This window comes from Heterodontus francisci, chromosome 18, assembly GCF_036365525.1.
Source record: "Heterodontus francisci isolate sHetFra1 chromosome 18, sHetFra1.hap1, whole genome shotgun sequence".
In the NCBI taxonomy this organism is placed as follows: Eukaryota; Metazoa; Chordata; class Chondrichthyes; order Heterodontiformes; family Heterodontidae; genus Heterodontus; species Heterodontus francisci.
The window spans coordinates 20,140,106-20,284,284 of record NC_090388.1 but is presented as its reverse complement, the minus strand read 5'-3'; the positions used below and the strand labels follow the sequence as shown (position 1 = coordinate 20,284,284).

Genomic DNA, 144,179 nt, shown 5'->3' with positions numbered 1-144,179 from the left:
TACAGTGCATTTTCAAGGCCAATAGTTGATGGTGAAATACAGCACTGCATTGTTTAATAGTACATTTTGAAGTGACACAATAATAGTACTGAAGCAGCTGTTAACGTCCATGAATTGGCCATTCATTGTAGTACCCATCCCCCAATCACCTGAATTGATGGAGAGCAAATTGCAGGGATATGGGGAAAGAGAGGATAGGACTAACTGGATTTCTGTTTGAAAGAGCCAGCACAGATTCGATGGGTCAAATGCCTCCTTCTGTGCTGTATTATGATTCAATGAGCTACAAACTGTATGTTTGGAAACTGTAAGGAAGCTGTTCTTCAAAACCCAGGATTTTTATATGTTAAATCATATGTTAAAAGTGATATAAAGCATCAAGCTTATGATACACATTAATTGATAAATATTAATAATTGTTATCTTTGAGACTATTTCAACTATTACTTCCCAAAACCTTGCTATCGTTAGGCAGTTTGAAAAAAAAATGCAATATTGCCACTTGTTTCCTTTCATTTCTGTTGTTAATCAGTTGGCATTCTGAACATTATTCTATGTGTATAATCACATTCTGTCCACAACCGTAATCCCATTCTAATGTTGGCAGTGGTCAGTATATGGTCCTTCATATCAAATCCTCAGGATATTCCAGTACTGATCTGATTTGTATTTGTATTTTTAGATCAGATTACACAATGGGCACTGTTATCTTGCGAGAAAACATAACATTAGAGTATAAAGAAAACGTAGCTGCTTATTTTACCATATAGATATTTTCTAGGTATTTAACTAGCTGTTGGAAATCAAATCCCAATGATATTTATTATGTATTTAATATAAAACTATGAGGCTGAAATTCTGTCCCAATATTTATTAAAATATGTACAACTTCCCATTTGAAATTTACGATTCCCAACAACTGCACAATTGAAATATGCTCAAAGACAAAATTTGCTGGAAATGAGTCACAAACCAACAAAATAACATTATGACAACGTTTTGAAGTAGAGATGTGAAAAAATTATAAGAAGTTTGAATTTGACTTCCCTTACAAAAAGTTGACCATGTTTATTTACCAAAAGGAATCTGTGTCCTTGCAGTACTTCTGCTTGCCAGCAGATGGTAGTGCTGCACTGTTTACTGACTGTGCTTTAGCCATCGTCCCAAAGGTCGGTAGGCATCTCTCCCCATTCGAGAGAGTTGGTGATGTATAGCTTGAGGGTTACCACTCCTCAAGTGTGGGGCAAGGTGAGGAGGCAGGCCTCCATAAACTACCAAAGCCAGTATGGGGATTGAACCTGCACTGTAGACATATTTCTGTATCATATACTAGCCAACTGAGCTAACCAACCCCCCTGCCTTATTGATTGACGAACCCACAGAATCACTCACTCTTGGCTTGGAGACACCAGGAGCAAGTTTTATTGGTGTGTGTGCAAAATTATGCCCCAGTGCAAGTGTTTCGTTTGTTTTCCCTGTTCTGCAGTTATATATAATTTGAAAAAAAAATTCAATTTGGTAGTTACTTTTGGAAAAATAATTAATCATCTGGAATATTACCACTGGATGATCAGGAATGCCACAGTTGATCATGCTGACCTTTGTGCCCAGTTTTTTCAGGTGCACTCCCAATGTTCTGCACTAGGAATGGACCTTTGCAAAATATCTCTTTATTGGGGTATTTGCAAGAGGCTCAGTTCTCGGGGATGAACTTCATTTCACCAGTGGAGTTTGTGACTGGGAAAACTGGGGCTAAGGTAATTTGCACTCATTGGCACAGATTTTGCAGTCATCACCAAAGTAAATACGCTCACTGCTGAACTCGAGGGAAGCCTCGCTGAGAGATCTAGCGATCTCTGTGGCAAGAACTTTAACTCTCACGATGTGCAATTGATTGCAGCGCAGTTTAATCAGAATTCTCAGCATGGCGCTGCAATGATGTCATCAAGCTGCCCAAACTGCTAATTGGAGTAAAGAATGCTCGCAGACAGCAAATCAGGAAGTGAAAAACAGTGATAATCAAATCACTTAAAAAAAAATTTATAGACAGCAAAATAAAAATTGGGACATATACATGCGCTAAAGGTAGAAGGTGAAGAATCATAAACAATCTTTTAAAAAAATTAAAATCCAGTAATTAATTATTATGGAGACATTACACAACATTCCAGGGCCAGATCGGTTGTTCAGCTGTATTTATTACTCAGGTCGCTGTTAAAAAGTCCAACTACACCTTGTTGAACAAGGCTTAAATTTTTGTGGGGTTTCTATCAGCGATGTGAGAGTGGAAAAGCGAAAGTTCTCACCAGATCAATTGATTTCACTGATTACTGGCTCGGGCTGGGGGTGTACACAGCACAGCTGTGGCACAGCAGTGAATGACAGATGCAACTTCAGGATTTCTGTGCTAGTCTGCGGTTATGTTAAATGCTGAAGTTGTGGTCAGATTCAGAGGCGGAATGACAGCAAACGCTCATAGTTTGACTTCGAAAAACCCTGCAAATTCTGAGCTAATGTGAGTGAGGTTTCTGTGTTCAGGAGAGGAGTCCTGGAAAATTAATATGTCCAATTTGAGTGATGTCTTGTCTTAAATCTAGTTTTCAGCATTTCCATCTCCATAGAAATCTCACGATCCTCTATATGAATAAATGAATCATTTACTCCACTCTTTTATTCTGCTGTAGCCATTCACACTTCTTCTGGACTCATCTTTTGTTTCTTTATTTCTCCCATTATCACCTTTTTCTTCTACCAGCAGACAATTTGTCAGTTAATCTCCTCTGTCCTTTACCCTATCTATCATGGGCGGTCCCCTTTGTTCTTTATTGCTGTTCAATATTCAGTGTATTTACACCTAATCTGTACTAATGTTTTGTCTTTCAACACACCATTAACATATTGTTTGCCTTTGCTCCGTGACCTTTTGGTCAGCTATGTGGCCTGGTCCAATCTGCACCTTCTCCTTTGTTATCTCTTGCCCCACCCCCACCTCACCTGCTTATAATCTGTGACTTTTCTAATATTTGTCAGTTCCGAAGAAGGGTCACTGACCCGAAACGTTAACTCTGCTTCTCTTTCCACAGATGCTGCCAGACCTGCTGAGTGATTCCAGCATTTCTTGTTTTTGTTCCCCTTTCTTTCCCTGCTCACTCTTTCTCCTGCCTCTGCACGTTCTTAAAATCTTTTAATCTTTAACATCTTCCAGTCCCGATGAAGGGTCATCGATCTTAAACATTAGCTCTTCTTTCTCTCTCCACAGATGCAGCCAGACCCACTGAGTTAACGTTTCAGCTTCGTGACCTTTCAGCAGAACTGGCAAAATTTAGAAATGTAATCGGTTTTGAACAAGTGAAAGAGAGGAGGGTGGAAAAGGAACAAAAGAAAATGTCTGTGGTTCAGCATTTTCTGTTTTTATTTCAAATTATGTTTCTTGTGCTGTAAAATTCAAATTAAAGCCATGGATTGTTCATTATTTTACTAGTTATATGTTGTTTTTTGAAACTTCCCATTGTCCTTATTCCACAGATGTACCTGTAACCTTCGAAAGGTCATACAGCTGCTCGATCTTGCACTGCCATTTAATTAGATATGGGCTGATCTGTAGATTCAGTTCCATTCACCTGCCTTTCCTCCATATCCCTTGATACCTTTGCCTAACAAAAAGATATTTATTTCAGTCTTGAAAGTTCCAATTATCCTTGCAGCCACAACCTTTCGGGAGAAAGAATTGCAGATTTCTACAACATTTTGTGTGATGAAGGGTTTCCAGACATCACTGCTGAACGACCTTATTGTGTTTGATTGTTCAGTGACTGATTGCTCTTTGCTGTGTTTGTAAGACTGCTCACTATGCTGTCAGTCAACCCTGAGGGGGCGCGGTTCCAAAAGTGAAACTAAGACAGATCCAGGCAGCCATCTGAATAAAAGCCTACACACATAGAAATCGTTGCTGGAATTTTTACAGCTTCAAAAGCGGTGGGGGCGCACACGCAGGATTTGCCTCACTGAGCCGCCGCAATATTTAGTGTGGTGGCTCATTTACATAGAATCACAGAATCACATAATCATAGAAAGTTTAAGGCACAGAAAGAGGCCACTTGGCCCATCATGTCTGTGCCGGCTGATCCCACCTTCCAGCATTTGGTCCATAGCCCTGCAGATTACGCCACTTGAGGTGCATATCCAGACTCCTTTTGAATGAGTTGAGGGTCTCTGCCTCAACTACCCTTTCAGGCAGTGAGTTCCAGACCATCACCATCCTCTGGGTGAAAAAGTTTTTCCTCATCTCCCCTCTAACCTTTCTACCAATCACTTTAAATCTATGCCCCCTCGTCACTGATCTCTCTGCTAAGGTGAATAGACCCTTCACCTCCACTCTATCCAGGCCCCTTCAATCAGATCTCCCCTCAGCCTTCTCTGTTACAAGGAGAACAACCCCAGCCTATCCAATCTTTCTTCATAGCTGCAATTTTCCAGTCCTGGCAACGTCCTCGTAAATCTCCTCTGTACCCTCTCTAGTGCAATTACATCCTTTCTATAATGAGGTGACCAGAACCGCACACAGTATTCAAGTTGTGGCCCAACCAATGAGTTCCAGCATAATCCGGTGATGTAGAGGGGGCAGGCGGTCTGTCCTCGGCAATGGTGTCCGGCACTACTATGCAGGCACCGGCGCGATTTTTAAAGGGCATCAGGACCTTCCACATCATTTCAATATTTAAAGTGAAAGGGGAGAGAAAATTAAACATGAACATTTAGTCACAGTTTCAATCCCCTCTCCCAAGCCCCCAGTGACTAATCACTTTATTAATTGCCCTCTCCCCCGCAAAGAAAACTTTTTCCCATCCCGAACTACAGCCGACCTTTATTAACTTTTACCTTCAACCCCTTTCCACCATCCCCTCAACCAATAGCAAGAGTTTTCCCCGCTCCCTGTCTCCCCCAACTGAAAACTTCACTTCTCACCCCTCCCCACCTGTGTTCCACCTCGGATCTCCAAACGGAGACCCGAAGGCGCAGGAATACCGGAGCAGGATGGCCATTGTGACAAGGTAAGTACTTAAACATTAATTAACATTTATTTAAATATTTAAGTTACGTTTCCATCACTGAGCGGCAGGGGGGCCGCCACGAGGCCTTGCCGCTGCCGGTAGTATGGGGCGGGGGCTTCCCGGCGTCGAGGACCGTGGTGAGCTTCTCCGAGAGGTATTTTCCGGGGCCCCTGCCACGACCCCCAGCATTAGGGGGCTGGTAAAATCCAGCACCGTGAGTCTAGTTTCCTCATGCTTGGGGTACGTAACAGATCTAGCTTTAATTTTAAGATTATGTCCCTTTATTTTTGAATTCCCCACCAGAGGAAATAGTTTCTCTGTATCACCTCTAATGAATCATTTTAACATTTTAAACGCCACAACCAGCCCTCAATCTTCGACACTCACAGAAATATAAGCTAGGTATATGTAACTTTCCTCATAATTTAATCCTCTAAACCCCAGTGCCTGGCGAATCTGCATGCACCCCCTCCCGGGTCAATAAAACCTTCCTGAGATGTGACATCCAAACTTGAATGAAGTACTCCAGGTGGGTCTGATGGAGTCTAACCAAGAATCTGGACATTTGCAGCATAACTTCCAACCCTTTGTATTCCAGCCATCTTGAAATGAAGACCAACATTCCATTAACCTTTTTGACTGCTATTTGCACCTATCTGTCAGCTTGGACTCCAACATCTCCTTGCTCCTCTAGTCCCTAGTTCCTAGTTTTTCACCACTTAGAAAATAATCTGATTTATCTTTCTTTGTTCCCGGAAATTTAATGTACATCCTGTGGCCATGATGCCCATTCAGTATTAAGCTGGATCATTCCCAAGGCAATATATAGTATATCCTATCATAGATTTCACCCGACTGATTTAACTGCAATCCCCGAAACTAATGTTCTGTAAATCTTTCACCTCACCCCAAACGAAATGAAAGAAAACTCCAGAATATTGATCTGACTTCGAAATCTACAATGTTTAATCATCTGCATCATTTGGGATAAAAATCCACAGGGCAGCAATCCTGGTAGGAATACCAGGAAGCTGCACTGCTGAACCCAGCTGAATTTTCCGGAGCCACAGAGAAATTCTTTAATTGGTCTGCAAATAGCCCATGCTGCTATGGACGCATCTAGGGAATCCAGCATCTTTCAGGCCTCGCGCAATCCTGTGGAGGAGTGCTGAACCAGCGAAAGGCATGGTAAAAGAAACCCCGTTAAAACTGTCCATTAAACATTTTTTGCCTCAGATCTGCAGCACCCAGGCCTCAATTCTGGCCTATTTGGAGAGAGGGAGGGGTGAGTGGGTAGATGGAGGCTCTGCTCCCAACAGGCCCTCATGGAATCCCCTATGTTGGGCCAGAACTCGGTGCATCTGGGCTCTGGACTAACTTTAGGCTTTTCGTGTGGTTTCCCACCAAAGATACAATGGAAATCCTGTGGAATGACTGACGAGTTACAGAGTCCTTATGATTAGATATCTACACTGGTTGCATTTAAAAGTAACTGGTCGATTGTGAAGCATTTTGAAATTCCGTATGGATATGGCAAATGCAAATAAATGCACGTTCTTTTCTCAGTCCAAATTTACCTTGCAGGTGTTGATTGATACAATGTTAGTTGATACAGCAATTTTTTTTTTGCTGGGTGCGTGTTCCATATATCTATACTTAGAATCATAGAATCATACAGCACTGAAGCAAACCATTCGGCCCATCATCTCAGTGCCGGTTCTTTGAAAGCTCTATAGAATTTCTTCAAAATTGCATATAGGAAGAGCAGGCTGCCAACTACATTCAGTGATTAAACAACTTAAGAATTAAAAACTTATGACTAAAAATACTTGAAATAAATAAAAATCATTATCAGTGTTGTATCACACCTTTATAAGTTGGGCTAAAACTGTTAAATCACGCTTTTTACTTTGCTGCATTCTCATTTAAAATATTTCAATGTTAAAGTGGATTGGCAACGAAAGTGGATATGTATGGTTCTGTTTGAAAGATTATCGGTAGTAAATCGGAATTTGCATTTTAGTTATCACAATAAAATTTCATAGATCAATAGCCCTTTTTGAAGAAGGCCATTGATACTTCATTGTATATTGTCACGGACCTGTAATTATTTTTCTCCTCAGATGAAAATCAGTGTGTGTGCCTTTAAGTCTCTGTTAAAAACAGTGCACCTTTAAGGGAGAGAAGGTTCTGGAATTCCTGAGACAGTGTGCAGCAGTTGCATTACTTTTACCATGGGCAAGAGCAGGAAAAAGAGGTCACATGGTGCAATGTGTTCACTTGACTGTGTGGGGAACTGGCAGAAATCGGCTGAGTCAGTTAGTTCTGAGAGACTTTCCAGCATGGCATACTGAAGAAAAAAGGAGCTGTTTTATTCTCTCTCAGCAAAAATTCTACGAGAAGCTACAAGCCAAATTAATTCCCCAAGTAAAGAAGAAAGGTCTTTTTTTTTCAAGACACCGGCCGGAATTTTACCCTTGGTGGACAGGAGCCATCCACCGACTGAAAAGTTAGTGGCAAACCCCCCTCCGCTAGGCTGGGAATCCGATCCGCATTTTGCGGTCCCCAAGCCTTTAATTGGTTTGAGGCGGGACTTCCACCTCATTGAGGCAAGAAGTCCCGCCTAATGTAGCTGCCAACCAATCAGAAGATCGGCAGCTCTCTGTCCCAGCAGCGCCACTGGGAGCAGTGGCCACTGCTGGGATTGCAATCCAGCCATCGCAAAGAAGATGTTGGGGAGCCCCAGAACCAAGGTAAGTTTTTGGTGCCTCACTGGAGGTGATCGGTCAGGCACCGGCGAGGCAAGTGTGGTTGATTTTGGGGGAACGGGGGGGCATGTTGGATGTTGGGGGTGGTTGGGGCAGCGGGGGTGGCCCTCAGTTGGGCACAGGGTGCCTGATCATGAGGCCCCCACTCCCAGGCCGTCAGAAAGTTGTGGCGGCGGGTGGAGGCCCTTAAGTGGCTGTTAAGTAGTCATGTAAGGGCCTTGATTGGCCTGGGGTGGGCAGGCCATTTTTCGCCACTGCCACCCTGCATAAAGTGGCGGCAGAGGCAGGAGCGGATCTGGAAGGGCCTCTTGAGCCTCCCGCTCCATTTTATGAGCCCCCCCCCCCACCTTCCCGCTCTTTGCGGGGCATAACATTCCAGCCACCGTTTCTATTGCTATGCTCATTGTTCTAAGAACTTTTTAATGCTTACTGCAGCTGAAGAGTTGAATGCCTAATACCGAAGGACTATTTTCATCAAATCCGAATGAAGACTTCTAGTGACCTTTGACCATTTCCACATTGGAAGACCTCATCCATCGGGAACGTAACCTACAAAGACTTTTTTATTTTTATTTATTCTTAAGAGACTGCTATTTTTTTTAAACTTCACTTTTAAAATCTGTTAACTGTTAGTTTTTGAGTGTATGTGTGTGAATTCGGGAGTAAGATTAAATTAAGAAATTATAAGGTCTTTAGACATAAATTTATCTTAATAGTGTTTAAGATTTAGTTTTTAAAAAAATAATAGTTAATTTTGTTGTTGTCTAAAGATACCTGGTTTGGTCTCTTTGTTCCGAGGGTTACTAGAATGTTTAATTTGGCTGTTTTCCGATTGGATGTGAAAGCTTAATAATTTGCTGCGACCTGTGGAGTAACGGGACTAAGTTGACAGTGCATTGCTCCCGCTGCGATTGTAACAATATAAAGGTCTTGAAATTTAATGGTGCTCGAAAATGTGCGTACAGGGGTGGGATTGGTGTGCGTACTGCACACAGCAGCTCTTGTAGTCGCTGGGACCATGTGAAATTAGTGATGCAAACTGATTATAAGATGTAACCAGCTCTACCCTATTTATTCCTTACTACTCCACAGAGGGGCCGGAAATCGGGTTGCACTGACACCACTCAAAGGCAGCCAGCACCTTCTGAGAGTACAACAGTGACAACACTTCAAAGTGCTTCATTGGTTGTAAAGCACTTTGGATGTCCTGAGATCATGAAAGGCACTATGTAAATGAAAGTTCTTCCTTTAAATGCAACCCTCAAAGCATCAGTCATGTATTCAGCTGTGGGGCCAGTATTTATGGGATTGTTGATATTGATTTGCTTGCGCCTTATTTACCCTCTCTCTCCCTTCCCCAACCCCATCCATTACTAGGCTAGTTCTGGTAATGCTTAGTTAAGTTAAGCGAACATTTGGAAATGTTTGTATAATGTTAACCTTGGGCTATGCAGTCATGAAAATTAATAGCTGAAAAAATTGTCTGAATTCTACACATCTTAAGTTAAAGTTTGTTTTAAAGATGACTTTACTGACAAAATTATAGTAAAAATAGTCAGAAAACGTGATAATTCAGAGTTAGGTCTATTTTAATTTCATTTTTCCCATCGATACATGAATACATGTATTTTATTTATTTAAGATGCAGATGATGCTGTCTTGTCAATTTGGTTTAGAAATGTGGAATTTCCGTCTTGTGATTCCCAATAGTTTTTATATATATATATATTTTTTAAAAGGCTCATTAAGTAAAAAAGGTTGCCGACCCCTGCACAAGAATATTTGTTTTCAAAGCCTTACCAATTGTTCACCATTTTTTGCTTCAGTCACACAACCCGCAGTTATTTTTTCTAAAATAACTGTTTAATCATTAAAGCAAATGTGGTCACCTGATAGGGCACCAGACTCTGGCCCTGTGATCATACCACAGAGTGGAATTACGAAGATTTCTTTCCTGTGGTGGCATGTGTTTACCTAGGTAATGACAAGGAATAGAGATTACAGCAGAAAACCAGAGGGACGACAGCCTCCGCCGCTGGCCAGCATTACAGCAGAATCGGAAGAGGCTTTAGAGAGAATCAACCACTTTTTGGCTTGGCCAAGAAATTAAGAACCGTCAGTATCAGGGAAAAATTAGACTTGTGACTAAAGAGAATGAAACCTGCCAAAAATTATTTAGACACACATACTTGTTTTTAGCAACAAGATTCATGAAAATACAAGTGAGGCTTGACGGGTCTCTGTATGATTTAGAAATGTGTAAAAGTTACAACATGGAAACAGATCATTCGGCCCAGCCAACCTGCACTGTCATTTACCTTCCACATTAGCAAATATTTCTAATCACATTTACCCACCTCATTCCCATATCCATTCAACCCCTTTTCCTCCCTCTGCCTATCCATTCTAATCTTGAATGATGTAGTTTCTGCCTCAATCATGAATCCTGGAAGTGAATTTGAAAGCCTCACAACTCTGAGTGATGAGGTTTCTCCTGCTCTCTGATCTAAATCTCTTACATTTAATCTTTTATCTATAGATCTCATTCTTGATTCATGTGCAGATACGAGATCACACAGGCCCCCCCCCTTTTGACCATCATTCTAAGTCAAAAGGAAAATAAAGGACATTGGTTCATTGTATTTATGATGCATGGTGATTTCTTTTTAAATAATCTAAAATATGTTTGTAAACATTTGTGATTTTATTTTTAAAGAAGGGTTTTTCAAGAACACTATGTCATGAAGAAATTGTTTCCTTTTTCAGCTCTCTTTCCTCGGTGTCACTTAGTTCCCTCTTAGTGGGTACACACAATCATAATTGTGCTGGTATGCAATACAATTTCTGACTAAGTTTGCCATTGTGGCATTGATTATGTTACTGTTGTGCCAGATTTTCCATGTAATAATTGTATAATGTTATTTTGCAAATATTGAGCCTTTGAACCATGCAACTACTCGTACCAGACTTGCTGCAATTTCTCATCTTTCAGTGAAAGCCAAATGTAATCTGGGTGTGATTTCAGCAAGTATTTATTCGTTGACCTGTATGCTGATTCTGGAAGAAAATTAGGATCTCTGCCCAGTGTTCCCTTCCTGATAGTCCTCAACTTCTATAGGGAATTTTCTGGGTCGCTCCTTCAGGATCATATTGCATAGGAAACCACTGAATTCAAAGTTGTTGGCATATTGCAGCTAACTGAATCACCAGTTTTGTCATTTTCTGATGTCTTTTTCTCATCCTACACAATCTGCTATTAGGGGCTGAATTTTATAAGCCCCCTGACATCGGGGGACGTCGCTGGGGGTGCCTGGAAAATTCTTCCGGGAGAGGGCCGCCACGGGCCTGGACGTCGGGAAGGCCCCGCTGCATTTTACCGGCAGCGGCGAGGCCTCGTGGTGGCCTCCCTGCCGCACGGCGATGGCGACTTTATTTAAATATGTTAACAACTGAAAAAGTAATAAATAATGACTTAACTTGTAGCGACGGCCATCCCACGCCGATATTCCGGCCAGCTGCCGGAAGTCCCGCGCCTTCGGATCGCTGAGGCATAACACTGGTAGGGAGGGGGCGAGGAGTGAAATTTTCAGGTCAGGAGCGGGGTAACTGTTCCGATTGGTTGTGGAGATGATGGTAAGGGGTTGAGGGTTAAAGTTAATAAAGCTCGGTGGGGGGGCGGGGGGGGGAAGGTCGGAATCGGAAAAGAAGATTTTTTGGGGGGAAAGGGCAATTAATGAATTGATTAGACATTGGGGGTATGGGAGAGGGAATTGAAAATGTTGATAAATGTGTAACTTTATTTTTTTTAAATTCTATGACTTTAAAAATTTAAATGCTACTGATGGGCTTGAAACCCTTTAAAAATGGTGCCAGCGCCTGCGTGGTGGTGCCAGATGTCGTTGGTAGGAATGGTGTGCCCGCTCCCTCCATGATAATGATCCACCGTGCGAAATATCTCGCACGTGTGTCGTGCCTTTTTTGATGCAAGATCGGCGGCGAGCTTTCAAAATCTAGCCCTACGCGTCAGCTGTGGCTCAGTGCTAAAATGCTTGTCTGAGTCAGAAGGTTGTGAGTTCAAGCCCCACTCCAGCACATAATCATATCTGATACTTCAATGGAGTGCTGCTCTGCTGGTGGTGTTGACTTTTGGATGAGAGGTCTGTCCTTGAGGAAGAGCAACAATGTTTTCCCCAGTGCGTTGGCCAACCAATATCACTTAGAAAAACAGAATCTGATCATTAGCTCATTACTGTGGGGGGATTTTGCTGTGCATAAATTGGTTGCTATGTTCCCTACATTACAATAGTGACTACACTTCAAAGTGTTTTAGGATGTCCTGAGGTCATGAAATCTTTCTTTCATTCTATTGCATGATTTATTTTTCTTTAATCTCTTTACCCTCTTCTACTTCTTCAAGTAGCAAGTTGATCTCAAATGCAAATAAAATACACACAATATTCAGAGCAGATTAATTTTTCTTCCACTTAAATTGGGATCAGTAGATTGAATAATAGATCTGACTTTTAAAATGTATGCTCTGCTGATATGCTTCTAAAAAGAAAAGGTCCTGTTATTTTGTACCTCAGTAATTATTGACATCGCTGTGATATTGGTTCTTCTGAATTTCCGTATGGATAGTTCCAGCAACAGGCAATCTAACATGTATTGTTGTTGTAATGCTGCTTATCAAGGGGTTGATTAGTAGAGGAAGCACAAGACTTTTCCTTATGAGTTATGTAATGTCACAGGTACCTTCTAATAATTAAATAGTTTTTGCTCATGCTACGCTCATGTGCTTTGTTGAATGATAATTTTTTTTCAATCCACTGACTGGAGATCTGAATTTTTATTTTTTAAAAGACCAGCAAAAAGAATGACTTTGCTGGCAGCTTAAGATAGCTACCTAATTTGCCAAACTGTATCCTACACTGCAATGCTTGTGAAGAGGGATACAAAATGTCTGCTCATGCCTCAGCAAGAACGAAGACCCAGAAATTTTAAGTGAACTACCTGTTCTTTTTAGCAAGAGAGAAATACTGCTAACTGCTATGTTTGAATAACTGAATGACTACCATGTGACAAGTCCCTCCCCATCTGTGGTTTTAAGCTTGTGTTTTCTGTAGCACAGAAAGGGGAAGCAACTGGACTCTGACACGTGCAGACCCAAGTTGGGGGGGGGGGGGGTCTTTCTATCTCTCTCTCCATCCCAGCTTAAAAGCTTTCAAATCCTGCCTGTTGACTGATCACCTTTGCATACTGCAGCTACAATCAGAAACCCCGTTGGAGGAAATCATCCGCATCGCTGTCTCCAAGAGACAGACCGAGCCAGTCATCTATCTCTTCAAACTAAAGGTCTCAGAGCCACCGATGTCAGCTAGAAGCCAGCTGAACCACCAAATTCCACAGACTATATACATTTTTTATGGGCTCTAACTCAACCAATCTATCTTTCCCCACTCTGTAACCTATTTCTGTATGTGGACACCTCTAGTATGTGTGTGTGTGTGTGTGTGTGTGAGTGAAAGTTGGCAGATTGTTTGTTATTTTTATCAGTTCGGTTTAGGTACAATAAAGTTAACCTCTTTCTTTGTTAACTCAAGAAAACCTGTCCGATTAGTTCTTGTTATGATCATAGCAAGTAAGTAATTAAACACCGACTGAATTGGCCAGTACATACACTTTAAGAAAGAATTAAACCTGTTGTGGTCAAGCAAGGAGAGGGAAAAGAGGGAAGCCCTTTGACTCTTCCTCACTTATTAGAAAGGATTTTGTTCCACAGTAAGACATGGGGCTGAATTTTATTTCCCCCTGTTCTGTTGTTGTGTGCCCATTACTGTCATATCAAAGACCTCAGCATGTTTCACCTGCACCATTCCATATGCATTAAGCATGGATAATAATTTACGATAACCAACTGCATAGTGCAAAGCATTGCAAATCAAATAACATTAAAACAATGCTAATAAGATCACAGCTCCTTTTGATGGGATATGTTGGTTCGCTGAGCGATGATATACTTCTGAACTATGTCCTGTGTACCTCTGATATGGAAATTGTTCACAGGATTGTGTGAGAAAATGTTTTAAAAATGGATTGGGATGCTGGCAATGTGAGATGGGTTTGTTAGCATTTTAGAGAGAGATGGGTTAACGTTTGGTGTGGGAATCCTCTGTAGGAACACCATGGTTGTGGGGCTGTCTGCATCAAAAAAAGTACACTGAGGGGGGTAAGCGAAAGACGCCATTAAACCCTGCCAGCGATGTGGCGCTAAAAGTACCCACAGGCACGAGCAGTGTCCTGCAAACAGAGAATGCTTCCACTGTAAGAAAATAAGGCATTTTTGCAAAATGTGCCAAAGTAAAATGTCTACTCCCACAAGTTCAAAAGAAAGAGTATTCAAGAATAGTTAATAAAGTTAAAAAACCTCTTTCAGGAGAGCAATCAAAATACTTTCTTGGTGAGATCAATGATCCAAATCAGGCATTTTGGTTGGCAGACATATATGTCAAGGGAAATATCACAAACTTTAAACTCGACACTGGAATAGGTGCAATGGTCTTATCAGACAAAGAACTGTGGTTATCAATACACTTTCTGCAACAACAGAAACTCAGTTACATGGCCCAGGAGGGGTTGAACTTGAAGTAAAGGGCAAGCTACAGGCAACACTCCAGTACAAGGGAAAGCAGATATTAGAAACACTGTATGTTGTAAGGAATCAGGATATCTCTCTTAAGTAGAAGAGCTTGTATTGACCTTCATCTATAAAGAAAGTAAATGAGGTTAAGCAACAAGAATCTGGGAGTCACTTCCAAGAGGAATTCCTGAGATTGTTTACTAGTCTAGGGAGACTGAATACTGAATATAGTATTACTTTGCGGAAAGATGCCAAACCAGTATGTCTTTTCATGCCTAGGAAGATTCCACACCCACTAATGAAGCAAGTCCAACATTAACTAGAAGACATGGTCAGGATGGGAGTCATTTCTCCTATTACTAAACCTACAGAGTGGTGTTCGAGAATGGTTCCATTCCTAAACCTAACAGTGATCTTTACATTTGTGTAGACTTAATTTAATAAGGCTGTAGCACGAGAAGTCCAACCGATGTCCTCAGTGAACAAACGTTTGGCAAAATTATCCAAAAGTACCATCTTCACGAAGCTTGCCACGAATAGTGTCTGTTGGCAAGTTCCATTGGATAAGACATCAAGGTTATTGACAACCTTCATTACTGCATTTGGAAGATTTTGTTTTAAACGTCTATTGTTCGGTATCACATCAGCACTGAAAATATTCCAGAGAACTATGTCAAATATTCTACAGGGCCTTGAAGGTGTAATATGCCATATGGACGACATCTTAGTTCAGGTTGAGTCCATTGAAGAATAATGCATAAGGGTTAGAGCAGTTTTGAATCGCCTGCAGCATGAAGGCCTAACACTTAATGAGAAGTGTGAGTTTTCAAAAATGTCCATTCGTTTTTAGGACACATTGTCAGCAATATCGGCATAATGGCAGACCAGCAAAAGACGAGAGCCATTGGCGAATTCCCACTTCCTACTTCTGTCCACGATCTTTAAAGGTTTCTTGGCATGGTCAATCAGTTGGGAAAATTCCTACCTAATTTATCCCAAGTTACTGAGCCTTTGCGACAGCTGTTGAGGAAAACTCAAGCATGGTGCTGGGATGCACATCAGAAACAAAGATCAAGGAGATGCTAAGTTCGTCGGATGTTTTAGCCCATTATAACACTTCACTTCCAACTACAATCGCAGCTGATGCCTCGTTCACAAGAATAGGGGCAGTGCTTTCCAAGAACAGCCAGATGGAAGTCCAAGGACCTGTTTATTATGTGTCACGAGATAAGATACGCCGTGATACAGAAGGAAGCTCTCACAGTCACTTCGGCTTGTGAGAAGTTTTCAAACTATATTATCGACTTAAAGTTTATCATAGAGCCAACCACAAACCCTTGGTTTCCTTACTTGATGAAAGGAACTCGCAAGGATGCCACCGCGGATCCAGAGATTTCAGTTGAGGCTAATGAGGTTCAACATATGAAATGGTATATGTACAGGGCAAGGAAAAAACGACAGCAGATGCATTGTCCAGAGTGACGGTCGACCATCCTACTTTTATTAACAAAATTGAGTCATCCTCGCAGATCACTGCATCACAATAGTCGGCAAGTTCAAATATACTCCAACAAATTCATCAGGCGCAGTTGCGAGATGAAGAATGCATCTACGTCTGACAATATTGTGAGCAAGGTTGTCCACAAGAGTCCCAAGGGTAAGAGGATGAAAATCTTCTTCCAACACGGCGGCACAGTGGCGCAGTGGTTAGCACCGCAGCCTCACAGCTCCAGGGACCAGAGTTAAATTCTGGGTACTGCCTGTGCGGAGTTTGCAAGTTCTCCCTGTGTCTGCGTGGGTTTTCGCTGGGTGCTCCGGTTTCCTCCCACATCCAAAGACTTGCAGGTGATAAGTAAATTGGCCGTTGTAAATTGCCTCTAGTGTAGGGAGGTGATAGGGAATATGGGATTACTGTAGGGTTAGTATAAATGGATGGTTGTTGGTCGGCACAGACTCGGTGGGCCGAAGGGTCTGTTTCAGTGCTGTATCTCTAAATAAATAAAATAAAACACAGAAGACACTTTACCATAGTGGATGATTTGTTGGTATATGATGAGAGACTGGTGATTCCAGAGTCACACCAGGTAGAGATCTCAGAGAAAATACACCAGGGTCAGATGGCCATAACTGAATGTAGAGCATGGGCTCAGGCATCTGTGTGATGGCCAAGAATATTGAAAGATTTAGAAGAAATTATTTCAAATTGCCACATATGTGCAGTTCACAGACAGGATCAGATAGAACTTCTTATCTCGACCCAGTTCCCAACCGGACTGTGGGAACGGTTGGCGATGGATCTATTCATTTTTGATGGAAAATCCTATATAATTGTCGTCAATTACTTTTCAAGATGGATTGAGGCTAAACAGATGTACACAACAACTGAAGCAGTCATTAGAGTGTTTCAAGAAATCTTTGCAACACATGGTATATCTGATCAGATAGCATCCGATAATGGATCACAATTTGCAATCACCAGGCACTTTGTGGAAAACTGTGGATTTGTACATCTAACAAGCTCCCCTCAGTAACCACAACCTAACAGAGAAGCTGAGCAAGGAGTCAGAACTATTAAAGCACTGTTAAAGAAAAACCAAGAATTTCAAACAGCATTCTGAACTACAGAAATGCTCTATTGTTATCTGGATTAGCATCATCCGAACTGTTAATGGGAAGAAAACTTCGAATGCAACTTCCAATCCTACCCAAAAAATTATTTCCAGGGCTACAAATCCAGGATTATCAGAGAGTTCAAGACAAAGAAAAGTCTTATGAAAGAAACAAGACCCTAATTATAACAGGAAATACTGTACCAGGAACTTCCGAAGTTGTCAGAAGGGCAAAAGGTATGGGTATGAGACCAAAACAGAGAAGCAGTAATGTTTTATTCTGTCATGGGATGTGGGCATCACAGGCAAGACCAGCATTTGTTGCCCATCCCTAATTGCCCCTGACCCCTGAGTGGCTTGCTCGACCATTTCAATGCTCCAGAGAGAGGAGAATCAACAGCGATCTTATTTAATAAGAACTTCAGAAGGTACTATAAGAAACAAAAGGAATTTTATTCCTATTCATCAGAGACACCAATCGGGCAGACATTTGGATGAAACAGATGTTGAACCCGAAATTCAGAAAATCCAGGATACTACAAAACTTAATGAAGGCTGTCCTAGTCAAGAAACAAAAGTTCAGAGAAAGACTACCAACCTTCCGCATCTGATGACAAGAAGATCAGGGAGAGTTGTGAAATCTCCTGACAGATTGAATCTGTGAAGGCAGAGACTTGGGGGGGGGGGGGGGGGGGGGGCTGGAGATGGGGTAGTACGTAAATAAAAAAAGTGAATTCATGTAAATATATATATTTTGGTAAAGACTTCACATGTGAGCGACTCTTGAAGATAGATGCAGTATGCTTTCGAGGAGTCACACAGGCTGGTGTGAAGCGTACGTAGTTATAATGTAATAAAGGTGAATGTTCTAATTATTCCAGACTAAAGAATCTCTCTAAGGAAGATTAACTAAGGTGCCAACACAGTGGTGCAGTGGTTAGCACCACAGACTCATAGCTCCAGTGACCTGGGTTCAGTTCTGGGTACTGCCTGTGCAGAGTTTGCAAGTTCTCCCTGTAACCATGTGGGTTTCTGCCGGGTGCGCTGGTTTCCTCCCACGGCCAAAGACTTGCAGGTTGATAGGTAAATTGGCCATTGTAAATTGCCCCTAGTATAGGTAGATGGTAGGGAATATGGGATTAATGTATGATTAGTATAAGTGGGTGGTTGTTGGTCAGCACAGACTCAGTGAGCTGATTGGCCTGTTTCAGTGCTGTATCTCTCTCTATGACAACACCTCCAACAGTTCAGCACCGCACTGAAATATCAGCCTAGATTGTATGCTTAAGTACTTGGAGTGGGGTTATGAATCCACAACCTTCTAGCTCAGCAAAGCAAGAGCATTATTACTGAGCGAAAGCTGCCACCAATAGAAAAGCAAGGCTAGTTTTGCATCTATAATGCATAGGAAAAGAAATGAACCACTCAATATGAAAAGAAAATTTATCCCTAAGTACACCTAAAAAGTTGCTTTCTTTTTTTTCTTTCAATGCAGTAAAGCAACAAAGGTCAGTGTTAGCACTTCTATGTACTTTTATCAGTAATGTGAAGGCTCCAGTAAGTTATTTAATATGAATTAACATTGTGGTTTTGGACATAGAGAACCTAGAGAAACTTCAGATTATTTTATATCAATCAGACAATGGGCAGAATTTTGTTCTGCCCTTGGAGGTGGGCACGGAGGCAGAGGGGACAAACAAAATGACAAGGGCCGCCATTCCCAACATTGCCTGCACCCCCTGCCATTTTGTCCAGGTCGGGCAAGGCCGAGGATAGTCTTCCTGCCCCAGGCCAATTAAGGCCCTTAAGTGTCCAATTAATGGCTGCTTAAAAGCCTTTTCCCACCTCCACCTCAATTTTATTGAAGGCGGGGGGGCCCTCTGCCGCCAGGTAAAGACTGGTGGCCTCCTAGCATGGTCAGGGAGACCCTCCTTTGGGGGCAATTCAGGGCCTCTGGAGGGTCAACCGGCGGTGATGGCCACCTGCCACCCCACCCCCGGGGAGACACGCCCACACCCTTACCAACCACGCCCTCCACCATATCGCTGGGGCCTGCTTGACTGGCCTTGGCAACCCCAACCCCACTCACCTTTCCCAGGGTCTCCGGACATCTTCGTACAGTACTGGCAGTCACCACTGCTCCCAGTGGCACTGCCAGTACTGAAGAGCTGACGTCAATTGGCTGCTCACCGTTAAATGGCTTCAAGGGTCTGACGGAGGGTCAAGGCGTGGTCTCCAGAATAAAATGCAGCCGAACTTTTTCTTTTCTTTCTGTTGTGCAGATCATGTTGCTTCTGTGAACATTCCCCACATTGCTTTAGATTGGCAAACTTAGCCCCTTCATAATCAAAAGATGTATCTTTTTCCTTATGTGGTCTCTATAATGTGTAGCCATATTGCAAGGTTTGAACATTGACTCAATCCAACAGGAAATTTGACCTTTTGAATATCCTGTCATTGGCTCCACCTAAGTGGTTGGTTTTGAGTTACTCTTCAGCTGCGACTTTGCAGCTTAAGTGTTGAAATGCACTGCAGACGTCATCACTAGCTTGAAAAGGGTACATTGAGTACTGAGTCTGCACTCTGTGCAGCAGAAACAAAAATAGACCCATTGCTTCAAGTCACTGGCTGTTGAAGAGGCTGTTCTGTCTTATCAAAACCAGACTACACTGCAAATATGATTGATTCTGTCAGGTGAATTCAGTGGGAACTGTCACTTCACTATAAAAACAGACTGGAACATAAGAAGGAAACTTTATTTGCTCCCCTAACAATTGTTATCAGAAATCAATGTCATTGACTAATAACTCATTTAGTTACTTCTTGCAACATTTTCACTAATCATTGACTATGTTAAATTTTACTCAGTCAAGGTCCAGATTGCAATTGAATCTTGACTGGACTAGGTTTGGTTGTTTGAAAAATAATTTCAATACAGTATTAAAAAATACCCAAAGAGCTAGCTCCTTTTAATAGAAAGTAAGACCTTCCTAATATGCAAGGAAAGGCTTTTTACATACTCTCACCAGGAATTCTTAAATCTGTTGCTGATTTGTCTTTTGAAGGTAGCGTATAATTGAGGGTGGTAAGCTTTACTACCTCTGGTAATTCATGCCAGGTGGCGTGCCATCCCCTCAGGTCTTTGTGAAGCAGCTGGCATACCTTAGTGTCAGCCATGGCTCAGTGGGTTGCACTCTCACCTCTTAACTGGTTCAAGACCCACTCCAGAGACTCACCTCCTATTTCTCATCTACGTGCTTTTCCTTGGTGACAGGTCCACATCATCTCTACTTCTCTTGACCCCTCCACTGCATCTCAATTGTTAGACTTCTTGTCTGGCTACCAGTAATGGATGAGTAGTAATTTCCTCCAACTTAATATGGGGAAGACAGAAGCCATTGTCTTTGGTCCTCATCATAATGTCTGATCCCTAGCCACCAACTCCATCTCTCTCCCTGGCAACTGAGATGAGCTTCTGACTACATATCCGCGCCATCACCAAAACTGCCTATATCCAACTCCATAACTCCATTCTTGCCTCAGCTCATCTGCTGCTGAAACCCTAATCCGTGCCTTTATTACTTCTAGACTTGAGTAGTCTAATGACTGGCATCCCACATTTACCCTTCATAAACTTGAGGTCATCCAAACAACCACTAAGTCATGTTCACCCATCACCCCTGTGCTCGCTGACCTACATTGGCTCCCAGTTAAGCAAAGCCTTGATTTTAAAATTCTCATCCATGTTTTCAAATCCCTCCATGGCCACCCCTCCTTATCTCTGTAATGTCCTCCAGATGCACAATCCTCAGATATCTGTAAAATTCACTTATGTGGCAGCACTTCAAAGAATCTTCCTCTTTGCTAAGCTACACCAGGTGTGATATTCTATTCCAGAAAGCCATTTGGTGAAGGAGAGAACTGGAGCCAATCTTTACACGCCTTTATATTTATTTCTAGTGTTATACGTTATAAGCATACACCTCCTAACATAACAACCACAGTTTTAGTCTGTACCTATTTTTGGGGGGCTCAAGTGAATCCCCAAATAATTCCCACCACCTTCATACAATAAAACACAATTAATATACAATTAACATGTGAGACTTCTCAATGTGGATGTTTGGCTGTGTGGATTGGGGAGTGTCTATGGTTGTTCTCTATATATACTTCCAGAAGGCATTTGATAAGGTTCCACACAAAAACTTATAAACAAGGATGAAATTGGCAAAATGAACCAAAGACACAAGGCAATTTTTTTAATGAACTGAGTTATGATGATCTGAAATACATTGCCGACGGGTGGTGGAAGCAGATTCAGTAGTAACTTTCAAAAGGGAATTGGCTATATATACCCAAATAGGAAAAGTTTGCAGGGCTATGGAGAAAGAGCAGGGGAGTGGGACTAATTGAATAGCTGAAAGAACTGACATTGGCACAATAGGCCAAAAATGCCTCCTGTAATAGAAGACTCTATGATCCTTAGGCTTATTTCAATTCAATTTGTTTTTTGCACTGGAGTGCTGACTTGGGTTGCATTAGAGTGCTACAGTGGAAGTTTGGTAACTGAGGATAATTAAGGGTTAATTTTATCTTAAATCTAATCTGTCTTTTATTTAGCAGATCAACTGAACAGTTGCTGTTAGGGTTGGAGAAGGTGAGTTTTAGACCAGCTTTAAACAGTGTTCACTCAGGCTGTGCTTGCAGCTGCGCCTTGTTAATTAGAGAACTGGCTTAAACCAGTTTTCAGGGGGCTAGAGTCGGTCAGTATAAAAGTGAGCCATCTTCCAATGCTGACTTTGTTTGCATTCAAGTGCTGACTTGGGTTGCATTAGAGTGCTACAGTGGAAGTTTGGTAACTGAGGAAGTTCGGTAAGGAGGGAGTGAGGAGCTCCTTTCATTTCCTACCTGTTCTCAGAGTGAGGGGAGCCGAGAGCTTCCAAAGAGCACAGCTGACTGGGAGAAGACTTGGAGGGCGGAGTTCTGGACCGGTAAGTATAAAAAACTTACATCTGGGAAAATAACTGAAAGTGACATCACAGGAAAGCTGTGACCTGATTGGCTGGTAGGGAATTTTTTTTGCTGAATTTGAAAATAAAACATTGATAAAAATTGATTGAAACCCTAATTAACTAATTAATAAGTAGAGTAACTAAATCAGAGGGAGGAGATTACTGTATTTAGTTAGCATTTAATATTTATAGTAGGAATCTAGCACTAGGGACCATATAGTTATTATAACAATTTAGTAAGGATTTAATAAGTATTTATTTATCTTAAATTAATTTATTAATTAGTGGTAGAAATGTCAGTCAAAGGGGTGAAGTGCTTCACCTGTGAGATGTGGGAGGTCCATTACGCTTCCAGCGTTCCGGATGACTACATCTGCAGGTAGTGTACCCAGTTGCAGCTCCTCACAGACCGCATGGATCGGTTGGAATGGCAACTGGATGCACTTAGGAGCATGCAGGTGGCAGAAAGCGTCATAGACAGGAGTTTTAGAGAAGTGGTTACACCCAAGGTGCAGACAGATAGATGGGTGACCCCCTCTCTAACAAGTATACCGTTTTGGATACTGTTGCGGGGGATGGCCTATCAGGGGAAAACAGCAGCAGCCAGAGCAGTGGCACCACGGCTGGCACTGTTATTCAGCAGGGAGGGACAAAGCGCAGAAGAGCAATAGTTATAGGGGACTCTATAGTCAGGAGCACAGATAGGCGCTTCTGTGGACGTGAAAGAGACTCCAGGATGGTATGTTGCCTTCCTGGTGCCAGGGTCAAGGATGTCTCTGAACGGACAGGGGCCATTCTGAAGGGGGAGGGTGAACAGCCAGAGGTTGTGGTACACATTGGTACCAATGACATAGGCAGGAAGAGTGACGAGGTCCTGCAGGGGGAGTTTAGGGAGTTAGGTAGAAAGTTAAAAGACAGGACCTCGAGGGTTGTAATTTCGGGATTACTCCCTGTGCTACATGCCAGTGAGGCTAGAAATAGGAAAATAGTGCAGCTAAACACGTGGCTGAACAGCTGGTGTAGAAGGGAGGGTTTCAGATATCTGGACCATTGGGATCTCTTCAGGGACAGATGGGACCTGTACAAGAAGGACGGGTTGCATCTAAACTGGAGGGGCACAAATATCCTGGCTGCGAGGTTTGCTAGCGTCACTCGGGAGGGTTTAAACTAGTGTGGCAGGGAGGTGGGAACCAGAGCAGTAGGGCAGCAAGTGAAATAAATGAGGGGGAACTAGTAAATAAGGCCAGTAAGACTAAGGAAGAGCAGGCAGGGAGATGTTGCGGAGCATAGCGGGACTGGTGGTCTGAAGTGCATTTGTTTCAATGCGAGAAGTATAACAGGTAAGGCAGATGAACTTAGAGCCAGTGGGAGGTAGAGGAGCAGATATGTAGACAGATTTTGGAAAGATGTAAAGGTAACAGGGTTGTAGTGGTGGGTGATTTTAACTTCCCCTATATTGACTGGGACTCACATAGTGCTAGGGGCTTGGATGGGGCAGAATTTGTAAGGAGCATGCAGGAGGTCTTCTTGAAACAATATGTAGATAGTCCAACTAGGGAAGGGGCCGTACTGGACCTGGTATTGGGGAATGAGCCCAGCCAGGTGGTCAAAGTTTCAGTAGGGGAGCATTTCGGGAACAGTGACCATAATTCCATAAGTTTTAAGGTACTTGTGGATAAGGATAAGAGTAGTCCTCGGGTGAAGGTGCTAAATTGGGGGAAGGCCAATTATAACAATATTAGGCAGGAACTGAAGAATTTAGATTGGGGGTGGCTGTTTGAGGGTAAATCAACATCTGACATGTGGGAGTCTTTCAAATGTCAGTTGATTAGAATCCAGGACCAGCATGTTCCTGTGAGGAAGAAGGATAAGTTTGGCAAGGTTCGGGAACCTTGGATAACGCGGGATATTGTGAGCCTCGTCAAAAAGGAAAAGGAAGCATTCATAAGGGCTGGAAGGCTAGGAACAAACGAATCCCTTGAGGAATATAAAGACAGTAGGAAGGAACTTAAGCAAGGAGTCAGGAGGGCTAAAAGGGGTCATGAAAAATCATTGGCAAACAGGATTAAGGAAAATCCCAAGGCTTTTTATACGTATATAAAGAGCAAGAGGGTAACTAGGGAAAGGGTTGGCCCACTCAAGGACAGAGAAGGGATTCTAAGTGTGGAGCCAGAGGAAATGAGCAAGATACTAAATGAGTACTTCTCATCAGTATTCACCAAAGAGAAGGACTTGGTGGATGATGAGCCTAGGGAAGGGAGTGTAGATAGTCTCAGTCATCTCATTATTGAAAAGGAGGAGGTGTTGGGTGTCTTGCAAAGCATTAAGGTAGATAAGTCCCTAGGGCCTGATGGGATCTACCCCAAAATACTAAGGGAGACAAGGGAAGAAATTGCTGGGGCCTTGACAGATATCTTTGCATCCTCATTGGCTACAGGTGAGGTCCCAGAGGACTGGAGAATAGCCAATGTTGTTCCTTTGTTTAAGAAGGGTAGCAAGGATATTCCAGGAAATTATAGGCCGGTGAGCCTTACGTCAGTGGTAGGGAAATTATTAGAGAGGATTCTTCGTGACAGGATTTACTCCCATTTGGAAACAAACGAACTTATTAGCGAGAGGCAGCATGGTTTTGTGAAGGGGAGGTTGTGTCTCACTAATTTGATTGAGTTTTTTGAGGAAGTGACAAAGATGATTGATGAAGGAAGGGCAGTGGATGTTCTCTATATGGACTTCAGTAAAGCCTTTGACAAGGTCCCTCATGGCAGACTGGTACAAAAGGTAAAGTCACACGGGATCAGAGGTGAGCTGGCAAGATGGATACAGAACTGGCTCGGTCATAGAAGACAGAGGGTAGCAGTGGAAGGGTGCTTTTCTGAATGGAGGGATGTGACTAGTGATGTTCCGCAGGGATCAGTGCTGGGACCTTTGCTGTTTGTAGTATATATAAATGATTTGGAGGAAAATGTAGCTGGTCTGATTAGTACGTTTGCGAACGACACAAAGGTTGGTGGAGTTGCGGATAGTGATGAGGATTGTCAGGATACAGCAGGATATAGATCGGTTGGAGACTTGGGCGGAGAAATGGCAGATGGAGTTTAATCCGGACAAATGTGAGGTAATGCATTTTGGAAGGTCTAATGCAGGTGGGAAGTATACAGTAAATGGCAGAACCCTTAGGAGTATTGACAGGCAGAGATATCTGGGCGTACAGGTCCACAGGTTACTGAAAGTGGCAACGCAGGTGGATAAGGTAGTCAAGAAGGCATACGGCATGCTTGCCTTCATCGGTCAGGGCATAGAGTATAAAAATTGGCAAGTCATGCTGCAGTTGTACAGAACTTTAGTTCAGCCACACTTAGAATATTGCGTGCAATTCTGGTTGCCACACTACCAGAAGGACGTGGAGGCTTTGGAGAGGGTACAGAAGAGGTTTACCAGGATGTTGCCCTGGTCTGGAGGGCATTAGCTATGAGGAGAGGTTGGATAAACTCGGATTGTTTTCAATAGAACGACGGAGGTGGAGGGGCGACATGATAGAGGTTTACAAAGTTATGAGCGGCATGGACAGAGTGGATAGTCAGAAGCTTTTTCCCAGGGTGGAAGAGTCAGTTACTACGGGACATAGGTTTAAGGTGAGAGGTGCAAAGTTCAGAGGGGATGTGCGAGGCAAGTTCTTTACACAGATGGTGGTGAGTGCCTGGAACTTGCTGCCGGGGGAGGTGGTGGAAGCAGGTTCGATACTGACGTTTAAGAGGCATCTTGACAAATACATGAATCGGATGGGAATAGAGGGATAAAGTCCCCGGAAGTGCAGAAGGTTTTAGTTGAGGCAGGCATCAAGATCGGCGCAGGCTTGGAGGGCCGAATGGCCTGTTCCTGTACTGTTCTTTGTTCTTATCTGTGTGACATTGCCAATTAGAGCAAGTTTTGTTCTGTAGCCCTATACTGACTCGGAACTGGATTGAGACTGTCAAAACTCATTACATATAGGGCGGTTACAGCCAACAGACTGAGGGGACTTTCAATCCATCAGATTGGGCTGCATTTGTAACCAGGTCCTAGAATGAAATGCCCAAATCTATCCTTGGGTCGCCAACTCTCCAGTGTGGCCCTGGAGTCTCTAGGAATGAAAGATTAACCTCCTGCATACTGCTGCATGCAATCTGGGAAAAAAATTACACATGCTTTAAAAAAAGGGTGCATTTTTTTCATTGAACACATTTGTTTATTAGTTATAAAAATATTGGAGATGGGAAGAAATGCTGTTAGACCTGGGTCAGGTGGTTGGAGGCAGGAGAACATTTGATGAAACTCCAGTAATATGTCCACCTGGATTTGGCAACACTATTCTAACGCACTGATCCATCCATTTCCGACCCACAAGTTTTGTCAGGATTTCTTATTAAATGACCCAGCGTTGTCAAACTAGGCTGAGATATTGCATTTGTTTCACCTCATGCAAGTCAAACAACATTTTGCCAAGTTGCATTTTAATTCATTTACAGTTTGTTATCCACGGTTCAGAAAGACGACTTGCACAAATTCAACGTTAACAAAATGGGGAAAAAATAGGCTTATGCGGCTTTATTGAGCATTATACGTTTATTCACAATATTTTCTGATACAAAAACGTTTGTCTTTCCAGTAATGTTGAGTCAGAAAGGTTATACCAACTTTAAGTAAACGGGAACACAATTTGTATCTTGCCACAGCAGCTTCATCTGCCTGTACAAAAACATGACACTTCATGAATACTGTGCATAATTTATATCACAAAACAAAACGAAACAGAACTGATCACTGCTCTGAAAGAACCCTGGTAAGGCATTGGAGAGGTCATGAACATTCGAGTTTAGCTTTATTGAAAAGGGTAGGTGCTAAATTCTTCTTTTTTAAAAAGCACTCGAGACAAGCATTACAAACAAAAAACATTAGTTGTCACTTTGTGACTAATTTATTGATACTGAACTGAAGAATATCCTTAAAAGATCTTCACAGTATATTGTTCATCAGGATTTTAAATGCCATGCCACTACTTCAAATGCTTATTGTCCTTGAATCATATGGCATGTTGTGCGATTTCCCTACAACTTCCCAGAAGGATCCACCAAAAACAAATCCAAATGGTGGGAGGCCATCCTACAAGGACAGGATTCATCATAGGAGTGAGCCTTCGTGTCAGGTGACTCAGTGCCACTGAGACCAAACATTGGCACCCAGGAGGTCCAATCTCACCGACAGGGCAAGCACCATTTGAGCTAAAAGCCTGTCTATGCTGGTGGAGTGAAGCACTTTGTCTGAGGTGACACAATCCCAAAGACCATCTGTATATCTGGCCCCAGACCTTCAGTGCCCATGCGGACCCCTTCATCTTAATAGGGACGTATTGACCTCTCCCCTTTACAACTCCTTCTACCTGTGGAATTTTCTCCCTTGGCACTAGCCAAGGCAACACTGAAGCGATCAGAAACCAACTGACTAAAAGTTTGTGCAAAAAATCTCTCAATGCAGAGATTAACTGTCATGTTTAACCAGACAACAAACCTTACACAAGTTTACCACGGGGATCCCTATTTACAATACATAAAATACTCAAGTGAAGACACCATTTGAGTAATCAAAAACACCCAAACAAGAATAAATCACATCATTGGAAATATTCACTTGTCACTCATATTTAGATCCGCAAAAGATCTATAAATAAAGTTCCACTTTGGCTAGTTAAATAAAAATACCTCTGCTGGGCATTTCTTGTTGATCATAATGGCCACAGATGTTTATCATGATACAAACCTGCTCGTAAAGTATTGCAGGAAAATGATTCATACATAAAATAGAAACAAACTAGTTTTGAAGTTCCAGGGTATCAAAAATCCCCCAAAATTTGTTGGGACATCGAAACTTCAGAACATTATCATCAAACTAAGGAAGTATGAGTTTGCTTCGTGTTACATTTAAAAAAAAAATTTCAAAGCATGTTGCTGATTGCTAAATGTTAAATCATGGTAAGTCAGAGAAACTTCTGAGCAGCTAATTCAGATGTCAAAGCATATTGTGCAACCGCATAAAGGTTCATATTGAAATGCAGCTCATGGTTAAGCTGTGTTACAACCCAACAATTAAAGTAACAAATGTTCGAGGACTGAGCAAAGACAAGTTTAAAAATAAATCTGAACTATTGATCTTTCTAGAGATTTAAAAAAAACTAACTGAACAGAAAAAAGTACCATACATTTTAATTCTAAAAATATCAACTCATTAAAAAAAATGTGATTTATATACATTGATGAAATCATAGTTGCCTGCAGCATAACATTCTTGACAGCTAGCACTAGTTTAACTAAACAAATTAGTTTGTTATGTTACGACCAGGTGAGAAAGGAGTCTAGGGGTCCCTCTCAGCCTTCATCTGGTTTTACTGTAACAGGGTTTAATTTTAAATACACTGTGTTTTTTGCTCCCCCTTGGTGAATCCTTGTTCACTGCTTTCCAATTATAAGGCAAAGAAACCAGCACAAACAGGCTTTCTTAGTTTTAAGGAAGAAAAGTTGAAATTTATTAAACTTAAACTCTAATTTGGTTGACGCCTACGGATACACAATGTGCCCACGCTAGCATACATACGTGATACACACATGCAAATAGAGACAGAAAAAAGCAGGAGAAAAATAAAGTGGAAAAGTTTGAGGCAATATCTGAAGAGTTTTTGTTACGGTTCTTTGAGCTCATTGTAGAGTCCTTGATTGTAGGTAGATCTTGCTTTTCGTTGGGGCCCAGTATTCTTCTTAAACCGTGTTCACTGTAGGAGACTTTTCTCTCTTGAGGTTCATGTGTCTTCAGTGGATTCAGAGGCTTGTGAGAAAGAGATGGGAGCAGACAGGAGAGAGATCTTCTCAGTCCAGGAGCAAACAGACACTCTGAGTTCAAACTCTCTGGCCAGTTCAAAAGAAAACCCTGGAACAGCCAGTTAGTCATGTGACCAGCTGGTCTAACTAGTCCCAGCCCTTGTGAATTGCATACTCCTTAGAAGGCCCTGGAATGCGCTTCCTCACCTTCGATGTCTGTTAGTATGTAAATGTTTTTTTCCAGCACGGCTGATCTGTTTAACAAATCATTTCCTCGCTCCAACAACAATTAAAAATCAATGTTCATGACAAAATTGGTGTGCCTCATTCTTGGCAGGTGGGGGCCTAGCATGACAGTTACTAGAATATTTTGCCCTTTAACATCTTTCTGTTTATGTACAGAAGTCAACGCTATTAATTAAACCCACACTTCTTCTGTGACTTTTGTAATTAAAAGTATTTGCAAAGCACCAAGGGTGATTTCCTCTAGCTGTAAAACAGTAATATATACAGATGAACTATTGCTAGAGAAGGTGGCTATAGCTTATCTACTTGAATGAATCTTGTGAAATGGATAATAGGTTTCAGATTGAAATGAGCTTTCTACCTTTCTAAGAAAGGTAATAAATAGTGCAGACATTATACTAATATTCTCGTGATGTTAACGATACAATTCCTGACACATTGCATATCTAAGCAGATTAAAGGTTAGAATGAAATAAGTTTACTTTTCAAATTAGGTACATAAGGGGCATATTTTTGTACCTAATATTATGATCCTTTCATTTGTAATAAGTGAAGCTGATCACCACCCGAGACTACTAGTTCCAGGCTCCGGAATTGGTAGGAACCAGTGGCATAGAATGGAGGAGGAAGGGAGGGCTGTCAAGATACAGGATCTGTACCTTAACTACAGTCATGGAACAGTACATTGTATTCAATTATAATCTTTAACTGAAAAACAAAGAAGCTCTAACAGGAGAGGCATTCTCTCTTTACAGGCCCAATGGACTGCACCAGCTAAATGCACTTTCTATACTTTAAAAGTCAAGAGGCTAAATTGAACAGACACCCAACGTGTCTTGGAAGTTACAAAATGCATGCTTGATTTAATATTTGACAACTATGTACACACTGTCTCAACCTCAGATAAAAGGTGTTCAGCATTTGAGCAACAGGCACACATTTCCTAAATTAACTACAGCCAGCAGTTAAGTTGCACTACATTTGTAGTATTGTTCTATCATGTATTTGCTCACAGCACATCCTACCTATCCTGAATCTGGATTTTTTTGAAGTCCAAAGACATTTTAAGCATAGCTAAAGCAATTCCTTGTAAGAGTCGATCTGCAGTTATCTACAGGCAACATCTAGTCTGAACACTAGGTATGCTCAAGTCTCTGGAATCTTGCTGTTAAAAAGAAATGAGGAATGACATCTGACTCCCACTGTCACTGTTTGCCAGGGCTGTTTGGAGGATGCAAAAACCGATGTTTCCGTTGAGTAACACTGATTATCAGGTTAATGGCCACCTGAACCTGGAGGGTTGTGAATCCAGTCGAAAACAATAAGAGTCATGCTTCCAATCATAAAAACAATTCCAATGACAAGGAAAATCGTTGCCTAAAAAACAAGAGGTACAAAAAGATTAACATATCATAATGTTTTACTGTTTTGATCTAAAAAGAGCTATTCATCCCTAAAGGTAGCTGTAGTAATTGTACATTTCAATACAGAACTAGAATCTATTACGGAATTCTGAACGAATTAAAAGTTTCAGCTATTGGCGCAAGACTTGGACCAATGCAATGGATCTGAAACCTCCATGATAATAATGGCTTCCTTACTTAGCAGTTCACTATCTGATGAACAGCAGGAACAAAATGGAGGTGCTGCTTTCAGATCATTCCAGATTTAGGGAGTTAGATGTTTTTGCATTCTGTGTATGTGAAGTCACTGCTATCTCGGTGAACAGGGGAGGAATTTGGGACAGGACCAGGTTACATCAGGTCTTTTCCCCTTTTTTAACCTCTCGCCAACTTCTGATGTGAGCAGGCAGCCTCTCCTACACCAGCAACTCCCGCCACCCCCAAGCCTGCGTTATCTAAGTCATGTCAGAACAGGAGGTGAGGGTGGTGGTATTATGTCACCACCAGAAATCCTGATAGTTTCGTCCCTTCGCCCCCACAGAAAGTACCTCTGGATAATACAGGCATATTTTCCTTGCTAGCATTACATATGGATGGAGATGGTTAACATTGTTGCTTTATGAAAGGCAGAGCAATTGACTGGAATTACAATTGCCAGTTTCTGAATGGCAATTACAGTTACCAAACAAAATCCAGATCTTTACCTGGAACAGACTGCCCTCTCATGGAACACCAAGATGCTATTGTAAATGTAAACAAGCAAAGAACATAAAAATGGACTGTAAAAACATCTTTTGGTACGTAAAAAGGAAACGTTTGGCTAAGACAAATGTGGGTCCTTTACAACCAGAGTCAGGGGAATTTATAATGGAGAATAAAGAAATGGCAGAGAAGCTAAATGACTACTTTGTGTCTGTCTTCACTGAGGAAGATACATGAAATCTACCAGAATTAGAGATCCAAGGGACTAGGGAGAATGAGGAATTGAAGGAAATTAGTGTTGGTAAGAAGGTTATATTGGAGAAATTAATGGGGCATGAAGGTTGCTAATTCCCCAGGACCTGATATTCTACATCCCAGAGTGTTGAAAGAGGTAGCTATGGAGATAGTGGATGCATTGGTGATTATCTTCCAAAATTCTATAGATTCTGGACTGGTTCATGCAGATCGGAAGATAGCAAGTTGGGAAAATGCTAGAATTTATTCGAAAGTATGCGATAAATGGATTCTTAAATAATAATGATCTGATTGGGCATAGTCAACGTGGATTTATGAATGGGAAATCATGTTTGATGAACCTGTTGGAGTTTTTTGAGGATGTTACTAACAGAATTGATAAAGGGGAGTTGGTGGACGTAGTATACTTGGATTTTCAGAAGGCTTTTGATAAAGTCCCCCACAGGAAGTTGGTTAGCAAAACTAAAGCATATGGGATAGGAGGTAATATACTGGCATGGATTAAGGATTGGTTAACAGGCAGAAAGCTGAGAGTAGGAATAAACGGGTCATTCTCACATTGGCAGGTTGTGACTAGTGGGGTACCGCAGGGATCAGTGCTTGGGCCCCAGCTGTTCACAATATATTTCAATGATTTGGATGTGGGGATCAAATGTAATATTTCAAAGTTCACGGATGACACAAAACTAAGTGGGAATGTGTGTTGTGAGGAAGATACAAAGCGGCTTCATGGGGATTTGGACAGACTTAGTGAGTGGGCAAGAATATGGCAGATGGAATAGAATGTGGAAAAATGTGAGGTTATCCACTTTGGTAGGAGGAATAGATGTGCAGAGTATTTCTTAAATGGTAACAGATTAGAAAGTGCAGATGCACAAAGGGATCTGGGTGTCCTTATCAATAAGTCACTGAAAGCTAGCATTCAGGTGCAGCAAGCAATTAGGAAGGCTCATGGTATGTTAGCCTTTATCGCAAGAGGATTTGAGTACAGGAGTAGTGAAGTCTTGCTTCAATTGTATAGAACTTGGTTGGACCGCAGCTGGAGCTATGTGCAGTTTTGGTCTCCTTACCTTAGGAAGGGTATTATTGTCAAAGAGGGAGTGAAACAAACATTCGACGTTCCTGGGATGGTGGGACTGTCCTAGGATGAGAAATTGGGGAAACTGGGCCTGTATTGTTTACAGTTTTGAAGAATGAGAGGCGATCTCATTGAAACCTACAAAATACTTCAAGGGATAGACAGGGTAGATGCAGCTAAGAAGTTTCCCCTGGTTGAGGGTCTAGAAACAGGGAACACAATTTCAAAATAAGGGGGAAGCCACTTAGGACAGATATGAGGAGAAATTTCTTTACTCAGAGGGTTGTGAATCTTTGGAATTCTCTACCTCAGAGGGCTGTGGAAGCTCAGTCACTGAGTATGTTTAAAGCAGAGATTGACAGATTTCTAATTACCGATGACATGATATGGGGATAGTGTGGAAAAAAGGCATTGAAGTGGATGAACAGCCTTGATCGTATTGAATGGCAGAGCAGGCTCGATGGGCTGAATGGCTTACTCCCGTTCCTATGTTCTTATTTCCAAATTCCTCACATCCCTGTTACGTGAATGCCCATAAAAAGGCATTGTGAATAGCATAGGTGCCTGTCTCCTTTATTGTTCCCAGACTTTGGGACGGGGTCAGCACTAGGGTAGACAGAAGTCCCATCCTGCCAAATTCTTGTGGTGCAACAGCCCACTGGGAATTCTGAGGCTAGGATTTAGTTTTTAGGTTAAAACTAGGTGGATAAAGGGAAAGCATAGAATTGGAAAAAAATGCTACTGTTAATGATTTATTAGAAAACAGAGGCCGAAGAATGGACAGCAAGTGAAAAAAAGATAAATTGTGTTGCAGTGTCGCTAAACAAACAATGTAAAGTCAATTAATATTTTTTCATGTTCATTTACATTTACAGCAGTAAAGTTTTCAGATTATAGGAACAAAAACTGCCAATTTTTGGGCTTACTGGCCAGTTTTGTTTTTGATTCTCACTCTCTTCGACGGAGTCAGTGGGCAAAACGATGGCAGATAGTGTTCAATGTAGGGAAGTGCATCTGAGAAAGACATATCAGGGTATTTTCTTAATGGTGAGAGACTAGGAGCTGTGAAAGGGCAAATGGATTTAAGTGTCCATGTACACAAATCACTAAAAGTTAAGGCACAGGTACAAATAGTAATCAAAAAGGTTAGGGGAATGTTAGACTTTATCTCAAGGGGATTGGATTTCAAAAGTGAGAAAGTAATGCTTCAGTTATACAGAGCCATGATCAGACCTCATCTAGATACTACATTCAGATTTGGGCATTGAATCTCAGGAAGGATAGATAGGCACTGGAAGGGGTAAAGTGCAAATTCACCAGAATTACATCAGGGCTTAAAGGGTTACATTATGAGGTCAGGTTGCATAAACTTGACTTGTATTCCCTAGTGTTAGCGATCTGATTGAGGTATTTGATATGCTAGATACAGAAGAACAATTTACTCTGGTGGGGAATCCAGAACAAAAGAGCACTTGTTCACACAAAGCTTAGTGGAAATTTAGAACTCTCTCTATCACAAAGGCTGGTGATCAATTAAAACCTTCAAAACTGGGATTGATAGAATTTTGTTAGGTATCAAGGGATAGGAAACAAAGATGGAGAAATGAATCTGAAGTATAGATCAGCCATGATCTAACTGAATGGTGGAACAGGTTTGAGGGGCCGAAAGGCCTCCTCCTGTTGTTATGGTTCTAAGACAGTGACGAAGTAATATGTTAAATGATATTGATAAGTTTGTAAAATTATGCTCCTAAGCACAGATCCTTTGAAATTCTGGTGCGTGCAACCACGATTTTCTGTTCAGAGTGTGAGTGCAGCTTCACAAAGTTACCCTAACAAAATTGGCATGAACTACTTTGGTGCATTATGCTATATCATTTACTGACCCCGATCTTTTGCATGGATTTCATTGATTCTTTCTTCACAAGTCTGATGTAACACGCTGAGGGGAGTATGAAGATAAGCATTGTAGCAGCAGATGCACCTGCAACACAGAAAAAAAGCACAAAACAAAATGGTATTAATGCTTCACATCTGACGAATAACAATATACATAGTGTCGGTCACACAGCAGTACCTATGAGCTTACCTATAAAGCCGAAAATATCTCGAATGTTTGGAACAAATATCACAAGAAGGTTGTCTAAAATCAGCAGGATCGCTCCAATTCCAATATGTCGTATCCAGTTGAAAGACCTTCTTGGAAATACCATTTCCTGAATTGATGCTCTGATCTGTAGAGATGCAAAATATTTCAAAAATTTTGCCATGTTATATTTTGGCTCCCACATCTAAAAGTAAAATTGCATAACAAATAATTCCATAGACCAACCCTGTTAAACAGAAAATTAGAAATGCTATAGTATCCATTGTCTGACCTACACAGGCTCAGTTTCCGTGTCAGAACCACATGATGCAAAATTTCCTGATCTTAATATTTCAAACTGCTCAAAAGGGAAGGTTCAGATCTGTTGGAATGAATGGAAATTTGATCTTATGCTTACAGCTGATGTGAGCCATTAGAAAGGATACTACAGCAGCAACTGCAATCAGCAAGCAACAGTCATTTCAACTTATAAAAAGATTATATTGGGAAAATGGTTAACTATATTTGTGCTGCAGACACAGACCACAACAAAAGTGAATACGTAGGTACATAGGAACAGGAGTAGACCATTGAGCCCCTCGAGCCTGTTCTGCTATTCAATAAGGTCACAGCTGATCTGCGACCTAGATCTATTTACCTGCTTTTGCCCCATGTCTCTTAAACCCTATGGTTAACAAAAATCTATCAATCTCAGTTTTAAAATTAACAACTGATCTAGCATCTGTCATTTGCGGAAGAGAGTTCCAAACTTCTATCATGCTTTGCTTGTAGAAATGTTTCTTAATTTTACTCCTGAAAGGTCTGGCTCTAATCTTTATTCTATGCCCCCTAGACCTAGAATACCCACCAGTGGAATATCTGTGTAATAAGTTTCCTCCCATAGTTTATTCAAGAGCTATTTAAAATTAATTCTTGATTATAAACTTTTATTTCTAATCAGTATTTGAATGTGTTAACTGTTGTGCAGTATTATGACCCTTGAAATTCTTTGAGAGCTCTCCTGGTCTCTCCCTGGAGTTATGCCAGGAGAATGGGAGAATGCCTGTAAAATTTCAGAGCCTACGTTTGAGGGTAATGGGAAATGAAGATGTCAAAACCCTTTCAGTGTTCAATGGTTTCATAGCTCAATAATACTAGAATAGGATACTGAGAGATTTGACAGAATACATGGCTTTAAGTTTGTAATAAGTGAATTAAAATTGTGTGTGACACACTTCCTCATTTATGTAGCTAAAAGGCTAAAGCCACTCATTGGGTGCAGTTGATAAATCACACTGCACTTTATTTGAACTGGCTAATAGGATACCAAGGTAAAGTCTTGAGCAGTGGATCAGCTGTAATGGATACATGGAAATACATGGCGCAAAAGTTCAAGTGCAACAGTAGATGAGTTGCAAACGAAAATATTTCAATGCAAACTAACAAGATATTTTTGTCTGTTGAAGGCTATGGTGGTAAATCTAAAACATCTTCTATTTGAGAATAAAGGTTTGACAGTTGAAAAGTTTGCTTTTTCTGTACATTTGCCAGCTCAAAAAAAGTGGTTTACAAACATTATTTTGAATCCGACAAGGATAGACTGTGTAGTATACATTATCTCTTGTTTCAATTTAATAAACCTTGAAATCAAATTATTAATGTGACAGCTTAACACTGTTGTATGATATTCCTCTATCTGCTATTTTAACGGGAAGTGCTAACTCGTTTGTTTTAAGCCAGTTAACACCCCTGTTCAGGTAGCACACAACAAAATGTCATTTAAATCTTTGAAGCAGTTTTATGTTTACATACCCTTAATATAATTTCAATGCAATTTTATTATATCTACAAACCCCAAAAATTGTCCATCCTTTTTAAATACAATCAAGTTAGAAAAATGGTAAGTCACTGAAAACTATGGAACAAAGCGTTAAAAAGGAGAAAGCTGCTATAGATTAGAATCCTCAGTTTTCTCTCCAATGTTCTCAAATGCATTGGCAACTTTTTTAAAATTTATTTATTTAGAGATACAGCACTGAAACAGACCCTTCGGCCCACCGAGTCTGTGCCGACCAACAACCACCTATTTATACTAACCCTACAGTAATCCCATATTCCCTATCACCTCCCTACACTAGGGGCAATTTACAACAACCAACTTACCTATCACCTGCAAGTCTTTGGCTGTGGGAGGAAACCGGAGCACCCGGCAAAAACCCACGCAGACACAGGGAGAACTTGCAAACTCCACACAGGTAGTACCCAGAATCGAACCCAGGTCCCTGGAGCTGTGAAGCTGCGGTGCTAACCACTGCGCCACTGTCTCTTCCTCAGAACCAAAAGTAGAAATGCAATGGGTTATATACTGTAGAAAGGGAAAGGTGAGTGTGGGGGGTGCACAGTGGAAGAACAAAAGGGAAAGGGAGTGGTAATAGCATTTGTCCAGACAGAGTGTTAATGGCAGCATGAACAGCTCTGTTCAAAAGCAAAAACATGAAAAACCAGTTTAAGACAGGCATGTGGTTTAAACAAAAAAATCAAATCAAAATGGGGGGCAAGGTCAGAAATCACTGAACTCAATGTTGAGTCCAGAAGACTGCAATATGCCTAATTGGAAGATGAGGTGCTGTTCCTCGAGCTTGCATTGAGCTTCATTGGAACACAGCAGCAGGTAGAGGACAGAAATGTGGGCGAGAGCGCAATGTGGTGAATTAAAATGGCAAGCAACTGGAAGCTCGGTCATTTTTTAAAAAATTCGATTATTGGGATGTGGGCGTCACTGGCTAGACCAGCATTTATTGCCCATTCCAACCTGCCCTTGAGAAAGTGGTGGTAAACTGCCTTCTTGAACCGCTATAGTCCTTGGGCTGGAGGTACACCCACAGTGCTGCTAGGGAGTTAACTCCTAGTTATGCGGTCCCCACTCCTACAATATCCTGTTTCAATCAAGATAGCCCTGGTCAAAGGTATCACAATGTCCTTTGTGACTGTGACTACATTTCAGTACCACTTATTCACTTCTCTAAGGTAGTGAATCACTTCATCCTCCTTCACTGCCTCTCCTCTGTTTGACTTTTTCCATGTGTTCTCCTACCACCTGTCCCATTACAGCCAGTGCAGCACCAGCAATTGCCCTTCATCTGTCCTCCGGAGTGCCCCAAATTTCCATCCTTGCCCCTCTCCATTTCCTTATTCACACATTGCTGTTTGGTGGTAATATTCATGGTAATGGAGTCAATTTCTATATCGAAGCTGGGGCATCCTGTTTGTCCTCTTCATCATCTTCTTCTACTCCACCACCATCTCTGTGCTGCCTGGCCAGCATCAATTTGTGGATGGGACAGAACTTTCTTCGTGGCAATCACGACTCTGCAGCAGCAGTCACAAAGGATGAGAAGACTGATGTCCTCTTTTACAGATCCTGCCAAAAACTCTGTACCTTTGCACTGACTCCACCTCCCCCATATCTTCTCACCCAAGCCAAACTGGATGGTGTACAATCTCAGTATCTTGCCAATCCAGAGTTGGCTCTGAATCCCATATCCTTTCCACTAGCTGCTTATTTCTACCTCTGCAAGATCACCCATGTCTGTTTTTACCTTACTCCCACTAAAATCCTTATCCATGCTTTTGTAATCTTCACTCAACTGTTCCAGTGATCTGCTTATTAGTCTCTTGAGCTCCATCCTTCACAAAACTCTATTGCCCACACTCAGCCCTGTTCACCACATCACCCACTATCTTTCATTGCCACACTAGTCCCCACTGCATCAAATTTCAAACTTGTGACCTTCATCCATCCAAATTCTGAAACTTCCTGCAACCTTACATCCTAGCCTGCTCCTTCTCATTCTGTTGTCATGTGCATCTTCCCTTCCTGTTGCAAAGCCTTTAGCTGTATGATTCCCTTTCTAATCCGTGGCACCTTCGATCCAACTTCTCTGACATTATAAGCCTCAACAAAAATATACTTTTTCAATCACACTTTCAGTTATCTCTCCAAATCTCCCACTGCTACGTGGTATCCTTTTAGGCACTTAATACAAATTGATTTGTTATATAATTATATTAGTTGGGAATGATATTAGTTTAACTAAGGGATTGCTCTATCAAGTCTGTATTTGCTCTGATTAAATGCAAGTGGACAGTCCTTCAGAATTGGTTACTCTCGTGAATTATGAGACATGGTTTAGGAAAATTCAGGCCTTGAACAACAAGTGGAATTGAAAGAAAACTTCAAGTCAATTTCTCCTGCAATACCATAAGCTTATTCTTAATTAAAAATTTTTGCAATAAAACACTGATTCAATTAATGCAATATTGCAATTTCTAACTTTGTGTTAACAGACAGCAGGCCACAAAATACCACACAAGCATATTTTAAAATCCTTAAAGAATATTTGGATCACTATAATACATTCTGGTTTACTGGGTCAGTGGAATGCTTTCTGAAGAAATATCTTACGAAATTTCAGCAAATAAGGCATGGTTGTAAGCTTTTTCGCTACAGCAAAAACTGTTCTAAAGATAATCTTAAAAGGTTTTGTATTAAAAGATGGCATAGTAAGTTCTAGTGTGCCACTTTTATTCTTTGCAATGCAACAGACGTGCTTTAGGTACTAGTCACAATAATGGGAAGGATTGAGCATAACTAAAATCCCACTACCTAATTTTGAATGAATGAATATCATCTTTCCAGATCAGGAGAAAAAATGAGTCAAGTAATCTGCGTGCACTTGTTCTATCAAGGTATTTTTTTACAGCAATGAAATTCACTTTTTGGTGATGATTTTGTGTTCAGTAGGTGAGCAATGGGATACTTTCCATGATGTAAGACTCCCTGGTTAGGTGTATATGGTTAAATGCTGAGTAACTCTGGCCAACATTGTGCTTCAGCCCTAACTTTAAAATAGGACGTCCTGCTGCACCAGGAGAACATTTTTCCATTTCCGCATCAGCCATGTGACATAGCCAATTTAGTACCAAATTAGGGGTCGAGATGTACTGTAGACTCTTGCACATTAGAAACTGAATTAAGACTGCCCAAGTTAATTTCATTTAAGACACCACAGATGAACTAAACTCTTCAGCGACAACAACACTGGTCAAAACCAAAGTTTGCATTTGATACAGTACTTAGCAGATCTCTCAAAGATCTCCAGTTCAGTTCTGTTGCACAGCTTCAGGTGTAACCTCTTTTAATGTCTCCCATTTCACTTAGATGGAATAAACTGAGCTGACAATCAATCCAGAGAGAACTTAGAAAGATTTGAATCTGTTGTAGCTTAACTTGGATCATTCAGGACTCAATGGCAACACTTTGGCCCAGGCCTTGGGACTTTCATAAACACAACTGTGGATAAGCTCTAAATCTCTCCCATTGCAGATATTTTTTGTGATGCAGACAAGATAAGGAGGGGTGGGGATCTCTAAAAGGAACATTTAACAGAACCCCACATAATATGAAACAATTGCTTCAATTCAGTACCATACAGCCAGATCAATAGCTTATTTCTAGCATTTTCTAAATACTGGAAAGATTGTGTAATCAAAATGAGCCAAGCGAAGACCAAACAAAGATAAGTAATTGCAAGATAACCCAAAATTGCACTAATATGGTATGAGGCTACATTTCAATGATTAGGGCACTCAATACTAGGTTGATTCCGGAGTTGAGGGGGTTGGCTTATGAGGAGAGACTGAGCAGATTGGGATTATATTCATTGGAATTCAGAAGAATGAGGGGGGATCTTATAGAAACATATAAAATTATGAAGGGAATAGATAAGATACAAGTCGAGAGGATGTTTCCACTGGCAGGTGAAGCTAGGACAAGAGGGCATAGCCTCAAGATTAGAGGGAGCAGATTTAGGACTGAATTAAGAAGGAACTTCTTCACCTAGAGGGTTGTTAATCTATGGAATTCCTTGCCCAGTGAAGTAGTTGGCGCTTCTTCAGTAAATGTTTTTAAAGCTAAGGTAGATATCTTTTTGAACAATAAAGGAATTAAGGGATACGGTGAGAGCGCGGGTAAGTGGATCTGAGTCCACGAAAAGATCAGCCATGATCTTATTGAATGGCGGAGCAGGCTCGAGGGGCCGGATGGCCTACTCCTGCTCATAGTTCTTATGATCTTATGATACCACATTAAAATGATTTTTTTTGTGATACAACGGTAACAGTTCTGAGATACATTATAATTAAACTCACCCCACATTCTGCATTATATGCTTCGATTGGAAAAGCCACCTTTCACTAATAAAATGCTCAGATCCTATGGCGAAAAGAACTACAACATTGTCTTTGCAAATAACCTGACAGTTGATAACACCGGAGTTTTCTGATAACAATGAAACACTGCAGGACAAATGCTATAATGCTATAGTCGGGATTCTTCAAAAGCTTCACCTTGTGCTAATGCTATCATATATAATTGGCTTATATTCATTGTTAAATCTTAAACCATGCCCACGACAAATCAGTGTTTCCCCATTTTGAATGAACTCAAATGTTCATGTAACATGATTAAGGAAAGGCACTAGTCTCATTTTAATTTGTTTCATTAAAGGTCATTCAAGAATTAAGATCAGTAAGTTCATCCAAATGTCTTTCCCATTAGGCCGAACACATTTATTTCTAGGATTATAAATGAATTTGGAAAGTAAATTGAAACACATTATTAATGAAGACTAATCAAAAACACCCTTATTTTAATTCAAAGAATGTCAGCAGTAAGAAAATGGAATGCTTTTCTCTTTAGGGCACCTCGCATCAGCATCAAGTACTCCCAGGTTCTGCATAGCAGAGCTGTGTCATCCTTCTGCTAGACATGCTGATGTCCTCAGAGTGATATTACAGTATTGTTCCAATCTATGCAAAAGCACAGCCCGTGATGGCTTAAAGCTATTTCATATATGAAGCTCCCAGCTATCCAGAGTTACATCTGTCTAGATTTGAAGCCAGAATGCAGAACAATGTGCTACTTCTGCCTAGTCCCCAAATAAACATGATATTAATTACTGCTTCATTGCCATATTAATTCCCCACCTCTCCTCACATAGATTAATTTAATTCACTTGTAAGTAAGTAACTAGGATAGGAATTGCAAATGGCTGTGCAGTTAGCAGATGCCCTGTCAAAATGTGATTTGTTTTAAGAAACCAAATAGATGAAGGCGACACCAGAACTCTTCAAATGACCTGCCTTTTAGACACCTCTGGAAAGTGATGGTATATGAATACTAAACTACTCCATTCTGCCTGAATGAATTTTCTAATAAAATCATCATATATCATTTATCCTTGAAGTATAATTCCTGCACTTAAAGGCTTTACCTCCTCAGCAAGCCCACATTTATGATTTAGAACTTTTTTCAAAGCCTTACTCATATTATATATATGTGCCACATTTAACTCCCTGCTCAACCTACACAATAACAGTGACTGCAATTCAAAACTCATCCATTGACTTGTAAAGCACGTTGGGATGTCCTGATGACATGATCTGGCACTATAAAAATGCAAGTCTTTTCTTTAGTGTAAACTCTTAGCCCAATAAACCTACAATGACTGAATTTATTTGCATGTCAAGAGCAAAGTCAAAAGTTAGAGATCCTGAAATCTAACATGTTCAGCCTAACCAGGAGGTGTATCAACAGGAGTTTCATTATGCTGCAGTTTGGCAATACTGAAATACATTTAAAGGAAGATATACTGCAGTAAATTTTTCAAAAAAGTTCAATTCATTTTTTTTTTATCAAAGTGGGCAGTAAAATGTACTTGTCATCATTATGAAAACCTGGATTGCTAGAACTAGGGATATTGTGCTGCCTGATTTGGCTTACCCGAAATTCCCAAGCTGAGGTGAGCTGGCCTGCAGGCCTAAAGCAGCAAGTTGAAGCTGCCAGCATACAAAACACAAGCCATCACTGTGGCTGATCTGGCAAGAAGCACAAGAAAGAGATTTGAAGAGTCATTGCTCTTCACACCTGTTGGATCAAACCAGAGTGAGAACTCACATAAACGCCTGTCAGGACAGGCCCAAACACCCAGATTCATTTGGCCATAAATCAATAGAAAGAGCTTACTCACTATTGTTTTCTTTTCCGTAAACATTCCGCTACCAGAAAATAAGCAACAAACACAGTCCTGTGCCAATGGTTTAAGTGTATAAAATGAACGATATAACTTTACCCAATTTATCTGCTTTACTGCCAAGGAATATATTGTTCACTGTAGCTGCTCATTACCTGTTTAATAAAGTTTATAAAAATATGCTTGCTATTATTTTAGAAACACTAAATGTTTTATATGCAGAGAGACATATAAGATCCTTAGGGGTCTTGACAGGGTGGATGTGGAAAGGATGTTTCCCCTTCTGGGAGAATCTAGAACTAGGGGTCACTGTTTAAAATTAAGGGGGGGCCCATTTAGAGAGGGATGAGGAGAGATTTTTTTCTCTCAGAGGGTCGTGAGTCTTTGGAATTCTCTTCCTCAAAAAGAAGTGGAAGCAGAGTCTTTGAATATTTTTAAGGCAGAGGTAGATAGATTCTCGATAAGCAAGGGGGTGGAAGGTTATCGGGAGTACGTGGAAATGTGGAATAATCAGTTCAGCCATGAACTTATTGAATGGCGGAGCAGGCTAGAGGGGTCGAGTGGCCTACTCCTGCTCCTAATTCGTATGTTCGTATGAGACCCACAGTGCTGGATCTCCTGTGCTTAGGCCACTTTGGTGAGATTGTTTGAGGGGAGGGGACAATGGGACTCAGATTAGCACCATTAATGACAATGAAAGCTGCAACTGTGGATCATGTGGTTGAGGTCAGATCCAGCACTGCCCGACTCTAGGGAAACATACTGTTGGTGACATACATAGCATGAGAGAGTTTTTCAATGGTTCACCAGCACTGGATCACCTCCCAGAATGCAATTCATTGACGGACCTCATTCCGGAATGTACGAGGGCTCCTCTGTGTCACTAGAATGGGCTGAATTTTACTAGCCCTCCAGCGTCGGGGATCATAGCAGGGGGGGGGGGGGGGGGGGTGGAGCCTGGAAATTCTTCCAGGAAAGGCCATCCACGACTCCTGACGCCGAGAAGGCCCCACTGCATTTTACCGGTGGCAGCGAGGCCTCAGTGGGCTCCCCCGCTGCATGGCAGTGGGACCTTCATTTCAATAAGTTAATAAAGGTTAATGCATGCAAATAAAATTAACTGGTTCCGACGGCCGTCCCACGCCAACATTCCGGCCACTGGGAAGAACTCCTGCGCCTTCGGATATCCGCATGGATATCCAAGGCGTGACACTGGTGGGGAGGAGGGGCAGTGAAATTCTCAGGGAGCGGGGGGTAGCGGTCAAAACTGATTCAATTGGCTGAAGGGATGGTGGGAAGGGGATGAAGGGCAAAGAGTGCAAAGTTCGATGTTGAAAGGTCGGGACTGGGAAAAATGGTTTCTCGGGCGGTGGGGGGTGAGAGTGAAATAAATATATTGTTTGATCATTGTGGGGGTGGAAGAAGGGCTTTGATGTTCAATTTACTGTTTTTATTGAAATCTCATGTGCTGGTCTCTTTAAAATTTTACATCCGCTGCCAGGGCTTGAAGCCCTTTAAAAATGGCACCGACGCCTGCGCGGTGTTGTAAGACGCCACTGTCGGGATGGAGTGGCCGTCCCTCTACGTCATCAAGGATGGCCGCTCTGCCCCCTCCACTTATGTGAGCCCCCGCAATTTGCAGCGCGCTTGTAAAATTCAGCCTAAGGAAAACGAACAGTGAACTGATTTAAAAAAAAATCAAGGCATATTTTTATAAGCATACAATAAGAGAATATATTGAAAAAAATTCCACCTCCTAAACTTTCCTTCATCTTTAAACATCAGTTTATTTCCAGCAACAAAAGCCTGATTACTGTAGTGTCATTTAAAGAAACATTTTCTGCTGCATATTTTAGAGTGTTTATTTTACTTTGTAACTACAAAGTGAAAAGTCTGTAATGCACAACTTTAGATAACAGAGACTTTAATGCTTTTCGATAATACAGCACAACTTACTGAACACATTATTTACTAGTAGTGCTAACTTTAACAGTTTATATTAATGCATCCAATCTGCTTGTTTGGACTGGTTTCAGGTGACTGGCAAAAGAAGCAAAGGCGACATGAGGAAAAACTTTTTTCAAAGTGAGTAGTTAGGATGTGGAATGTACTACTTGAGAGAGTGCTCGAGGCAGGTTCAATTGAGGCCTTCAAAAGAGAATTGGATAACTATTTGAAGAGATAATATTTGTAGTGCTGCAGGGAAAAGGCAGGGGAGTTGGTCTAGGTGAGTTCCTCTTGCAGACAGTATGCATGGATGTGACAGGCTGAATGGCCTCCTTCTGTGCTGCAATCATTCTAGGATTCTACTTATTGCAGCCTGTAAATTCAAACTTTCTTAGATGTTAAGGGGAAGGGTTATATGTCAGGGTGCTTTTATTTCATGAAAGTTTTTCTAGGACTATAATCAAGGTGATGATATGGTGCCAAAATTGCAAATTATTCCACTCCAAGACATTTAGGGGGTTGATTTTAACTCCCAGACAGGAAAGGGACGGCAGGCCCATCTGGGAGTGGGAACTGGCTGCCTGGTTGGTAAAACTAAGCAGCTCGGAGGATGCTGGGGATCAAGGGAACAGTCCCTGGCACAGGGTAAGTAGATTGGTGGGATTCAGGAAGAGGTATTGCGGTTGGAGAGCAGGCAAAGCTCAGTCCATAGAAGGCCCAAAGTTTCCTTGTAGGGCCATTAGGAGTAAAAATTCTGCCGAGTGTTAATATTAGGAATTCCTAGGTCAGAGACAGGCAAACATTTTGCAAAGTACAGCTCCCTTTACTCTGTAGAGTGCCAAGCTGTATTTTCCATTTGCCACTCCAGCCACCCATTTACCCACATTATGGAAAGCATTGTACTTTGTGCCTTACCTACTACAAACTTTATTGCAATTGCAAAGATTTGTTTCTGGGTCCTTACAGTTGACATGAGACATTTACCCTACCAGTCTGGGTTCGATTTGAACTGGGATCTCATGGGTGAAAGGACTGTGTTCTAGCTCCCGTAGCAACGCGCCAAGTTCACACATTTTTAGAAGCACAAGTACTGCTTTGATGAGCACTTTGAATGACTCTGTCAACTCCAACTTCCCTCACAATTATCCAGAACTCGAATTCTGATAAGCTAGGCGAGATCTGTGCACTGTGCTGTTGAGTGTAATTGGTGGTGATGAATGGATTGTCCATAAATGCTTAACACGGAAAATTTTCAAAAGTAACAAAAAAGTAACCATTTGTGTTTGAATGTTTAGGGTTATCATGAGCCACATTCTTACTTACTGGGAAAAGCACAATGGGCACAGTCAGCGTGACGGCCACTAGCACAGCCAGACGAACACACAACAGCAAAGTGTCAAACTCGTGCACCTTTGTATAGGTATGAAGCAATTCCGTTTCAACTTGCCCTGTGTGGGGAGAAAGGAAAAGCACAACCACAATGAGTCTTATCTGGAAGCAAAGAGATTAATTGAGCAGCAAATGTTGGCACTTCATTACTCTTCTACTTGACATTTTGGGACTTATATTAATTGGAACAAAAACAAAAACCCTCACCACTGCCAGTGCATTTTTTTGCATGTGATTCTAAGAGAAACTGATGTTTGGATTATCAAACTCAGTATGGCCGATTTTGCATCAGCATTCCTTGCATCTGACTTACCGTAAAAGGTCAGGTAGCCAAAAACAGCAGCCAGCATGTACATGATGAGCATCGCAGTTATCGACACATTGGAGACATGCTGCATTTTCTTTTGAGATCGTCTGAAAAGTAAGCAGAATTTTTGTTTTACTTCTCTGCACGATAACTTGTCTAAACAATGACAGATTTTTTTTTCCTGTTCTAAGACCTACACTGGCACTTCCATTATCTGCAGTGTTTTGCTTTTGTCTGAAGTGACAGTTCCCCATAAGCAGTGAAATAAATTGACAATAAGAAGATATAACTTCTTCAATTTTTGTTAAATAAGAACATGGGGAAATATTGTCCTTAGACTTTAATCCTCCTTTAAAACTTCTGTGCATTTTTTCATGGAAAGTTAATAAATGTAACTTGTTGTGATGCTAAAAGCTGTGTCTGATATTCTTACCCTTTAAGTTCACTGTAGATAGGAAGTACTTCAGGATGACAGACAAATGCAAAGGCCAAGATGGGAATGGTGTAGGCTGTCTAAAAAATAAAGAAAGAAAACCTCATAAAATACTGAGCAAATATACAAGGAAACTGTTCCCTAAGTACATTTGAAGTCCGGCATACCTGTGAGTTGAACACCAAATATTTTGGTTTGCACATGTCTGCTTCATGATGGGCTTCATAAATGACACCATTGGTATGGATGTGGGAATCATCTTCATCACTTGTTGCTGTGTGCCCATTAACATAGGGCATCATGAGGTTCAGATCGTAATCTGTAGTTTTGTTGCGTACCATTGGATACATTGTTACCAAGTGCCCGCTAGTATTTGCCAATGCTGTCAGATTTCCTGAATGATGACCCAGTGCAGGCAATGGGCAGGGGATCTGAAATTTTTTATATATTACCTGGAAGAATATTTTAGTAGGTTTATTTTAAAATATAAATGTTTTTGCAAAATATACAGTACAAATATAGTTGAGGTGCAGGACAATCCTCCATACTGCAAAAGACTTTTTATACAGACTGAATGTACATTATAGAAAATTGGTAGACAGATCAACAACTTTGATTTAAGTAGCGCTTTTAACCAAAGAGGATAGGCAAGCAATGTGCTTTTAGCAGATGCCTGCAAGGGCTGTGTGTGTCACAAGGCATAAGGTTTCATCCAGGCAGGCCTTGAGCGAGACTTCTGCCCAACAGCTCCCTGCTTGGCATGGTTCAGACCAGGAGCTGCTTAGAAATTAGCAACAACTAACATTGAATCTATGCAGTCATGCTGAGGTTGGTGGTGTACTGCTCTAATGCGACTACACAAAGAGTAAGTGGTTTCTTATGGTCACTGTTTATAAGAGACTTTTACATTTCTCTGCCATTGATGCTTAGATAGGATTATAAATTCCTGCTATTATATCACATATTCTATCCTAAAGCGCAAGTTCTCTTCTGGAGCAAAGAACTGATGTGAACCAGTGGATCGATTGCCAGTCTACGTTCCAGCACAGAATCTGCCCATATTAACACTAGCCTTGTATTACTGTTTAATATAGTCTGCCCATACTTACAACGCCAACAAAGAAAACCATACAAGAGAGAGAAAATCCACTTGTATAACCAAGATACCCTGTACAGAGACAAAGAAAATAATAGTGATTTAAATTATCAACTTTTTGCTTCTATGACAATACTAACTATATATTTAATTAAGATTTCTTAACAAAAAATACCTGACTAGATGGTCTGTGAACAATTGTAATTATTATGCTAACATCATAATAAATGATCAGCTGTTCGTCTGTGATTTCAATGGGTCACAATACATAGAATTACACAGAATATACAGCACAGAAACAGGCTACTCGGCCCAACCAGTCGAAGCTGACGTTTATACTTCATTTGATCCTCCTCCCATCCTTCCTCATCTAACTCTATCAGCATAATCCTCTATTCCCTTCTCTCTCATACACTTATCTAGCCTTTCCTTAAATGCATCTATACTATTCGCCTCAACCACACCCTCTGGTAGCAAGTTTCAAATTTTCACCACTCTCTGGATAAGACGTTTCTTCTGAATTCCCTATTTGATTCCTTGGTGACTGTCTTATATTGATGGCTGCTAGTTTTGCTCTTCCTAACAAGTGGAAGGTACTCAGTACCTTGCTCTACGGCAGCGAGGCCTGGACAACGTATGCCAGCCAAGAGCGACGTCTCAATTCATTCCATCTTCGCTGCCTTCGGAGAATACTTGGCATCAGGTGGCAGGACTATATCTCCAACACAGAAGTCCTCTAAGCGGCCAACACCCCCAGCTTATACACACTACTGAGTCAGCGGCGCTTGAGATGGCTTGGCCATGTGAGCCGCATGGAAGATGGCAGGATCCCCAAAGACACATTGTACAGCGAGCTCGCCACTGGTATCAGACCCACCGGCCGTCCATGTCTCCGCTATAAAGACGTCTGCAAACGCGACATGAAATCGTGTGACATTGATCACAAGTCGTGGGAGTCAGTTGCCAGCATTCGCCAGAGCTGGCGGGCAGCCATAAAGACAGGGCTAAATTGTGGCGAGTCGAAGAGACTTAGTAGTTGGCAGGAAAAAAGACAGAGGATGCAAGGGGAGAGCCAACTGTGCAACAGCCCCGACAAACAAACTTCTCTGCAGCACCTGTGGAAGAGCCTGTCACTCCAGAATTGGCCTTTATAGCCACTCCAGGCGCTGCTTCACAAACCACTGACCACCTCCAGGCGCGTATCCATTGTCTCTCGAGAGGCCCAAAAGAACAAGTGGAAACACTCTTTCTGCATTTGTCAATCAAAATGTTTCATAATGTTAAAGACCTCTACCAGGTCACCCCTCAGGCTTCTCTTTAAAGAGAAAAGAGACCCTGCCTGTTCATCCTATTATCTATGCTGGTGGCAATTACTGTACTAGCCAAGCTGTTCCAGTACAGCTACAACTCTGGCATCTACCCTGCAAAGTGGAAAATTGCCCAGGTATGTCCTGTGCACAAAAAGAAGGACAAGTCCAACCTGGCCAATTAATGCCCCGTCAGCCTACTCTCAATCATCAGTAAAGTGATGGAAGGTGTCATCAACAGTGCCATCAAGCAGCACTTGCTTAGCAATAACCTGCTCAGTGACACTCAGTTTGGGTTCCGCCAGGGCCACTCAGCTCCTGACTTCATTACAGCCGTGGTTCAAACATGGACAAAAGAGCTGAACTCAAGAGGTGAGGTGGGAGTGGTTGCCCTTGACATCAAGACAGCATTTGACTGAGTATGGCATCAAGGAGCCCGAGCAAACTGTAGTCAATGGGAATCTGGGGGAAAACTCTACACTAGTTGAAGTCACACCGAACGCAAAGGAAGATGGTTGTTGGAGGCCAATCATCTCAGCTCCAGGACATCACTGCATGAGTTCCTCAGGGTAGTGTCCTAGGCCCAACCATTTTCAGCTGCTTCATTGAAGCACCTTCCTTCAATCATAAGGTCAGAAGTGGGGATGTTTGCTGATGATTGCACAATGTTCAGCACCATTCACGACTCCTCAGATACTGAAGCAGTCCGTGTTGAAATGCAGCAAGACCTGGACAATATCCAGGCTTGGGCTGATAAGTGGCAGGTAACATTCGTGCCACACAAGTGCCAGGCAATGGCCATCTCCAACAAGAGAGAATCTAACCATCTCCCCTTGACATTCAATGTCATTACCATCGCTGAATCCCCCACTATCAACATACTAGGAGCTAACATTGACCAGAAACTGAACTGGAGTAGCCATATAAATAACATGACTACAAGAGCAGGTCGGAGGCTAGGAATCCTGCGGCGAATAAAACCTCCTGACTGCCCAAAGCCTGTCCACCATCTACAAGGCACAAGTCAGGAGTGTGATGGAATACTCTCCACTTGCCTGGATGGGTGCAGCTCCAACAACACTCAAGAAGCTCGACACCATCCAGGACAAAGCAACCTGCTTGATTGGCACCCCATCCACAAATATTCACTCCCTCCACCACCGACACACAGTGGCAGCAGTGTGCACCATCTACAAGATGCACTGCAGCAACACACCAAGCCTCCTCAGACAGCACCTTCCAAACCCGTGTCCTCTACCAACTAGAAGGACAAGGGCAGCAAATGAATGGGAACACCACCACCTGCAAGTTTCCCTCCAAGTCACACACCATCCTGACTTGGAACTATATCGCCGTTCCTTCATTGTCCCTGGGTCAAAATCCTGGAACTCCCTTTCCAACAGCACTGTGGGTGCACCTCCCATGGACTGCAGCGGTTCAAGAAGACAGCTCACCACCACCTTCTCAAGGGCAATTAGGGATAGGCAATAAGTGCTGGCCTAGCCAGCGACACCCACATCCCATGAATGAATTTTTAAAAATTATGAAAACATATTTTGATAGTTCATTTCAACTGGGACAAAAACGTAGTCACTGAAACAGTGCAATTTTCTGCATGTTTGTTGAGTATAACTATTCCACTGCCAGTTTGTTAAGGCTATATGTCAGGAAAGCAATGACATACCGAGTAAGATACAAATGTTAACTACTGTGAAGCAGTAATTTTGGAGCCCTTTGATAAGGAAAGAGGGCCTCTTTAAATTATATCAGGCCAGTTCTTTCTGATGCTTCATACCATCTGCGACATACCAGAAAGACACTTAAATTGGTTCCTGATAATATCTGGCCATGTGCTTACAATTTTATTTTAACACTCCATTTAGTGTTGTCATACTGCTGGCACAAGCAGCTGAAATAAACTTTTGCTCCAAGACTATGAAAGTATTTTGTAGAAGAGAAATAGCTTACCTAAATTCTTTAGAAAAGTCAGCGGTAGGATAATACACAGTGACACAATTACAACAAGGTAATTGCCATTTATATACCATTCTCTGAAAGAGAGAGTTTTATTTCATTATAATTTCATTTCATAATAAACAAGGCCACATATAAAATAACATTTGCATCCTCCAAGTTCCAATTGCTTTATGTCTTTCCACCGGGAATGCTGTCTCAGAAGCTAACATAATAATTCTCCCCAGATCCCATGACAATTAATAATCAGATAACAACCATATATACTGGTTTATTGGTCACTATTTGTGGGTTGAAAGTGGGTGTCATGTTATGGACAAGTCATTGTGGTCCATGGTACTGTATCAATCCTGGGCTGTGCATTCCCCTGCTACTAGCCTGATCCTGCAACTCCCAGACTCCCATTTATGCTTCTGCTTCCCAAACTCCAGCTCTCGATCCATACAAAGCAGCAGCTGCGTATGGAACTGCCTTCATGCATTACAATAAAACTTCCTGCTCTCCATGCATGCCATGATGTGTGTCAAAGTTCCACTCAGCCCCACCACCCATCCAAAACTTTTTAATTGGTGAGTAGACAATCACCTTATAATTGTACATACACAGCCATTTACTGAAACACATTGCATTTTTACGGTTTATCAAACATGTGTTTGTAAAAGAGAACAGTATTCTAACTGTATGGAAGCATTACACATTGCACAATTATCAATTTCACAAATCATTTTTATTTTGTTCTGATTACAGTGTTTTAAATATCTATCGCATATTGGTCTAAAAGCATCAGATTCATATTGCAATAGGTCCGAGTCAGAGGCTGAGAATTCTATAACTAACCTCCTGACTCCCAAAGTCTGTCCACCATCTATGAGGCACAAGTCAGGAGCGTGATGGAAAACTCCCCACTTGCCTGGATGGGTTCAGCTCGAACAACACACAAGAAGCTCGACACCATCCAAGGCAAAGCAGCCCGCTTGATCGGCACCCCATCCACCACTTTCAACATTCTCTCCCTCTACCACTGGTGCACAGAGGCAGCAGCACCTTGGGTGTACAAACACCAAATGAACTGCAGCAGTTGCAGAAGTCAGCTCACCACCACCTTCTCAAGGGCAATTAGGAATGGGCAAGCAACGTTCACATCCCAAGAATGAATAAAATTTTTTTGCCCTATACAACATACTTCGGGCTGAATTTTCCTGGCCCCAGAGTGGTGGGCTTGGGGGGGGGGTCAAGGAAAATAGAGGGGGGGGGGGGAGCTGTATTAGCAAGGCTGCCGATACATTCCCACCACCAGGGAGCTTTCCCAGGGATGGGCTGGAAAGTTGGACTGCTGTCTGCTCTATGGACGTGGGCAGCCAAGTTCCATTGTTAAAGCCCCATTAGGGGTGATTTTGTATCCTCTCTCCCATTTTGATGGCAGTGGAGCGCCCCCCCCCCCCCTCACCCCCAGCCGCGTGTGGAAGTTGCCAGCCCAATGGAGGAGGCTGCCCTGCGGCAGGGCAGGTGACCATTGGAGCCAGAGGCACCATGCCCCAAAGAGGGGCCTGCATTTACGAAAGGTCACCATCGCGGCTGAGACCAATCCAGCAGAGGGGTTTCCCCTCCATCCCGATTCAGCTTCTGGGTCTATAACCTGGCTATTCAATTACTGATGTGCAGGACAGCGAGAATGTTGGGCCAGCGAGGGCGCCTCCATTTTGAGGAGATCTCATGTTCTCAGACCTGCCTCAATAGCACCCACCTCTCCCAGTGGAACTGCTGAGGCTCTAGAGTTGCTGGCCCTCTGTTTGAACTTGCAGCGTTTAGATCCCGGCCAGCCTCCTTAATAGGACGGCGAGCTTGGAGACAGCCATTTAGGAGGCCGCCTCCTGGAAGATTGTGACACCGGTCTTGCTGTCGGCAAGTGCAGGCTCGGGACCCCATTTGGTTCTGATGTTGAGATCCCGGAGCCCATGGGAACATTTTGCCCTGTGTTTCAGGACCTTGACTATATTTTGAAAATAGATTGCTTACTTTTCATCATGGGTGCTGACTTACTCATTTAAAATTGTCCAGGGTTGTCATTCCTAATAGCTAATCATTGATGAAAACTCCGTAGATGTGGATGTCAGTCGAGACCTGGCTGTAAAAACCTCCCACGAATGACTAGTTTGCTAATGCTCACTGTTAGGACTCACAGATAAAGACAAAGGTAAAGGCATAACTAAGGAGGATATGAAGGATCGAAGTGTAAATAGGGTTTCTTACACTGAAGTTACTTTGGGAGAACTGCTGAGAAAATTCCCAGTGGGAGTGCCAATCAGAAGGCAGCGAGCTGAGCTGAGAAACTTCATTTACGGCTCAGTACAGGGACTGAGAACAGATTTGTATCCTCTTCTTAGAAAGAAAATAGTTAAATTTGAAACTGAAAGATGGTGAGAAAGGGACCTTTATTCACTCTCAGTACAACTCCTGTGTTATAGATTTGTAATGAGCCATGAAATACAGTTTAAAAAAAAAAATGCTTCTTTTAAAGCCTAGATACATACCCATTGACCTCGTCAATTCCCGTAAATGACCGAATTACTTCTGGTAGTTCATATTTGACTATAAACAGGTAGCTTGACATAGCTGCAACAAGAATAGTTTTATTAGAATGCAATGCTGCTGTAAATTTAATTCATTTCAGTTTTAGCAAAGGGTTCCTTAGAGTTAAGGAATTTGACAGAAAAATGTTTCCCTTTTTTTGAGGAGCAAAGGGACGGGGCAGGGGAAGAGATTGTGCATGTAATTAGTGTACTTGTAGGTAAAACCCTCCAACCAGCATATTCTGTTATTTTGTGGAAAAATTCTGCTTGCAACATGATTGTTTTCTAACATGGTGGATGTGAGTTATTGGAGGTTGACCAGCATTCATGATCCTGTACTCAAGCAAGACGGCAACTTCTTCAGGAGACAAGAGAGTTGAAAAAATAGATATGAAGAAAATAAAGTTATACGGGGGACCTCCAGGGACAAGGTAATGTTTAATGCACTGGATAATCAAGCTGAAACCTGGCAATATCCACAAGGTTCAGAACACCTTAGCACTGCAGCCTCACAGCTCCGGCGACCCGGGTTCAATTCCGGGTACTGCCTGTGTGGAGTTTGCAAGTTCTCCCTGTGTCTGCGTGGGTTTCCTCCGGGTGCTCCGGTTTCCTCCCACATGCCAAAGACTTGCAGGTTGATAGGTAAATTGGCCATTAGAAATTGCCCCTAGTATAGGTAGGTGGTAGGGAAAATATAGGGACAGGTGGGGATGTGGTAGGAATATGGGATTAATGTAGGATTAGTTTAAGTGGGTGGTTGATGGTCGGCACAGACTCGGTGGGCCGAAGGGCCTGTTTCAGTGCTGTATCTCTAAACCTAGGGTAAGATAGCATTTGCCAGTAAACTATATATATGGGCAAAGAAAAAAGAGTTCCCATTGAATGATATAATTGAATTTTAAGTACTCCGAAATAATAGGACGGTCGATTTTCCTGGAGCTGGGCCTGGCTGTATTGAACTGCCTCGACAGAGAAAAATGAGAATCAGACAGCGAGGAAAGCATGCATGTAAGGGAACTTGCTGAATTTTCCATCTATTCAGTGAAATGGACAGAGAATCAGGCATTCCAATATGCCGGAATGCCGGACTTGATCAAACTACCTATTGACTGAGCTAAAGTTTCAGGCAATTCCAATTCTGATGCCTGTTTGTACTTGTCAGACTGAATTGTGAAAATTACTGGATTCATGGAAATATGAAAATTGATAGAATTTTAATGGACTTTGTCTACAAACTTTAGAATTTCAGTCAGATTTTGTTCATTTCTTCCAAAAAATTCTCTATAAAGTGCTATCACTCATTCCAATTTTGTCTAGAAACGCTAAAGAATGTTTAAATTGGGGCAGCTAGAATAATTGTTTTTGTATTCTTTAAATTAATGCATATGTCAGATATTTTAAAAAACAAGATAACATGCCTACTTAAAAAAAAAGTTGCTTATTTCATTGCTTGCTTGTGATTTTAAGAATGGTCAAACAGAACAGATTAATATTAACCATATTTGAAAATTTGACTTGAAAAGGTTAATTCAAAATGTGCATCAATTTCTCTCGACAGTCAAATGAATGTCAAGTAATCAGTTTCATATATATAGAATCATTGAATAGTGCAGTACAGAAGGAGGCCATTCAGCCTATCGAATCTATGCTGGCTGTTTCAAAAAGCTATCCAGTTAGTTCCACTTCCCTGCTCTTTGCTCAAACCCCGCAATACTTTTTTCTTTCAAGTATTTATACAATTCCTTTTTGAAGGTCATTATTCACTTTGTATCCACCACAATATCAGGCAGCGCATTCCAAACCTAACCACTTGTTGCGTAAAAAAGTATTTCCTCATGTCATCTCTGGTTCTTTTGCCAAGCACCTTTTATCAATCTTTCAGCCACTGGAAACAGTGCCTCTTTACTTACTTTGTCAAGACTCTTCATGATTTTAGGCACCTCTATTAAATCTCCTTTTAGCCTTCTCTGCTTTACGGGGAACAACTCCAGCTTCTCCAGTCTATCCAAGTAACTGTAATCCCCAATCCCTGGAAGCATTCTAGTAAAGCGTCTCTGTACCCTCACCAAATCCTTCATGTGCTTCCTAAAATTTGGTGCCCAGAATTGGACACAATGGGCTGAATTTTATTAGCGTGTTGCACTTCACCGCGGCGCGCTTTGAAGCTGGCGGCCTTCCGACACAGAAACGCCACCGCTGAGGCCCCGTGATATTTTACACGGGAGCTCATTTAAATGGAGGGGGCAGAACAGCCGCCCCCGGTGACGTAGAGGGGGCGGCCGCTCCGTCCCCGGCAATGGCGTCCACTGCACAGGCACCGGCACCATTTTTAAAGGGCTTCAAGCCCTTAGCAAAAATTTGAATGCTTAAAGAGAAAGTACGTTGTTAATTTTTTAAAATAAAAATCAAGTGCAGGAGGTCCTTTCCCAACCCCCCAATGGATGTTTTATAGGCCAATATGACACACATTAATTTTATTCCCACCCTGAACTTTCCCCCAACCTTGTCACTTTTGCCGTTCAACCCCTTCCCACCATCTCCACAGCCAATAAAAAATGTTTTACCTACTCAATTTCCTCCTGCCCTGATAATTTCAGTCCTCTCTCCCCACCAATGTCTCACCTCGGAACTCCGTATAGCGTTCCGAAGGCGTGTGAGTTACGGCCAGTGGCCGTAAAATCGCCATTGGACAGCCGTTGGGACCAGGTAAGTTAATTTCAATATTTATTCTGCTAATTTTCGTATTGAAATGAAGGCCCGCTGCTTGGCGGCAGGGGGGCCGCATTGAGGCCTCACCGCCACCGGTAATATATGATGGGGCCTTCTCAACATCGTGGGTCGTGGCCGGCCGCTCCTGCAAGCATTTTACGGGCCTCCCTGCCATGATCCACGACATTGAGGGGCTGGTAAAATCCAGCCCAATATTCCAGCTGGGGCCGAACTAGTGTTTTATATAGGTTTAGTATAATTTCCCGGCTTTTGTACTCTGTGCCTCTATTTATAAAGCCCAGGATCTCAAGTGCTTTATTATCTGCTTTGTTAATCTAACCTGTCACCGTCAAAGATTTATGTGCAAACACTCCCAGCTCTCTCTGTTTTTGCACTTCCTTTAAAATTGTACCACTTGGCTTGTATTGCCTCTCCTCATTCTTCCTACCAAAAAACAATCATCTCACACTTTTCTACATTGAATTTCATTTGCCATATGTTATGAAAGTGCTTCCATTTTAAATTTTTTTTTGAGGACTTGTGTCAAAACTGAGAAGATTCTATGGATGTGTTTTTTTTGCCAAGTTCACCGAAAGGACACTTAAGATGTGGTTTGAAAACCACCTGTGCTGATGGTCATGTGCTTTGGGCTCAGTAAACAACAGAACCCTTGGCGACTTGGGTTAAATGGTTACAGAAAAGCCACATGTCAAGGTTTATGGATGTCAGGAGGTTGACTCTCTGTTAGGGGTTTATACATTGTTTTCAGTACAGTTGGGTGTGAACTGTTTGAAGACATTTGGTGCTTTCCTGCCAAAGGAAAAGGAAACCACTCAGCTCTACCTCTGAAGGAATCCTACAAAGATCCAATGTGGGAGCGCTAAACTCCCTGGTGCTGCATAGCTCCTGAGAAACTGGAAAAAACTCAGATTCTGAAATGATCCCAGTGACCCGTCTCTGTATACCCGGACGTCTGACCAAAAAAGGGACAACTAACATCCTTCTACATCTTCTCTTTTTTTCTTCAAGAATTAGCAAGTATTTGGCCAAAGTATTCTTTTTAGTCTTTTTTTTGTAATAGACCTCTGCAGAGAGAATTGTTGTATTTTTTTCCAATGTGTGTGTGAGTGTAATGGGGGAATTTAAAAAGGAAACTTTCATATTTCAATCTGTGTGCTAATGCTTCACTTTGTTACTGGTTATGTCTTATTTCATAATAAACTGATAATTTTGTTGTTTATTAAAGAAACTTGGTTGGTGTATTTTATTCTGGGATAAAAAATATGATTGGCTGTATCGGTAACCGGGTAAAAATTTAAATATATATTGCAGCCTGTGGAGAAGTGGAACTAGAAAAGACAGTGCACTCCTCCCGCCTCGGTCGTAACATGTGTCTGCCCATTCCATCAGTCTTGAAGCCTATTACTGTTTCGCTCACTGTTTAATGCACTACCAACTTTGCATCATCTCCAAATTTCAAAATTATGCCATGTACCTCCAGGTCCAAGTCCTTTAATGTATATCAAAAACAGCAGTGGTCCTAACACTGAACCCTGGGGAACACCACTGTAAACCTCAATTGAGTCCAAAAAACAGCCATTCACCACAATTCTTCTGTTTTCTATTTGGTAGTCATGCTGCTATTGTCCCTTTACATCATGTGTTTCAATCTTTTTAACAAGGATAATGTATGGCACTTTTTCAAATGCCTTCTGAAAGTTCATATGCACAACATCAACAGCACTGCCCTCATCCATCCTCTCTGTTACCTCATCAAAAAACATAATCAAGTTAATCAAACACGATTTTCCCTTAACAAATCATTGCTGGCTCTCCTTTATTAATCCATACTTGTTCAAGTGGCTGTTAATTTTCTCCTGGATCACTGTTTCTAAAAACATCCTCACCACCGAAGTTAAACCCAGGATGAAAATTATTTTTAAATAGACATTCCATTATCAAAAATATAATGGTCAATCCTTAGCAAAACAAAAACAATAACAATAACATAAGGATTCTGGCTTGGGAAACCATTAAAGAAATACCATACTTAAGCATAGATTTTTATTAAAAATTCATTACCTCCAATATTTTGCATTGTAATTGAGCTAAAAGCTGCAATTTTCCCAGGCCAACCAAAAGCTCGTTCTCCTAATTTCTCATAAATCAAAGAACCTGATTTAAAAAGAAACAAAGGCTTCAGTTAAACAAAATAATAACATTACTAGCAAAGGTAGGGCCCTACCAAATTCATGGTCAAATTTTACAAATTTCACAATCACAGCATTTTAAGAAATGTGAATTTCACCATTTTATGTATTGAAATCATAAATTTCATGGTGTCACAACAAACCATGAAAATTAGTTAAAACAAAAAAAGATGGGCAGTTTATGGTTTCAAATGGCATTTATTGTAAACTCAAAAACTATTGTAAAAAGCTGACTGTAAACAGGTCACAATCGTTATGCACTAATGTCAGTGGTCGAATGTGAGCAAGGAGCAAGCTGCAACTGTCCCTTTCTTCATTCCCTGTCTCTGTGCTGTGAACACATGTCCGTGTTTAGACACAGCTTTCTCTGCAGCCATGGAGTTTATTGGAATTGTCAGACAGCATCATGCAAGGTGGGGATTCTGCATTCCACAGAGTTCCAAAATTGCAACACAGGCAAAGTACAATCTGCTTCTTTTGCAATTCTTTTATAAGCAGGAATCGTAATTAATGAATTGATTAATTGACTTAGATGAAGGGACCGAAGGTATGGTTGCTAAATTTGCTGATGACACAAAGATAGGTAGGAAAGTAACTTGTGAAGAGGACATAAGGGGGCTACAAAGGGATATCAATAGGCTAAGTGAGTGGGCAAAGACCTGGCAAATGGAGTATAGTGTGGGAAAGTGTGAAATTGTCCACTTTGGTAGGAAGAATAAAAAAGAAGCATATTATCTAAACAGTGAGAGATCGCAGAGCTCTGAGATGCAGAGGGATCTGGGTATCCTAGAGCATGAATCGCAAAAGGTTAGTATGCAGGTACAGCACATAATTAAGAAAGCTAATAGAATGTTATTGTTTATCGTGAGGGGAATTGAATACAAAAGTAGGGAGATTATGCTGCAGCTATACAGGGCATTGGTGAGACCACATCTGGAGCACTGTGTACAGTACTGGTCTCCTTATTTAAGGAAGAATGTAAATGCATTGGAGGCAGTACAGAGAAGGTTTATTGGACTAATATCTGGAATGGGCGGGCTGTCCTACAAGGAAAGATTGGACAGGCTAGGCTTGTACCTGCTGAAATTTAGAAGAGTAAGAGGCGACTTGATTGAAACATATAAGACCCTGAGTGGACTTGACAGGGCGGATGTGGAAAAGATGTTTTCCCTTGTGGGAGAATCTTGAACTAGGGGTTACTGTTTAAAAATAAGGGGTCGCCCATTTAAGACAGAGTTGAGGAGAAATGTTTTCTCTCAGAGGGTCATGAGTCTTTGGAATTCTCTTCCTCAAAAGACGGTGGAAGCAGAGTCTTTGAATATTTTTAAGGCAGAGGTAAATAGATTCTTGATAAGCAAAGGGGTGGGAGGTTATCGAGGGTAGGTGGAAATGCAGAGTAATCAGTTCAGCCATGAACTTATTGAATGGCGAAGCAGGCTTCAAGGGTTGAGTGGCCTACTCCTGCTCCTAATTCGTATGTTTGTATGAATCTCCAGTGACAATTCTTGTCAAAGCCAGATATTGCATCAAATGAGTTTAAATCCACCATCAACAGGTGCATTTTTGCAGGGTCAAAGATACACAGAGCTTTCAGGAATGCCACAGAAGGCTGTTGAAACTTCAGAGCTGCTTTTTCTCCACCGCTTGACTTTTTCTTGTAGCGGTAATGTTGTTTGAGTTTCTTTGCCATGCAGGAAAACACCTGTTGAACACAGGCATTTAGGGCTGAATTTTACTAGCTCCCCGGCGTTGGGGGTTGTGGTGGTGGGCGGGGCGGAAAATACCTCTGGGAGAGGCCCCCACGGGCCTTGGGTCTGGGAAGGCCCCACCCCATTTTACTGTCGGTGAGACCTCGGGGCGGCCCCTCACTGCTCAGCAAAAAAAAACTTAACTTACATATTAAAATTAATGCTAATAAATGAATAATTACCTATCTCATCGCAACGGCCATCCCACGCCATTCGGAGATCTGAGGCGTAACACTGCTGGGGAGGGACGAGGAGTGAAATTTTCAGGGTGGAGGGGGGAGCGGGGAAAACTATTGGCTGAGAAGACGGTGGAAAGAGGTTGAAGGGCATTGTTAATGAAGATTGAGGGGGAAATTTCGGGTTGGGAAGAATAATTTTTTTTGGGTGAAGAGGGCCATAAATGAATTGTGTGGTCATTGGGGGGGGGGGGGGGGGGGCGGGGGAAGGGACTTTGATCTTCTATTACATTTTTTTTGTCTCACTGTAACATACATCTGTCTTTAAAACTTGAAATGACCTGTAAGAGATTGAAGCCACTGGCGCCTGCGAGGTGATGCTGGACGCCGCTGCCAGGGACGGAGTTCCTGCCCCCTCTACATTATCGGAGTGACAGTCTGCCCCTCCACGTTAATGAGCCACTGCGCAAAATATCGCGGCATCTCCGTGGCGCACATCTCTCGTGTGCGTCGTGCCATCTTGGAAGCTCATTATAAAAATTCAGCTCTTAATTCACTGTCATCTGAGTGTTTGTTTGACTGTGCTTCAGCCCAGAACAGTACGTGCATTACCTAATAGTAAGGTTTGTGGATTGTGACATGTCGAGATTCAAACCAAGTGATTAAATCCATCAGTCGTGTAGCATTCTTGGCAACAAACTGAAGCTCCTCATTAAGCTGAGCATCATATTGAAGGGTTACAATGTCTGTTAAACCTCTGTTTTTGGTGTTAGTGTGAGCTCTCCTGAGACAAGGCCCGGAATTTTATGCCACCCCAGTGAGCTGGATTGTGGTGGGGCGGGTGACGTAAAATGGAGTGGGACGGTCTGGGAGGCCTTCCCGATCCGCTCCCGCCTCCACCCCACTTTACGTAGTACGGGGTGGGGGGGGGGTGCGAAAAACGAGCTGCCTGCCCCAGGCCAATTAAGGCCCTTAAGTTGCCAATTAACGGTCACTTAAGGTCCTTTGCCCATCTCCACACGGATTTTACGCATGGCAAGCTGGCATCCTGGAGCCAGGAAAGGCCGCTTGGTAAAAGCTGGTGGTCTCTCAGCACCCCGGGGGTGGGCTCTGAAAGGGTGCCCCATTGAGGGAAGCCCCCGCTTCCCCAACCACTCTCAGGACCCAAGATGCTCCCCCCCCCAAATGACCACCCTTGCCTCACTGGGGCCCGAATGATTACCCTTGGTTGGGCTGCAGTCCCAGCAGTGGCCTCAAGTGGGTGGAAGTCCCTCGTCGGAACAATCAAAGCCTGGGGACCAGTAAAATGCGGGACGAATCCCCAGGCTAGGGGTAAGCGGGTTCACCACCGACTTTTACGTCGATGGCCAGTTCCCTTCTGCCCGACATAAAATCCAGCCCAAGGTCTGAGAAGTATTTCAGATAAGCTGCATGACACTGTACTGCCTGAAACCAAGAATTCCAATGTGTAATTACTGGCTCTGGAGGAAGGGCGATGATTTGTTCCCCAATTTCAGTCATTTCAGCTGCATTTACAATGTGTTGCCTATATCAAAGCTTGTGCCTGGGGCAGTGTTTAAACATCTTTCTCATGTAGCTGACCAGTTTGTTGACTTTACCAAACTCGCTTTTCCATAGCTCACTAACAAGAGAAATTGTATATGCATTACATGTAATATAGACAGCATTAGGCATTACACCTTGGAGCACAGATTCGAAAGATTTTGTCATGTAAGTTGTATTGTCACTAATGAAAGCAGACACTTTGTTGAAATCTGTACCATATTTTGAAATGGTTTTGATTACCACTTGGAAAACTGTGGTGTAATTAATAGCTTCTAAATGTCACTCAGAAAGGCACAGGTTAATCAAGGATAGTCAGCATGGATTTGCTAAAGGAAGATCTTGTCTGACCAACTTGATTGAATCCTTTGAAGAAGTAACAAGGTAGATGAAGGTAGTGCAGTTGATGTGGTCTACATGGATTTTAGCAAGGCTTAGACAAGGTCCCACATGGCAAACTGGTTAAAAAAAAGATCCCATGGGATCCAGGGAAATGCAGTAAGGTGGATACAAAATTGGCTCAGTGGCAGGAAACAAAGGGTAATTGTTGATGGGTGTTTTTTGTGACTGGAGGGCTGTTTCCAGTGGCATTTCACAGTGCTCAGTACTAGGTCACCTGCTTTTTATGGTATATATTAATGATTTAGATGTAAATGTGGAGGGCATGATCAAGAAGTTAGCAGATGACACAAAGATTGGCCGTGTGGGAGATAGCGAGGAAGATAGCTGTAGGCTGCAGGAAGATATTGATGGTCTGGTCAGATGGGCAGAAAAGTGGCAAATGGAATTCAACCCAGAGAAGTGTGAGGTGATGCATTTGGGGAGGTCAAACAAGGCAAAGGAATACACGAAAATACTGAGAGGTGTAGAGGAAGTGAGGGACCTTGGAGTAAATGTCCATAGATCCCTGAAGGTAGCAGGACAGGTCGATAAGGTGGTTAAGAAGGCATATGGAATCCTTTCCTTTATTAGCCGAGGTATAGAATAGAAGAGCAGGGAGGTAATGCTGGAACTGTATAAATCGTTGGTTAGGTCACAACTTGAATACTGTGTGCGGTTCTGGTCACCTCATTACAGAAAGGATGTAATTGCACTAGAGAGGGTACAAAGGAGATTTACGAGGATGTTGCCGGGACTGGAAAAATGCAGCAATGAGGGAAGATTAGATAGGCTGGGGTTGTTCTCCTTGGAACAGAGAAGGCTGAGGGGAGATCCGATTGAAATGTACAAAATTTTGAGGGGCCTGGATAGAGTGGAGATGAAGGGTCTATTTACCTTAGTAGAGAGGTCAGTGACATGGGGGCATAGATTTAAAGTGATTGGTAGAAAAATTAGAGGGGAGATGAGGAAAAACTTTTTCACCCAGAGGGTGGTAGAGGTCTGGAACTCACTGCCTGAAGGGGTAGTTGAGGCTGAAACCCTCAACTCATTCAAAAGAAGTCAGGTTATGCACCTCAAGTGCCGTACTCTGCAGGGCTACGGACCAAATGCTGGAAGGTGGGATTAGAATGGGTGGAACGTTTTTCGGTTAAAACAGACACGATGGGCCAAGTGGCCTCTTTTTGTGCCGTAAACTTTCTATGATTGAATGGCACAGTCTGTGAGCACTGTTGTTAGCTTTCCTGACTGTACAACTTCGGTCTTACCAGATATGTTTTGTATGATTTTATAATCAGCGATGGATACATCACAAATAATTGTAAAAGACTCACATGCGTTAATCTGAGACTTCAGGCTGTGTTCTATAGACCCACTGCCGAAATAGGTGGTGGGTGAAAAACTGGCGGCTCGCATACATGGGGCGCACTTCGCGGAGCCACCGTGATTCCAAACGCAGTGGCTCATTAGCATGCCCGGGGCGGGCGAGCCGTCCCCGGCAACGGCGTCCGGCGCCACAACACATGCGCCGGGGCCATTATTATAAGGGCTTAGAGGCCTAAATTGCAATTGAAATTTTTCAAGAGACAGTGAATTTAAAGTTAATAAAAATGAATAAAACCATTTTTTCCATGCTCTCTCCTACCACCCCAATAGCATTACATCATTCCTGCCCTTCCCCCCCGAAATAGTTACTTGGAATATATGACCTTCCCCCTCCCCAAAGTTCAGAACCTTTGTCCTTTACCCCTTCCCATCACCCCCTCTACCAATCTGGTAAGTTTGATTCTGCTCCCCCCCCAGCACTTAGAAAATTGCCTCCTCCTCCTTCCCCGCTGGTTTTGCGCCTCATTTCCCCAGACGGGATTCGAAGGTGCAGTAATGCTGGCTGCCAGAATGAAGATCTTGGCGGCAAATCAGGAGGTGACAGGACTTTCATTAACTCAGGAAAGGTAATTTGTTTAAATATGTAAATCACGGTCCTGTTACCAAGCAGCGGGGGTGGGGGGGGGCCTCCACGAGGCCTCTTCGCCTCCGTTGAGATTGGGCCGGGCCTGCACGGCATCGGGGTTGGCGGTGGGCCTCATCCGGAGTGATCTTCATGCATCCCCCATCACCGTTCCTGACATCGAGGGCTCGATAAAATTCAGCCCTTCACCTCCGCACAATGTGTAGCAAAAACCTTTGGTAGGTAGTCCTGTCATGGTTTGTTTGCACTTGGAAAGCAACCACCATTTTGCACTTTATGTTGAATGAGTACCCACAGCTTTGGGTGATCAGGTTTTTCCAATGGTATGCTGGCGCTTGCAAAAGCATCCACAAGTTTCACTCTAACCAACTGACGATTTTCTGAGCTCTCTGTCACCATCTTAAAAAGAGATGAAATTGTTGCTTGTATTTTTGCGTGTTCATTTTCCAACAGCGGGGTGTTGGACGCTTGCTTTTTGCAGCAATGGCTTTCAGACTCTAAGTGGTGCTGAACCGTTGCCCACTGTGTGTGATCCAACAAAACACTGCAGCTTGTACAAAACAGTATTCCACCATCAGTATGCAGAATTTGGCTTCCAAATTCTTTCACTCGATGTGCTGCAGTAATAGTTGTGGTCGTTTTTGATTTGCTCATTCTGGCATTCTCACTTGTCTGCTAATAGAATGATAAAAAGTTTAAGGCACAGAAAGAGACCACTTGGCTCATCGTGTCTGTGCCAGCCGATAAACGATCCACCCATTCTAATCCCACCTTCCAGCATTTGGTCCGTAGCCCTGCAGATTACGGCACTTGAGATGCATATCCAGATTCCTTTTGAATGAGTTGAGTGTTTCTACCTCAACTACCCTTTCAGGCAGTGAGTTCCAGATCCCCACCACCCTCTGGGTGAAAAAGTTTTTCCTCATCTCCCCTCTAATTTTTCTACCAATCACTTTAAATCTATGCCCCCTCATCACTGACCTCTCTGCTGAGGTGAATAGACCCTTCACCTCCACGCTATCCAGGGCCCTCAAAATGTTTGTACATTTCAATCAGATCTCTCCTCAGCCTTCTCTGTCCCAAGAAGAACAACCCCAGCCTATCCAATCTTTCCTCATAGCTGCATTTTTCCAGTCCTGCCAACATCCTCGTAAATCTCCTCTGTCACCTCTGCAGTGCAATTACATCCTTTCTGTAATGAGGTGACCAGAACTGCACACAGTACTCAAGTTGTGGCCTAACCAATGAGTTATACAGTTCCAGCATAACCTCCCTGCTCCTATACTCTATACCTCGACTAATAAAGGAAAGGATTCTATATGCCTTCTTAACCACCTTATCGACCTGTCCTGCTACCTTCAGGGATCTGTGGATATTCACTCCAAGGTCACTCACTTCCTCTACAGTTCTCAGTATTTTCCCATTAATCATGTAATACTTGAGACTGCTTCTCTCAAAACAGCACCGGAAGCCCGCTTTCATCTCCCAATCAGCAAGTTGAGCCTTATGTCAATCACTAAAACATGCGACGTTCACAACATGCCCAGCAATCAGCGAGGTGAGCGTTGTGTCAGTGAACAAAACGCGTGAAATTCAAAAAATGGCCGATTTCATGAAGGACCTGAGATTTCATGAAGGACCTGAGATTTCATGGAGGACCTGAGATTTCACAGTATGTGATGCATTTTTTACAGCTGTGAATTTACCTGGTAGAGCCCTAAGCATGGGTACTAAGAGATGAAAAACTGTCTTGGATGTAATGCAAAATGGACAGTATCAAATCAGTTGCTTGTTTACACTCCTGCCCAATATTCAGTCCATTGACTTTATAATATCAAATGCAGTGTATAGTAGGTGGCTGATGTGATACTGTCCATTTAGCGCTGCCACCCACAGGTGATTTTCCATCCTTATGACTCAACATATGCTTCTAAATGGTATCTGAGACATCTCAAGAGAAACTATGGCCATACCTCCTTCCTTTGCAGTCTTCAGTAAGAGGTGAACTGAATACAGGGACAATATTGCCACTGCAAGTAACAGGATTCTGTAAGCGAATAAAAGGTGGTTTACAAAAAGTGATAAAAGTAACTATGTGATTCTGAGTACAAACAGCAGGCATTGCATTTTGTTGTATCAAACAATCCTTATTGAGTTTTTAACATTTAACAGAAGTGCTCGGTTTAACACTTCATTTGTTCATTTCTATTACCCTTTTAGTTTTGAATGCAAAATGTCAATTTAGCTGCTTGTGAAATCTACCTTGCCCAATTCTACCTAGGCAGGTAAAGAACACGGAAAATGTAGATATTGAAAATCTGAAACAAAAACAGGAAATGCCGGAAACACTCAGTGGCCAGTCAGTATCTGTGGAGTGCTGAAACATTACTTTGTCTGCTCACCTCTTGTTTATTTTAAGGAGTGCTGGTTAGGCTGCTCAAAGCTTGTAAATATGAATAGGAGCTTGAGCATCGATTGCTCTCACTAGTGTATGTTAATTTATCATTTCAGCCCTGGGTCAGAAGTGAGCACAAGAACCTCAGTTCAATATATCAACTAACAGCAATTTGAATAAATTATCATGGTCTCACATGTACAATCACTTCATTAAGGTTCCATATATTTCTTTTGTTAAGTCGCTGAGCACACTTTTAAATTACTTTGGGATCAATATTTTAGGTGGCAGATTAGTAACTGTATTTTCATTTTTTATTCCTCTGGTATTTTTATTAACAAAACTAATCAGATTGCTATAAAATATAACAAAAGGTTTAATTTTCACTTTAATTGCAATGGCTGTTTATTTTTGTATATGGTGTTGTGATGTAGGTTGCTTCAGATCATCATTTTATCTTATGTCCTTCCTGAGTTCTTGCATTGTATTTTAAACAAATGGTAGGACTGACCAATTTTACATCGTTCTAAAGCTATGTTCAGAATTTGTGATCATTATTGGTCTTCTGATTCATTTATAAACATTAGGCATAGATTTGAAAACAAACTAAAAAGATACAAGTCTAGATTTAAGTTTTGGGGGAAAGAGTTAAAAATTAGATCAAAACGTTAGTTGAGAACATACTGATTTTGTACTAAACCATTATACTATATACTCCACTTAAAGTTCTGTACTGAAGTGATTGTATATCAAAACAATAACATTAGATCTTTAGCTCTGGTATCTAAATTAAATGTGTGTGCCAATATACACTGATCATTAATAATTTTGCGGATACAGGAACAGCAATGTTCCATATTATTGTCACATACATTTACGAAATCCAGCCAGATATTGACTAATCCTGGAGTGCTCTGATACACAGTAATATAATTGTGACTCTCTTTACAGAAATAACCAACAGCTGCCACTCTTTGTCAAGAGTTATTATCCTATATTATTCACGGCTGCCTACTGTCCCATTCCTCTACTTCCTCCCTTGCTTCTGCTTACCATTTTTCAGAAGGAAGAGACTCTTAATAACTCTTCAAGCAATTATAGTCAAGAAGTACAAACTTCACCCTGTAGTAATTCAGTTCCATTTATTTAATGTTAGTTTTAAGTTTCAAATACTTCTGGGTTGTAGTGAACATTTTATTTCAATGCTAATGTAACATTTTACAGAGAAATGTTTTTAGTAATGACTTTATACGTTAGAAATAAAAAGCTGTAAACACACAGGAGGCTAATCAGCATCTGTGGAGCAAACAGACATACCCTTCAGGATAAGCAGAAATATAGGAGCTGGACAGATATTTTAAAACAAGCATGGAGAGGACACATCAGTGGAATGACGGAACAGATCATCTTCATTAAGCAATAGACAATAGAACTGAAGAAAAAAAAAGACACTAAAGAACCACAGGACATGTGAATAGCTAAAGTATTGAGATGCATAGCAAGACTCTAGGATGAGAGAAACAGAAAACCTGAGGGTAAGATATAGATTAAAAAAAAAGTTTGAAATTGAAATAGACGGTGCTGAGAAAGCACACATAGTCCATTAATTCCAAAAAGAGAACAGGTGGACAGTGAATGTGTTCGATCTGTTTAGATGATTTATATGAACTGTCTCTTTATATATATTTAAATTAATTTGAAATGATGATGCGCATACCCTGCCACAGTACATATAAATCAAAACATTTTTCCTGTGGGAATGTCTACATTCTGTAGCCATTAGTGGAATGGCTCAAAGATTCTCCTCATACCTATTAGAAAGAAAAGGGCTATTGGGAAAGAGCAGGGCGTGAGACTAATTGCAGAGCTCTTTCAAAGAGCAGGCACAGATATGATGGGCTGAATAGCCTCCTTCTGTGCTGTGCTATTCCATGATACCTCTGCTCTTTATGGATAAAGTGGCCCTTTTGATTATTGTAAAGGGTTTCATGATGAGGCTCCACTGATGACAATGAACGCAGCTCAGAGAATTGGGGCTATTGTGTCAGTTTTATCTTCAATCCAGGACTGCATCTAGAAAGGCTACAAAGTGGGAGTGGATCTTTGCAATTTCAGCCCTTAGATGCAATTTTACAAATGTCTTTTTGTTATGTTTACTTTCACAATAGAAAACACCCCTTATGAAGAAAATGGCTTGACTGGTCAAACATCACAGAGCTACATGGGTTTTCAGATAAGATGTTAAACTCGTCTTCCCTCTCAGGCAAACGTCAAAGATCCTATGGCACTATTTCGAAGAAGAACAGCGGAGTTCTCCTCAGCGTCCAGGATCGATATTTACCCCTCAAATCAACGTCACGAAAAACAGATGATCACATTACTGTTTGTGGGCTTACTGTACGCACATTGGCTGCCACATCTCCTACATTACAGCAGCGTTTACAATTTAAAAGTACTTCATTGGCTGTAAAATGCCTTGGGACATGTTAAGGTTGAGATAGGCACTACACAAATGCAAGTCTTTCTTTTTCTTGTGCAACTGTGCTCGTTCTGCAGCTCATACAGATTTCTTAGACAGTTCTCTCTGCTTTGCGATTATTTTAGATTCCAGTCAGTAAAATCTTATTTCCATAATATCTTATGAGATAAATCATCTTTCAATACTCACACAAAAAGTACAATTCCAGTATTGGCCACAGCATAGGACAAGCCGAGAATGCCACTCCCCATGATAGCATTACTGAGATTAAAAGCTGACATTCCAAATGATGTCATTCCAGGATGCTGCACATAACCAAAGTCACAAATCAGTATAACTTCATATTGTCATGCTACATTTACTATAAAATTTTATATTAAGTATAAAACAGATGGTCAGATGGTTTCACAGGTCGGCGCAACATCGAGGGCCGAAGGGCCTGTACTGCGCTGTAATGTTCTAATTCTAAAAAAAAAACTAGGAATCTTTTTCACTATATACAGGATTTTTAAAAACTGACAAAATGAACGATGATGGACTGACAGGATTACTCACATATTCTTCTTGATATTCTTCATATTTTGATTTCCCTGAAAATCCACTTGTTAAAAACCTCTGAATTTCGACATCCTCTTCATCAACAAATTGACTAAAGAAGGGAAGCAAATCAAAGTAAGGCAAAAGCTTGCTGCAGTTTCAGCCACAAGACAGACACAAAACTAATCTTCGTCTCTTTAATTAGAACACCTCATCCTTTCCAATTATAAGGTAAAGAAATCAGCACAAACAGGCTTTCTTAGATTTAAAGAAGAAAAGTTGACATTTATTAAACTTAAACGTAAACGCTAATTCGGTTAATGCCTACGGATACACGCCGCGCCCCACGCTAGCATGCATTAGCGATACACACATGCAAATAGAGACAGAAAAGAGCAGAAGAAAAATAAAGTGGAAAGCTTTGAGGCAATATCTGAAGAGTTTTTGTTACGGTTCTTTAAGTTCACTGTGGAGTCCTTGATTGTAGGTAGATCTTGCTTTTCTTTGGGGCCTTGTTCACTGTAGGAGACTTTTCTCTCTTGGGGTTCATGTGTCTTCAGTGGATTCAGAGGCTTGTGAAAAAGAGTTGGGAGCAGACAGGAGAGAGATCTTCTCACTCCAGGAGCAAACAGCTTTCTGCCCAAACTCAAAAAATTCAGGTTGCCCAGCAGGTTAGTCATGTGACTAACTAGTTTGACCATGTCCGTTTGTGTATTCGGCCATCTTAACAGTCAACCTGGAACACGAGCTTCCCCACCTTCAACGCCTGGTGATCAAAAGTCCATTGCGGGTTGAATGTGAGGGAATAGCTGCTTTGTCCTTCCAAACACCGTCTGTTAATATGCAAATGTCTTTTCCAGCCACTACTGATCTGTTCAACAAGTTCTCCCCTCACTCCAGTAACAGTTTAAAATCAATATTCGTGACAAATTGAATGTGCTTCATTCTTGGCAGGTGGGGGTCTAGCATGATAATGGAAACAGTTACCCTTTGTTTTAGACAGCTAACATCAATTAAAATGAGTCTCATTCGTGTGCTCTCCCATAGTAACAATTAAAACATACAAGCTTCAGGTGAAATATCGAAGTACAAAGCTCAAGCTCAAATATTTTTACTTAAATTCTCTTCTGCTTTTGAGGTTAATACTTTTGTAAGATATTGATTTTAATTGTCTGTTAGTCTAGTACTCTCACACTTACCTGTTGATGGTAGCTTTTTCTGAGTCCGATAACTTAGTATAGCTGTCATCTACAGTGTCTTCACTGTTACTGTCAACATCATCCTCAGTAACGACTTTCTGAAGCTCCATGCGATCCATTCCTTTTGTCAAAACAAAGCCAATAAGGAAAGAAAAAACTGGTACAGCAATCCTTCAAATCTTTTAGGATGTTTGATATCTCTTTGACTTCTGTATTTATTTCCTGGACAGAGTGTTCTGTTGAATAAAAGTAAGAAAACAAATTGCATTAGGTCAACATGTTCGGTGTAATAGCTAGCATACCTATTCTACGCTTTAGTCCTTTCATATTTACCCTTCTGTGAAATATTAAAAGAGGGGTTGTCATATATTTGTCTGCGCACTTAGTCTTTCCATTGACGTCAATAGTTTCACTATGTAACCAAGTTAGAAAGTAGGCTACAAACATAACAAAGTGAGAATATATCGCTGAGACAATATAAAAAAAGATAATTAACGAGCACACAAATAAATAAAATATACATCTCCAAGGGCAAGTAAAAGATTCTCTTCTGCATACAGCATTATCAAAACATGTGCTTTACCAAAAGTGGCTGTTGAGGCACAGACTACAACATCACTTAAAAGGGAACTGGAAAAGAATTTGAAAAGAAAGAATATTAAAGGGAAATGTCAGAGACATGGTATTAGAGTAGTTAGCTCCATCTGAAATGTAGGTCTAGTCAAGTGACCTACTTCTGTGTTGGAAAACCAGCAACGAGGGACTTCAGTTATGTGGAAAAGTTGCTTTTGTTCTACTTTTTAGAGCAGAGCAGTTTAAGGGGAGATTTAATAGAGGTGTTCAAAATTATGCCACTTGCCGGTAATAGGAGGTGCTTATTGTCGGGTTTAGTTGTATTTGCATTAGTAGAGTTGTAGGGGATTCTAGAGAAAGTCTTAGACACCGATAAAGGTCAACTAACAACTCTATTAGTTGCAGTTACTAATATACACTCCCCACAAGCCACCGAAGCTAAACTGTTAGCTGAATACATTTCATTGATTATTCTTCGTGCCGCCATACCTTCTTCTTCTCAAGCCTCTCTCATGTGACTGTTACATCATTACTCGTACAGTGGGAGGGGTCTCTCTCACTGTCTTCAGTATTAACCCTTTACAACCTTATATTACATCTCCCTGGACATCTTGGCTGTCTTATGAGGAAAGGTTGGACAGACTGGGCTTGTTTTCACTGGAGTTCAGAAGAGTGAGGGGAGACTTGATTGAGGTTTATAAGATCCTGAATGATCTTGACAAGGTAGATGTGGAAAGGATGTTTCCTCTTGTGGGTGAGTCCAGAACTAGGGGGCACTGTTTTAAAATTAGGGGTCGCCCTTTTAGGACAGAGATGAGGAGAAAATTTTTTTCTCTCAAAGGGTTGTGTGAATTTGGAACTCTTTGCCTCAGTAGTTGGTGCAGATCATTGAATATTTTTAAAGCGGAGGTAGATAGATTCTTGTTAGGCAAGGGAATCAAAGATTATTGGGAGTATATGGGAGTGTGGAATTCGAAACACTAACAGAGCAGCCATGATATTATTGAATGGTGGAGCAGGCTCAAAGGGCCGAATGGCCTACTTCTGCTCCTAATTCGTATGCTCGTATGTTCATAGGTACTGAGGTCCTATGGTCAGATTTTCAGGAGCTAGGGAAGAAATTAAAAAGTAGGAACTCGAAGGTAGTAATTTCTGGATTATTCCCAGTGCCACACACTACCGTGTGTAGACACAGGAAGATAGAGTGGATCAATTTGTGGCTTGAGGCAGGAGGCAGGGTTTCAGATCCTTGGGACTGCAACCAGTTCTGGAGCCCGAGTCAGCTATTCAAAAAGTCAGGTTGCACCTCAACAGGACTGGAACCAATGTTCTCACAGAGAGGTTCATTAGTGTGTTTGGGGACTTGATGGATCAAATAGCCTCCTTCTGTGCCATTATGACTCTATGACAACATGCTGCTCATAACAATAAATAAACATTCCCCAAATATTTACCCTTAACAACCAGTAGTAACAACTTTTGTAACTGGCTGATGCTACTATAATAGCTGCTTTAAGAGTTGTGTAATGAGGGGAGATGGCTAAATAGAAACCTCGCGAGTAACTATACTGCACTATTTGCCAAATGTGGATGACGTGGGTTTGATACAATAGTTAAGACTCCTAATGGTAGATTTTGAGAGAACTCTGTGCCAGAAGCAATTCCTAGCTGGAAGTTAGGATGGACTAGAGATCAGGTAAAAGTCCCGGTACACTAAAAGCAAAACTGTGCTGCACTTGGTGAAGAATTTCTTGACTGTGTATTCCAGGATAGGAAATTATTAGGAGTGGGGTGGGATAACTAGATTTTCCATATATTCAGGGTCCTCAGCCCCAAGCATTGAGCATTTCCATACACGGGAAATCCTGAGTCCTGACCTGTTCACGTAGACATCTGTAAGAGAGGTTATTAGCCACAGATGTGCATGTGCATTTTTGCATTTAGAATTAGAATTAGAACATTACAGCGCAGTACAGGCCCTTCGGCCCCCGATGTTGCGCCGACCTGTGAAACCATCTGACCTACACTATTCCATTTTCATCCATATGTCTATCCAATGACCACTTAAATGCCCTTAAAGTTGGCGAGTCTACTACTGTTGCAGGCAGGGCGTTCCACGCCCCTACTACTCTCTGAGTAAAGAAACTACCTCTGACATCTGTCCTATATCTATCACCCCTCAACTTAAAGCTATGTCCCCTCGTGTTTGCCATCACCATCCGAGGAAAAAGACTCTCACTATCCACCCTATCCAACCCTCTGATTATCTTATATGTCTCTATTAAGTCACCTCTCCTCCTCCTTCTCTCCAACGAAAACAACCTCAAGTCCCTCAGCCTTTCCTCGTAATTCCTTCCCTCCATACCAGGCAACATCCTAGTAAATCTCCTCTGCACCCTTTCCATAGCTTCCACATCCTTCCTATAATGCGGTGACCAGAACTGCACGCAATACTCCAGGTGCGGACTCACCAGAGTTTTGTACAGCTGCAGCATGACCTCGTGGCTCCGAAACTCGATCCCCCTACTAATAAAAGCTAACACACCATATGCCTTCTTAACAGCCCTATTAACCTGGGTAGCAACCTTCAGGGATTTATGCACCTGGACACCAAGATCTCTCTGTTCATCTACACTACCAAGAATCTTCCCATTAGCCCAGTACTCTGCATTCCTGTTACTCCTTCCAAAGTGAATCACCTCGCACTTTTCCACATTAAACTCCATTTGCCATCTCTCAGCCCAGCTCTGCAGCCTATCTATGTCCCTCTGTACCCTACAACATCCTTCGGCACTATCCACAACTCCACCGACCTTCGTGTCATCCGCAAATTTACTAACCCACCCTTCTACACCCTCTTCCAGGTCATTTATAAAAATGACAAACAGCAGTGGCCCCAAAACAGATCCTTGCGGTACACCACTAGTAACTAAACTCCAGGATGAACATTTGCCATCAACCACCACCCTCTGTCTTCTTTCAGCTAGCCAATTTCTGATCCAAAGCTCTAAATCACCTTCAACCCCATACTTCCGTATTTTCTGCAATAGCCTACCATGGGGAACCTTATCAAACGCCTTACTGAAATCCATATACACCACATCCACTGCTTTACCCTCATCCACCTGTTTGGTCACCTTCTCGAAAAACTCAATAAGGTTTGTGAGGCACGACCTACCCGTCACAAAACCGTGCTGACTATCGCTAATGAACTTATTCTTTTCAAGATGATTATAAATCCTGTCTCTTATAACCTTTTCCAACATTTTACCCACAACCGAAGTAAGGCTCACAGGTCTATAATTACCAGGGCTGTCTCTACTCCCCTTCTTGAACAAGGGGACAACATTTGCTATCCTCCAGTCTTCCGGCACTATTCCTGTCGACAATGACGACATAAAGATCAAGGACAAAGGCTCTGCAATCTCCTCCCTAGCTTCCCAGAGAATCCTAGGATCAATCCCATCTGGTCCAGGGGACTTATCTATTTTCACACTTTCCAAAATTGATAACACCTCCTCCTTGTGAACCTCAATCCCATCTAGCCTTGTAGCCTGAATCTCAGTATTCTCCTCGGCAACATTTTCTTTCTCTACTGTAAATACTGACGCAAAATATTCATTTAACACTTCCCCTACCTCCTCTGATCCACACACGACTTCCCACTACTATCCTTGATTGGCCCTAATCTAACTCTAGTCATTCTTTTATTCCTGATATACCTATAGAAAGCCTTAGGGTTTTCCCTGATCCTATCCGCCAATGACTTCTCGTGTCCTCTCCTTGCTCTTCTTAGCTCTCCCTTTAGATCCTTCCTGGCTAGCTTGTAACTCTCAAGCGCCCTAACTGAGCCTTCACGTCTCATCCTAACATAAGCCTTCTTCTTCCTCTTGACAAGCGCTTCAACTTCTTTAGTAAACCACGGCTCCCTCGCTCGACAACTTCCTCCCTGCCTCACAGGTACATACTTATCAAGGACACGCAGTAGCTGCTCCTTGAATAAGCTCCATATTTCGATTGTTCCCATCCCCTGCAGTTTCCTTCCCCATCCTACGCATCCTAAATCTTGCCTAATCGCATCGTAATTTCCTTTCCCCCAGCTATAATTTTTGCCCTGCGGTATATACCTGTCCCTGTCCATCGCTAAGGTAGACCTAACCGAATTGTGGTCACTATCACCAAAGTGCTCACCTACATCTAAATCTAACACCTGGCCGGGTTCATTACCGAGTACCAAATCCAATGTGGCATCGCCCCTGGTTGGCCTGTCTGCATACTGTGTCAGAAAACCCTCCTGCACACACTGGACAAAAACTGACCCATCTAAAGTACTCAAACTATAGTATTTCCAGTCGATATTTGGAAAGTTAAAGTCCCCCATAACAACTACCCTGTTACTCTCGCCCCTGTCGAGAATCATCTTCGCTATCCTTTCCTCTACATCTCTGGAACTATTTGGAGGTCTATAAAGACTCCCAACAGGGTGACCTCACCTCTTCTGTTTCTAACCTCGGCCCATACTACCTCAGTAGACGAGTCCTCAAACGTCCTTTCTGCCGCTGTAATACTCTCCTTGATTAACAATGCCACACCCCCCCCTCTTTTACCATCTTCTCTGTTCTTACTGAAACATCTAAATCCCGGAACCTGCAACATCCATTCCTGCCCCTGCTCTACCCATGTCTCCGAAATGGCCACTACATCGAGATCCCAGGTACCAACCCATGCTGCAAGCTCACCCACCTTATTCCGGATGCTTCTGGCGTTGAAGTAGACACACTTCATTTTGTGCAATTGTTGTGTACCCTGCCATTTTTGTACTTTGAGCCAGCCTTGGCTCACTCTTGCCTCTGAGTCAGGATGTCGTGTGTTCAAATCAAACTCCAGAGACTTGCACACAATCCAGGCTGGTACCTCAGTGCAATACTGAGGGAGTGCTGCACTGTCAGAGATGAGACATTAAATTAAGGCCAGGTTTTCCCTCACAGGTGGATGTAAAAGATTCCATGGCACTATTTTGATGGTAGGGGAGTTATCCTTGGCGTACTGGCAATATTTATCCCGCAGTCGACATCACAAAAAACAGATTTTCACATTGCTGTTTGTGGAATCTTGCCCTGTGAAAATTGACTGTTGTAGTTCCTACATGCCAACAGTGACCACACTTCAGAAGCATCTCATTGGCTACAGAGAGTTTGGGATGTCCTGAGACTATATAAATTCAAACCTTTTCTTTTGTCTGTTTGGGTAGTCTCCTGCATTATTCTCGGTTGCGGTAAGAATGCACCTGTGTTTTCAATGCAGCATGGGATGTGCGGCATTACAGGCTCCTTTGATGCCCCTCCTGCATTATCACCTCCAAGTCATCAAAACCAAATGGGGCAGTGTTGCTCACTTATGACATTGTCAACAAATCAGTCGACATTTATGCCATCTTGACTTCCTTTGTAGTGGTGAAATGTTACCTTCTCCTAATTTTGGATCCCCAGACAAGGCTACTGTAGGCGAATATCTCTGTGCAAGCTTTTCATTTCAGTGTATCCTGTTCGAACAAGGGGAAGGGACTTGTGTCTCGAAGTTCAGTGCCCATCCACCCTACTGGCTCAGCAAAGCCCATGCCATGGCCTACTCCAACCGATTCTTACCATTCAGGCAAAATCAGGGCTCCTATGAACAAAGCCCTATCCTAATACTGTAGAGGGTTTATCTAATTAGTAGTAACCTGTCAATCAAATTATTGGCAGACACATTATTATCTGGTAACCAGCACACCACATGTAAAAAGAGCAAACTCTAATGCAAAATAATGTGTTCAAATGCAGTATGTTATAGATATTTTTAAAAACTCACTTCTTTTGAAAATTTTTACACAGCTGAACTGAACTGAATACAGATCTTAAATAAATCAAAATAACGAAGAAGACAATGAATGCATGAATGGTCTGAAAAACCTTCCCTTGGCATCAAAACTTTATGTTATTACATCTAAAGATAGCGAAGACATATTGTCAGGCAAACCCCGATCTGCCAAGAATGAGGAAAAATTTATTTTAGAATTAGAACATTACAGCGCAGTACAGGCCCTTCGGCCCTCGATGTTGCGCCGATTTTGCCACATGACTATTGATTTTAAACTGCTGATGGTGTAGAAAGAACTTGCTTTAAAAAACAATTGGAAACTTTGACTGGAAAGAGAGATTAGCATATCCACAAACAGTACTTCAATGAACAAAGGGGCTATTCTCTGCTACGATTTAATCCACAATGGACTTTTGATTACCAGACGTTGAAGGTGGAAAGGTTAGCATTCCAGGATAACTGCTAAGATGGCCGAATACACAAATTGACGTGGTCGGACCGGTTTGATCACATGGCTGGCTGACTGTTTAGTTGTTTGAATTTGAACTTGTCACAGAGTGTTTGAAACTGAGAAAGCTGTTTGCTCCTAGACTGAGAACACCTCTTTCCTGTCTGCTCTCATCTCGCTCTTACCAGCTTCAGAAACCATTGAAGACATATGAACACCAAGAGAGAAATGTTTCCTACAGTGAACAAGGTTTAAGAAGAATACTGGGCCCCAACGAAAAGTAAGTGCTGTCTACAATCAAGTGAGTTGGAAACACAGAAACAGTAACAAGAAACCCCCTTTAGAGACTGCCTCAAACCTCTCCATTTATTTTTCTTCTGCTCTTTTCTCTCCCTATTTGCATGTGTGTATCGCGCATGCATGCTAGCATGGGAAGCGTCATATATCCACAGGCGTTAACTGAATTAGAGTTTAAGTTTAAGGTTTAATAAATTTCACTTTTCTTCTTTAAACCTAAAAGGCTTGTTAGTGCTCATTTCTTTGCCTTATAACTGGAAAGCTGAGAACAAGGATTCACAAAGGGGGAGCTCAAAACACAGTGTATTTAAAATCAAACCCTATTACAATAAGACCAGGTGAAGACAGTAAAAGACCCCTAGACATCTTTCTCACCTGGTGGTACCAGAAATTTGGGTGCTAGCATCTGGAATTTTACCCACAGACAAATGAGTGAAATTGGAAGTGGGAAGCCAAATTGTTCCCAAACAAAAAGAACAAAATTACAGGTTTTTTGTGGCTGTCTGTGATTGAATACTAAACTGGTTGCAACTGAAGCTAGTAGCTCTCTAAACCAGGGTGAAGTAACTTGGGATAAGTTAAAAGCACTGTCTATGGAGGAGCTGAGGAAAATGGCTGAGCAGTGTGGGATTACTGTACATGGCAAGGCGAGGAAGTCTGAACTCCTAAGGCTAGTGGCCAACCATTTTTCCCTTGAGTCTGAAGAAACAGAAGCAGTGTTAGAAGCAGAATCGACAGGGTATTGTTGACAAAGATACAATTGGAACAAAGGAAACTTGAATTAGAAGACAGAGAAAGAGAGAGAGAGAGACAGGAGAAAGAGAAAGCGGGAGCCTTCTAAAAGGAACATGAAGAGAATGAAAGGCAGGAAAAAGAGAAAGAATATTCCGGAAAGAATCCGAAAAGAGAGCGCTGAAGCGGCTCAAGTTAACTAGGGGGCGACAGAGTAAACCCAGTGAACGCACGGCCAATATGGAAGAGCATAATTCAGGGCTGGGTACAAGATTGCTAAAACTCGCTCAATTAATTTCAAAATTCAATGAGGAAGATGTGGAAGTGTTTTTTGTGTCTTTTGAGAAACTGGCAAGGCAGCTAAAATGGCCAGCTGAGACCTGGTCTCTCTTACTGCAAAGCAAGCTAACTGGAAAAGCCCAGGAGGTTTATTCCTTGTTGCCAGATGAGAGTTCGTCAAATTATGAACTGACCAAAAATGCTATCCTCTGGGCATATGAATTAGTGCCCGAAGCCTATTACCAAAAGTTTAGAACCCTCAAAAAGCAAGTCAATCAAACTTATCTGGAGCTTGAAAGAAGTAAGCAACTGGCTTTTGACCAGTGGCTGAGGGCTTTAAAAATACAGCTCAGCTATGAGACTCTCAGAGAAGTAATTCTGTTAGAGGAATTTAAAAACTCTCTCCCTCTCTCAATAAAGACCCATGTACAGGAGCAGTGGGTTCAGGGAGCCAGGCAAGTGGCCGTTCTGGCCGATCAGTTTGCTTTAATTTATAAGTCAGTTTCTCAGGGGAGAACCTTTCCTAATCACCCCCACAAATCCGAAAAGGACAAAGAGTGGGAAGGTGATAGAAGCCCAGGCAGTCCTGGAAGAGAAAGGAAAGCAGGAGACACAGGGGGCTCTCCTCCAGCAAAAAAGGAAGGTGCTGTGAGCAAGAGTGAGACCCGGAGACCTGTGTGCTTCCATTGTAATAAAGCAGGACATTTAAAAGCTGACTGCTGAAAACTAAAGGGGAAACCGTTGGGTTAATCAGGACACATCTGCTCAGTGATGACGGGGACTTGATGCAAAGCACATCAGAACAAGTGTGGCTTTAACTGCAGTAAGAGTGCAACCCAGGAAGCTTACTACAGCCAGTACAGGAAAAGTTTAATAGGATTCCTGAAGGTTATCAGGGTTTTGTGTCTGAAGGGAAAGTAACCCATATCCCTCGAGTGGGGCAAGCAAGCCCATAGTGATTCTCAGGGACTCAGGGGCCACTAGATCCCTTTTACTGGGAAAAGGTCTGACCTTTCCCCCAGACAGTGCAATTAACACCAAAATGGTGGTGAATGGTATTGGAGGGCAGTGTATTCCTGTACCTGTACACCGGGTGCACCTGGAGTGTGACCTAGTTTCGGGACTGCTGACGATAGGGATTGTCCCTAGTTTGCCTGTGGATGGGGTTGACCTGCTCCTAGGTAATGATCTGGCAGGGGTGAAGGTGGTAGCCTGCCCAGTAGTGAAAGAAAGACCGCAGGAGGTCAGAGAGACAGGGCAGTGGCGGGAGACAGACCCCTGCAGAGTCCCTGAATTTGTAGTGGATCAGGCCATGATCAAACCAGCTCCCGCAGAGGAGACTGCATTGGCACTGCAGACAAATGACCATGAGGTCTGCCTGTCTGAGACTTTCTTTGGAAAGTTAGGAGACCCAGGGAATGAATTAAATGGATCTTCCCTAGCTGAGGCTCTGCGAGCCGACCCAATATTGTGAGAGTTAGCAAAGGCTGCCCAGTCTGAAAGTGAAGCAGAGGAAGTCCCTGATTGCTACTATTTAAAGAATGAGGTACTGATGAGGAAATTGAGTTCTCCTCACAGACCTGAGGGCAAGGAGTGGACAGTAGTTCACCAGTTAGTGGTTCCACAGAGGTGCCGGCGAGAAATATTAAGGACCGACGAGACTACAGTGGCTGTATATGCCGGCATACGAAAGACCAAAGCCCACATAAGACGGCAGTTTAACTGGCCAAAACTACACAAAGATGTGGTGGAGTACTGCAGGAGTTGCCACATGTGCTAGGTTGAGGGGAAACCCCAACCTACAGTGAAACCTGTACCAGTGTTAGGAGGACTTTACAGCCAATGGCTGATGAACTGTAAGGGATCCCCACCAAGAACAAAAGGGGACAGGCAGGCACACGGCTGGCAAAAGTTTACAAAGAGAAGGGGAAAAGTGACCAAGAGGGCAGGTTAAAGGAAGTCCGGGAGGAATCCCAGATGAAAACCCCTACTGTCCGGTCAAACAACCCCGAAAAATTTGAAAAGTTAGACCCCACACCCTCCTATGTAAATAGACTCTAGAAGCACCCTACCAGAGTTGCTAACAGCATTTACAGAAACCTGCAGACACAAAGAGAGACCACTAGGGGGCACAGAAACCATGAGGGTGATGCCTCACTGAGTCGAAGTGTCACAGGAGAGTGCAGTCAAGAGAAGAAAGGGGAGAGTAACAAAGACTCCTCCCCCACAGTCATGGGAAAAGTGAACCACCCATCCCCTGAAGTCAAAAGTCTTTGCATGACTCAGAGAGTCCAGGATAGACCTGCCCACTACTAACTCTCCTGAAGAAAAAAAGGGGAAATTAAAGCAGCCCTGGCACCAGAAAAGACCATTTTTAATAAGCTTTTAAGAAGCACAGATTTCCCCATCAGTGTTGCACTGGTTTTCAAACATGTGCAAAACAAACCTTGCAGACAGAAATTAGAGCTGTTACACGGTGGAGTCACCTTTCTATTTAAAGGACCACACCAAAAGCCGAGGATGGCTCGAGGGTGGTCGTACAGTTCAGCGATGCTTCCCTGCTCACTCTCCTCCAGGCTGTGCGGGCAAGGTGGGAGGTCCTTTTCACCAGTGACGGTAAGAAGAGGCCCTCCCGCCTGAACAAGGCAGCCTGGCTGGAGATGGCAGAGCAGGTGAATAGCCGTGTGGCCATCCGCTGTCAATGGGTCCAATGCTGGAAGGGGTTGAATGAGCACTCCACCAGCCAGCCGGGGCCCGCTAGGCCACATGTGCACAGGGTATGAGCACCAACGTCATCCACAGCCAAAGGGCAATCAGATCAGCAGCCTTCCTCCAGTCAGGCTGCTAGCGCAGAGGTTGCACCGAGAAGGGGCAATCTCTCCATTTACAGAGAACACACTGACACAAATGGGAATGCACGGGTGTCACAGCAATGTAAATTGTCTTTCACTAAATGTTCCTCACCACATGTGTGTCCTTTTCTCTGTGCGAATGATGTGTACCAGCATATAGCGCCAATGTCACATCCCTTTGCACCGTTGGCCCTTCAGGAGAGCCAATGTGTGCAATAACATCATTGCCATGCCACCATTACTCATGAATGTCTCCAAGGATGCAGTGATATGGACATTGGCTCAGTCAGCTGCTGCCTCTAATGGTTTACACAGAGATGCTGCAGATGTGGACTGGTGCACAGCAGGTGAGCAGGGTGATGTGTGGCTTGCAGAGCTCGTGTCAGTTCCTATGGAGCAGACAGCCTTTGTCTGACAAGCCATTTCCGTACATCCCTAGCTCACTGCTAGCCCTGCGTGTAGAGCCTGGGTGCCATCTGCCCTCCCATGCTTCTTTCATGTTGTAGGTCCTCAGCGTCTCGTAGTCCGAGGAGCAATCCTGTTGATGTCTCTCCTCATCATGCCAGGCCCGGTCCCCATTGGGTGCGTAGTTGTGCAGAGCAGCAAAGAAAGGGATGGCCTTTTCGGCCCTTAGCACAGGGCTTCACCCTATCCATACAGGCATTGAGGTGCTCTTTCAGCATGCCGATCTCCTGCTCAATGGTTGCTCATGTAGCTCAGTGGCTGGCGTTGTATCTCTCTTCTGCAGCAGCGGTGGGATCTCTCACTGGTGTTGGGAGCCAATTCTGCAAAGGATAGCCCTTATCTCCAAGAAGCCATCTCTCCATCTGAGCCAGTTCAGTGAACAGCGGTGGCAGCCAGAACTGGCACAAGACCCAGGTGGCATGACAGCTGCCTGAGAAGCAGTCACACATTCGTAGCAAGCATCTGCAGTGATCACATACTGGCTTCACCTAGATTGAGAGGGCTTCTTTAATGGTGACGTCTGTAGGTGTAGTCTGGTGGAAGGCCTGATAGCCACACGAGTGCAGTCTATGAACATTACAACCTATGGTTCTCCGGCAATGGTGCCAGAACCAATGGCCCTCTGGGTCTGGCTGTGAGAGTCCGTCCTGAAGTGGACATACACACTGGTCCCCGGTGCAGGGCATTGGTGACCTCCCTGATGCAGCGGTGCACTGCTGACTGTGTGACCCCACAAAGGTCTCTGGTGGGCCCCTAAAAGGCTGCAGAGGTGTCAGGCTTGAGAACCGCCGCCACTATGAGGAACAAAGGCATGGGATGTCCACTGGATCCCATGAGCTGCAGGTCATCCTTGAGCAGGGCACAGAGACGTGTCACCACCCTCTTTATATGCGCAATCGTCTCTGACACTGGTGCTCTGACATCCGATGGCATGTCATGTGGGGCCTGTAGATGCACGGCAATCATAATGGCAGGCTCCCCTTGGGGGCTGCTGCTCACGACCGGGGGCCTCTATGCGTATCACACCTGCCTGTTGATTTTGCCTCTGGTGCATACCGATCCTCATGTGCAGAGGATCACACAATGTAGGATGAGCCATACCCATTTCCACGTGATAAATAAAGTTGAATCCTGCATGTATTCGAAGATTCCTAACAGGGCAGGGATTGCTGTCGACGGGTATATCAGCTGCTTTCCTGGATCAACTATGTAGTGTGCCGTTGCATTGCCCATCTTGACCAACACTCAGAGTGGCACAGCATGACCACATCAAGATCCTACCAGCTGAATCGATTGCTCCCACCATCCATATAACCTTAATGCTTGCCCTTTCTGGCACCCTCCCCACATACAGGGTGCCGAGTGTGCCATTGCTCCCTCACAAACACAAACAAACATACAGCCTACACTGTTAAAGGAGGGAGGGTACACAGCACCTCCTTTCATACCAGCAGCGCTTTCCCTCTAGTAATCCCAGACCCCCTTCCTTTAAGAATGCAGAATGAGACCCCTGTGAATCCCCCTCCCCCCTTTAAGAATGCAGAGAGTGAGATCCCTGAAAAGGAACTTACCTTCTGTCGCGAAACCTTCTGCTTCTGTGGACCCGCCGGCTTTTCAAATCGTGAATGGGACGGCACGTGACGGCCGCCCGTTCAGCGAAAAACCCGGAGGTGTCCATGGAGAGGTGGCGGGCTGCATAATCTGCAGAGGTAAGTACTGTTTAACATATTGTAATTGGGGTGACGCTGCTGTGCGGCGGAGGGGCCGCACTGAGGTCCCCCTGCCGCCGGTAATGTGTGGCGGGCCTTTCTCAATGTCGCGGGTCGAGGCGGGCCTCTCCCCACAGGAATTTACCAGCCCCCGCGCCGCGACCCACGGCATCGAAGGGCTAGTAAAATTCAACACACTGTGTTTAAAATCAAACCCTGTTACAATAAGACCAGGTGAAGACAGTAAAAGACCCCGAGACACCTTTCTCACCAGGTTGCAACATATATTTTAAACCAGACACCATATCATGCACAAGTATTATGGCTATGCTATGCAAACAAAAAGACACAGGGGCTGGCACTAGACTATCTTATTCCTAAATAAGTCTGACAGAGTCAAGTTTCTTGATTACACCATAGGAATAGGTAAATAATGGCACAGCACTAGCTTTTAAATGAAGTTATTAAAGGCAGGATTCTTACTCGATTTATTAAGACACTAGTCTCTTATTAAAATTACTTATCCTCTAATTTCATTGTATTATCTACGAGGCAATAATACTGTACTCCAAATCACAAGCCACAACTAAGTGCTAAAATTAAAACCCAAATGAAAAACAGTTAACATATATTTGAGAAAATAGTTTCCTGCCTTATTTTATGTTTCCTAGTATGTGATCACATCTCTTGCTTAGTTCATTTAGTATGAAAACACTTTTATGTAAAACAGTTAAGTAGGATTGGATGGGCAATTGAGGGAAAGAAACTTGCAGGGCTACAAGGGTAGAGCAGTGGCATGGGACTGACTGGATTGCTCAACAGAGAGCTGGCATGGACTCAATGGGCCGAATGGCCTATTTCTGTACCGTAATGACTGTATGACTGCATGAGATTAACATGCCAATTTTATAGTCCTTTGTCATTTCCAGTGACTCCAGAAAAGAGTACTCCCACCCCTCATTCTTCCTCAAAAAACAGAGGAAGGCAGGAATTGAAAACAGGGAATGTTGCCCAGGGATAGGGAGGAATAATAGCCATTTTGGGATAACACTAGCGCGCTGGCTACTGGGCACTTTTGTCAAAGGCTTGAGAACATCATGGATGTCTGTCCTCTCTAGATAGTGTGGGGCACGTAAAGAAGGAATTGAAAATATCAGCAAAACACAATATATGTTGGAATGAAATCCTTCCCCGTTGACATAATCCTCATTGACTTGATAGTAAATGCATTTCTCTGAAAGTATAAATGAAATTCTGATGCAAATGAACAAGTTGATTTTTTTAAATGTAAAAATATAGACTTATTCAGCAAAAGTAATGTTACATTAGTATTCAAGGTTTTCATTAGCAGACGGAGGGGTAAAAAAGAGGGAGAAACATAATTTAGTTCTAATTGTGATTAACCATTTTTCAGCTTTCTAATGGTAGCCATCATAGAATCATAGAACCATAGAAAGGCTACAGCACAGAAAGAGGCCATTCAGCCCATCGTGTCTGCGTTGCCTAAAAAAATTAGCCTCCCATTCTAATCCCACCTTCCAGCACCTGGTCCATAGCCTTGCAGGTTACAGCACTTCAGGTGCAGGTCCACGTTCCTTTTAAATGAGTTGAGGGTTTCTGCCTCCACCACTGATCCGGGCAGCAAATTCCAGACACCCACCACCCTCTGGGTGGAAATGCTTTTCCTCATGTCCCCATTAATCCTTTTACCAATCATCTTAAATCTATGCCCCCTGGTATTTGCCCTCTCCGCTAGGGGAAACAGGTCCTTCCTGTCTACTCTATCTTGGGCCCTCATAATTTTGTATACCTCAATTAAGTCACCCCTCAGCCTCCTCTGTTCTAAGGAAAACAACCCTAGCCAATCCAATCTTTTCTCATAGCTGCAATTTTCCAGCCTTGGCAACATTCTTGTAAATCTCCTCTGTACTCTCTCCAGAGCAATTATGTCCCTCCTGTAATGTAGTGACCAGAACTGTACGTAAGACACCAGCTGTGGCCTAACCAGCGTTTTATACAGTTCCAGCATTACATCCGTGCTTTTGTATTCTATACCTCGGCCAATAAAGGAAAGCATTCCATATGCCTTCTTCACCACTTTATCTACCTGTCCTGCCACCTTCAGGGACCTGTGGACACGCACTCCAAGGTCTCTCACTTCCTCTAACCCCTCTCAATATCCCACCGTTTATTGTACCGTTTACCTTGCTCTGTTTACCCTCCCCAAATGCATGATCTCACACATCTCCGGATTGAATTCCATTTGCCACTTTTCTGCCCGCTCAACCAAACCATTGATATCAGTCTGGAGTCCACAGCTATACTCGTCACTATCAACTACACGGCCAATTTTTGTGTCATCTGCAAATTTCTCAAGAGTGCCTCCCACATTTAAGTCCAAATCATTAATATATACCACAAACAGCAAGGGACCCAACACTGAGCCCTGTGGAACGCCACTGGAAACCGCTTTCCGTCACTCCCTTTCATTAACTCAAGAGACAATGGTGCTCCCCTGTTCGCGTTGGGAACAAACTTAAGAAGCTATTAGTTTTCCTGAGACTAAAGTGTGAAGCAGAAACTTTATTTACTATGCGAAGCTGCCGCACCCACAGGTATACATAAAATAAGCATTATACAATAACTCAATATAATGAAGTACATAGATATAACCTGACCACAAACTGCAATTATTAAATTTGGAGATAGTAAACCGAAATCTCCCTGGATTGAATTTGTATTAAAACACTGCAATATCTGCAATAGCACGTAGATAATGACATTGTTTAAGAACAACTCAGGTGTACTTACCAAAATAATCAAGTTCTTGCAAGTAACCTTAATGGAACACTGAGGTGCTGCTTCTTTAACCTTTTTTAATTAAGCCTTAATAATTCTGAAATTAATCTTTCTTGAGAATTTTTTACCTGTTAGAAACCAAAAAATGATAAATTAGGCAATATGAGTGGATCACTTAAAAAAAATTAAAACTAGACTAAGGTCGCCAATTAACCCTCAATTTTTACAGAATTTTATTTGAATATGCAGAGTCAATTGAAATATATTTTAAAAAAACAATTTCTTGTAAACACAAATATTCCTGAAATAGATGCTTAAAAGATTATAGGCCACTCTTCTTAATTTAAAGTTGAATCATTTCAATTATTTGTTTATTTTAATTGAAATTATACAAAAGAAAAGCTGTCTCACTAAAAGTGCTTAATCCATATCACTGAATACTTCGATTAGAAAATGACATTCAATTAATAGGCTTTCCTGAAGCAGTCTGCCTGGGTTCAATGGTAGCACTCACATCTCTGTCAGAATGTTATGGGTTCAGGCCCCACTCCAGGACTTTCTCAGCTCACATTCCAGTGCAGTACTGAGGGAGTATAGCAGGTGGACGTAAAAGTTCGAAGAAGAGCAGGGGAATTTTCCTGGTATCCTGGCCAATAGTTATCCCCTCAAACAACCCCACCAGAAAAGTTTAATTGGCCACTTTTCTCATTGCTATTTGTGGAACCTTGCCGGGCGCAAATTGGTTGCCACATTTCCTTACAACAGATTTTGGGTTGCCCGGAGGTTGTGAATTATGATTGAATTTAAAAATGAAAATTCTTTCTTTCCTCTTTGACCACCCCTGTTCTGAAAGCTCTGACTCTTACTGAGGTACAATTCCACAGGCATTGGCAGCCCTCTTATACCCTGCTCAATTGGTTACAGATGAAGTATGCTGCTCTGTTTAAAACAAGCCAGAGCAAAAACTGTAAAAATTGGTATACCAGTTGTTTCAGTACAAAATCTAATGTCTGACTGGGAAAACCTACCAACATAAACATGAAGTTCAAATAACCAGAGTCCACCTTTATATATCTGTGGCCAGTCAAGGTATCTGCACAGGTTCCAAATCCATGTAGTGTATTATATTATAAAGAGCTGTTACTGTAATTTCCCAATGTAAAAGAGTACCAATGATTCTCCTTTTTAAATTATTTGACTGCAAACTACCATTGCTTTTTCTTTTGAACAAAGCAAATTTCAATTTCTTGATTTATAAAACATTTCATATGCATTACACTATACATATTTCTGTATCCTTTTTAACATAAATTAATGACAACTCAAGAAAATTCTACTTCACGTTATCCATTTCTACCATTTGCATTCTTTACCCCTATTATCTAACAATAAAGAAAAACAAATTACCTGGTATCATTTCCAAGCTTATGATTGTTTGGTATTGACAGCCAAAGGGCTGCTGGGTGAAAACAACCAAAACTATAAACATGATGAGGAAAACTTAAACCAAAAGAACATGGTGCCTGAGAGAATTATTCTGAGCGTAACTTAATAGCTGACAGAACATTCCTTTCTAAAATTACATTTCAAGAAAACAAGTTATAGCTTTCCAAAAGTACCATCAAAAATAAATTGATTAGCATTCAATTTTATTTTATAAAAATGGATTTAACAATCTTTCTAATTCTAATATTGATTAAATACATCCCACAGACAAAATCATTGAAAAACATATTCTAAAATTCCATAATCTTGTTTAAATAAAAATGAAAAGCATTAATAGTCAACGATGTGATTAAACAATGTAAGTAAATCAAAGTATAAGTATTTACACTCATTCATTCAATTCTGAAAACCAATATTACCTTAATAGATATATAAATATACTTTCTCAAATTATTGCTTCACTCTGAAAGGCAACTTTTGTACTGTTGCACATAAGACCTTTGGCTGATTGCATCATATAGACAGGTGAGCAGATGAATAAAAAGGAGGGGAGTACACTACGTGAGCCAATCATCAAATGCACCAAACCCAACACTTCCATTTAAAGCTTGCTTACGCCAGCAACACGAAAGACTAATATCTTATCCAAAATCAAGATTACACCAGTCCCTGTTTAGCTTATCAATCTGGCATGAAAGCAAAATTCTACAACTGACAAATGATTTGGGAAAAGGTCTGATTATGAAAAAAGCATCTTCTGGACACTAATGCAATGCAACAATAGAAATGATCTAATTATCAATGGCATCATTTTCATTGCTAGTGCAAATTCTGTTAATACCAAAACGTTCCGAGAAAAGTTCTATTGTATTTTTTTGACTAACTCATGGAAAGGCTGAGACCCATAACACAAGACAACAGCAAGTTTGAAAACAGCAAAGATGAGGTAAATCAGAAAGTAGTGATTCACTGAAAACAGGTTTGGGTTTTAAACACCTGAGAGTGTTGGAAGAAGGAAAGACTGCAGAGCTCCATAGATTTATGGACCTGGGTGAAAATGAGGTAGAGTGAGAGACAGTATGTTAAGTTTGGATTTCGATACCTTGAACATACCTAGATCTGGTGCCAGTAACTGTACACTAATATAATCAGATTATTGTGTAGACAGTTGGTTCCAACCAAATAGGTTAGGGAGGACCAGGGGTCACAATGCCAAGTTATCTAAAGCCAGAACTAGCCTACCTAGATGTTATAGAATATTGAATGTGTAATGCAGGCTGCCAATCATGCAGTGAACACTGATTCACTGAATTCCCTCATGCAAGAGCTAGACCATTTCCAGCTGGGCAGAGATCATCTTGTATAAAATCTAGGGACTGTATAACATTAATCAGGACTGGAGCGGCCTCGTGGATTAGATACAATCGTCTAATGGGGTTACAGAAGAAGTTTCCAGATTTTCTCCTCCCACTAATTGGCTGGGGTTTTTCTATGGTTTTCCACCTCTCAGGAGATGATAATGATGCTGGGGAGCGTATGTATTATGATGCACAAGAGATTGCATTTGCATGGGACAAGCCGGATTGACCAATAGACCTTTTCCAGTCCATCATTGTTTGTCTGTTCGTTCGTATTCTGGCAAATAATCTTTTTGAGACGTGAATGTTTTAGTTTGGGTTTAGTTATCCTTTAGCAAAACAATTGGTACCTCTGGAACAAATAGATTTGAAATCAATACAAAAGGTCAGCAGACGTAGATTATGCTGCAAGCACCACACCATGCATGTGTCAAGGACAGCATAAACTTGCGCACATGTGCCAACTGTAGTTCAATTTTGTCAGTGGAAAGTTGGCTCTTTATCAACTCAAAAACTTTTAAATAAAGTTTATAAAGTTTGCAGAGAGTTACTCTTTAACCTTCACTTGGCACTGATTGCAGTTATACTATAGCAGGTGTAAAGCGTCCTTAGGTCAGTCTCATACCATTTACTCAAATGAAAATTCCCATCAGCCCATCGAATTCACATCTCTTTCAATACAAAGTGAAAACCACTTTTCAACTCAAATATGTATTATAACTGGTCGACAACAGCTGGAAAGTTATTAGCCCGGATTTTGCAGTTGTAATGATGGTGAAACTGTCAGCGTTCGTTATCATTGCCCAGTGAAACTGATAGCAACTTCTAGCATCCACACATGCCCAGTTTAATGTGGAAATGCAGAAGTTGCTGTCAGTGATTCCCTGCTCCTCCATAGGGTGCACTGTTGAAGCCCCTGCAGACGGCAATCTTCTGGAAATCACTGAACTAATGAGAAAATCCTTTTACTGTGTAAGGTCATAGAATCTTAGAGTCATAGAGTCATTTACAGCATAGAAGGCAGCCATTCGGTCCATCAAGGCCATGCCAGCTCTCCGCAGAGCTATTTAGTCAGTCTCATTTCCCGCTCGATCCCCATTGTCCTGCAAGTTTATTTCCCTCAAATGCCCATTCAATTTCCTTTTGAAATTATTGATTGTCTCTGCTTCCACTACCCTTGTGGGCAGTGAATTCCAGGTCATTACCACTCGCTGTATAAAAAAGTTCTTCCTCACATTCCCCTTGCATCTCTTGCCCAAAACTTTAAATCTGAGTCCCCTAGTCCTTGTACCAGTAGCTAATGGGAAGTTATTCCTTGTCTAACTTATCAAACCTGTCACACACTTGTACACCTCCATCAAATCTCCCCTCAATCTCCTTTGCTCCAGGGAGAACAACCTCAGCTTTTCCAATCTGATGTTGTAGCTTTGGAACATCCTTGGAACCATTCTGGTAAATCTCCTCTGCACCCTCTCAATGACCCTCACATCCTGCCTAAAGTGTGGTGACCAGACCTGGATGCACTACTCCAGTTGTGGCTTAAACAGAGCTTTATAAAGGTTCAGCATAACTTTCCTGCTTTTGTACTAAATGCCTCTATTTATGAAGCCCAAGATCCCATATGCTTTGCTAACCACTCTCTCAATATGTCCTGCCACCTTCAAAGACCGACGCAATGCACCCCCTTGTCCCTCTGTTCCTGCACACTCTTTAGAACTGCGCCATTAAGTTTATATTGCCTCACCCTATCCCTTCTGCCAAAATGCATCATCTCACACTTGTCACTATTAAATTCCATCTGCCACTTGTCTGCCCATTCTGCTAGCCTATCTATGTCCTGTTGCAGGCAGTTTGTATCCTCACTGTTTGCCACTCTTCCAAGTTTGGCATCATTGGAAAATTTTGAAATTCTACTCTGTATTCCAAGATCCAAGTAATTTATATAATGTAAAAAAAGCAGCGGTCCCAGCACTGACCCTTGGGGAACACCGCTGTCTACCATCCTCTAGTCTAAAAACCAACCATTTATTACGACACGCTGTTTTCTGTCCTTGAGCCAATTTTTTATCCAATTGGACACGGACCCTCCTATTCTATGAGCCTCAATTTTGTTAAACAGCCTTTTATGTGGTAATTAAACACTTCCTTAAAATCCACAAAGACAACATCCATTGCATTTTCTTCATCAACCTTCTCTGCCACTCCATCAAAAAATTAAATTAGATTCGTTAAGCATGATGTGCTTTATAAATATCTATGCTGGCTATCCTTAATTAACTCAAACCTTTCCAAATGCCTGTTGATTTTTTTCCCTGTTTATTGTTTCTAAAAGCTTACCCACCACAGATGTTAAACTAACTGGTTTATAGTTGCTAGGACAATCCTTGCACTCTTTCTTGAATAAGGGTGTCACATTTGCCACTCTCCAATCCTCTGGCACCTCCCCCCTATCTAGGGAAGATTGGAAGATTATGGCAAGCCCTTCCGCTATCTCCACCCTCACTTCCTTTGGCAACCTGGGATGCAAGCCATCCAGATTAGGTGACTTACCTACCCTTTCCAGCACCTCCTCACTTAAAATTTTAATCTTATCTATTGCCTCTACACTCTCCGCTTCTATCGTTATTTTGTTAGATTCCTCTTCCTTTGTAAACAATGATACAAAGTACCCTAGCTTTGTCCTGGGCCTCTAAGCATATATTACCCTCTTTGTCCTCAATAGGCTCTACTCCACCTCATACTACCTGCTTACAATTTACATTCCGGTAGGACATTTTTGGGTTCCCTTTTATGTTAACTGACATTTTATTCTCATATTCTCGCTTTGCCAGTCTTATTTTCCTCTTCACCTCCCCTCTCAATTTATTGTATTTGGTTTGGTTGTCGTTTAAAGAATTCCCCTGGCATGCATAATACACCCACTTTTTATTACGTCATAATCTCCCTCATAATCCAAGCAGCCCTATTTTTGTCTTTCCTACCTTCCACCCTTGTTGGAATGTACCTAGCCTGGACATTAAGCATCTCTTCCTTAAAAATAACCCATTGCTCCATTGCAGTTTCGCCTGTCAGTCTTTGGTTCCATTTCATTCTGGCTAGGACCCTTTTAATCGCATTGACATTAGCCCCTTTTAATCTATCTATTCTACCTTCCTTCCTTTTCTGCATTATCAGCCTAACCTTATGATACGCTGATCACTCTTACCCAAATTCTCTCTGACAGATACTTAGTCCACTTGCACTGCCCCCCCACACCCCCCATTTTCCAGCACCAGAAATGCCTCCTTTCTAATTGGGCGAGCACATACTGATCAAAGAGGTTATCCTGAACACAATTCAAAAATTTCTCACCCTTTTTTCCCTTTACTGTAAAATAATCAATATTTGGGTAATTAAAGTCACCCTGTCACTGTTAAAAACTTCCAAAAGGGCTATGCCTTGTTAATGGGGTGTAACTGGATTTATAATCATGTACAAAGTCATAATTTCTGCAGAACAACCTCTCTGGCCCTGGAAAGCTAATTTTATATTTGTGTAATGCCATTTTTTCTATGATGATGAAAATTCCATGGCTTTTTTCATATAATTCAAATCATTTTTTTAAAAATTTTGATTATGAAATTTTAGTTTCTGTATATATGTCCCAATCTTTATTTTGCTCTCTTTTCCCAGACCAATTAAATTTTGTGAAGGCATTCTACTTTTCCATCAGTCAATCCTAGTTCCCCAAGTTCCTTGCAGCTGAAAGAGTGAGCTTGCTCCTGGACCTCTGCACTGCCCCTAGTCAACGGTCATGAAACGCACCAGGACACGTCACTCGCTGATTTGCCTACTTTACTTTGGTGCCTCTCTATAACAACTTGAGGAAAAACCAAACCAATGAGCCATACTGCCATGCCACCACAGTACCAGGTTGGCACTTTTTGTCATAACTGGAAGCTGTCCAGTTTTAACATGTAGCTAGGAGGAACAGAAATGCTCATTCTAGCTCCCCATTCAAATGAGCATTTTTTTTTTCCAACTTGCCTGTGTTCAGGCTGTCTCCAGTAGTTCATTAAAGACTATTGGTTAGGCGGCATGCAGACCAGATGCCTGCTGCATTTAATTTCTGGTTTGGCTCCTTAAACAGGCATTAGGCCCCATATTAGCATACTCAACGGGGCCTAATCCCTGTTTCAGATGGTCGTCAGGGAATTCTCTAGGGTGCCCACTCCAATATGGTGTCAAGTATGTTTTCAACATGGGAGGAGGTTGGACTCGAAAAACTATCTGGCTAGAAATATATTGGTGCAATCTTAATACTACCTTCCCTACAGTATTTAGAAAACTATACAGACTGTCAAGCATGCATAATAGTACCAAGAACAAGTTCAAATTCGAATCTTATCTAATATAAGCTATAAAAAAAGAGCATTCTGCATGCATACACCAATACTTCTCTTCAACCTTCAGTAGCTATCTCCAGAAATTCTGACACTACAATTTTCACTGCTGCAAACTATACCCACCCAAGATATGACATCGAACACCTGTTTAAGTTTACTACTGATATGTGTCAGTTATAAATGTGCCACTTGTCCTGTTAGCTGCTGGTTCCTGCAAGTCAGAATTGCAGTCTTTTTTTTGTCTATTCTTCAGCAAAATGGACTTAATACTAATTGTGGTAAAATGCATTCCAATTGCAATTATAGTTTTAAGGCACTTAAATAAAGTGGCAGGGTCTCCATTTATATAGCATAATTAACAAGTAAAATATTAGGTACCAAAATAGCAAATAAAAGGGCTCAAGTTTTTATGCACCGGTTATGTTGCAGAAATAATTTCTACTAGTGCCTCCAGAAGGAGCAGCTGCTGGATGAAAAGGTTGCCACTTTTATTTTCTGGCTTAGCACTATGTTTGAGTGCCTTGGTGTCCCTGAACTAGTGAGAGGGGTTGAACCAACCTGGGTTTCCCAGTCTTGATCAGTATGCACTGAACCCGACTGGAAAGTGTGCACCTGATGTGAGGGCAGAATTGGACTGGGATACGATAGATTTTTCCTGGTTAAACAGCCTGCCAATATTCACTGTCTAAGTTCATACATTAAGAATAACCACATGGGAGAGGCATCAAAGGGCTTCCAATAACCATGGAACCGTACTCCAGGAGCATGAGCCAGTGCCTTCAGGAGAGGAGGGAAAATGAAAGGAAAAATTCTTCCTCTTGTCAGAAAAGGTTAAAGGCTTTTTTTGAAAAATGCTTGAATTCTACAAATTGGGAAACAATGCTCCCAGAAATTATTACATGAAAAATATTAAAGGAAGAAACCATAAACATTCATACAGCAACGTTCACACCCTGAGGATGTCCCAAAGTGTTCCACAGTCAAAGAATTTCATAGAATGCAGTCCAGTCACTGTTGTTTTGTAGGTAGATCTAGTTACCAGTTTATGCATAGCAATGAGATAAATAAAAAAAAAGACTTGCATTTCTATAGCACCTTTCATGATCTCAGGTTGCCCCAAAATGCTTTATAGCCAAAGAAATACTTTTAAAGCGTAGTCACTGTTGTAATATAGGAAACGCAGCCGCCAATTTGCGCACAGCACCTCCCACAAACAGCAATGAAATAATGACCAGATCATTTGTTTTTGTGATGCTGATTGAGGGATAAATATGAACCAGGACACCGGGGAGAACTCTCCTGCTCTTTTTCGAAATAATACCATGGGATCTTAAACATTTCACCTAAAGAGACAGACGGGGCTCGGTTTAACATCTCATCTGAAAGACAGCACCTCTGACAGTGCAGGACTCTCTCTGTAATGCGCTGGATTGTCAGCCTTTTATGCTCAAGTCCTGGAGTACTTGAAGACTTGAACCCATGAACCTCTGTCATAGAGGTGAGAATGCTAAAAAGAGTCACAAATGACCAGTTAATCCAGGGGTGTCCAACTTTTTGCATGAGGGGCCACATTACAATTTTTGACCTACATGGGAGGGGGGGCATCTCAATCTCACTCTGACGAGATGGAACCAGTCATAGCCGCTAAGCGCACTGCACTGCTGAACTACAAGAAAGTCCGCAGCGTGTTAACATTCTTAGCACTTAAAGCCGCCAGAAGCACCACGCAAATAACAGCCAGGCGCTGTGCAAATGACTATTGGCAACACCTATGCAGTCATATTCAGCTGGCCTCCGACACTGGAAACATCAGAGGAATGTATGATGGCATTAAGAGAGCTTTTGGCCCAACCATCAGAAAGATCACCCCCTCCTTCAAGTCTAAATCAGGGGAAACGATCACTGATCAACACAAGCAAATGGACCGCTGGGTGGAGCACTACCTAGAACTGTACTCCAAGGGAAATGTTGTCACTGATACCACCCTCAATGCAGCCCAGTCTCTGCCAGTCATGGGTGAGCTGGACGAATAGCCAACAAAATCGGAACTCAAGTGATGCCATTGATTCTCTAGCCAGTGGAAAAGCAAGGATGTCATTACCCCTGAAATAATCAAGAATGCCAAGCCTGCTATACTCTCAGCACTCCATGAACTGCTTTGCCTGTCTTAGAGTGAAGACCAAAGTGTGGAAAGTTCTCATCAGGAAACTCCTCTTTGCTGACGATGCTGCATTAACATCCCACATGGAAGACTGTTTGCAGAGACTCATTGACAGGATTGCGGCTGCCTGCAATGAATTTGGCCTAACCATCAGCCTCAAGAAAACGAACATCATGGGACAGGATGTCAGAAATGCTCCATCCATCAATATCAGCGACCACGTCTGGAAGTGGTTCAAGAGTTAACCTACCTAGGCTCAACTAAAACCAGTAACCTGTCTCTCAATGCAGAAATCTACAAGAGCATGGGAAAGGCGCCTGTTGCTATGTCCAGACTGGCCAAGAGGGTGTGGGAAAATGGCGCACTGACACAGAACACAAAAGTCCGACTGTTTCAAGCCTGTGTCCTCAGTACCTTGCTCTACGGCAGTGAGGCCTGGACAACGTATGTCAGTCAAGAGTTACGGCTCAACGCATTCCATCTTTGCTGTCTTCGGAGAATCTTTGGCATCGGGTGGCAGGACCGGATCTCCAACATAGAAGTCTTCAAGGTGGCCAACATCCCCAGCATATATGCTCAACTGAGCCAGTGGCACTTGAGATGGCTTGGCCATGTGAGCCACATGGAAGATGGCAGGATCCCCAAGGACGCATTGTACAGCGAGCTCGTCACTGGTCTCAGACCCATCGGCCATCCATGTCTCCGCTTTAAAGACATCTGCAAACGCGACATGAAGTCCTGTGACATTGACGACAAGTCGTGGGAGTCAGTTGCCAGCGATCGCCAGAGCTGGCAGACTGCTATAAAGGCGGGGCTAAAGAGAGGCAAGTCGAAGAGACTTAGCAGTTGGCAGGAAAAGAGACAGAAGTGTAAGGAGAGAGCCAACTGTGTAACAGCCCCGACAACCAATTTTATCTGCAGTGCCTGTGGAAGAGTCTGTTACTCTAGGATTGGCCTTTATAGCCACTTCAGGCGCTGCTCCACAAACCACTGACCACCTCTCGAGACAAGGAGGCCAAAGGAAGGAAAGGAAAGGGGGGGGGAGGAGGGCAGTGAGCAAATTTTGGAAAGATAAAGGCATTAAAAATGTATATTATTAATCAAAACAACAACAAATGTGCATTTCTGTGAACAAGCTTTAAATGAGAAAACTAATTTATTCAAATAACAGCAAATTACTGCGAATGTTGGAAATCTGAAATAAAAACAGAAAGTGCTGGAAATACTCAGCAGGTCTGGCAGCATCTGTGGAGACAGAAACCGAGTTAATGTTTCAGGTCTGTGACCTTTCATCAGAACTGACATGTCTCTCTCTCTCTCTGTCTCCCCTTCTCTCTCTCTCTGTCTCCCCTTCTGTCTCTGTGTTCTCCTCTGTTCCCACCAGTACTGTACCCCAGTGTCATACAATGACAGACCTGTCCCTACCAGTACTGTACCCCAGTGTTATACAATGACAGACCTGTCCCCACCAGTACTATATCTCAATGTTATATAGTGACACCTGTACAGCAATGCAGTAGAATATCCATCAGTGCTGTAAATATTTCACAAGAACAGTGTTTGCATTGTAGTGAGTTCTTAGTGGCAACAACATGCCAGTTAGGAACGCTGGGGAGGCCCCAGGCAGGTGCTCTGACATTTCCCATCAGAAGAGAGAACTGATGAACATCATCACTTGGGTTTCTGCTGTCCAACCAGCCCTCGATCGGAGGCTTTATCAGTGGGCTCCTTATTCCCACAGTATCAGTTCTCAGAACAAGCCCAGTAACACTGGCAAGTCACGGCCCTTCACGAGAGAGCAAACAACCACAGGGGAACAAAAATTCCAGGAGAACTTCAATTTAACGTTTTGTTACGGGCAAGTAGGAAATGGCGTGGCTGGTTTCCACTTGTTTTTGTTAAACTAGTGTTTCAGCCCCTGTGCTTTGTTTAACAAATAAAGAGACAGTGACAGGTTTTCTCGTAGGTTTGAAACAGAAGATTAAATATTTCTTGAACAACAATCACCTAAAATTATTGCAAAATCACCCATGCACACATTCACTCTCACATGCACACTCAAGATAAGATAGATAGAAGGTAAAGGTTAAGAGGTGTTAAGTGTTCAACGTGTAAAAGTCTGTTATCAGGAAAAAAAACTTGTGGGATCCTCTTGGGAGTTTTTAAAGTTGCACGCCTGTTTTCCAGTTGCCTTGCATTTGCTGGGATGTTGAAGTCTTCTGGCATCAACACTTCAGTTTGAAGACGGTGCTGGTATTTCTTCAATTTTCACAGGCGGAGGAGTTGTTTAAAAGTCAATCTCTTATATCTCTGCTGCAGTTGGTTGCAAACTCGTCACAGCAGGGTTCAACTGTCTTAGTTGGAATTGAAGATGGCTTTCGATTTCTCATTGTGGCTGGAGATCTCTGGCTGATGTCTTGATGTTCGCCTTTGTTCTACAAAAAAGGTTACCTTTAAAGTTAAACTCATTATGTGGTAGTTTTGGCCATGTGACTTTAGGTTTCAGTTCCTGAAGGGCTATACAATAGCTTCTGATGGCAGTCTATTTTGATAAGACAAGGTATTTTCACATTTTATTTTAGTGATAGTAGCTGGAGATAGGGCATCTTTGCCTATGTTTTAGCTCATATTTGTGGATAGCTTACATCCATGTGCAATGAACTGTTCATAATTTCAATGCAGATGGGATTTACAAGTTTTAGGTCTAGCCGACATGAATGTGTATTTTACTGCAGGAGAAGGTGTATGTCATGTGACTTTGTCCTCCTTCTTGTTGAAGGCAAGTGTATCAATCTTTTAACTTGTTTTTTTTATATAATCTCCAGTTTATTTTGGTATTTCTATCGCTGCACTTCCCAGGAGTATGACAGTCTTATCCAAAAGATGGCACTTCCAACAATGTAGCATGCTTTCGGTACTACAATGAAGAATTCAGCTTAGGTTAATGTGCTCTAGCTCCAGGGGGCTGGGTTTCAACATATTGCTTTGGAAGTCCAAGGCAAAAGTGGGACCGCTGAGGCAGGCTAACAGAGACAGATTTGGACAGCGCTCAACAAATAGTTCAAATATGACAACCAGAAATTTTAAAAAATAATGATTGGCCCTTGATATAGTGGACACGGGCAGTGCTCACATGCCTTTGGGTTCACGACCATTAAAGCCTGGCGGCACCAAAGCGAGAGGCTTCAGACCTGTGATGGGGAGGCAGCCCTGAGCACTGCTGTATAGGGGGAAAGGGGGCATCGGAGGCCATTGCTGGACTGTATTGCTGTGTACTCTGTAAAGGGGTTCGGGGTCTTGGCGGGTCCACAAGAGTTCAGTGTGGGTTTAGGGGACTGTATTGGGTTACCAAACTGCTGTGTGATGTGTTAGGCCACTCATACTGCTGGAAGAGAGGGTCGGCCATCAGCAAGGTTGGGCTCTGAAGGCCAGCAGGGACTCCGAGAGAATTGTCAAAAGCTCAATTCCCAAGGCAGGGTCGTCTCCGCATTGACTACAAGCTGCAAGCCTGCTGGTCACCTGGCATGGGTCTCATACACCCTGTATTTTTGCATTCCCATGGCGTGATGCAGCTCCTCTGACGGAGGGAGGGACAGCAGGCTGCTACGCCTGTCCGTGAAACTCTACGACGAGAGCAACAGCAGCTGGCCAGGCCAAGAAGGGCCCAGGTATGCCAGAGAGTGTACCAGACACAAATCAGCTACCTCCAAAGGACCGAGCGTCATTTGCAGTGAAGACAACTGCTCTCCATGGAGGCTGGCACTGACTTGTGTATTGCTGCAGGATGAGTTGCGAACTCTGGGATTTGGGGGTCATCCTATGTCAGTGGCCCTGAAGATCACCATGGCACTAAACGTCTCCGTATCTGGATCTTTCCAGGGATCCACCGGGGACATGTGTGGGGTCTCCAAGGCAGCAGCCCACCATTGGATTAAGGAGGTGACCAATGCTCTGTTCAAGAAGGCTGACAACTATGTGCATTACTGGACTGACACTGCCAGTCAGGCCGAGTGGGCCATCGGGTTTGGGGCCATCGCTGGATTTCCCCGGGTGCAAGGTGTGATAGATTGTGCACATGTGGCCATCAAGGCTCCCACGGACCAGCCAGCCACCTTCAACAACAGGAAGGGCTTCCACTTAATCAACAGTCAACTGGTCTGCGACCAAAGAAAGCATTTCCTGCAGGTGTGTGCCGGTTGCCTCTTGGCCTGTGATGACTTTGATGGTCATCCTCTGGCTGCCTGAGGCCTGGAAGGCCCCAGCTGCCTGAAGGTGTCCTGCACTGGTGCTGGATTCTCCTCAGGCGTTGTGGCTGCTGAAGCTGGGCTCAATGGTGGAGGGGCTACGGAGCCAGTGTCCACATTGGGAGCACTCTTGAGGGGAGGCCCCAGGTGTGGAAGGTAGTTTCTCCTCCTCCCTTTCAAGGCTCACTTGAACCTCCCTGCTCACCAGAGAAGGATGGAGGAGTGGGAGAAGTCTCCAGGCCCCTGTTCCTTCTCTCGCCTTGCCACTGTAGCATTGAGCGCGTGGCCAAGGCGATAGTGTACACATCAAAGCACATCTGTAGGATTTGGCTCTCCATGAGGGTCGCCAACCTCTTGATGGAGGAAGCCATGCGCTCACATGCCTGCGACATGGCAATACTCATGACATGGACTCCAAATCGTCCGCTCATGGCTGCGCATGGCCTCTGGCATCTCCACTAAATGTCGCCTTACCTCTCTCTGCAACTCCAGCATGCCCTGTTCTGCCAACACAAGAGGCCCGTCATCAGCCTGGAACTCAGCATGGGCCTGGTCACCCACAGTCCTCCAACTGATAGAGGCCTCGGCTGTCTCAGCCTCAGCCAGATGCTCGGGTGTATCTGCAGTGCTCTCACCAGCTTGTGACCCTGATTCTACAGTCGAGCGGAAACCCACCCAGGTGAAAGTATCTGTGCTGGTGGAAGGTGCAGGACAGTCATTGGGACAGTGCATCCTGGGAGTGGTTCTCCTCCTCAGAGGTTGACGACTGTCCCCCGATGGATGCAGTCTCCTGCGCACGCCGACCTGTATGACAGAACACAAGCATGTGTAAGTTAGGCTGTGCAGATCTCGTCATGTCAACCATGTGTGATGTGGCTCTCCAAAAGTAATGAGTATGTCGATTGAAGCCAATCCTCACTCTCTTGCACAATGACTCCAGTCTCTCTGTCCGAGATTGTGCAGCCACCCTGGGGCATCGCCAGTGCCAAGGTCTCTTCCTTGGCGGTGGTGAGAGGATGCAGATTTGCAACTCCTTTGCCAGTCTGGGCCATCTCCCTCCTGTTGTAGGCCCTCTTGTCCTGCAAGAGGAAGGATGGAGATAGTACGGTTTGGCAGAGAAATCAATCGGAGAGTTTTGCAACTTCAGCCCCTCGACCCCTACTGCGGGTTCTGATACATCTCATACTGACACACACTGTCAGGGGAGTTAATGGGGGCAAGCTATGTAGGGAGGTGGCCTTTGGCCAAGATGCAGCTATGCATCCATCAGCATGGTAATATACTAGCCCCTCTGCCATTGACATGATAGTGCTGCCATCCCCATGTCGTATCCCCCCGGGTAGTCACATGCAATCCCAAAAAGGAGAGTGTAATGGAGCACTGACCTTGACCGAATGCAGGTGGTCATTGACCCTCTTTCGGCGCTGCACCCAGTCCTGGTGGGTGACCCCATGGCTGCCAACCTCCTCTGCAATCTCCATCCAGGCTTGCTTGGTCAGGCGGAAGGACCTCTTCTTGCCATCATTGGGGTAGAGAACCAACCGCCTTTCCCTTGCAGCCCGGAGAAGAATCTGCAAGGAGGCATCACTGAACCATGGCGGCCACACTTTGTCCTGCCTCTGCCGTCCAGTGCAGTTCTCCTCGAGGGGGTTGGGGGTCCAGGAACCAGCCGAGCAATGTTTTAAGCTGCACAAAGCTGACAATGACTCTCAGACAGGAGTGAATGCAAGGCTGCCAGGCTTTTAAATATGGCACTGGCACCTGCACTGGAGTAATCTGATGCCATAATCGGTGACTCACCTCACGCCCCCACCATGTGACGGGGAGGGGCTGTGTCTCCACTATGCAAAATGGCCGCCCGCTAGGTCGATGTGATGGATCGGCTGCCCACTTGACGGATGGGAATGATGCCCATTTCCAGGCCTGGCAGCGGCTCATTAATTTTAGCCCGCTGTGTGCCTCATCAATTTCATTTTTGATATCAAAAGGTTAACAACTACTGTGCAGATAAGCAATTAATATTAATCTGCAGGTTAATTAATAACCAATGCAGCAATTAAAAATAAAGTCATATCACCAGGTTTGACATTTAATAAGTAGAAATGTTTGCACATCAAATACTTCGATGACTTTTGAAGTTGTTTCTTGTCATAGGCCAACAGCGGTGCTTTAAGATAGAAAAATATACCTTCAAGGGCTATTATCTTGACAAAACATCCTACTTTTCAAGAAAATTTACAGTTTCCCACTCATATGTTCATTTCCAGTGACAAGTGAACAACGTCGAACAGAATCTCAACATCTTTCATGTAAAGCAAACTGAAAATCATTGTTTCCCTGGGATAACACACGTATTGTGAAAGGGTCATATTTAGAAATGAACAGGGTGGGTTAGAACCTTTTTATATCTTTTACTCGAAACAAATTGCAAATCATTATGTAGCTGAGATAACATATATATTATCAAAGGCTCAAATTACTAAGGATGTAAGGTGAAAGTGCCTCAGCTTGATTAAAAAAACAAACATGGGAAACTTGATTAACCCTGTTAGCTCAAACTTCCCTTCAAAGATTAGTCTCCTACATTTGTTATCGTCTTTGGCTGGAAGGAAAGCAAGACTCAGCACAAGCACCTCTCTTTGGATATCTGTGCCATTCTTTAGTCAACCTGCCACGGGTGCTTTAGCAGTGTGAGAAGTGATATCTTATTTCTGGGCACATGTCCAAAATTCAGCTTCTAGAGAAGATTTAACTGTCCTATCAGCCATGACGACAATTCAAGTCATGAGTCCACTAATAGTGCTGTAGAAACTGGGTGATTGGAATAATAAATTACTAATTTTCCACAATCTTACCAAACTGAACATATCACTTCTATTACAACACAGTATAACAAGAACAGAGTCACAGAAACAAATAGGTTTATGAGCGACATTCAAACATATGCTCATTTTTGTTAATATGACAGAAAAAACACCAACTTGCATTTATCTAGCCTTTAAAGGAGCATACATCAGACAAAAATTGGCACCACCAACCATATAGACATTGAGACCGGTGACCAAATGCTTGGCCAAATTGGTAGGATTTAAGAACAGTCTTAATGAAAGGTGGAGAGGTTAAGGGAGAGAATTCCAGAGCTTAGAGGGTAAATGGCTGAAGGCACAGCTGTCAATGGCGGTGTGAAGGAAGTGGGGGAAGCATGAGAGGTCAGAGTTGGAGGAATGTAGATTTCTCAGAGAATTGTCGGGCTGAAGGAGGTTACAGAGATATGGAGGGGTGAGGCCATGGAGGGATGTGGACATGAGGATGAGAATTTTAAAATCAAAACATTTGTGGACTGGGAGTCAATGTAGGTCAGCAAGTACTAGGGTAATGTGTGATTGGGACTTGGTGTGAGTTAGGATATGGGCATGTCTGTGAACAACTTATGGCAAAGAATAGTCATGATGCTTTATGTTGGGCATGAAACAGTAAGAGGTTTTAGTTTGTTAAAATGTTTCTTGTGCCTTCCAGGGACAAATCTCCATTTAGAGTTCTCAATATTTCAAATCATTGGTCATTGCAAATTTGCTGATGTCAGAACAGCTGGAAATTCACCTCACTCTCATGATGAATTATTAGTTGGAAAATGATACTGCATTTTCAAATTACTCATTTGAGATCTGTGGCATGAAAAAGTGCAAGTAGGGAAGATCAAATAACTAAATGTAAGTACATTTATTTTTGGTTGGATTGACAGTCAAAGGAAATGAGTTCACTCAGGTTTCATATTGAAGTTAAGATAGCCGTACAAAGAACTGTGGTCAATAACTGATATTACACACTATTATATATATATATATATATATACATATATATATATATATATATACACACACATTTGCAGCTCCATGACTTATTTATTTGGATACCCAACCGTTAATTGCTCGACCTCCTAACTTTTGAAGTGACCCCTTTTCTATGATACCTGTTCCTCGCTTTGAATATCATAGAATCATAAAATGGTTACAGCACAGAATGAGGCCATTCAGCCCATCATGTCTGTACCTGCTCTCTGCAAGAGCAACTCACTTAGTCCCACATCCTCTGCCTTTTCCTCGTAGTGCTGCAAGTGTTTCCTCTTCAGATAATTATCCAATTCTCTTTTGAAGACTTCAATTGAATTTGCTTCCATCACACTCTCAGGCAGTGCATGCCAGATGCTAACCATTTACTGTGTAAAAATGTCTTTCCTCATGTTTGTCCGTTGCTTCTTTTGCTAATCACCTTAAATTGGTGTCCTCTGGTTCTGGATCCTTCCACCAATGGAAACAATCTCTCCCTATCTACTATGTCCAGACCTCTCATGATTTTGCATACTTTTATCAAATTTCCTCTTAAACTCCTCTTCTCTAAGGAAATGACCCAGCTTCTCCAATCTATCCACATAACTGAAGTCTCTCATCCCTGGAACCATGCTCATGAATCTTTTCTGCACCCTCTCTAATGCCTTCACATCCTTGCTAAAGTGCAGTGCCCAGAACTGAACATAATACTCCAGTTGAGGCTGAACTAGTGTTATATTTAGGTTTATCATAACTTCCTTGTTCCTGTACTCTATCCCCCTATTTATAAAGTCCAGGATCCCAAATGCTTTATTAACCGCTTTCTCAACCTACCCTGCAACCTTCAATGATTTGTGCACATATACCCCTAGATCACTCTGCTCCTGCACCCCCTTTAAAATTGCACCTGTTAAATTATATTGCTTCTCCTCGCTCCTACCAAAATGAATCACTTCACACTTTTCTGCATTTAATTTCATCTGCCACTTGTCCACCCATTCCACCAGCCTGTCTATGTCCTCTTGAAGTTTATCACTATCCTCCTCACAGTTCACAATCATTCCAAGTTTTGTGTCATCCACATTCCTCCAAGCTCCATAAAGATGATTTTATTTGCTTAAATGTATATTGACTTGCTACTGTTATGATCTAGTTAGGGACTGTTAACCTTTAAAAAGAGGAATTCAAATTCTCAGTTATTACTGAAAGAATTAATCCACAAGATTCCACAAGAGTTAAACCAAAGCAAAACACCGCTAACTTGATACTACAATTTGGAAACATTTATATATTAAATTTAAAATCCTAACCGAACATGAAGACAAATATTTTAAAGTCTAAATCTCAAAAGAACACTCCTGTTTGATTGTTAATTCCACTCTAAGAGTTCCCCTAAACATTACAGGATCTTGGCAGTTTGTTCACTTCTCCTGGGACCAATACAAAGTGTACCACAGCTCTTAGGAATTCACTTCAATTCCCCTAGTTTCTCAGCTATGCTCTGAGGTGTGAGATTTCCTGGAGATTCCCCTCCTAGCATCCAGCTAGGCAAATCCTCCAGTTCTCTTCCAACACTTACTAATAAGGCAGATAAATTGAGGGCATTGATTAGCACATGGGATTATGATATTATTGCTATCACAGAGACATGGCTGAGGGAGGGACAGGACTGGCAACTCAATATTCCAGGGTATAGAATCTTCAGGCGTGATAGGGGAGGGGATAAAAGAGGAGGTGGCATTGCATTGTTGATCAAGGAGTCAATTACTGCAGTAAGGAGGGATGATATCTTAGAAGGTTCCTCAAATGAGGCCATATGGGTAGAACTTAAGAATAAAAGGGGGGCAAACACTTGGTTGGGTGTGTACTACAGGCCTCCAAACAGTCAGAGAGAGATAGAGGAACAGATATGTAAGCAAATCTCAGAGAGGTGTAAAAATAGTAGAGTAATAATAGTAGGGATTTCAACTTACCTAATATCAACTGGGATAGTCTTAGTGCAAAAGGCTTAAAGGGGGAGGAATTCTTAAAATGTATACAGGAGAGCTTTTTGAGCCAGTACGTAGAAAGTCCTACAACAGAAGGGGCAGTACTGGACCTAATCCTAGGGAATGAAGCTGGACAAGTGGTAGAAGTATCAGCAGGAAAGCATTTCGGGGATAGTGACCATAACTCTAAGATTTAAGGTAGTTATGGAAAAGGACAAAGACGGGCCAGAAATAAAGGTACTGAATTGGGGCAGGCCGATTTCAATTTGATAAAACAGGATCTGGCCAAAGTGGACTGGGAGCAGCTACTTGTAGGAAAGTCTACATCAGGCCAGTGGGAGGCAAAGAGGAAATAGTGAGAGTTCAGAGTCAACATGTATCCATTGGGGGTGGCACAGTGGTGCAGTGGTTAGCACTGCAGCCTCAGAGCTCCAGGGACCCGGGTTCAATTCTGGGTACTGCAAGTTCTGCCTGTGACCGCGTGGGTTTTCGCCGGGTGCTCCGGTTTCCTCCCACCACCAAAGACTTGTAGGTCATAGGTAAATTGGCCATTGTAAATTTCCCGTAGTGTAGATAGGTGGTAGGGAATATGGGATTACTGCAGGGTTAGTATAAATGGGTGGTTCTTGGTCAGCACAGACTCAGTGGGCCGAAGGGCCTGTTTCAGTGCTGTATCTCTAAATAAATAAATAAACTAAATAAATTAAGGTGAAGGGTAGGACCAACAAGTCCAGGGAACCCTGGATGTCAAGGGATATAGAGGATTGGATCAGGAAAAAAAAGGAGGCTTATGGCAGATTCAGAGTGCTGAAAACAGCGGAGGCATTAGAGGAGTACAGAAAGTGTAGGGGGGTACTTAAAAAAGTAATTAGGAAAGCGAAGAGGGGACATGAAAAAACATTGGTGGTCAATATAAAGGAAAATCCCAAGGCATTTTATTAGTATATTAAGGGCAAGAGGATAACCAGGGAAAGAGTAGGGCCCATTAGGGACCAAAGTGTCAATCTGTGTGTGGAGCCGGAGGACATAGGTGAGGTTTTAAATGATTACTTTTCATCTGTTCTTACTGTGGAGAACGACAATGTAGGTGTAGAGATCAGGGAAGGGAATTGCGATATACTTGAATATATTAACATTGAAAGGGAGGAAGTAGTAGATGCTTTAGTAGGCTTAAATGTGGATAAATCCTCAGGCCCAGATGAGATGTATCCCAAGCTGTTGTGTGAGGCAAGGGATGTGATAGCAGGGGCACTGACACAAATTTTCAGATCCTGTTTGGCCATGGGAGAGGTGCCAGAGGACTGGAAGACAGCAAATGTGGTACCATTATTCAAGAAGGGTAGCAGGGATAGACCAGGGAATTACAGGCCGGTGAGTCTAACATCAGTGGTTGGGAAACTATTGGAAAAGATTCTGAGGGACAGGATTAATCTCCACTTGGAGAGGAAGGGAATAATCAGGGATAGTCAGCACGGCTTTATCAGGGGGAGATCGTGTCTAACTAACTTGATTGTATTTTTCGAAGAGGTGACAAGATGTGTAGATGAGGGTAAAGCAGTTGATGTAGTCTATAGGGACTTCAGTAAGGCTTTTGATAAGGTCCCGCATGGGAGATTGGTTAAGAAGGTAAGAGCCCATGGGATCCAGGGCAATTTGGCAAATTGGATCCAAAATTGGCTTAGTGGCAGGAAACAGAGGGTAATCGTCGAGGTTTGTTTTTGCGAGTGGAAGCCTGTGACCAGTGGTGTACCACAGGGATCAGTGCTGGGATCCTTGCTGTTTGTAGTGTACATTAATGATTTAGACATGAATATAGGAGGTATGATAAGTAAGTCCGCAGATGACATGAAAATTGGTGGTGTCGTAAATAGTGAGGAGGAAAGCCTTAGATTACAGGATGATATAGATGGGTTGGTAAGATGGGCAGAGCAGTGGCAAATGGAATTTAATCCTGAGAAGTGTGAGGTGATGCATTTTGGGAGGACTAACAAGGCAAGGGAATATACAATGGACCCTAGGAAATACAGAATTTCAGAGGGACCTTGGTGTACTTGTCCATAGATCACTGAAGGCAGCAGCACAGGTAGATAAGGTGGTTAGGAAGGCATATGGGATACTTGCCTTTATTAGCCGAGGCACAGAATATAAATGCAGGGAAGTCATGATGGAGCTGTATAAAACGCTAGTTAGGCCACAGCTGGAGTACTGTGTAGAGTTCTGGGCACCACACTATAGGAAGGATATGATTGCACTGGAGAGGGTGCAGAGGAGATTCACCAGGATGTTGCTGGGCCGGAACATTTCAGCTGTGAAGAGAGACTGAAAAGGCTAGGGTTGTTTTCCTTAGAATAGAGAAGGATGAGGGGGGGACATGACTGAGGTGTACAAAATTATGAGGGGCATTGATACGTTAGATAGGAAGAGACTTTTTCCCTTAGCGGAGGGGTCAATAACCAGTGGGCATAGATTTAAGGTAAGGGGCAGGAGGTTTAGAGGGGATCTGAGGAAAAATATTTTCACCCAGAGGGTGGTTGGGATCTGGAATACACTACCTGAAGAGGTGGTAGAGGCAGGAACCCTCAGAACATTTAAGAAGTATTTTGATGAGCACTTGAAATGCTATAGCATAGAAGGCTACGGGCCAAGTGCTGGAAAATGGGACTAGAATAGTTAGGTGCTTGATAGCCGGCATACACAATGGGCCAAAGGGCCTGTTTCTGTGCTGTATGACTCTATGACTTCCCAAACCTGGACTTCCCAGCTTGAGCATGGGCCTGCCTCAAAACAGAAACACCCCTGGTTCCTGGTGGCCTCTTTGCTCCTGAGCCCAGCTGCTTTCAAAGCCAACAGCTTTCCAAAAGCCAACTGCTTGCCTGTCAGCAAGCACACAGATCAAAACACCAACAAGCACCCCTGCATCATCTATCTCAATAGCATGTGGTAATTATGGGATGTCCCAAATAGTAATTTAAGCTAATTACCTCCATCTCTCAAAACATCTCTTTGATTCCTGATACTCATATGAATAATTGATATTGGTAACAATGACAGAGCAATCTCTTCTAGACTTTCTGGTTTTAACTCCCAACTAAACAAGTCCACCTGCTGTTTTATAGCTCTCATCTCTCTGACTCTGTCTCTGTAAGCATTCATGGAGAGATCTTTGAACTTTAAATCTTGGGTGGTCTGCAACCTTTTGAAATTCTTACAGCTACACATTTAATTCGCCAAAACTAAAAGTGACCTCTAACATATTCATACAAAACATGAATTAGGTGATCGTAACATTATAGATTTGTATGTTGACTTTTCATCAAAGCAGATCACACACAATATTATGTATAGGCAGTCTAGTGTCTGAATCTTTATCTCCATAGATCTCACCAGGGATCTAGATCTAGATCTCTAGCGTCTGTAATGTTTAACTGCTAACCTGACCTGCCGCCTTAAGGCTGTGTTTCAAGTATTATGGGAAGCTGCTGAAAATGAGCATGTTCTGGGAATTGTGATTGCTTTGCAAAGTGCTCAGGTAACCAGAATTCAGTTGTTAGCTCTTTATAAATTTCAGGTTCCTCGCAAATGGTTTGCATGAGTACCATTTTATATTGTCACCCTGAAGTGTGACATGTAGTGGATAATCCGAGATGCAACTTTTCCATTGTAATTTATTACAACAACCTGGGTTTATATTACATGGTTAACATACAACAATGTATAAAGGTACTTCACAGAGGCACAAGGAAAAGAAACTGATGCTGGAAATATTAGGAGGAGTGACCAATTATTTGGTCATGAGGTGGGTTTTAAGGATGGTGTTCAAGGGATCCAGAGAGACTGATGAGTTTCAGGCAGGAATACCAAAGCATGGGCCTAAACAGCTGATGGCACTGCTAATAGTACCACACAGCTGGGCTGGGCGGGGTGGGGCGTGGTGGAACAACATGGGATGCATAAAAGGGGAGAGTTCAAGGAATGCAGAGTTTGAGAAGTGGTTGTAGGGCTGGAGGATGTTACATACCTAAGGAGGAGTGAGGTAATCGATAGATTTATACGTGAGGATGCAAATTTTACATTTGAGTTTTGGAACCTAAGAGCTAGCTAACCTGGGTCAGTGATGACAGGTTTATGGGCAAGTGGGACCTGGCATGGATAGGTTATGTTATAGCAGAATTTTAAATTAGTTGAATTTTACAGGGAGGGAAATGGGAAATCTGCCAGTAGAGCTTTAAAATAGTTGAGTCTGGAGATGTGAAATGCACAGATGGTGGCTTCAGTAGCAGACAAACTGTGGGAAGGACTGAAGTGGAAAACGTTATGGACATGAAAGTCAGCAGTCTTTGTGATGGAGAGGACAGATGGTCAAAAGGTCAGCTCAGGGTTGAATAGGGTGCCGAGATTGTAAACGGTCAGGTTCAACCTGAAACAGCGGCTGGATAGGTGGATGGCATTGGGTGGCAAGAGTATGGAGGGTCTAATGGAGACCAAAATATGTATTATTTATGGATACTACTGAACCAATTTAAATTGTAAACAGCATATTTCTCCAGAGGCAGCTCTCAACAAACAGATCCATGTCATAAGGTACGTAAGCATATCAAAAGAGAGATAGATTGCAGAAGTTTAACTGATCATTGACCTGAATATAAGATGATTTGAGGCAGTGTTTGCTTACATCAGGACATGAATTGATCAACATCAAACTAGTCACATTTCACACGGTAAGGTTCACTGGCTATCAGGAAAAGTCACATGCAGCGAACAGAACAGAGCACAAAAGAGCCTACAGACTGTTCAATGTTGCAGACTTGTCCCTTCTCTGATTCCTCTTATACTATAAGATCTCACTAAGACAGGCTTACTGTGAAATTGTTATTAATTCTATCGATCATTGCACTCATGATGTAATGAAATGGCAGTGCGCAAACTTCTTATGTTAATTATTAATTAAGAAAAAAGTACGTGTATGCTCAAGAAAAGTAGAGATCTGATTGAAAATTCAGATAATGTTTACATATTACTCCAGTTTCATTGTCTGTGTTTCTGCCTCAATCTGAACTTCTCATTTATGGTACTGCACAACTACTACCTCTTGCCAACAGATAACATATTCAAAAATATTTGAATCTGATGGTGCTGGATTCTCCTGCATGTCCTTCAAATTTATTGGCCAGAAATTTATGTTGGGCGGGAGGTCCCGCCCACTGGCCCACCACCACCTGGCCTGGGGAGCCATGCCAGAATTTTACGCTCCCAGGGCCATAATAGGCCTTGGGTGGGACGTCCGCCCTCTGAGGGAGGATAGAACTGCTGGACAATCAGCAGGCTGGCAACCCTCAGTCCCAGCAGTGCCACTGGAAGTGGTGGCCACTGTTGAAACTGCACCCAGCTTCAGCAGCAAGAGGGATGCCAGCCCTGGAAACAAGGTAAGTGCCTGTGGCCTCGCCAGGAACAATCGGCTGGGTCCTGGCAAGGCAAGGGGGGTGGGTTCGGAGTGGGGTGGAGTGTTGTGTAGCGGGGACGGTTGGACAAGGTGCCCAATCAGGAGGGCACCACAACCCCGCCAGCCTGTAAGGAGGCCAGCAAGATTTACTTGGCAGCCTCCTGGAGGCCCTGAGCTGTCTGCCTGCTGCTGGTAAAATATCAGTGGTGGCGGGAGGAGGCCCTTTAGTGGAAGGTAATTGGCCATTTAAAATTGATTTGCCTGGGGGGGGCTGTTCCTCGCTGCCACCGCCCTTCATAAAATTGCAGTGGGGGCGGGAAGGCATCAGGAATGGCACCCGTCCCCCCGCCTCCCACACAATTTTACAACCCCCCCCCCCCCCCACTGCCACCAGCCCGCTCCTGGGAGGGTTTGTGCGGGCGTGGGGGATAAAATTCCAACCACGTCCTCTCAGAATATGGGCATTTCCCAGTGCCCATTGAGCAATGCATCAGAAAACTGAACAATACCTGCTAAACACAGATTTCACAGTACTTTAAAAGTGCACCATCATTCTTACTTCGCATCTTGTAGACTTATTCTGGTAAGAAAATTGTGTAAATGCCTCTGTTGAAATAGTGGAGACAAGAACTTGATACAAAGGTGTTAATCATAGGGATATTTCCAGGCTCTTATCTTGATTGTCACACAATGAATTTCATGACAAATAATTATGTTATAAGTAGATACAGGGATTCCTGGGTAAAGTACACAGATTTGCTCCGAGTATTGTGCAAAGTCATCCTCAATGTTCCCAGCAATTCTGGTTGCCCTGGACCCCATTGCAGTCAGCCATATGACGCGCAAAACCATCTCCTCTCTATTCTGCTATTTCTGTTCTGTTCCCTTCTATTATGTGTCTACTTTCCTGCAAAAGAGAGGGAAGTATGTTAATAATTATGTTACACTGTGGGTGGTGTGCCTGCCACAGCTGAATAGCTAGAGGTATGTGAAGGCAGTGAGAGATGAGTGTGAGGATGGCAATATTGGTGAGTGTGTGAGGGTCAAGTACAGTAGCTGGATGTTAGGTCTGACTCCTCTCTGCCACGGACTTCTGCTGGCTGAGCGATGTGGGTGTGGTGCATTGAGCAGTGTGAGAGGTTGGTGCACTAGTGGGCAGGAAATGTCACGTAAGATGCATTTACTGATGTTGAACATTCTCATGAGGTCATTAAATTTGCCAAATCTTCAGGCCCAGACTCCAGCAGTTGACCTTCTTGGACACCTGCTCTCACTATCTTCTAAGGGTGGGCCTTCAGGGGCTCCCGCACCTCCGCCCACCACCCCCCCCCCACCCCCCGCCCCCCCCCGCCCCCATGGAACCATGGCATCTTTCCTCGTGCCGACATCAAGCACTAATCCCTTCAGTGTCGCATATATCATCATGGAACCCTATCTTTGTCCTTTTCTTCACTTTGCCCTCGTTAAAGTTGCAGCAATGTTCTTCACTGCAACTCCCCTTTAAGAGGGACAGCCTGCTTTTAAGAAGACCAGGATGGCTGTGCCACGTAGATTCTGAACAATGCGACTTGGAGAGGCAACCGGCAGCGTTAAGAAGACTGCCATACGGTACCCACTGGGCCAGACACTGCAGCCATGCAGTCAGAATGGATGCGTGTAAGTCGAACATTGTGAACCCCACGTGCAAAAACGGAGCACAAGAAATTCTAGCCCATACACTCTTCCTGACTGTTTCTTTGAATACCAAATTCATGGATTCATACATAAGCTAACAGTTTCTCTCATTTCTTAGTCTTGGCACACAGAGCAACATAGAAACATTGAAAATGTAAGGCACAGAAAGAGGCCATTTGGCTGAAAGAGAGCTATCTAGCATAAGGCGGCACAGTGGCGCAGTGGTTAGCACTGTAGCCTCACAGCTCCAGCGACCCGGGTTCAATTCTGGGTACTGCCTGTGTGGAGTTTGCAAGTTCTCCCTGTGTCTGCGTGGGTTTCCGCCGGGTGCTCCGGTTTCCTCCCACATGCCAAAGACTTGCAGGTTGATAGGTTAATTGGCCATTATAAATTGCCCCTAGTATAGGTAGGTGGTAGGGAAATATAGGGACAGGTGGGGATGTGGTAGGAATATGGAATTAGTGTAGGATTAGTATAAATGGGTGGTTGATGATCGGCACAGACTCGGTGGGCCGAAGGGCCTGTTTCAGTGCTGTATCTCTAAAAAAAAATAATCCCACTTTTCAGCTCTTAGTCTGTAGCCTTGTACGTACAACGATTTCAGTGCATATTTCAGCATTTTTCAAATGCAATGAGGGTTTCTGCCTTTACCACCCTTTCAATCAATGAGTTCCAAACCCTCACCACCCTCTCGGTGAATAAAATTCTCCCGTCAATTACTTTAAATTTGTGCCCACCGTTATTGACCTCTCTACTGAGGGAAATAGGTCCTTCCTATCCACTCTATCTAGGTCCCCATAATTTTATATACATCAATTAAATCTTCTCCCAGCTTCCTCTGTTCCAAAGAAAACAACTTCAGCCTATCCAATCTTTCCTTGTAGTTAAAATTCTCCATTCCTGGCAACATCCTTGTAAATCGCATCTGTACTCTCTCTAGTAACATCACATCATTCCTGTAATATGAGGACCAGAACTGTACACAGTACTCTAGCTGTGGCCGAACATATTTTATACAGTTTTAATATATCCTCCCAGCTCTTATATTCTTTGTCTTGCCCAATAAAGAAAAGTATCCTGTCTGCCTTCTTCACTACCTGATCTACCTTCAGGGATCTGTGGACATGCACTCCAACATCTCTCTGCTCCTCTATACTTCTCAGTATCCTACCACTTATTGTGTATTTCCTTGCCTTGTTAGCTTTCCCCAAATGCATTACCTCACACTTCTCCAAATTGAATTCCATTTGCCACTTTTTTGTTCCCCTGACCAGTCCACAGCAGTCAAAGCTTTCTTTCTCACTATTAACCACATGGCCAATTTTCATACCGTCGACAAACTTGTTAATCATGCCCCAATATTTAATTCTAAATTGTTGATAAATACCATAAAAAGCAAGACAGCCAGTATTGTGCCCTGCAAAACCCCACTGGAAACAGCCTTCCAGTGACAAAAACACCCATTAATCGTTACCTTTTGCTCCTGCCACTGAGCCAATTTTGGATCCAACTTGTTACTCTCCCTTGGAGTTTGCAAGTTCTCCCTGTGACCGTGTGGTTTTCCACCAGGTGCTCTGGTTTCCTCCCACAGCCAAAGACTTGCAGGTTGATAGGTAAATTGGCCATTGTAAATTGCCCCTAGTGTAGGTCGGTGGTGGGAGAGTGGTGGGGATGTGGTAGGGGATATGGCATTAATGTAGGATTAGGTGGTTGTTGGTCAGCACAGACTCGGTGAGCCAAAGGGTCTGTTTCAGTGCTGTATCTCTAAAGAAATTTTTAAAAAATTTAAAAAAGCATAATGCCTGGACATGTTCCTTTTGCCTGCAGAGGACAGGTCCCTGCGTATGAATATATCTGGCTTCTAGCAAGCATAACTGAGCCACATTGCGAGCCCAACTGATAATCTTGAATTGGATGTTAATGTAACTCTTAGCACACTCGGGATTGTTCAGTAAGTGCTGTCCAATTGCAGAATCACATCTAACGTTAGACATTGTGTTCTGAGTTTTGCAAGTAAGGGCTGGTTGAGTACAGTCAGCTATTAGAAACTGCCGAAAGGACGTGCTGTTTGATACGATCTGCCAGTCATTGGGATGTACGGCCTATGTACCTGTCATTGCATCAACACTGGAATTCATATACCACATTACTCATTTGTGTGGAATGAAGATGGTCTTTTTGGCTTGATAACCGTATCCTGTTAGTGGAAAACACCACTTGTGTTGCTACTGCATAGTAGCAGTGTGAAACAGCTAGCTATACCCATTGCTCAAATGTTTGATATACCTTACCTTTCCAGGGTAATTTGAGGTAGACTGGGCACTTTTCAGGTCCAAAAGTGGTGGCCTTAGGCCGTGAGTATGCGCGATACACAACGAGCAATGATCTGATTGGGGTGGCCATTATCCCGCAGGATAGCTTTGATGCACCCTATTTCAGCATCAAGCTTCATGGTGAGGAAATGGCTTGGGCCCTATTTACAAGACTGTCGATAAGGTCAATCTTATACTGTGTGGGGCTGTAGGAATCCTAATGCGTGTATTGACCAGTGGCGGTAGGTACTCAGTCTATCGCTTCCTCCCTTTCTAAACAACAATGTTAGCCATCCTCTAGTAGCACGCCAGTAGCCAGAGAGGATTGAAAAATGATGTTCTTTCCCCCCTTGCTTCTTGTAGCACCCCGGCATACACAGATGTATCTCAAAAATAAAAAAAATTAAAAATGAACGTGAGTTTGTAATTGGAAGATGGGGTAGCGCAGTTTAATTTACAAATAGGTGACAATTCTCAACAATCAACTGAAAATAAGTCTTTGTATTCCAGTGAACAATGAGGAGGGGTCCTGAGGAAAGGTCTTAGACTTGAAATGATGACTGACTAATTTTGTTTTTAGTTGACAAGCTACTTTGCCAACTGTATTTTCCTTCATTAAAAAGTGTAGAGCTCAGAGCTCAAGTGTTGCCTCCCAACTAAACTGGCATCAAGGGGAAAGGGCTACTTCCAGTTGATTCTCAACAAGCTAAAAAAAAAGGTTCTTCCAGGACGATCCCTGTCAGATCCTTCCTGCATGCACGGAGTTTCAGTGCCACCGGATGCTGCTCTGAAGGTAGCTATGGTGAGGAAGAGACCATCACCCACTTCCTTCTGGAATGTGCCTTTGCAAAGTAGGTCTGGAAAGAGATGCAGTGATTTTTGTCGAGGTTTATCCTGAGCAGCTCCGTAATGCAGGACCCAGTGCTCTATGCGCTGTTCCCAGGGATGCACACTGAGGTAAACATCCACTGCTGCTGGAGAACCATCAACTCAGTAAAAGACGCTCTTCCCAAAACTTTCTAGTCTCCCAGTGCAAAGAGCTGTCAACGACCGAGTGTTATAGACTGGCACATTCCAAGGTCCAGGACTATGTACTGAGAGATGCACTAAAGGTTAGGGTAAGCGCTGCAAAGGCTCAATGGGGAAAGGCCACTGTCTAAGGCACTTCCACCACCGAGGGACTGAAACCAGTGTAAAACCCCGCGGGCTGTGTGCACCACAGAATGTTTGACACGAGATGTAAATGTACATTATATGTAGTGAGTCACCTCATGCACTGTATTGAAAGAAACTCATCTGTGCTGCACTTTATATATTGTCAAATTTGAACTGTTATGTAATGTACTTTTACAAATTTTTTGAATAAAGTATTTTTTGAAAATAAAACAAGTTTTAATTTTCTTGGTTTATATCTGCAGTGGTAAATTTACAAAAGCATAAGGATGCATTTTAGACCTTAAATCTTAAAAAGGTCATGACCCTTGAGCCATTTGAAAAGTCTTGGGACTCCTGCTTTGCGTTCAAATAGCAATTTGATCCTGCTCCTCCCACCCCCCAAAAGAGATCAAACAGGACCACAGGCTGGGTGGCAAAAAGATTGTCAAAAAACAAGAGTCGTGTGCCAACAACAGAGTTTCCGATTACAAAGTTTGCCGATGTCCCTTAAAAGATGTCAGGTTTAAGGGGTAGCTCAGATCTGAAGGAAACAAAGTCTACTTTTCACCAGATTTTTCTAAGGTATTCAATTTGGAAAAAGACAGTTATAACTAACTCACTTGTGCATCTACAAAAGCAAAATACAGCAGCTGCTGAAAATCTGAAATAAAAACAGAAAATGCCAGAAATACTCAGCAGGACAGGCAATATCTGCGGTGAGAGAAACAGAGTTAACGTTTCAAGTTGTTCTGATGAAACTGCTCTGACGAAAGGTCATTGACCTGAAATGTTAATTCTGTGTCTCTCTCCACAGATGCTGCCTGACCTGTTGAATATTTCCAGCATTTTCTACTTTTATTTCACCTGTGCATCGACTGGATCCAATCTCATACCTTCAGTTGTCCATGAAAGACTATGGCCATTGCTAATAAACCATACGTGGATGCTAGAGAAGATGAAGAAATGTAGAGGCTGATATGTGACTGGAGATAATTCTGTCCATCAGTTGGAGTAGTATTGCAGGTGTAATTCTCCCTTCTAACCTAACTATTTGTTGAATGTGTCAGTTTACCAGCTTAAGACAGGAGGAATGGCATCTGGGTGGGAATATAAGACACCATTAACATATTGTTTGCCTTTGCTCCGTGACCTTTTGGTCAGCTATGTGGCCTGGTCCAATCTGCACCTTCTCCTTTGTTATCTCTTGCCCCACCCCCACCTCACTTGTTTATAATCTGTGACTTTTCTAATATTTGTCAGTTCCGAAGAAGGGTCACTGACCCGAAACGTTAACTCTGCTTCTCTTTCCACAGATGCTGCCAGACCTGCTGAGTGAATCCAGCATTTCTTGTTGTTGTGGTTGTGTTGACACAGCTGTCTATATTTGCTCTCAAATGTTTGCTCATGTAGCAAGGGGCTACGTGAGCCGAGAAAGTTCTGTTTATTTCTTGAAATGCTAACACAGTGTGAGGGTGTTCCTGATTTAGAGTGGTAGATACAAACAGGAGGATTTGCATCAAGTCCTAACTGGGGACAACAACAACAACAATAACTTGCATTTATATAGCACCTATCATGTAGTAAAACTTCCCCTGGGGCCTCACAGGAACAGTGCCAAAGAAAATTTGACACTGAGCCACTTATGGATATATTAGGGCAGATGGCCAAAAGCTCAGTCAAAGAGGTAGGTTTTAAGTCAAGTCTTAAAGGAGCAAAGAGAGGAAGAGACCAGGGGAGATTTAGAATTCCAGATCTTAGCGCCTAGACATCAACTCAGTGAAAGATGCTCTTTGGTCTGCCCGAAACCTGCTGGTCTTCCTGTGCAAAGAGTTGTCGATGACTGACAATGCCACCAATGGTGGAGTGATTAAATTTGTGGATGCTCAAGAGGCCAGAATTGGAGAAGCTAAGATATCTCGGAGAGTTTTGGGGCTGAAGGAGATTACAAAGATAGGGAAGGGTGAGGCCATGGAGAGATTTGAAAACAAGGATGAGAATTTTAAAATCGAGGTGTTGCTTAACTGGGAGCCAATCTAGGTCAGCGGGCACAGGGTTGAAGGGTGAATAGAACTTGGTGTGAGTTAGGATGTGGCAGCAGAGTTTTAGGATGACCTCAAGTTTACAGAAGGTGGAATGCAGGAGGCTGGCCAGGAGTGCATTGGAATAGTGAGGTATAGAGGTAAGAAAGACATGAACGACTTTCAGCAGGAGATGAGCTGAGGCAGAGGAAGAATCGGACAATGGTATGGAGGTGGAAATAGGCAGTCTTAGTGATGGTGTGGGTATGTGGTTGGAAGCTGATCTTGGGGTCAAATATGACCCCAAGGTTGTGAACAGTCTGGTTCTGCCTCAGACATGAGGGATGGAGTCAGTGGCTAGGGAATGGAGTTTGTGGGAAGTGGAGAACAAAGACAATGGGTTCAGTCTTCCCAATAGTTAGTCAGAGGAAGTTTCTGCTCATCCAGTACCAGTCGGACAAGCAGTGACAGTTTACAGACAGTGGAGGGGTCGAGAGAGGTGGTAGTGAAGTGGAGCTGGATTGATCAGCGCACATATGGATGATGTCGCTGACGGGCACCATGTAGATGAGGAATTCGGGGGGAGCCAAGGATAGATCCTTGGGGAACACCAAAGGTAATGATGCGAGAATGGGAAGCAAAGCCATCTCTGGCTATGACTGGATAGATAAGAATGGAAACAGGCGATTTCAGTCCCATCCAGCTGAACGACAGTGGAGGTCATTGTAGGAGGATGGTATGGTCAACAATGTCAAAGGCTGCAGACAGATTGAGAAGGAGGGATCATTTACTGTTGTCACAATCACTTAGGATCTCATTTGTGGTTTTGAAAAGAGCTGGTTTGGTACTGTGGCAGGGCCGAAAACCTGATTGAAGGGATTCAAATATGGAGTTCTGGGGAAGATGGGCATGACTTTGGGAGACAACAACATTGTCAACTTCCAATCTCATCGTCCTGCAACCCCAGATAACCCGCTTCTACTCCTTCCCAAAATCCACAAACAGGACTGTCCCGGCAGACCCATTGTTTCAGCCTGTTCCTGCCCCATTGAACTCATTTCTTCCTATCTTGACTCTATCTTTTCTCCCCTGGTCCAGTCTCTTCCCACCCACATCCGTGACTCTTCTGACGCCCTACATCATTTTGACAATTTCCAGTTTCCTGGCCCCAACTGCCTCCTCTTCACTATGGACGTCCAATCTCTCTACACCTCCATCCCCCACCAGGACGGTTTGAGGGCTCTCCGCTTCTTCCTTGAACAGAGGCCCGACCAGTCCCCATCCACCACCACCCTCCTCCGCCTGGCTGAACTTGTTCTCACATTGAACAACTTCTCCTTCAACTCCACTCACTTACTCCAAGTAAGCTATGGTTATGGGTACCTGGATGGGTCCCAGTTATGCCTGTCTTTTTGTGGGATATGTCGAACATTCCTTGTTCCAGTCCTACTCAGGCCCCCTACCCTAACTCTTTCTCCGGTACATTGATGACTGTATCGTTGCCGTTTCCTGCTCCCTCCCGGAACTAGAATACTTTATTAACTTGGCTTCTAATTTCCACTCTTCTCTCACCTTCACATGGTCCATCTCCAACCCTTCCCTTCCCTTTCTCGACTTCTCTGTTTCCATCTCTGGGGATAGGCTGTCTACTAATATTCATTATAAGCCCACCGACTCCCACAGCTACCTTGCGAACACTTCTTCACACCCTGCCTCCTGTAAGGACTCCATTCCATTCTCCCAGTTTCTCCGTCTCCGACGCATCTGCTCTGATGATGCTTCCTTCCACGAAAGTGCTTCTGATATGTCTTCCTTTTTCCTCAACCGGGAATTCCCTCCCACTGTGGTTGACTGGGCCCTCAACCGTGTCCGGCCAATTTCCCGCACTTCTACCCTCACACCTTCCCCTCCCTCCCAGAACCGCGGCAGGGTTCAACTTGTCCTCACTTGCCACCCCACCAGCCTCCAGATCCAAAGGAACATCCTCCGCCACTTCTGCCACCTCCAGCATGATGCCACTACCAAACGCATCTTCCCCTGTCAGCATTCCAGAGGGATCGTTCCCTCCGCGACACCCTCGTCTACTCCTCCATTACCCCCACCACCTTGTTCCCTTCCCAAGGCACCTTCCCCTGCAATCGCAGGAGGTGTAATACCTGTCCATTTACCTCCTCTCTTTTCACTATCCGAAGCCCCAAACACTCCTTTCAGGTGAAGCAGCAATTGACTTGTACTTCTTTCAATTTAGTATACTGTATTCGCTGTTCACAATGTGGCCTCCTCGACATTGGGGAGACCAAACGCAGACTGGGTGACCACTTTCCGGAACACCTCCGCTCAGTCCATAAGCAAGACCCCGAGCTTCCGGTTGCTTCCCATTTCAAAACACTCCCCTGCTCTCATGCTCACATCTCTGTCCTGGGATTGCTGCATTGTTCCAATGAACATCAACGCAAGCTCGAGGAACAGCATCTCATTTACCGATTAGGCACGCTACAGCCTGCTGGACTGAACATTGAGTTCAATCATTTCAGAGCATGACGGGTCCCCCTTTTTATGCTTAGTTATTTTTTCTTTTTCTCGTTTTCCTTTTTTATTTGGTTATTTTATTTTAGGTTTTTCAGTTTGTTTAGTTTGTTTCCACTGTGCTTACCCACTGTTTTTTTTTAATGTGTTTTTTTATGTTGTGCTTGAAGTGCTGTGTGCTTTACAGTCTATTCACACCCTACCTGTACTAATACTTTGTCTTTCAGCACACCATTAACATACCGTTCGCCTTTGTTCCATCAGTTATTCTCTGTGACCTTGTCCTATCAACACCTTCACCTTTGTTATCTCTTGCCCCACCCCCGCTTTACTTGCTTAAAACCTTTTATATTTTTAATATTTGCCAGTTCCGAAGAAGGGTCACTGACCCGAAACGTTAACTTTGCTTCTCTCTGCACAGATGCTGCCAGACCTGCTGAGTATATCCAGCATTTCTTGTTTTTATTTAACATTATCAAGTTCATTGGAGAGGAAAAGGAGGTTGGAGATGGGGTTGTAGTTTACAAGGATAGAGGAGTCAAAGGTTAATTTTTTGAAAAGAGCTGTAATGACGGCAGACTTGAAGGAAAGAGGGACAGAACCTGGGGAGAAAGAACTGTTAACAATATCAGCTGAGAAGGGAGCCAGGAAGGGAAGTTGATGGTCAACAGTTCAGTGGGAATAGGGTCGAGGGATCAGGAGGTGGACAAGATAAGCTTGGAGAGGGCATGAGGGGAGATAAGTGGGAGACTAGAGAAAAATGCCAATTCAGGGCTATGACAGGCTGGGAACCTTAGAGGAATTTGGTTTGGTGGGTTAGGGAAAAGGAAGGAATTGACAGAGGCAGCTGATCAGATGGTCTCAATCTTAGTGAATAAAAAGTCTATGAGCTACTCACACTTGTTGTTGTAGGCGAGGATGGAGGAGGCGGTGGAGAGGGGTTTAAGTAGACAGTATGTAGTAGAGAAAAGAAGTTGGGGATTATCCTTGCATTCTGGGATGATATTGGAACAGTGAGCAGTTTTGGTGATGAGAGCAGGACCCGACAGTGCTTAATGTGGTCCAGTCAGATCTGACAGTGAATGGCTAAACCAGCTGTCCTCCACATCCATCACCCATTTAAGTCTGTATCCCTTGGATTTAACATAGAAAAGGCGAGGGGGAATGGCCAGGGCAAAAAAAAATAATGATTTTAGTGAGGACAAAAGCATCAAAGGTGGAGGTGAAATTGGTAGCTGCAGAAATATGGAGAATGGAGGGCCAAAGGCTAAGCAGTTGGGATTTTAAAAGCAGAGTTGTAAGTGAATTGGGTGATAGTTCCTCCTGGAACAGATACAGAAGGAAGTAGGACTGTGAGGGGTAAGGGGGATTTGGGTGGAAAGTGATACAAGGAAGTGTTCAGAGATGGCCTTATCTGTGATTGACATGATAGGAGTAGCAAGACCATGTGAAATGGCAACGTCAAGGGGTAGCTGTGAGTATGGGTTGTGGAGTTTGCATGGAGGGAGATTTAGGGAGGATAAGAGGGCAGTGAACTCAGAGGAGAGACAGCAAGATGAGTTGAGATAGAGGTTGAAATCGCTGAAGATGAAAAGTCACTCATGCAGAGACTGAGGGAGGAAAGCGGTGAAGATATCTTGGTGAGAAAACTTTTATGGTGCTTGGGTGGGTGGTAGAGAATGAGGATTTTAAATGAGAGGTGACAAGGTTAGAACAAGGTGAGATGCTCAAAGAAGGAGGAAGTGTCAGAGGAGTAGGAGGACAGATCAAGATCTGATTTGGTGCTAAAAGCCACACTGCCACTGCGATGGTCTGGGTGGGGCAAGTGGTAGAAGTTGTAGCCAGGTGTAGAGGTTTCATCTCGGGGGAAAGTGCCATCACCCCTCAGCCAGGTTTCCGTCAGGACCATGTTGATGTAGTCATCCACAATGAGCTCATAGATGGCAAGGACCTTGCTCACAAGTGAATGGATATTCTGGAGGGAGATGCAGAGATGGGAGCTGATCGCTGATCTGCTGGCAGAGCCCACAGGGTCTGAGGGGTTGATGGGCTTAGGTCCAGAGTGGAAGCCAAAATGCACACGCGAATGGACACAGGGAAAATTTAAGCCACAAAGGCCTGGTTATGTAGCAATATCCTGGTAGTAAACAGGGAATAGAGTGGAAACAACAGGAAAGAGTCCAGAGTTAAAGTCAGTGATTCCACAATGAGATAAAGTTGACCTAGAAGATGCAATGGAGCATCGATGCACTGTTGTCCAAGCTTTGATTCAGGCGTGGAGGGCGAGTGAATCCCAAAAGCTATTTGAAGATAGAGTATTGGAGGACACATTGCTGATGTATTTCCATGGGGATGAAGATGGAGGTGTGCAGAATCGGTTACAGGGCAGAAATAAAAAACAGTGGCAAAGTTAGAGGTCACCATAAGACCCAGAAGCAGCAGAGAAATGTACTTCAGCCCAGGACAGTGAATCTCTGGCCAGGAATTAGATTGCAGCTGAAGCTGAAAAACCAGTAAAACCAGTAGCCGGTCACAGGCTCTGCAGGTAACAGCAGTCGTGGGGGAAGGGCTGTAAACAGATCAAAGTTACATCAAAATGTCACCAACTGGGCAGCAGATCAGTGAGGCAGCAGTTGAGGCTTAACAGTACAGTCTCATGTAGTCCAGTGCAGAAGGGTTGCCTTGATGTCCACTGAAGCTGAGGAATTTGGAGACCAAATCTGAGAAAAGATCCAATGCTCACAATAACAGGGATGGTTGGGGACTGGGAGTTTAAACTAGCAGTTAACTTGTATATGCAAAAGTGCAGCCAGTATTGGAGCTAGGGAACTAAAACAGTGGAAGAGAGGAAATTGGGTGAGAAAGAACTGAAGTTGGCCGGGGATGGACAAGGATTCAAGTGCACTGTAAGGAGTTCCCTAATCACACAGAAGTTGATGCTTTAGCAGTCTTTGGCTGCAGGATGAATCTTTTTGATTTTTCTGCTTCTTATGTACTTTCACAAGATGTTGGGGACTACTGATTTAGGAATTTGGCACTCCCTTTAGCCAATGTTTTTTGTTTGACTTTATACTCAGTGTGTATGTTTTACTGGCCTATCTGCTGATTTTCAGTAATGGTATTAGTAGTCCTGCTGAATGGGGAATATCGGAAAGATGAAGCAGACCTGTGAAACGCCCAAGAGTGTGAATTGAGGCAGAAGATCAGCCATGATTGTATTAAATGGCGGAGCAGGCTCAAGGGGCCAAATGATCTACTTGTGCTGCTATTTCTTATATTTTTATCTTGTGACTTGACTATTCCAATGCACTCCTGGCTGGTCTCCCACATTCTATTCCTTGTAAACTTGAGGTCATCCAAAACTCTGCAGCCCATGTCTTAACTCACACCAAACCCCATTCCTCTATTATCCTGTGCTCGCAGACCTACATTGACTCCCAGTTAAGCAACGTCTTGATTTTAAAATTCTCATCCTAGTTTTCAAATCCCTCCACGGCCTCGCCCCTCCCTAGCTCTGTAATCTCCTCCAGCCCCACAATCCTCCGAGATATCTGCACTCCTCTAATTCTAGCCTCTTGTGCATCCCTGATTTTAATCGCTCCAGTATTGGTGGCCGCACCTTCAGTTGCCCCAAGTTCCGGAATACTTCCCTACTCCTCTCTACTTCACTTTCCTCCTTTAAGACACTCCTTAAAACCTACCTCTTTGCCCAAGCTTTTGATCATCTGACTTAATATCTCCCTTTTGTGGCTCAGTGTCATACTTTGCTTTATAATGCTCCTGTGAAGCCCCATTAGGATGTTTTATTACATTAAAGGTGCTATAGAAATAGAAGTTATTGTTGTTGTGTAGTGAAGGAGGTTGGAGGGGGGCGGGAGGAGATGAAAGGGGAGGATAAGCAATGCCTTTTTGAGATATGGCTCCAGTATGACACATCTGCAGGTCAACAGAATCATAGAATCTTACAACACAGCAGGAGGCCATTCAACCCATCACACCTGTGCCAGTTCTTTGTAAGAGCTGACCAATTTAGTCCCACAGCCCAGCCTTTTCCCCCATAACCCAGCAAATTAGTTCTCTTCAAGTACATTTCCCATATAACTGGACACCACATGCATGCACCCACACCCAAGACACACACACACCCCCACACCCCCAACACGCACCCACATCCCCAACACATAGGGACCCATTGGTTTATTAACTGGCAAATCTTTACTAGCTTCCTTCTACATTAGAATCACTGAGTTTTGAAGGCCATTGAGTATTTGTTATAAAAACAGAAAATGCTTGAAATACTCAGCAGTATCTGTGGAGAGAGAAACAGAGTTAACGTTTCAGGTCGATGACCTTTCATCAACAGCAATGACTACAAGTTTAGATATCGAAATGGACTCAAAAGTCTTGGCTGACACACCAGTGCTGCACTGTGGCAGGTGCTGTCTTTTGGATGAAATGTTAAACTGAGGTCCTGTCTGCCCTCTGAGATGGACGTAAAATATCCTGTGGCACTATTTTGAAGAAGAGCAGGGGAGTTATCCCTGGTATCCTGGCCAATATTTATCCCTCAATCAACATCACTCAAAATAATTATCTGGCCATTATCACATTGCTGTTTGTGGGAGCTTGCTATGCACAAATAGGCTGCCGTGTTTCCTGCATTACAACAGTGACTACACTTCAAAAGTACTTCATTGGCGGTAAAGTTCTTTTAGATGTCAAGTGATTGTAAAAAGCCCTATAGTCCTGAACATCGAGCAATGAAACTATTCATTCTTCTTGCTGATACACTTATTACACTTCCTATACTGATATTGTGGCAAGGTTAGCCATTGAGCCCATTTCGATAGCTAAACTTGTAGTCATTGCTGTTGATGTTCGAGCTCATCCTCTCAACCACATCTCCTTTGCCAGAATGGTAGTTCTTGGATTCTCTTATGGGCAAGTTGAATGGATTCTACAAGCTGAACTGAGACTCTGTGGGCTGAGGTTTCGTCAAGGAGGAGGGAAATAGGAGTTGGGATTGTTTTTGGATTAGGAACCCACCTCCGGTTGAAAACTGTATCATGTCACGATTTTCCCAGGCCTGAGCCCTTAATTGATATGTAAATATATTCCCTGTCTAAGTATAGCCAGTGGGGGCAGGAACAAAGGCTGGTCAGATGAAGGGAGGGAAGTGATTTAGACTCCCCACGACAGGCATCACTGAGGCTGCTGGTTATCCTAAGGGAGAAATCTGCTGATTGTGCCAAAGTCTTCCACAGCACCAGAGGGAAGTGAGATGTGACAAGAGAGTTGTAGGCCTGGCACCCGGGGCAGGGCTCTCCTCCGTTGAGCTCTCTCCTTCCAGGGCCTCACCGTCCTCAAGACCTACACCTCTCTGGATGGCCATGTTATGGAGAAAGCAGCAGACCACCACAATGACCGAGACCCTTGCAGGAGGGCCTCCTGCACCCAACTGCACTAAAAGCACATCTCGAGCAGCCCAATGGCCTGCTTGATGGCTGTCTAATGAGCAGGTGGATTTGGTTATATTGATCTGTGCCTCTGCCTGTGGCTCCCCTAGAGGGGTGAGTAGCCATGTATTCAAGCGATATCCCTTGTTCCCTAGGAGCCATCCAGGCACTTTGGGGGAAGGAACGAAGAGCAGAGGCAGTGTGGACTGGGGGAGGATGAAGCAGTCATGGTGAGCACACACATGGAGGAAGCTCAAAAATAAAAGCAAAATACTGCAGATGCTGGAAATCTGAAATCAAAACAAAAAGTGCTAGAAATACTCAGCAGGTCAGGCAGCATCTGGGGAGAGAGAAGCTGAATTAACATTTCAGGTCAGTGACCCTTCATCAGAACTGGCAAAGGTTAGAAAAGAATTAGGTCTTAAGCAAGTGAAGGGGAGGGGGATGGGGGAGAGAACAAAGGGGAAGGTGTTTGATAGGGCAGAGGGTAGAAGTGATTAAATAGACACTTTATCAAACACCAGGAGGGAAATAGAAGGTGAATAAGGTAAAACAGACAAAGGAGAAAGCTCTTGTTGTGGTCACAGATCAGTTGGATGTTGAGACAGTGAAAGCCCTTCCTGTTGATGAAGCTCACTGGCCTGTCACTGGGCACCTTGAAAGGCACATGGATGCAACTGATGATGCCCTACACCTGGAAGAATCCAGCAAAGGTGGCAAAACCCACTGCCCCCTGTGCCTGCGAGGCCGTGTCTGTCATGAAATGAATGTACTGTCTAGCTCTGGCAAAAAGGGCATCAGTGACCTGTGAGAGGCAGTGCTGTGCTGCTGTTTGTGAGATGCCATTAAGGATCACAGCAGATCCTTAAAAGGAGCCAGAAACAAAGAAGTTCAAGGCCACAGTAACTTTGACAACTACTGGCAGGGCATGGCGACCAGTGCTGCGAGGTGCAAGGTTTTCAGTTTATGACCATCTGCCTGGACAGTCACAGTCTCCTGTGGCACCAGGTCTCGGTCATCTCCAGGTAGCTCCATCATCGGCAGTAGATCCCTTGTTGAGGGCACGGCTTCCATGTCATTCCTGCTCCTCGTCCCTCTCCTGTTCTCTCCTGCTGCTCAGGGTTCCATCCTTCCTCTGGAGGGTGTTGCCCCTCATCGCCACTGGGCCCAAAATCTGAAAGTCGTGCCACCACTACCTGCCGCAGCCTTCGTTTTGGACAGGTGGCCACCCTATTGTGATTGGCAGCCTTGCCCCCTGCTCTTCTGCCCCCACAATACTGGTGGGTGACGACCCGTTCAAAGCCAGAGCCCACTCTCCCCACTACCTGCATAGTGCCACGGGGCACCTTCTTTCCCAAGGCAGATTATTCCTTTGCCTTGCTGACCCTCTTATGGGGCTGGTGTAATTTGTTGGGGTAGCCATGACTGGCTCCCCACTTGGTACCTGCCTCCCTTAAGCTGGTCAGCTATGGACAGCACGTGTAACCCTTGAGCCCCTATAAAGATTTTAATCTCCACCTCTGACAAGCTCTTAATGAGCTGTTTTGGAACTTTAATGGCCCCGATTGGGAGGTGGGCAGGATCGCTGTTCTGCCCTCCCCCCGCCCTAGTGAACTTTGCCAGAACCGGAAACGGTGTCTCGCAATTGATACGCTGGCCAGTGCCAGTATTTTCAGTGCCCCCCTCCACCACCTCTGTTCCTGACCTCGGGGTGGGGTGGGGATGGGGGTGTCAAAATTCAGCCCGGTGGATCAGATAAAGTACTTTGTGGAATAAAGGGTACAACAAAGTGCATTTATATAGCGTCTTTAACCTGATCAAATATCCTAAGGTGCTTCACAGGAATGTTCTCAGACAAAATATGTCACTGAACCACATAAGGAGATATTAGGACAGGTAACCAAAAGCTTGGTCAAAGGATTATGTTTTAAGGACCGTCTAATAGGAGGAAGGAGGTAGGGAATTTTAGGAAGCAAATTCTGGAACTTAAGACCTAGACAACTAAAGGCACAGTTGCCAAAGGTGGGGCATAAGAAATCAGGGATGTACAAGAGACCTAAATTGGACACACATCGAGTTATATAGCACTATATAGGATCTACGGCACAGAAACAGGCCATTCAGCCCAACCAGTCCATGCTGCTATTTATGCTCCACTTGAGCCTTCTCCCATCCTACCTCATATAAATCTATCATAACCCTCTATTCCCTTCTCCCTCATATGCTCTTCTTGCTTCCCCTTAATTGTATCTGTACTATTTGCTTCAACCACTTCATGTGGTAACATGTTCTCAGAGGCTGGCAGGGCTGCAGGAGGTTACAGAGTTAGGGAGGGGGCAGGGTCATGAAGGAATCTGAATATGACGCTGAGAATTTTATATTGGAGGCACTAGGGGACCAGAAGTCAATACAGGTCAGCAAGCACAGGCATGATGGGTAACTGGGACTTGCTGCTGGTTAAAATACAGGCAGCAGGGTTTTCAACGAACGCAAGTTTTTCAAGGGTGGGAGGCTGGCCGGGACTGGATTGCAGTAATCAAGACTGGAGATGGCATAAGCATGGATGAGGGTTTCAGCAGCAGGTAGACTGAGGTAGGTGCAGAGAAGGGCGCCGTCACAGAGGTAGAGGTAGATGGTCTTTGTGATGGACAAGATATGTGATTGGCTACTCAGTTCGGGATTAAATAGGACGTCGAGGTAGTGAATTGACAGGTTCAGCCTAAAACAATGGGCAGTGTTTAATTGGATAAAAGTTTGGCTTATAGGAACTTGGGAACAGGAGGAGGTTATTTAGCCCCTCGAGCCTGCTCTGGCATTCCATGAGATCATGGCTGATCTTCAACCTAACTCCATAGACCTGCCTTTGCCCCATAGCCCTTAATAATAGTTTCGTTAACAAAATCTATCAATCTCAAGATCTAACATTTACAACTGATTTAGCATCAACTGCTGTTTGCGGATGAGAGTTTCAAACTTCTACTACGCTTTGTGTGTTTCCTAATTTCTCTCCTGAATAGTCTGGCTCTAATTTTTGGACTATGCCTCCTGGTCCAAGACTCCGCAACCACAGAAATAGTTTCTCTTTATTTACTCTATCTGCTGCCCTTAATATTTTGAAAACTTTGATCAAATCACCCCTTAACCTTCTAAATTCCAGAGAATACAATCCTAGTTTATACAGTCTCTCCTTGTAACTTAAGCTTTGGAGTCCAGGTCTCATTCTGGTAAATCTACACTGCACTCCCTCCAAGGACAATTTATTCTTCCTAAGAGGTGGTGTCCAAACTTGCAAACAGTGTTCCAGGTGTGATCTAACCAAGGCTTTGTATAGCTGTAGCACAGCTTCTACCCCCTTGGATTCTCATCCTCTATATATAAAGATCAGCTTCCATTCGCCATTTTGATTATCTTCTGTACGTGTGCATGACATATTAAATGATCAATGTGCATGGACCCCCAAATCTCTTTGGACATCCACTGTTTCTAGCTTTTCGCCATCAAGGACTGGATGTCAGACAAGCATGCTGATAACAGAGGCAGTAAAAGAGAGATGGTGGCGAGGTAGAGCTTGGTCAGCATACATGTGGTACCTGACACCATGTCTTTAGTTGATGTTGCCAAGGGGCAGCATGTAGCTGAGGAATAGGAGTGGGGGATCAAGGGTAGATGCATATAGTCATTGTCAAACCTTTGAGAAACCTGCCTCTTTTACACAAATTTCCTTCAGAATTTGAGTTATTTTAAATTGACTCCTATGTCTAAGAAGAAAAGTAAAACAAAAACAATGTTATTCTGCTAAATATAGAACATTTGGCAAACTTTAACTTTCACTGATACACTAGTGTGCTCCTGCTGGAGGATATGAATGTTACAACTTCCATCTGTCTTTCCCTAGCATGCTCCTCAAACAATCGCACACTAACACCATCTCCTGATTTGCACATTTTAGATAACATACCACTGGCTCTACTTCTCAATTTTCTACATTTCTAAAGATCAGGTTCACCTTCCCTATTTGGTTATGCCTCTCCTGTACTCCAGGGTTTGTGCAGATAACTCTGCTACGCATACTACCCTGTACATCTTGTCAGTTAATTCAATCATTTATCTCTATTCATCCACAATCTACGATTGCCAAAGCAGCCTAAACTTCCATGACTTTTCCAGCTAGCCTGTTACTTTGAACTCAAATGCAACTTCCCACTGTACATATATTTTCACTTATCTAATTTATGCATGCAGCCTAACAAGGTTACACCTTCAAACTTGCTTAGTCACTTGAACAGATAGTCAGCAAAACTAAGCACCAATCATCATTAAACCTTTTACAAGCTGCTTACAAATTCCATGCATTCTTTTGACTCAGTTTCCACGCTTTCCAATAGCAACTAACTTTGACTAATCATCTCCGCAGAAAGCCAACACATTTTGTACTAGCATTCAGTTATTAAATTGCATTTGTCAAGCACTTCATGCCAGGCAACCTCTCACAGAACAATGATAGGAATATTATTATTTTAGCAGCTTCTTTGAGTTGTTTTCCCCTGTTATGAATCATTTTTATGTCTTTCTAATGATACAGATTGCAGCAAAAACACACTTCTTGCATTAGAATATTAAATTCCCAAGCTGGCAATATTTCACAGGGACATTTCCAATAATAGTTTCTTACTTTTCACAAAAGGAAACTTGTTTGATAACTTACTCCGAAGTTCTCTTTTCTATTCACACAAAAGAGAAAAAAAAGTACTTTATATGTAAAAGATCACAATTTGCAGAAAATGATTGTTGCCTAAGCAATGCAAAAAACATGCTTCCTACCATTGCAAGGCAAGGTGCGCAAAGAAAATCAAGATCACTGTTATCTGTTAAAACTTCCACATCCAAACAGACTTTTCATACTAAATATTTCAGAAGAGTTGTTTCTTTAAAATACAATTCTACTTCCCAAAACTAGAACTGTAGCCAACTTTTGTGAATATTTAGAGTATGTTCTGCCAAAAGAATTGCCACATTAAATGAGCAATGTACTTAAAATTTGCCCATGGTCTTATAAAACTAAGAACTGGATTTTGTTCCCCTCCTGACGTTGGGCTCTGTGGCTGTGGGGGGGCTGGGTGGGCAGAAGATCGGAGTGGCAAGGGCCCACCACGGAACCCGACACCGGGATAACTGGCCCGATCTTCCCAGTGGCGGAGAAGTTCTGTGGCGGGTCCTCTGTTGCTCTGCGGTGGAGCCATGCTTTAAACATTGAAATTACCTGTTTTCAAGCATTTAAATTGAATTATCTGCGATCTGACCGTCAGTTCTGGATCTTCAGTGCAATGGGCGGCACTCAGGCACCTTCACTTTCCCATCCAGGGAAAGCTGGCACCACCGAGGTAGGGAAGGGGCGAACTCAGCATTTGAAGTGCATTGGGGCTGGGGGGAGAAGAGGTGAACTCTGCACTTTGTGCATTTGGAGGCAGAAGGGGTCAACTCTGTATTTTTAGTGTAGTGGGGGGAGGAGACGGGGCAAATATTTATTTTCAGTGTAGTGGGGGAGGCAACTCTGCATTCTCTATGGAGGGCTGGTAGCCCTTTAAAAATGGTGCCTGTGTAGAGAGAGTTGATGCCGTTCACGACTTTGCTAAAGCCGCCTGGGGTGGGGGGTGGGGGGGGGGGGGAGCTGGGTGGGAGGAGGGATGGGGGAGGCCGCCCTGCATATTCTAATGAGCTGCCAGGCTCAAGATCGTGGCGGTGTGGTGGCGCGTGCATGCCAGCTGCCATTTTTTACACCCGCTTCTGGTGGTGAGAAAACAAAATCCAGCCCTAAAGGTGTACAACTTACTGACTTTTTATTTTGAAGGTTTGAAACATGGTCATTGTAGTGCAATATTAATTGTCTACTATCTAGAAACCAAACTCCAAAATGGCTGTCCTGTTATCACTCAGAACAGATCATACAATAAATAGTATTTATACATTTGGTTTATATTTTTGACTATTGGAATTATTGGTCTTATCCTAGCTGAACCAAAACAATCTGATATTATTTTATGTGTACTTTTAAAATCTATTCAATTCTAGGTGTGGAAATTCCTGTGGGCCATTTTTAAACTGAAGACGCAGGTCCAAGGATTGTACGAAATTCAACCTTGGACCTCATCTAAATCCTGAGCGGGTCTGGCAGCATTTGTGGAAAGTGAAACTGAGTTAACGTTTCAGGTCCTTGACCTTTCATCAGAATCTTTCATGAGTTCTGATGAACAGTCACAGACCTGAAACGTTAACTCTGTTTCTCTCTCCACAGGTGCTGCCAGACCCGCTGAATATTTCCACACTTTCTGTTTTTATTTCAGATTTCCAGCATCCGCAGTACTTTGCTTTTATTACTCATCTAAATCCTGTCGGCCTACGCAGGAAGCTCACCCAATGGATGCATGCAATTTTGGGACACTTGCCTTGCCAACAGTCGCCCTCAGGTTAAATCAATGGTGGGGTTGAGGGGGCATGAGAGGGATAGAGAAGAATGGGAGGACATCTATTTGTGGTCATCAGTGGCTGTCAGGGGTACAGTGGAGCTTGGAGGACCAGTGAAAACTGACATTGACACAGACCCAACATGCTGAATGGGTTTTTTTTTGCTTTCATTTCTGTGATTATTTGTAGAATATTTGTACTGCAAATTATACTTTTTTAACAGTGTATTCCATTAATGTGACTATTTGTCTATTACAAGCATTAAGTTTAGATCTAGTAAACAAATGTTGTAGCTGTTTGCCTCCTTTGTAATCAATCTGTACATTCAATAAACCACATCAGGACTGATCTTTGAACAGTTTTCCTATTAAACAAAATCATTGGCTTTATCTGCCTACTTGGTTTTGCTATGGTTTTGAGAATGTAGCCCAAAAATATTGTTTTTTTGTTTGAATAAGATAACTTTTCAGATGATTTCTTAAACCACATTGGGTTATTGCAGAAAGGGGGCTAATTCAATACTAATGGACTCTTTTAAATTGGAATTATAATTTGGTGAACATCAATCAGTTAATCTATTTTTTGATGTGTTGGTTAAAGAAGGAATATTGGCCAGGACATTGGGAGAACTTATCTTCTTTATTAATGCCATAATATCTTTCAGCTCCTCCTGAATCACTAGAAAAGGCAGATGAAGTTTCAGTTTAATGTTGAATCTCACGTACCACCAATTTTTCCAAAAACAATATGCACATAGATAGGATACATTGACTTCGATTTATGTTCGCTAAATTTTAAAACCGTTTAAAAACAAGAATAAATCATTAAATGGTCCATTTTATAGCACAATCTTCAAGCTATACATTTCTTGGTAAAGCTCAAATAATGTTGATGAAAAATACTATGGGCCATTTGGCATTAAATGTGCTGCACATCATCAGGTCCTTGAACAAGACTGAAGCCCTGATTTTAACCCCTGCACCCATCAACTACAGGCCTTGTGAGGGTTAAAATATCGGCAGCACAGCAGGCACCATGATCACAATGCACCTGAATCACCCCCCCTACTCCCACCCAACCCTACAGATGCCAGAGACTAAAGGCCTGCTCAGGTATGAAATTGAAACCCGACCCGGACCCGACCCGACCACATCCAACCAGAACCTGACCCGGGTCCGAGTCCTTTGATTTTTTCCTGCGCCCGACCCGACCCGACTACCGTAATAAAGTTAATTATATCAAACAGGTTATTGTGCTCTATCTTGTCCAAATGCTGTGGTTCTCCGTTCCAGCAGCACGTTTCCCACCTTGACATCCCGGCTGAATGTTCAAATTTTGAAGATTACTTCCCTCCCTGAACAAGGCAGCACTGTGTCCATGTCCAGTCCGACCCGAGCCGAGCCCGAATGCCGGACCCGGAAGTGAGACCCGAACTGACTCATGTTGTCCGGTCTGGTTGGGTTCGGGTCGGGTAGCCATGCTTTACCAGAGACCCCTTTATGAGCAGCAAGAAAGCCAGTCAGGGGCTAACTGAAATGCAATAGTTAATGTGTGATGATGTCATTCAAATGCCATTTTAATAAGTCTTCAGTATGTCGGCAGGAAGGAGCAGCAGGCCCCGAAGAGTGCTGAGGAGGTGAGTTTATTTTCTTTTCAGGTTCCCTTGTGGGATGGAGGAGTCCCCTCCCCTCCCCTCCCCTGCCTTCCCCTCCCCTCCCCTCCCCTCCTCTCCCCCATTTGCATTTGCCTCCATCCTCGCTCTGGCCCAATTGCCTTAGTGGAAAGAACCATTCCTGTGATGGCCTCCTTATGTGATTATTGCTAGATTCGGGCAGAAGTCAGGCCTGGTTTATCTAAATGATGACCTGGAGGTAAAGTGGCCTGAGCCTAACATTGGCGAGTTATGGTGAGCATTCTGCCCCAAGTTAAAATCGGGGCTTATAATTCATATAGGATTCAATTTTTTTAATAAGATAAAGCATTAATTAATTTTAGGGCTTTGAATCTTACAAAAAAAACTAAAACTCATGGCAAACTGATTACATGGAGCACTTATTCAATTTTAAGCAGTAGCTGGATTCATAGCTGGAATATAATAGATATCATTTTTTTAAAAATCGGCATATCTACCTAAAAAGTGATGGAGAACAGAAAAGGACTGAAAATGCTTTATTCTGTCAAGCATTTGTTTTTTAAATTATAAGCATTGGTAACAGGTTTGACTTATCCAGTGCCAATGTTGTTCTTAAGCCAACTAGACAGAGATGCAACAGTGACCAGGGTAACTTGCCCTCTGATTTTCCTTAGTTCCAGCTGGAGCAGTGCCTGGCCTCTGGTTTGCATCTCCAACCAAGGGCATAACTCAGAACTCACAATGTGCCAGATTTATGTCACACAACAGCATACAACAACAGCAACTTGCATTTATCAAGTGCCTTTAATTGGGAAGAAAATGTCCCAAGGCACTTCACAGAGAAATGAAGAAAATGAATGCCCAGCCAACGGCAAGATTCAGGAGTTCAATAAACCAAATGACACTGACATCAAAAAGGTTTTAAGAAGGATCTTAAAGGAGAGGAAGATGGTAAGGTGGAGTAGTCTAGAGAGAAAATTTCAGAGTGTGGTACTTGTGCAGCTGAAATAATTCTTCCAAAGGTGGGGTGAAAATAGCGGCTGGAGGAGGTTATAGAGATAGAGAGAAGCAAGACCAGAAACACATTTCACAGGTGCAGTACTTTTAACTTTGAGGAATGGAAAGTAGGCACATATAACCAAGGGGCAGGAGTAGGCCATTCGGCCCCTCGAGCCTGCTCCACCATTTGACAAGATCATGGCTGATCTGGTTGTGGTCTCAATTCCACTTTTCTGTCTGCCCCCCATAACCCTTGACTCCCTTGTCTATCAAAAAGCTCTCTAACTCAGCCTTAAATAAATTCAATGACCCAGCTGCCACTGCTTTCTGGGGAAGAGAATTCCACAGACTAATGACCCTCTAAGAGAAAACATTTCCCCTCATCTCCATCTTAAAAGGGAGACCACTAATTTTTTTAACTGTGTCGCCTAGTTCTGATCTCCCCCACATGAGGGAACTTCCTCCCGGTATCCACTCTTATCAAGTCCCCTCAGGATCTTATATGTTTCAATAAGATCACCTCTCATTCTTTTAAACTCCAATGGGTATAGGCCCAACCTGTTCAACCTTTCTTCATAAGATAAGCCCTTCATCCCCGGAATGAGACAAGTGAACCTACTCTGAGTTGCTTCCCATTTCAACACTCCCCCCTGCTCTCATGCTCACACCTCTATCCTGGGCTTGCTGCAGTGTTCCAGTGAACATCAACGCAAGTTCGAGGAACATCATCTCATTTACCGATTAGGCACACTACAGCCTGCCGGACTGAACATTGAGTTCAATAATTTCAGAGCATGACGGGCCCATTTTACTTTTATTTTTAGTTATTTTTTTCTTTTTTACATTTTTTACAATTTTTTTTTGTTTATTTCATTTCATCTTAGTTTGTTCAGTTTGCTTACCCACTGTTTTTTTCATGTTTGTACTTGCTGCTGTTCAATCTTCAGTCCATTAACACCCTATCTGTACTAATGCTTTGTCTTTCAACACACCATTAACATATTGTTTGCCTTTGCTCCATGACCTTTTGGTCAGCTATGTGACCTTGTCCAATCTACACCTCCTTTGTTATCTCTTGCCCCACCCCCGCCTCACTTGCTTATAACCTTTGACATTTCTAATATTTGCTAGTTCCGAAGAAGGGTCACTGACCCGAAACGTTAACTCTGCTTCTCTTTCCACAGATGCTGCCAGACCTGCTGAGTGGTTCCAGCATTTCTTGTTTTTATTTCACACTCTTCTATTGCTATATCTGGAGTGGTGGTTAGGGGAGGGGCTGTGCGGGTTGCTAGAGATCCTTGCCAGGGCAGTTGATGCAGGGTCCTCCTGGGAGACTTCTAAAGTCTAACAGGCTGCATCAACATGGTGCTCAAAATGAGGGTGAGGAGAAGGGGGGTTCACAGCCAAACCTGAGCTGTTCTCTCCCAACTTCCACATCCTTATCAGCAGACAGAAAAAACTTGCATTTATACCGCAACATTCAAATTCTAAAGATTCTCCAAAGCATTTCACTGCCAATTAATTATTTCTGAAGTGCGATATCTTGTCACTTTTTGTCACATTTTGTCACATTTTCACACAGACAGGTCCGACAAACAGCAATAAGATAAAGGACCAATTTAATGTTGAGACATAACTGTTGACCAGGAAAGAAGATTCTTGTATAAATGGTGATGGGATTTTTACATCCACCTGAACAAGTAGACAGCTTTTAATGCATCGTCTCTGAAAAACAGCACCAGCAACAATGCAGCACTTTTCCATTAACAGATGGAACTGCCAGCCTGAAGTAGCGGAAAGGAATGGTAAACTGATTCTTTCCCTCACCTCCCTCCCCATGCCCACCTTCCTGAATTTATCAAAACTGGAGTTGACACCTGCGACCTAGTTCAATTTGTAATCTTTCTGCCGAGAACTAAACACATCTTGAAGCATAGGGGAACAAAAGGGGACAATATAACCAGTCAGTAAAATGTAACAGAAGATCTGAATTTACACTGCAGTGCCCGGTGAACACACAACGAGTAGCTGCTAACCTGAGGATGTGAAACTAAAAAAAGGTAATTGACAGGAGCAAGGGGCACATGAGGCTGGGGGGGGGGGGGGAGGGTTTCTTCAATTAAGGGGACAGAGGCTGGACATGGGAAAGCAGGGCGGGGGGCCCACCGCCTCTCCACCTCCTGTGGCTTGGCAGCAGCGCCCAACTGTGGCAGCTCAAGCCAGGTTAAAGCTTGGTCATCGCCGCTGCTGCAAACCCTCCCCCTCCCGCTGTAACCCGACCACACCAGCTCTGTACCTGCTCCGCTGCGGTTTAACCCGTTACCTCCCGCACCCGTTTAGTCAGTCCCTGGGGTGGTCGGACGCCGCTTCGCCCAGTGCTCTGCCAGGAAGCAGGTTGTTTTCGTGGCAAAGGGGCAACATGAATCCGGGAGGAGTCGGCAATAGCGCTCTGCATGGTCCAACATGCCAGCTGCAGAAACATTCCCCCTAACACAGATGTAACAGGCAACAGAAAACTAACACACACAATCCAGACTTAAAGACATTCCGCTGCAGTTTGTTTCATCCACAATTCACACCCTCACCACATCATATATCTCATACAATAATAAATAATTCTCACTTGGGCAGATGAGCTCAGCAAATTTATGAAAGTTCAGCCATCGTACAGTTAAAAAGGAAATATTGTTACAACAATTACAGCAAAGTGATATTTTAGCAAATAAAACTGCTTGGTCAGAAATCAATACTAAAGGCGCGGTTTAAAAAATCGCACTACACAAACACACATGGAATAAAATGTAAACTATAAGTGAATGAACTTTAAAGCAGTCTGCTTGTACAAAGATAATTTACAATTGCCCCCTCCCTTCCAACAACGCAAATACAATGCTGCCTTAATAATTCCTCCTTTGCTCACGCACATATTCACGCATTTATTTCCAGATATTTGCCATCGTTCTTAACTGTCCACTTACACACATTTTAATAGCTTTTTACTTCAATAAGAACCTAATTATCTAAATCAAGCAGCGAGTTCATTCTGAAATGAAAAGGCCGAACCCATCTGCCGCTAAAGAATCTAAAATTCAGCTTGAAACCATTTGAGTTTTATTACAATGCATTGGCAAAAGCAATTTAAATGTTATCTACTTCTTGTTTATTAACAAGCTATTTTTTTTTGGACGAAACCCACCTTTAAATTGCAACACGAATCAAGCAACAAAGCGAGAGCAACAGTGAATTGTAATTTCAGAGGGGGGATCCTCTGCATTTAACAGTCTAGGGGAGATAGTGGAAATTTCCACCATGTGAACGAAGCAGACAGACAGTTTCATGTTTCATGAATGACAAGACACGCCCTGAATTCCGGGAGCCGCCAATCAACACGGAGCTGTCCAAGGCAAACTGCACACAAAGGGCTGGGTAAATAATCCACATTTTCAAATACAATTTTAACTGGAGTCAGGTTCTTCAAGGAAAGCTGCCTTCCCTAAAGTGTTTGGGCTAACCTGTTCCGCCGTGTTGAATTGTAATTCGTGTCTGATAAATAAAAGCACATTTAGCCATCAGTTTGCCAGTTGTGTGCACAGAAGAGGCACGCTCATCATAGGTGTGATATCGCTTAATCTTTCGCTTTGAAACTGCTTCCCGGCTATCTTTCCTCCCTGTCTCAATCTCATTGTTCTGAAAAGATCAAAGCTCCCCTTCCTCCTGGCAGCCAGAACGAGGAGGCACTGACATATTTCCTATCACTCCATTTTGTTTTGGGAGGGTGACTTCTTTGTGCTTGTTTCTGCTTTAACACTCAGGCTGGGAAGCTGTTTCAGGCTCCCATTTTATCAATAAAAAGCAGAAAGTGCTGGAAATACTCAGCAGGCCAGGCAGCATCTGTGGAGAGAGAAGCAGAGTTAATGTTTCAGGTCTGTGACCTTTCATCGGAAAGTTCTGATGAGAAATCACTGACCTGAAACGTTAACACTGCTTCTGTCTCCACATTTGCTGCCTGGGCTGCTGAGTATTTCCAGCACTTTCTATTTTCATTCTACTTGTATAAAAATGCCCAGTTGATATTTGTGTTCGTCCTTCGTAGTCAAAGATGGCCACCACATCAACCATTCAGATAAGTTTCAGGTGCAACTTGTTGGAATGTGACTAGTCAGTTCAATTTGAGCACACAAAGATCAGTCTCATGTTCGACACACGTGTATTGTTGGTTTGGAAGAGGTGCTTGTGGCTCTGGACTTGCGTAGCTCATATTTCCTGTTGGTCAGTGGGACTTTTCTGTTTAGAGCAGGTGGTGCCTTTGCTGATGAAACTGCGCCAGATATCCTGTGCAAGGTTTTCCCATGTCTCGGGGTGATGTTGAAACTCTTCAGTGAGACTTTCAGGGTGTCCTTGAAGCATTTTTCTGGTATCCATGTGACTGTTTCCCTTCAATTAGCTCGCCCTGGAAGAGCTTTTTTGGCATGCACCCATCTGGCATTCTGGCAACAAGTCCTGTCCATCTTATCTGAGCTCTCTTCAGCAGAGTGTGAATGCTCGGCATGTCAGGGAGAGAATCTCAGTCTTCGGAACCTTGTCTTGTCATCTGATCCTGAGTTTCTTCAAGCAGGTCATGTGAAAGTAGTGTAGCTTGTTTGTGTACCTGGATTAAACTGTTCACTTCTCACAAGCATACAAGAAAGTGTGATGGACAACCATTCTGTATACTTTCATTGAGAGACTAATTCCTCTTTGCTCCCAGACTGTTTTTCAGCTTGCCAAAGGCAACGCTGGCCTTAGCTATTCTACCGTTGACTTTGTCATCAATGTGAACTGCTCTGGAGAGGGTGCTGCCCAGGTAGGTAAATTTGTCGATTGCCTCTTTGACCATTGACTGTAATAGTTGGCTTCATGTACTGTTTTTGTGGGTCAAGTTGATACATGACTTCAGTCTTTTTGGTGCAGGATTGTGAGACCAAAGTTATCACATGCAGATGAGAAGCGTTCCATGCTATATTGCATTTCTTGTTCTGAACAGGCATTTAGAGCACAGTCATCAGCAAAAAGAAAGTTATGAACCACAGCTTCATGCCCTTTGGCTTTGGCTTGTAGTCTCTCAAATTGAAGACTTTGCCGTCTTGTGCATTATCTAATGTGCCCATTGATAGCAAATGTGCAAAACCCAGTTCCCCTTATAAATAACTAATTCCCTTCATTTGATACTTTTAATGTACATCCATCCACTTTATAATTTGTCCACGATCCTTTTGAACCCAAAGATTATGGGATGCAGTATAACTTTCTAAAGAGTATAAGCCCTTAGAAAATAATTAGGATAAGAAAAGGTGTTATCCTCTGGGAGTTGTGAGGCTGTGGAATTCACTTCCACGGTTAGTAGCTGAGGCAGAAACTATGGCCAGAGTTTTATGCCACCCCAAAGAGCTGGATGGTGGCAAGGGGATGGCGTAAAATGGAGCGGGAAGTTCCAGGTGGCTTTCCTGACCCGCTCCCGCCTCCGCCCCCCTTTACGTAGGGCAGAGGTTCGAAAAACGGTCCGCCCGCCCAGGGCCAATCAAGCCCCTTAAGTGGCCACTAAATGGCCACTTAAGGGCCTTCGCCTGCCTCCATGCAGATCTTATGCATGGCAAGCGGGCGTCCTGCAGCCGGGAAAAGCTGCCTGTGAAAACCAGGCAGCTGCGATCGTCCTGGGCGGGGGTGGGGGGAGGCCTGCTCATCGGGCACCCAACATGCCCCCTTCCCCCCAACCAACCACTCGCCTCACCGGGGCCCGACCGATTACCACCGGTGAGGCAACCAAAACCTATCTGTCTCCCTGGCTCCATGTCTTTGGCTGGACTGCAGTCCCAGCAGTGGCCACCGCTCCCGGTGGCACTGCTGGGACTAAGAGCTGCCGACCTGCTAATTGGCCGGCAGCTCAATGAGGTCGGTCTTCCTCCCTCAAGCAGGTGGAAGTCCCGCCTTGGAACAATTAAAGCCTGGGGACCCGTAAAATGTGGGTTGGATCCCCAGGCAAGGCGGAAGCGGGTTCACCACCCACTTTTCAGTTGGTGGCCGGCTCCCGCCCACCCATCGTGAAATCCCATGTCAACCTTCAAGATTCGATTGAATAGGTCAATGAAGGAAAAGGGGTCGGAGGGAAATAGGGACAGGAAGGGTTATTATGACTAGGACTATTTGCTCACATACAGGGTAAAGACAGACTATTTGGACAGTGTGGCCTATTTCTGTACTTCTATCTAGTTGATTATTTTCTAATGATTTTTCCTCTTATTCAGGTTTCCCCATGCTCTGTACCAATCATTGACAGCATTCAACCAGACTTCAAACCTTGGTCAATTCTGCTCCAGAACCAGCTGCTAGGAGGCTTATGAGAATGACGTTGTGCCAACTCACCCTCATTTTATTTCACCAGTGTGGAAACAGCTAGCCTCTATGCTGTGCCTCCTGATACGTCTTGACTGAGGTTGAGAAATCACAGAAATGGGGAATGAAACCTGCATTCCTGCACTATGTGCTGCTGTGCATTGGTGTTCTAATGGATTCACTGGCTCCCTTTGTAAATGAGAACTGATAATACAACCAAATTGTGCAACAAAACAGGTTCACTGCACTTTATGCTGACATAAGTCATGGATACTCAGTGTTCAATGCTTGCAGTGAAAACTCTGAAGATTAAAGTGAACATTTTTGGATTGCACAAATAATTTATTTAGTAACTTGTATATACATTTAATATAGTGTTGGTAACTAATCTTCAACTGCTGTAGACCAATAACATGTGTAAAAAGAATACATTGATGGACAGTTCCAAATATCGATGATTTCGTGATAACCAATAAACACAAAGATATCAGTGAGAGTGTAAACCTTGACCCTAATTTTTAATTCCTCTCTGGCCACGGGGGAGGTGCCAGAGGACTGGAGGACAGCTAATGTGGTCCCACTATTTAAGAAAGGTTGTAGAGATAAGCCAGAGAACTATAGACCAGTGAGTCTCACGTGAGTGGTAGCGAAACTATTGGAGAAAATTCTGAAGGAGAGAATCTATCTCCACTTGGAGAGGCAAAATTTGATTAGGAATAGTCAGCATGGCTTTGTCAGAGGGAGGTCATGCCTAACAAATTTGATTGAATTTTTTGAGCATGTGACCAGGTGTGTAGATGAGGGTAGTGCAGTTGATGTAGTTTACATGGATTTCAGCAAAGCCTTTGAAAAGGTCCCACATGGGAGACTTATCAAGAAAGCAAATGCAGATGGGATACAGGGTAACTTGATAAGGTGGATTCAAAATTGGCTTAGCTGTAGGAGACAGAGAGTGATGACAGACGGCTGTTTTAGTGACTGGAAGCCAATGTCCAGTGGCGTACCACAGGGATCTGTGCTGGGTCCCCTATTGTTTGTCATTTATATAAACGACATAGATGACTATGTGGGGGGTAGGATCAATAAGTTTGTGGATGGCACAAAGATTGGCTGAGTGGTTAACAGTGAGGTGGAGTGTCTTGGGTTACAGGAAGATATAGACGGGATGGTCAAAAGGGCAGAAAAGTGGCAGATGGAATTTAGCCCTGAAAAGTGTGAGGTGATACACTTTGGAAGGAGTAATGTGACATGGAAGTATTCAATGAATGGCCCGACACTGGGAAGTTCCGAGGAACAAAGGGATCTTGGCATGTTTGTCCATAGATCTCTGAAGGCAGAAGGGCAGGATAATAGGGTGGTGAAAAAGTCATATGGGACATTTGCCTTTATCAATCGAGGCATAGATTACAAAAGCAGGGAGGTCATGTTGGAGTTGTATAGAACTTTGGTAAGGCCACAGCTGGAATACTGTGTGCAATTCTGGTCGCCATATTATAGGAAGGATGTGATTGCACTGGAGGGGGTGCAAAGGCGATTCACCAG

At 43.0% G+C, this 144,179-nt stretch overlaps 1 protein-coding gene across 4 annotated transcripts; it reads right to left on the bottom strand.

Moving 5' to 3' along the window:
* Positions 1–26,646: 26,646 nt before the first annotated feature.
* slc38a4 (solute carrier family 38 member 4) lies at positions 26,647–139,554 on the bottom strand. Of its 4 annotated transcripts, none has more exons than XM_068050375.1 (17): positions 139,465–139,554; positions 87,197–87,312; positions 71,172–71,407; positions 69,991–70,084; positions 69,625–69,740; positions 66,535–66,608; positions 58,600–58,692; positions 53,770–53,851; positions 51,233–51,315; positions 47,971–48,029; positions 47,029–47,313; positions 46,862–46,941; positions 46,435–46,535; positions 46,056–46,180; positions 34,696–34,840; positions 34,493–34,590; positions 26,647–30,545 (listed from the first exon to the last, which is right to left on the bottom strand). In XM_068050375.1, exons 3-17 carry the CDS (start codon positions 71,288–71,290, stop codon positions 30,444–30,446), a joined length of 1,656 nt encoding a protein of 551 aa, XP_067906476.1. In that variant the 5' UTR covers positions 71,291–71,407; positions 87,197–87,312; positions 139,465–139,554; the 3' UTR covers positions 26,647–30,443. The 4 variants fall into 4 exon arrangements, with proteins under 4 accessions (XP_067906476.1, XP_067906474.1, XP_067906477.1 ...); XM_068050373.1 differs by lacking the exon at positions 139,465–139,554 and adding an exon at positions 89,050–89,146; XM_068050376.1 differs by lacking the exon at positions 139,465–139,554 and adding an exon at positions 88,592–88,689.
* Between the last annotated feature and the right edge of the window lie 4,625 nt (positions 139,555–144,179).

What these genes read in the sequence shown, in the direction of transcription:
- slc38a4 (XM_068050375.1), bottom strand. Translation starts at nt 71,290, where the DNA reads ATGGATCGCATGGAGCTTCAGAAAGTCGTTACTGAGGATGATGTTGAC. An exon ending in TACAATGCAAAATATTGGAG is followed by an intron (nt 53,852 to 58,599) that starts GTAATGAATTTT and finishes TTCTTGTTGCAG; the next exon opens with CTATGTCAAGCTACCTGTTT. An exon ending in AATCCATGCAAAAGATCGGG is followed by an intron (nt 30,546 to 34,492) that starts GTCAGTAAATGA and finishes CTTGTTTTTTAG; the next exon opens with GCAACGATTTTCCTTGTCAT.